At 38.6% G+C, this 125,441-nt stretch overlaps 4 protein-coding genes across 15 annotated transcripts; 2 read left to right on the top strand and 2 right to left on the bottom strand.

Annotated features, from left to right (window-relative positions):
• Positions 1-3,976: 3,976 nt before the first annotated feature.
• MED18 (mediator complex subunit 18) lies at positions 3,977-4,956 on the bottom strand. The gene is made up of 2 exons (XM_054003320.1): positions 4,823-4,956; positions 3,977-4,661 (listed from the first exon to the last, which is right to left on the bottom strand). Exons 1-2 carry the CDS (start codon positions 4,893-4,895, stop codon positions 4,108-4,110), a joined length of 627 nt encoding a protein of 208 aa, XP_053859295.1. The 5' UTR covers positions 4,896-4,956; the 3' UTR covers positions 3,977-4,107.
• Positions 4,957-13,387: 8,431 nt separating this feature from the next.
• HMGCR (3-hydroxy-3-methylglutaryl-CoA reductase) lies at positions 13,388-32,709 on the bottom strand. 2 transcript variants are annotated; one of them, XM_054003268.1, is made up of 20 exons: positions 32,520-32,709; positions 29,598-29,793; positions 29,166-29,277; positions 28,532-28,619; positions 28,359-28,443; positions 26,731-26,836; positions 25,691-25,797; positions 25,210-25,326; positions 24,585-24,736; positions 23,466-23,710; positions 23,150-23,322; positions 22,506-22,700; positions 21,280-21,438; positions 20,935-21,092; positions 19,671-19,776; positions 18,573-18,743; positions 16,200-16,340; positions 15,932-16,090; positions 15,463-15,617; positions 13,388-15,316 (listed from the first exon to the last, which is right to left on the bottom strand). In XM_054003268.1, exons 1-20 carry the CDS (start codon positions 32,543-32,545, stop codon positions 15,262-15,264), a joined length of 2,706 nt encoding a protein of 901 aa, XP_053859243.1. In that variant the 5' UTR covers positions 32,546-32,709; the 3' UTR covers positions 13,388-15,261. The 2 variants fall into 2 exon arrangements, with proteins under 2 accessions (XP_053859243.1, XP_053859244.1); XM_054003269.1 differs by having other exon boundaries at positions 32,650-32,665.
• Positions 32,710-35,267: 2,558 nt separating this feature from the next.
• ANKRD31 (ankyrin repeat domain 31) lies at positions 35,268-98,225 on the top strand. Of its 4 annotated transcripts, none has more exons than XR_008441295.1 (25): positions 35,268-35,580; positions 36,522-36,577; positions 38,254-38,333; positions 41,632-41,678; positions 42,297-42,391; positions 43,404-43,444; positions 46,780-47,442; positions 50,617-50,756; positions 51,170-51,297; positions 54,403-54,582; positions 57,538-57,680; positions 60,101-60,245; positions 61,729-61,790; positions 64,490-64,652; positions 68,079-68,264; positions 69,050-69,192; positions 71,791-71,950; positions 72,396-72,478; positions 73,229-73,310; positions 75,235-75,331; positions 79,175-80,225; positions 83,481-83,621; positions 84,213-84,309; positions 93,565-93,661; positions 98,003-98,092. XR_008441295.1 is itself a non-coding variant. In XM_054003412.1 (25 exons), the coding sequence occupies exons 1-25, from the start codon at positions 35,399-35,401 to the stop codon at positions 98,152-98,154; spliced, it is 3,462 nt and encodes a 1,153-aa protein (XP_053859387.1). In that variant the 5' UTR covers positions 35,268-35,398; the 3' UTR covers positions 98,155-98,225. The 4 variants fall into 4 exon arrangements, 3 of the variants coding, with proteins under 3 accessions (XP_053859387.1, XP_053859386.1, XP_053859385.1); XM_054003412.1 differs by lacking the exon at positions 93,565-93,661 and having other exon boundaries at positions 79,175-79,200; positions 80,056-80,225; positions 98,003-98,225; XM_054003411.1 differs by lacking the exon at positions 93,565-93,661 and having other exon boundaries at positions 35,268-35,577; positions 98,003-98,225.
• Positions 98,226-102,217: 3,992 nt separating this feature from the next.
• GCNT4 (glucosaminyl (N-acetyl) transferase 4) lies at positions 102,218-120,842 on the top strand. Of its 8 annotated transcripts, XM_054003257.1 has the most exons (6): positions 102,218-102,383; positions 105,914-106,111; positions 108,455-108,530; positions 115,231-115,293; positions 116,428-116,549; positions 117,205-120,842. In XM_054003257.1, exon 6 carries the CDS (start codon positions 117,206-117,208, stop codon positions 118,571-118,573), a length of 1,368 nt encoding a protein of 455 aa, XP_053859232.1. In that variant the 5' UTR covers positions 102,218-102,383; positions 105,914-106,111; positions 108,455-108,530; positions 115,231-115,293; positions 116,428-116,549; position 117,205; the 3' UTR covers positions 118,574-120,842. The 8 variants fall into 8 exon arrangements, with proteins under 8 accessions (XP_053859232.1, XP_053859233.1, XP_053859237.1 ...); XM_054003258.1 differs by lacking the exons at positions 102,218-102,383; positions 105,914-106,111 and adding an exon at positions 107,248-107,265; XM_054003262.1 differs by lacking the exons at positions 102,218-102,383; positions 105,914-106,111; positions 108,455-108,530; positions 116,428-116,549 and adding an exon at positions 114,500-114,636 and having other exon boundaries at positions 117,205-118,341; positions 118,940-120,842.
• Positions 120,843-125,441: the final 4,599 nt, after the last annotated feature.

Here is a 125,441-nt window from a genome sequence, read left to right as displayed (position 1 = left end):
AAATCTTTCCTTTTTATTTGCCTTTCTCTAATGGTGTGCATGGAATATGCCTTATTACAGACTTATTCTATTGATTTGAATATGTAGAAAAGTGCCTATATGGTAATGTTAGTAAGGCAAATAAGATGAAAATTTGTACATCTTTACTATATCAACAGTGAGCATTTTATTTACCAACATTAAAAAACAAAATCTTATACCTCAAATGTACTTCATCTTTTTACAATCAACCAAGCAGTGGTACATTCCACCATAGCCACTGATTGGAACTTAACAAAAAAGTCCAAAATATAAAGAGTTTAACTCCTTATTTGCTGTTTCTGGTAATTGTTGGAACACGGGCAAGTTTATTAATTTAATAGGATAGCTTTATTTTACAAAGGTATGGAAAGTTTACAAAACAGTATATAAACTTACATCATTAGTTGCATTTGCACTAAATGTGATGTACTTTTGCGACTTATTCTGTAAATAAAATGACACTACAGATACTATTTGTAAAGAGTATGTTTTACTTTTAGATAAAGGCACTGGTACTTCACTGTAGCTAGCCCTGCCCAATCAGATTTGTAAGAGGCTTTTTAAAGACTATGGAAGGAGTTACATGACTGAGAAATCATTATTAATGGACCTCTGAAAAAGTAACCTCAAAAGGCAGTAGGCCTCTCATATTGTCCTTGTGTGAGTAGCCATTAGATCCTTTCTTCTGGAAGGGATGTTGCTTTTATGGTTTTACACAATTTACCTTGTCTCTTGAGCCCATCCCTCTTGTCAGTCACTGCCAGGTCTGTGTGCTCTGAGTTAATTTCCTCCTGTTAACAGATCAGGAGTGTTAACACAGCTGTGGTGGTCTTTGCAGAAGCAGCTTCTGACTCTAGAATGGTTGTTTTGTAAGCTGAACTAGTTGAAAAGGCTGAAAATGCAGCAATCATCAGATACTGTTCTCTGGATATCTATATCTGTTTGGAGAATTTGGATGTCGCCAAACTAGATCTGAAGGACATGACTTGATAGAGCTTGTACTGGGAGTGAAGATGAGATGGTCATTGTTACTCTGAGAACCTGAAAATCTTTGACAAATTTATCTGTGAAAAATGTGATGCACTTTGAAAAAACCTTACCTTTTACTTAATTGGGCTGAGCTGGCTTATCTGAAGTTGTGCAAATTCTCTTTAATCAGATTGTCCACCTGTATTTTTGTCAAGTTGTACAGATAATGCTGTATTTGAATTGCCGCTGTTCATTTACAGACTTAAAACATGAATCATATTTTTGAGTACCTTGAGTGTGTAGAGTTGTAACTGTTCTATAATAGCTTTATGATCCTTATGATAAGTTTTAAAAATTAAAATAAGTTGGCTCTTACATGTTACAATCACAAATTTAAAGCCAGTATTTAAAATTTAAAAGTATTAAAAATTATGAAGAAAAATTTGGGCTTCTCGTTGTCTTTAACTTTCCAATGTTCGGAGAAATCCTACCTTTTAACCAACTTCTAAATAATGAATGAAGTATCATACAATATTCTAGTGCATGGAAAACATTTAACAGGAAAGCAGTTTACTTGTATTACTGAGATCACTTCCAGAGTATGCCAGCTCTTCATTTGTACGGAATAACAAGATTCTGGGAGCTTCCATGGGAAGAACAGCAACCCAGGACTAAGATGTGCCAGAGCATATGGCTTTTCCAAGGTAAGAATAATTTTTAGTAACTGAGATAAGCTTCCATGAGCAACTTCTTAATAGTAGAAATAGGTGGTGCCTAATAGATCAATCCTACCTTTATTTGTTATATGGTGATTTCTGTTTCTTTATATAGCAATCAGGAAAATTGTAGAAACCTTACAGCTATGTGGGACTGGAGGATCAGTTTGAAGTAACAGAAGGCATTACTTGAACAGAAACAAAACTTAAGCTCAGCTGTTTCAGGCCTCTTGTAAAATATTGCAAAAAATAAAGAGTCCTAAAGTAATCTCTGACCTTGGAGAAGGCAGCTATTTTACCTTGCAAAAAGAAATCCCCCTACCCCCCCTCCCCAACAAAAAAAAAGTCACATTCCACATTCATGGTACCATAACTTATGTGCATAATTTAAAAATTACATACTTTGCAGTAAAGAGAGGTTGAGCATTTCTGTGTAACTACAATATCATTTGACCCTGGATGATAAATAATAATTAGGGCTATGACACACAATTTACTGGTGTGTATTATTAACACTAATCATCTTCTGTCTCCACCTTTGACAAAGTTTTATAGGAAGAGAGAAATACATTTTGTTAGAAGAAAGGTAGAAGAAAGGAACACACTTTGAGCATTAGCAACCTGAAAGTGTCCTCAGCTGTAGCACACCTGCCTCTTCTATGCATGGACTACAGCCAGCATAAGGAAGTCTGGTACTGAGGATTGCTGTAGTTTTCAGGGTATAAACTCATTCTCCTTAAGAATAATTTTTTTATTATTATTTATTAATTTGGATCAGTCAATAGTTAGACCTATTGTCATTCACAAGACTTCATAAACTTCTGTGTGCCAAGAGATAAGCCACAGATTGTACAAGTCTGTAGCCAGTGATTTTTAACCAGTGCTGACTGGCAAAATATGGCAACAGCCCTGACAATTTCCATTTGCTGGGATAAGACTGCCACTCAACTGTGGAGCAGCCTGGCACATGCAGCACCTAGGAAGTTACGCCCTGTATATGAAGGAATTCCAGCTCAGAGGCCCAGGATAGTGTGCTGTCTTGGTGAGGGCAAGTCATGCACCAAGTATGAACAGAATTGCAGGTGTGTTTGAACCCTCCAGAAAATACTTGTAGTCAAGGTAATGAGCAGTCATGCTGGTGATGCCTCACTGCTGCCCTGCTGGAAATCACTGCTCTGTCTTCAGCCTGAGGGTGCTCAAGCACCACCCCAGTATTCAAGGCTTCCCCACGCCCCAGAGACTGGAGCCTGCAGCACTGATCCAGTTGAAAATGTAGCTGTTTAAAACCTTTCAAAGCTGTTTCTGAGCGTGGCCCCTGCTTTCAGTTGTTTCATAAAGCACTTGGGGTGGCAATGTTTCTGACAGAGGTTGGAATACTTTAGCAGTGGGTAAAATGGTTGTCCTCTGTAAAGAACCTGAGAAATTTAAATGAGCTCCTTTCTATTTCCTGACCTTTATTTGACTGAACTGTACTTGAAAACTCTAAAACTTAATTCAAATAACACTAAATTATCACGGCAATACTAGGGTAACTAACCATCCTGCTTTCAAGAGAGGTGCTAAGCAAAATCATCAGTAATTGAACTAGCAGCTGCTAATTTGCTTGTAATACATTTTAATGAAAAATAGTGAATAATTTTTTTAATAAAAAGCACTTAACATTTCAATATTTAATATAGCTGTCAGCTATGAGAAATCCAGTAATAAAAAGTACCTGGTAATTTACTTTCTTATTAACTAAGACTATCCTAACCAATTCCAGTGAAAATAATGGAACACCATTAAAAGATGGGAAAACCACTTGCAAATGTTAATATTACTAGATTTTCTTTTAACTTTGGTTACATCAGAAGAAACAGTTTCCCTAACAAGTACCTGTTTCTGTCACATAAGCTTTGGTCAAGAGGTGTACAGTTAGCTGCTCTTTTATATAGCAGTTTCTGTGTTGATGCTTGTGTGAGACAGCACCTCCTGCATTAAAGGGTATTAACTTCATCTATTACTGAAAAGAAAAGTTTTGGATGACTAGGTAGGATACACAATTGTGCTTTAAAAATCTTAAGATGGCAGTGGGATCTGGGTACACAGAGGAATGAATTCCAGTAAGTCTGACATTTTTAGAGTGTTAGACAATAGGCTTTTTAAGTTATGTCCCATGCAAGAGAAAGAACACTATGGGTATTAACGTTTACTGATTTTTTTAACAGTGCTAATTTAAAGTGTCCACTTTTGTTCATATTCATAAGTGAAAGAAAAAAACGACTCAGGAATTGCAACTGCCAAAACTGATATATAGTACTTTATTCCCTTCTCCCTGTTTTGATTTGCCCACAAAAAGCTTTTTAGAAAAACATCCTTTTCTAAAACACAAAAACAGTGCCTTAATGACCCAGATTTTCAATCACATTAGTCTTTTGGGGTCAATTTTCTCCAGGTGTACTAGAGGCTTCAGCTGCTCAGCAAAGTTCCTCATGTCATCAGAAACGATGTCTTGCCCTGCTGGCGCAACTACATTGAGCTCCACCAAGTAGGAGAGGGAGAGTGGCTCAATGCTCTCCGTGTTTCCTGGCATCAGTATGCGGAAGATCTTGTACACCACGATCTTCATTATGCCCTTGCGGAATACGTGCCCTTTGGCCACGAACTCGTGGTCCATGCGGAAGCCCATCTCCACCAGGAAGTCCGTCAGATTCTCGGACGTGGCGATGTCCACGCAGTTGCGCACCAGCGCGTGGCGGTTCTTGTCGCCTATTTCGGGCTGTCCCAGATAGCGCAGGTGCCAGGGCATCCCGCTCTTGTCCATGGAGCGCCGGGCGCGCAGCACGAAGGGGCTGGCCTGCTGCCCCTTCAGCAGGAACACCATCTCGTGGTCCAGGAAGGTCTCGGGCTCCATGTTGTCGCACAGCCCGCGCAGGCGGTGCAGGAGGCTCTCCAGGCTCTGGTCCAGCACGCTCCCTGCGGAGACAGCGCCACGACCATCGCCTCCCCCACAGGCCGAGCTGGGCTCCCTCCGCAGCGCACCCGCCCCAGCGCCCTCCGGCCCGCCCGTGCGCGGCGCCAGCCCCCCCCGCCGCTGCCCGCGGCTGCCCGCGCTGCTCGGTCCCGCGGCCGCCTACCTTGGAGCAGGTATTCCATCATGTTGATGGTGCCGCCCGTGACGGGCATCATGGTCACCGGCGGCGCCTCCATCGCGCGCTCCGCACCGGCCCCGCGGCCTCGGTGGCAGCGGCGAGCAAAGCGGCAGCAGCGCCCCCTGGCGGCTCGGCGGGGCCGTGGGAGGCTGCGGATGCGGCTCAGGGCGGGGCGGGGCCGGCACTGGGGCGGGGCCTGGGGCGCCCCGTTCCCCTCACACGCCCTAGGCGTGTTTCGGAGGCGGAGCACGGCTTCTTCGACCTCCGCTTGGCGTAGCAGGCAATTTCCATATGCTGAGGGTGGCCCCGCACTGGAACAGGCTTCCAAGGAGGTTGTGGAGTGCCCCTCTCTGGAGCCATTCAAAACCCACGTGGATGTGTTCCTGTGTCACCTGCTCTGGGTGACCCTGCCTCAGCAGGGGTGTTGGACTGGATGATCTCCAAAAGTCCCTTCCAGCCTTAACGATTTTGTGATGCCGTGTTTCTATCTTTTATTCTAGTTTGCTCAAAGCCGGGAATCAGGAGGTAACCCACGAAAGGCTGGCTGATCATCAAACCTCTACACTATTTATACCTTTTAACAAATCAAGGCATCAGCATTTGTTGGCTGTAAGTTGTACAACTTTTCTCCTAATTAGTACTCAAACCCTATTTTCTAGTTGTATCTCTTGCTTCTCCAAGAGAAGAGCCCTTTTAGTCTGCAGACATGGTTCTTCCCTCCCTTTGGGTCAGGGTTTGGTGGTCAATGAGACAGTGGTCACGGTCATCAACTGCTGGAATTACCTTCCCTCAGTTACCGCCCAGTTTTGCTGACTTCATTCCTGGCAGCTCTCATTCGGAGAGTCCATTCATCTTGGGATTGTCTTCTCTTTTCATCAAAACAAAAGATGAGCCAAGTATGCAACATTCACAGTGCAATTGCTTAAGCATAACTGTTCAGCTACAGCTTCTAATTAACAACTGAAAAAAAAAAAAATTGCAAAGTTTGGTTCAAATCTTGAGACCTCAAATCTTGAGGGACCCAAATCTCAAAGGGCTTGCTGCCAGCCTCACCTCAGCGCAGGGGGCACAGTGGAGGGCAGTGGGAGGCCAGCAGGCAGAACCAGCCATCAGGGGTCATTGTGGCTGCACCCACATCATTCCCCAGGGAGAGGTGGCACATACAATTAATTCTGTGGAAAATCTCCACCAAAAATGGTCCAATCTGTCTCACAGCAACAGCAAAGCGGCTGATGCTCTGGGGTGTTGTGGGCCAGGCTTCAGCTCCTGCAGCAGAAGGCAGAAATCTCATCTGGGCCTGGTAGGATGTGCACCATTTCTAGGCAGAAAAGCCTCTGTTTTCAAAAAGTGATGGAAATGCCCAATATGTACCAGCTGAATTTGCTCCTGTCAATACCCAAAATAGAGTTATAAATGTGGCATTACTCTTAGCAGTTTTTTGTGTAACAAACCTTTGTGCCACACAGCATGTGAACAGTATGTCCATTTTTCCTTTATCAGTATCTACATAGTGGTGGTATCCCCTGAGACCCGCCATAAAAATTATATAAATACTGGCACAAGCCAAAGACCTGCAAATGAGAAATGGCATAATCATGCCCTCCCAGGGCAGTAATGGTTTGTATAACCCCTGACGTACCAGAGGTAGTTTGGTGACCTGAGGGGTGAAATGCAATCCATGAGGGGAATATATATATTGCCATAGGAGGGAACCACGCCCTAGGGAGCTGCCACAGTGGAGACACATTGTACATACTCCCCAGATTGCAGATAAGAGGCCTGTGTTGAAATAAAATAAGAAATTAGTCAACAAAAGGTTTGAGCAATGGTTTAAAAAGCATTCCTAAGCTTCAAGGAGCAAAAAAATAGGTTTTCTCTTATATATGGATCAGCTTTAGTTAGTGTGGTCATCATACAGTTAGCATGGAAAAAATATTGAGAAACATAGCTAAGAAAAGTAAAAGTTAGTAATAGAGTGTTTTAAGCATTTCAAGAGGGGTAATTTCTGAGGTTCACTTCTCTCTGTGGTGATACCAAGTTTCTTTTCTGTCTAGCTGAGGTGCATAATAGTGGTACTACAGATGCCTCATAAAACCTAAGGGGATGTCAATTTTCTGTCTCGAAGTAAAAATTCTTTCAAATTCCACAGCTGTAGCTACTCAGAGTAGTTTTGGACCACAGTCTGACAAGCTATGCAGTAGTGCAATCTGAAAATAAATGTTGTCCCAAAGTGGTCATTCCCCTGTAGTTCTAGAAAAAATAGGTGATCAAATGTGGCCCCACAGCCACAGCATCTCCAAGTACCTTCACTGGCAGAGTAAAAGACAGCATAGTCCTGCAGCTGCTGAGCTGCTTGTCACTGTGGGCTTGGAATATCTGTGGTACACCTACATACCTTAAAGGTATCCTAAAGAAACTTTTTCTGCAGGTGTTGAAGATAGGAGGCAGCAGATGCCACAACAGGTTGTCAGACAGATGGAGGAGATGGAGAGAAACAAAGACAGAAATGAAGGGTAAACATGTTATTCCCAGCCCCCCAACCACATTCTGTTCAGCGCCTTTGAAAATCCATCTCACTCACCTGTCTTTGTCAGGGAAATGGGACGTCCATGTGGGACCAGGCTTTTATCTCAGCTCTGTGTCACGTGTCAAGTGCTCAGAGCAGAGCTCTGCAGGAAAACCTCAGGTGAAATGAGTGATCCAGCCATGATCACATTTAAATTATACCAGCAGAAGGGAGGGTCGGCTAGACATAAACTGGATGAAAGGTTATTAAAACTCAGAATTTTTTCTTACTCATGTCACAGACTTGAGGTCCAAATCCAATTTTGTTACATCTATCAATCAAAAATGCTTTCAGATTAAGCATACAGCACTCTGCATTCACTCATAGTAAATTAACAGCAAAAAATCTTCCACCCCACAAATCTGTGTGTTAGCTTCTTGAAATTAATGCAACGAATCACACAATTATGTAGGCTGGAAAACATCTCAAAGTCATCAAGTCCAATATATGACTGAACATTACCTTGTCAATGGCAGTGAGTGCTGCATCCATTTTTTCCTTAAATGCCTTCATTGATGATGACTCTACCACCTTCCTGGGCAGCCCATTCCAATGCTTGACAACCCTTTCAGTGAAGAAATTCTTCCCAATGTCCAGCCTGAATCTCCCCAGGTGCAGGTTGAGGCCATTTCCTCTTGTCCTGTCACGTGTTGCCTGTCAGAAGAGACTGATCTGTACTTTTCTACAAACACCTTTCAGGCAGTTGTAGAGAGTGATAAAGTCTCCCCCGAGCCTGTGAACTAACTTTAAAGCCCTTGTTTAAGATGCAAGTGCTTAACAAAATCAAATCTAAATTTCACTTGGGGTCTCATGGGACTAATATCTCATACAGCATGAGTAAATACATTTTAAAGGGGCTCACAAACTTCTTTCAACTTCTTCTTCCAGGAATTAAAAGGAGCAAAAAGGAGCAAAAGCTCCTGAAACCTTAGAGTTTTCAACTTGCTCTGCTTTGGCAGACTTGAAACTTTCAAAAAGGCTCATTTGTCAATGACATTTTCCAGGGTTTAGAGGACAGTCATGGTATTAAGTACCTTAATTAGTATATAAAGTCATTACTTTGTATTCCTCTCTTTGCTCACCTTGTGGAAGAGGAAATTTTTTTCTTGAATGAAATAACTAGACTTGTGGTGGGATAGCCTTGGCAGAGAGTGAAATGCCCACCACCTATTCAGCAGGATTAGAGAGAAAAGTAGAATGAGAAAGCTCATGGATCAAGGGAAAGACAGGAAGATTGCTCCCTGGTTTATATCACAGCAGAACATTCTTGACATGTGGAAAATCCATTTGTTGCTGATTTAAAATAATGAGAAGTTAATGGGAAACAGAAGGACAAACAGTAAAATAAGTTTTCTTGCCCCTTTTCCCGAGCTCATCTTCATTCCTTCCCTGTAGGCTCCTCCACCTAGAATCATAAAATCATTAAGGTTGGAAAAGACCTCAAACCTTATCAAGTCCAATGGTTAACCTAACCCTTCCGGGTCCACCAGTATACCATGTCCTTGATTGCCACATCTACACCTTTTTTAACATTGCCAGGGTCGGTGATACCAGAACTTGCCAGAGCAGGGCAGTCTGTTCCAATGCTTGTCTGCCCTGTCAGTGAAGAACTTCCTCCTAATATCCAGTCTAGCCCTCCCCTGCTGCAGCTTAAGACTCTTTCCTCTTCTGCTTGTGCTTGTTACCTGGGAGAAAAGACCAACCTCACCTGGCTACAGCCTCCTTCCAGGCAGTTGTAGAGAGCCATGACATCGTCCTTGAGCCTCCTTTTTTTCCAGACTAGACACCCCCAGCTCCCTCAGCCACTCCTCACAGGAGTTGTGCTCCAGACCCTTCATCAGCTCCATTGCTCTTCTCTGTACTTACTCCAGTATCTCAATGTCTTTCTCATAGCGAGGGACAATCACTCTGCTCAGATATATAGTAAGCAATTTACATCATTATTTCCTTACATAATTTGCATTTTGAAAAGTTATTGAGAGAATTTCAAGGTTGGAATTACTCATTAAGTGATTCTGTGTGTTAACAGATAGTTCAGGGGCTGAGTTGTATGTCAGTACTTGAGGGACCATCATAACTAAAGGGATTACATTAAGTTACAGCACAGAGAGAGAAATCCATAATAAACATCCGGTAATTGATGACTTACCATAAGACTCAGTGTATTGCACATTATTATTTATTCCTCCCCACCTCATAAAGCAAGAACAGTTTCCAAGCGAGATATTTCAGTGAACTGGCCAGCCTGGTGGCTTGAGACTTTGCCCCTTTCCTAAGCTTATATCGCCAAAGCAAAAACTAAAATTGCATGTAGTTTTCTATGCTATGTGCCTGTGTTCCCTAGATTTTAAATGCCAAATATAGAGTGCATTGTTAGATATTAAAAGAAACTGCTATGAGGAGTTAACTTGGAATTCTCTGCTCTTCAGACTTACCCAGGAACAATTTTCATAAGGGAAGACCAAGATTATCCTACAAAAAGTATAACTGTTTATCCAGAAACTCTGCCAACAGTGGTGTAACTCCTTTCACCTTATAGACCTGCCCATTCTTTTTTCCACTAATAAAGCATCTTTTAGAGCCAGTAGTCCCAAAAGTTGAACTAATTTTAACGTCTGGTGTAGTTAAACAGGACCAGCTCACACAGAGCTATGCCAGCTCTCACATAGAAAAGATGGGGAGTGAGATGGACTCCTCTGTGTACCATTACATTTGTATGTGGCTTGTTTCCAGTACCTTTTTAAAAAAAGTTTTTACCCTTAGCAACATCGTTATACTTGTGCATAAACCTGTGCATTGGGTGGGTGTGGCCTGTGGGTGAAAAACTGATTTTTCAGCACTTTTGCCCAGCAATCAGTGCAGGCCAAAAGAAGGTAGCAACATTGCCCAGTTGTTTTGAGGATGTGGGAACATTTTTGGGGCATGGAAGACCATGTTTCTGAGACTGCGGACTGAGAATGATGCAGCCTCTGACATACACGTACTGTAGTATTGCCTTCCATTTGCTCTTGGAGCCCAGTGGTTCATTAAGGGGACATAGGAAGAAATTCGGCAAACTGTGTTGTGGTACCAGGTGCAGAGCTAGAAGCTAGACTTCAGTGCCTTTTCTTGTGATGATGTGCCCTTTCTTCTTGCATGATAGACTTGCCTAATTTTGGTCCTTCACTCAATGGTCCTGGGAGAGATTGGTAATTGACATAATTTTTATGGCATGGTTAATTTCATCCTGATGTTCCACTTGTGAAAGTGTGGACTGACCTTGTAGAATTCTCCTCCAGAAGGATAAACTAGGTAAGGAAGAAATTATTTCTTGTGAGGGTGCTGAGATGCTGGAACTTGGAAGTTATGGCTGGACCATGATGGAAGTATTCAAGGTCAGGTTGGATTGGGCTTTGAGGAACCTGACCATATGTTTCTGGTGAAGGATAAAGAAAGAGGTGATTTTTTCCATTCTGCAACTGCTGCCTAATATGAGCTGGAGGAGGAGAAAGGAAACATGACTGGCTCCTCTTGACACTTGGGTTCTGTCTGGTGCATTGTGTCCATGGGAGAGGCCTCAGGAGGATCCAGGGAGAAGAAAGCTGCATCATGTCTGTTTCACGGTGTCATCAGACTACACAACAGGAAGGAAGAATGTCAGGAAGGAACATGTCAGGTGGACCAGGCTGATGCCTTTTTAGCCCGTGGACTTAGTAATGTTAGTTTTAGATTTGGACTCAATGATTCTAAAATTCTGTTCCAACCTAAACAATTCTGTGATTCTGTGGTCTAGTGAAGGTGTGTCTGCCAACAGTAGGGGGGTTGGAAATTAATGCTCTTGTGAGTCCCTTCCAACCCATACTCTTTTGTGATGCTAAGAGCTGGTCTTTACTTGCTGTTGTGGATCTCACTTGTGGGTATTGGTGCCAAGATCCAGATTTTGTTTTTATACAGGCTGTGGCTGGGATGAAATTAGTTGTCTTCATAGCAGCCTGTATGAGGCAGTGCTCTGGATTTGTGACTAAGAACACTGGTTACACAGCAGTGTTTTGGCTGTTGCTGAGCAGGGATTGCCAGCATCAATGTTTTATTTTTGTCCTTCTTTTTCTCCTGTGTTCACTGCCAGTGAGTAGACTAGAGGTGAGTAAGAGGCTCTGAAGGAACACAGGGAGTCACATCTGATCCCAACTGACCACAGCAATATTCCATACCAGATGGCATTGTGCCCAGTACCAAAAGGTCTGGGAAAAAGATGAGAAAGTAGGTACATTTGTGGTTATAGCATTTGTTTTCCCAAGTAACTGTTAGTGTGCCAAAGCTCTGCTTGCTGCTAGGGAATTGTGAATAAATTCTTTATTTTGCTTTCTATGTGTAGCTTCACTTTAACTCCTAAGCAGTCTCTTATCTGAATCTATGTCTTCTCATTTTTGCCTTTAAAATTTCTCTTTCCTGTCCTACCTGAGTGGGGGTGAACAACAATAAGGTCAACCCACCATATTCTTCTAGAAGGCCTAGTGGGAATAGAATGGGAGCAACCTGTAAAAGCTTCGGCTAAAGCTCTTAGTCCCCTAATAGCAGACTAAAGTAAAACTGGTGGTTAAGATAGGATGTTAAGTAGTTTTGTATTATGTAATAGACTGCAAAAGCCTTGGAGGACTGAGGTGAGGTCAACTTTGGAAGCAGGCCTCCCCCCTTCTACAGGCTGGTGAGCAAGGTGAGCCTGGGGCAGCAGTCATTCCCAGGCAGGAGGACAAGATATGGAATTGTCAGTGCTAGGGGTGTCACTGGATGCACACCAGTGTCACTACTCTGTCTGCAGGACAAGATGGACCTGACAGGAATATAAACTTGCCCTGAGGCAAGACAGGATCCCAAACCATCGTCTTGTTTCAGCAGGTATCATTCTGCAATATAAACCTTCTCTAACCAAAGCCAAAGGAGAAAGAGGATATGACCTTGAAAATGGTAAGCCATGTCCTAAAGGAGATTGAGAGGATCACATATCTGAAAAACACTCTAAGTAGTAGCCAGAGCTCTCACTGCACCCCAAAAGGCAGCTGGAAGGAGTAAGACAGGCCCTCTACTACAGCTTTTCCCAGGGCGGTATTCACCATATGAGCAAGGTTCACATCAAGGATGAAAATTGTCCAGGGGCTGTGCACTGACACACCCAGTGTACTTGTACACTCTGAGAAAGCAAGTGGTCTCCCAGCTGCGCTCTTTTCCAGGAATCAGTGTGCCTAGGAATGCCTGTGCTGGAGCCTGGCAGAGCCACATTCCCCTACGTCAGCACATGATATACCAGGCTTCTGGTATCACAGCTGTGCTCAGGGTGTATGTGGTGTGCATCCCTGTGCTGGAGCTGCTCCCTCCATCAGGAAGGTTCAATAATGCTCAGTTCACTGACAGCACCTTGCAGCAACTGGGGAAATGAAAATGGGCAACAACTGTGTGGTTAGAGGCAGCTGGGGCTGCAGTGCTTGCAAGCCTCACAGTGCTGAAACTTCCACATCAGGCAGCAGAAGGGAACTGGTGTGTTACAGGGTAAAATAGATTCAGCACAAAGAGGAGAAAGGAGTTGAAGAGAGAAGCAAGGTGGTAGCAGAGTCAAACACACTATTTTAAATGTTTTTTTTTATTCTAGGGTTTTAAAATATTTGGGAAACCATTATCAATGGTAAAAGAACAGCACTGAAGTTACGGCAATTCTAGAAATTCGATTCTAGACAGGTGGTTTGATTTTGCCAAACAAGCCCCAGCAGAAGGTATCTCTAATGCTGCAGTGAGTTAGTTCTCCCCCTTGGGCAAATTGCCTAATTAAGCTTTAAGGAGAATAAATGAGTGCCAACAGGCTTCTGCAAACAAGGGGAGAAGTTCTGGTGTCACAGCCCTGGCTGTGTTTAGCACTGCTGGCCGGTGTCTCTTCATTAACTCTCTTAATTTAGACTCTACAAATATGTTACTAAGTCATGAAGTAAGCTTCAAATATCACAATTAAGCCAATGTGTTTTCCATGGTTTTACTGAAACTGAAAAAGTAGTTCTGTACCAAAATGTACACAGTTTAGTAATAATACAAAAAGTTAATTCTGCCAGATAGAATATCAGTTAAATCCACCAAAATGAACATTGAACCACCATTTATTGCCAGACCAGTGTTAAATAAAATCATTGAATTAACACACAAACAAAGTAATTCCAAATTTCCTTAAATAAAAATAGTAGCAATTAGCAACAATACTGCAGGAAGATAAACATTCATGGTATTTGCTATTTACATGGCATCATAACATGTCTAGCATGTAGTATGTCTTCATGCTTGCACATTACTTTTATGAGCTCATTACAATGGATATTAATGTGTAAGTACTACAAAGCAACCCACCATGATGTATATCAAATCTGCATGTTAGAAGAACACCTGTACTAGTCACCCCTTTAGGAATGATGCTGCAGGAAACCCAGCCCAATCCACTGATTTCCCCCATGAAAAGTCAAACAAGAAAAGCCAACACCAACCAAACAAAAAAAATCATCAAGCATATTAATAATTTTCCTCCTGTGATTAACTAGGCAAGGCTATGCATTTAGCAGTATTCCCAAAGGTGAATCAAACCAGAATAAACCTGGGTTTTCTTTATTACAGTAAGAACACCTGAGACTGCTTCACTGGTCCAAGTACAGCATTTTATTACAAAAACTGCTTCTTACATTAACATGTCATTTCATTGAATCCCCTTAATTAGTCCTTTTCATTGACAAAAAAAGCTAAGATTTCTTCTTAAAATAAATACTCCCCACCTCAAAAAGAAAGTTCAAAAGGAAATTAAAAGAAAAAAATCCCCTCCTTTTTTTTTTAAGAACAGTGTGGTTTTCTGGCTTATTATCTCAGCTGAAACAGTGGATAAACACCTATTCTTGGAGAATAAGCATTAAACACCTTATAAAAATCCCCAACATAAGGTACACAATGTGTATGTATATTCCTAAAGAGATTCTTCTTAAGTAAGTGTAAACATCTGTTCTTGACTCTTGTTTGTTTGAATGCACTCCTATCAAATAATGTTTGAGAAACTACATTTATTTAAATACCTGTCTGACACATAACTGTTTTGAAGTTACCATTTCATTTTTTTCTACAGAGTACCAAAACAGTTGAAGACACTGTTCTTCCCTACTTCAGTACAGATTATATTTAACAGTTCAGAACTTTACAGACCGCAGGTTTTACATAAAGGAATAACATAAATTGTGGAGTTAAACACTGAACACTGCTTAGCTGAAGCAGCAGCAAATTAAGTACTATATATAGAGAGAGATTTCTATTAAACTAGTATCATTCAATTAAACTGTCTGATAGTCTTAAGACCTGTTTTACACATGAACAAATTAAAACTGGGAGTTCATAGAAAGTGATTAGGCTTGCCATCACTTCAAAAAACATGTTTGTTTGACCAGAAAATAAAGATGGCAAGGACCAGTGCATTCAATCCAAGTTTACACCAACTTCCTTTGTTTTGTTACTTTAAATGTATGAAGTACATTACATTACTTTTCAGTTTAGTAGTTACCAGGACCTTATTAGGCAAAATAATCTCAACCTGTAAAAACATAAGACTGACTCTTCAGAAAATTATGTGTAAGAGTAAGAATTTGAAAGCCATGTTCAAGACATCTGACAGGACTTCTTTCACAATCTCTAACCACTGAAGAAGGTCACGCATAGCTAGTCTCAAAGTCTTGATCTCTTATTTTCTCTTACACAGACATCATTGAGTTGAAGACAATCTTTATTCTAAACTTCATAGATTTTGGTTTTTTTTCCTTGTTCACCTGGTCAGTTACTAGATCAATTCTTCATTTCAAAGCCATTTTAGTATTCAAGCTGCCTTTTTAGTGCAAGTTCCTTGAAGATCCTGTAGATTTATCTTTGACCTAATGAAACAGCAAGACAACTACATTAGATAGTTAAAATGTTACACTGTTTTTATGTGCTGCAATTTGTCACATAATCATTATTGACTCTCCTGTACTTGTAAGAGGATCAAAACAGAGAAATACACAATGTTTTCCTTTTTTACCTGTTGTGGATCATGTGGCTTTTGACTAGATGCCCTGCTGCAAGAGCAGCCATTAGTGACAATTCCCCTGCCATCACTGTAGCACAAACAATTTTAGCAAGTTGACGGGCATTTTCACCAGGGTTATCTTGGCTTGCACCTTGAACCCCTAACATCTGGAAAAAAATACAAGGCAGTATTATGCTATGAAATCTAAGTCAATTTATGATATAGTTGGTATTAAAGTAAGTATTTCTAAATGATATCCAATGAGTCTCTTTAATATTATTAAGACATTATTAAGACATTAGTAAATGTCTTAAGCTTTAGAAACTGGATATATGAAAATAATTAATTAGACATTTCTAACATTTTCATATAAAATACATCAATTTTCAAGCAGCCCCATTCCCACAATTTTCCTTGCACACCACATGAAAGCAACCTTTGATTTAAGAAGGTAAGTTGCTTTCAACTTTCAGAACTATACCTGCAAACAGGCCTGCTGTGGGAGCAAGTTGGTGCCTCCGCCAACAGTCCCTATTTCTATAGAAGGCATTGTGCAACTGATGTACAGGTCTTCGTTGGTGGAACCAGTTCTCTCCATCAAAGTGATGCAGTTGGAGCTGCCCACATTCTGTGCAGCATCCTTCAGATCAAGGAGGAGAAACAACAATCAGCAAACAAACACTTAAATCAGTGTTTGATTAAGAGTTACTGAACTAAAGAAAATGTGAACTGGTGTGAAACAAACCTACCTGACCACAGGCAATGTAGATCGCTGTCACAATGTTTGCTGCATGTGCGTTGTAGCCACCTATGCTACCAGCCATCGCAGAACCCACCAAATTTTTGTTTATATTAACTTCAACTAGATCTTCCGTAGTTGTTTTCAACACCTGGACAAAGTGATAGATACACTTTTACTAACCTTTTCCTCAGGCAGGAATAGAAATACTCTATTTATGGTTATTCACGGCCCTCACCCCTTGTTTGCTTCTGTATGGAATTTGACTCAATCATTGTCCTGGATACCTTTTACTTTTGTTCCAAAGGAGATTTTCAAATGTAGGATGTCCAAGTAACAATGGAAAAATCAGTACAAAGTGTTTGGACTTGCACAGGCCTTTGAGAAAAGCTCACAGCTGGGTACTCCATTTCTAAGTCTCCCTTGTATTCAGAATGGAACAAGCAAAATCATCTTGGCATAAATATTCCATTAATTTATTCTGACATGATTGTAACATTCAAGTTATTCCAGACACATAACTCTTCCCAAATTTGTTTTGCATATGAATATGGAGCCAAAGTGAAAAGTTCCAACACCACTATTCTACATAGGTAATTAATACTATTAACAGTAACATTAAGTTAAGTGGCACATTTATACTATAGTGACTGTATTTTGAAACTTTCAAGTAAGAGATTTATACTGAATTTAATATAAAAACTATCAAAGATAGTCAAAAGAGATACTGTTGTTGAGCAAAATTTAAGACATTCCTGCACAGTAGGAATAGTATTTACAGAAATCTGCACTAAGTCTGCAGCACTGACAAAAATGTAACATTTATGTATTAAGAGATCAATATTAGTAAATGTGGTAACATACAGGGCTGGGGTTTGAGGAAAACCTTCCCAAATCTACCTAAAAATTATCAATGCCCATTATGAAAGGACTACCTCCCCGTTACTACCCTGGAATGAAATCCTGAGGTTATAATAGATATTGTCAGTGACAACAATTTGAAAAACAGTAAACGACCCCAGAAGACATGAACTATGCCAATGTATAAATCCATTCTGCACACAGAATCCTGGAGAGAATTCTACAGAGTGTCCAACTCTGTACTCAGAATTTTAGACATGGTAGAACTGTAAAAGATGCAGAAGGAAGCATGTTCAAAGACATACTAGAAGTCTGTTTACTCATCACTGTTAGAGAAACCAGTACTTTTGAGTTTGAAATGAGAATAGCTGGGAAGGTGGACAGGCTGTGTCAGAGCTGTAAAGTCTTGAGCAGCTGAGTGAAGATAACAAGTCTTAAGCATCTCTCCCAGTACAAAACTGGGGCATCATCAAATGGAATCAACATGAAGGTAGCTCTCACACAAGGCGAAGCCGGACTGTGGAATACTGCCCAGAATACTAGTTCTAGAAGTTTATGTAGTTTCCCAAAAGGGACTGGACAAATCACTAGGGGAAGGTAAGCAAAAAAAAAAAAAAAAAACAAAAAACAAAACCAACAAAAAAAAAAAAAAAAAAAAAAAAAACCAAACAAAACAAAAAAAAAACCACAAAAAAACCACAAAAAAACCAAAAAACAAAAACCAAGGAAAAAAAAAACACAAAAAAAAAACCACAAAAAAAAAACAAAAACAAAAACAAACAAAAAAACAAACCAAAACAAAACAAAAACAAACCAAAAACCCCCAATCCAATATGCAAACACCCACCTATAAGATTTTAAACAAGTGTTACAATATAGTGACTTCTTCCCTGGATATTGTCTTGCATGGCCAGTGCTGACAACCACGTAACAGGCAATGGATTTTATCTGACACAGAAGCCATCTTCTGAACTCAGGTGGAAGAGAATCTAAGACACTGTTGTAATGGAGGACAAACTGGCCAGGGAATACAACTGGCATTGCTTATACAGCAATCCCCTTGGTCATGCAAGATGCCTACACAGCTTTGGGGTAAGTAAACCACCTGATTATCTGTTTCCATTGTAGTAGGAAGCATATAAATACTGAAGAGAAAGCCAGGTGCATATGAGACAAAATATGAGTGAAAGGGTTAAAAGACTGGGTTTAATGGCAGACAAAACACTACATGTAAATAATCTGTCAAAATGTGGCATAGTTTTTCAAAGGTTAACCATGAAAATCCTAATGCTTTCAACTAGATATGCATCATAAACACATACACACTATTTCACACTAGCCACAATGAAAAAGGAAGTATCTACTGACTCAGAGAAATGGCTTATCCTACAGAAGTACCCGAAGAGGTGTGTAAGAACTATCCTTACTTGGAAAATGACTTTCAGTTCATATTTACAATGTAAAGTAAGCATCTGTTTTGCAAAATGTATGTATTTTTATAAACAAAAGAGCAGACACTTACTTCTCTAACAACCTTAGCTGGAATGACTGCTTCACAGACAACAGACTTTCCTCTTCCTTCTATCCAGTTTATAGCAGCAGGTTTTTTGTCTGTACAGTAGTTACCACTGATAGCTATAACCTGAAGGTCAGGAAACTCTTCATTCAGCCTCGCCAGTGCTTTTTCAGTACCCTGTTAGAGAGAAACATGTAATAGGCTAGGTTTATCATTATGGGTGTAAAACAAGCTATTCAAGGACAGTGGAACAGTATTCTATTCAGATAATCAGTTACAGTGGAAAAAAAGAACACAATATAATGAAGAAACAAGAAACAAGAGGGGAAAAACCACAAACAATTATGACTATCTTTTTTCTAATCACTTTGGGAATTGTATTGGGGAATAACTGATTTTTCCCAGTACATACAGAATCCCTGAATCCATTCTAGACACATGGACATATGGTTACCATACTGAAGATACAACAAGAACCAAGTGAAACATTACAGGCATGGAATGAATTAATTTTGGATATAGTGCAAAGAGCTTCTCTACACCAGAAAATCAGACTAGAAAATCTGCTATATTAGGACTTGTCTATTATCAGATCCACTTTTATAATGATTCTGACTGCCTATTCTACATGAAGTTTAAGTCTAAGACTATTAATTTCCTATAGCATAAGGCATCCCAGCAATCTAAGGATCACATCTCAAGTTCTTCCCCATGTTTGCATAAAAACAAAAAAGCAAAACTAGAGAACACCTCTCTGCTGCCACTCCTAATTCATTATTAACTAGGAAGTGAAAAAGACAGTAACAGAATAGTTATTGCTGGATAAAATCTTTGGCTCAAAGCAACAGTGCAACCAGCTTAGCTTCTCCTATTACCAAAAATACTTCCTTAAAATAATTATTAAAAATAAAAAATAAAAAATAACTTTTTTCTTTCATCACTCTCTTCCTAGTTTTGTCTACACCTGACAAAATCAAATCATAATTATTTTGTGCAAAGACCACTGTGTCTTGTCTTTCTGTCTTTCAGATGTCACAGGTTATTAGGCTATTTTTAAAAAGGAATACCCATTTTTAAAAAATATTTAAGGGGACTGGTCCTTACTTTTGAAATCATATTCATTCCCATTGCATCCCCTGTTCCAGACTGAAAACGGATATAAAGGTTACGACCAGCCAAACTGATGAGAAGTTTTTGTAGGCGGGCAAACCTGCAAGAAAATTTAACTATTACTTACAATCCTCATGGGAATATTAGCTATAAGTGGCAAAATGACAGTAAATCTTTGCAAATTGTGCTGCTAAATACAGAATCACAGTTTTCTTTACGAATTATTTGGAAAAGAGCTGTAAAACCAACAAGTTCGGTCTTTGACAGACAATCATCTTTTCAACAGGACCTCAGCACCAAGTGCTATGTCCAGTCATTTCTTGACCCCTTCCAGGGATGGTGCTTTTTTGAATAACTACTACAAAAATATTCACTATAGAAGTGTTCACTGCCTTTTTATGTTTCCTATCCCTGAACTTCAAGAAATAAAATATCCTGAACTGCTAACATAAATTTTATTAATTTGTATTTCTTAAAACATCTCACTACCAGACATAAAGTAATAATGAGGCCTTTGAAAATTCTGATGTAAGTTTTACAGCAAGGCAAAAAGCATGCTATCTTCAACAGTGTAAGCTGCACAAGTCACTCAAAACACAGAAAATACTGCATTTTAAAAGCAGCATGGGCAGATTCTGGCCAAAATACAGATGTATCTTTGGCTGACACTTGTTAAGAAACACAACAGGTAAGAAAATCTCTCTCTGAATCTCCTTAAAGCAAGAAGGTCATCATAAGCCCTAGAGAAAACTCTAGGGCTTGAAATAGACTTATTCTTACCATTGTTTTATATTTTTTTAGCATTTCAGTTCTAGCATTAGTTTACCTTGTATTCTCTGAAACCTCAAAGATTAATTAATATTAATAATATCATCTGAAAGGCTTAAGACCAAACTTTGAGTGTGTTTTCTGCATAGTAACTACAGTTACAGTTACTCTGCCTAGTAAAAATCAAAATAAGTTTATAGGATTTTTAAAAAATGCTTATACAAATTAATATTCTTTTAATTATTATGCAATGTATATCTATTTGTTGTTAATACATGGTAGTTTACCATTATCAGTGAAAAATGTTATTGCTAGCCTTGGCACACAGCCAGAGTGACTTCTGTCCTCTTAGATACTCACAACATTGGGATAGCAAAAACAGAGATGTAATATCCCCTATTGCAGTACTCCAAAAAAACAACTGAGATCTTTCTACCATCAATAGAAGTCTCATGTCTGGAAATGAAGCTGGAACAGCCATCGAACTAACCTACTTGTGCTGTCAAAAGCTTCCTTCATTATTTTAAAACCTTCGGGGCTTTCAAGCCAGACTTTCACCTCTGCTGCCTGGCAAGCAGTGGGCAACCTTACAACAGGTCCTCGAGTCATCCCATCTGCCAGAATGCGGCTAGTTGCTCCTCCACCAAGCTAAAAACCAAAGCAGAAGGGGGATAAAGTAAGATTACTGAAATTTTAGTTTTCAAGAAATCAAAAATATGCATTATATAAACCTGAATATGTTTATGTTTATATAATACACATTTTTATGCATTATATTTATGTATGTTTATAACATACAAAGTTTTCTAAGCTTTTTAAGTCACACAATACTTACACATATTGCTCTACATCCTCTGTTTGTGCTTGCTACAAGACATCCTTCTGTTGTTGCCATTGGCACCTGAAACTCTTTGTTATCCAAAACCAGTGGTCCTGCTACGCCTACAGGAATAGGCATATATCCAATCACGTTTTCACAGCAAGCTCCCATCACCTTACAGAAGTAATACAAAACAATCACTCAGGTTACACTCCAGTAGTATGGTACAGCATGCTACATATGATGCCTATGACTACACCAAGGCATCTTTGTAAAACACCCACAAATTTACCCATAAAGCAACTCATGCCACCTCAAAAAGTTAACAGCTACAGCTATCAACAGCTAACACTTTTCAACACTAGGCAGATGTATTGAATTCTGTACAGTACTAAATGTTCCTTAAATAACCTTAAAGTTTTAAAATTAATTTAAAATAATTTTCAATTTTAACTTGTGCTCAAGGTAGTATTATCATTCAGTTGAACTGCGGCTCAGTATTAGTAGAACTCTGTATTTCTTAGGTAAGTCAGCTGCATACTTTGATAGGAAATATTTTTTTAATAACTTACAAAACTCATGCACAACCCTAGGTTTAAAAACATCAAGAGCAATTAAAGGTGCCTCATGTTTGCCTTTTATTTTTTTCCTTCTACATCAGTTTTGACCATGCTTATTGTTAACTCACATACATGACTATTTATTTCATAGAACCATACGGTGGATTTATTTCATAGAACCATAGACTTGTTTGAGTTGGAAGGGACCATAAAGACCATCTAATTCCAATGCCCCTGCCAAAGACAGGGACATCATTCACTAGACCAGGTTGCTCAGAGCCCCATCCAGCCTGGCCTTGAACACTGCCAGGATTGAGCCATCCACACCTTCTCTGGGCAACCTGTTCCAGTGTTTCACCACACTCACAGTGAAGAAGTTCTTCCTAACATCTAAATCTGCCCTTCTTCAGCTAAAGGTTGTTCTCCCTTGTCCTTTCATTACACATCCTTGTACAAAGTCCCTCTTCCGCTCTCTTGTAAGCCCCCTTAAGGTCTTCCCAAAACTTCCTCTTCCAGGATGAAAAAACCTCTATTAGCCTGTCCTCACAGGCGAGATATTCCAACCCCCTGATCAACTTAGTGGCCTCCTCTGGACTTGTTCCAAACAGGTTTGTATTTTTCTTCTTCATGTGTTTGGAAAATAGTTTTACAGTGAGTTCTGCTTGTCTACTTTGTACTTACCAAAGAATAATTATAATTCCTATAAGGAAGATACTGCAAAGATGAAGGTTCAGGAAGTTTCTTAGATAACATCTGTCTGCGAATGGATACACCTCGCTCCTGGGTTTCCATCAGGGTCTCCAGTTTGTATGCAGGAATATGCTTAGCATTAACTAAGCTGATAACCTCAGCATCAGTAAGAAATTTTGCTCCTTCCTGGAAACATAAAAGGTGGAGAAAGGTAATAGAGACTCTCCTGGTGAAAATTCTTTTAAATGTTTGTAAAAGAAAAAGAGTAACAACTTTACTTTGCTAAAGGGGTCAACTGCCAATATCAGGTTTTATAGCAGGCCAACATATGACCAAAAACTTTCATAATCAGACACCCACTTGTACATGTACATGATGAAGCTCCAAAGACTTGGTAAGTTATGAATGATGAAGATGATCCCTTCTCCCACCCTTCTCAACTGACTTGAGAAGACTTATTAAAGGGTTTTGTTTTAGTCGTGACCTCCACACCCACCATGTTATCAAAGCCATGTAATATCCTGAAGAATGGTATTACAACTAATGGGATTATCTGAAAGCTGGGAAAAGAACTCTAACAATTCTTAAATCAGATGTTGCAGTGGAGGTTAAATAAAAAGGTTATTTTTTCATACCTGTGCATTTCCAAGTATACGAACACATTCCTCAATAGAACGTGGTTCTTTAGGTAACTCAATCTCTTCCTCTTTTCCACTGAGATATGAAGAAGCTTCCACAGGGCTGGAACTACCAACCACAAATGTAGCCTTGGTTGATGACTCTGCTAATACAGGTTTTATGACTTCAGCTGCACAAAGATAATAGAAATGAATTCCAGTTTTCAAAATCCTGAAGTTTTGACACCAAATATAATATGCTACCAAAGACTGCACAATTTGTTCCAAATACTCATTAATGGGTGCAGACTTTAGAACTATAAAAATTACCTACCACTTTCATCTTTGGAAATAAAAGCTTCTTCTCCTGTATTAGATTTCTGATTGTTTTTCAGAAGTCCAGTCTGCTTCCTGCAACAATTTTCAGGGACCTTTTTCTGTACCATCACAGGAGATGTTATGGGATTCTTCAGTGAGAGGGTAGATTCAGTCTCCGCTTGCTCAAAGAAAATATATTTGACAGCAAGGAGAAGGGCTAATCCAAGTGTGATTACTTGCTCAATATCCATACTGGCCATTCTAAAAATGATCAAAAAGTAATTGTAGAATATATACAGTTTGTTGCTTATAACAGCATTCTGACATTTTTTGCTTCAGAAAGGGTAATAATTCCATCATCACATAGTTACAGAAATTCCAGTCAGAAGATATTTTCTACCAGGACATTGAAGTATGTTAGGCTAGGCTGGAAAAATCATTCTTCATACTACTATTGACACAAAAATCTTCAGATGTCATTAAAGAGTTACATAAATCTGGCTAAACCGATTTATCTAACTAAACTAGCAGCCCTAGTAGGGAAAATGAATGTAAAAGATTCACTGATTGCTACATCAAATTGATTTGACACCTGCCTCCCAATGACAAGACCAAGTTTCATTTATCATCCTCTACCTATTAGCACTACTATGATGCAAGATGAACTACTAAGAAGGGACAAAAACCCCATGTATATACTCAGAAAGTTCCGAGTTCTCAGAAATAACATGAAACGACAGGTAACACTAACTTGAATTGAGTTGAAGGAAAAGCCATAGTATAAAATGTGTTTTGCACCTTTTGCACTTATGTGTGAATGGTCATAAACTCTGCGTAAGTAATTACTCTAGTGCAGTCTTAAAATTATTTCCCAGTATGCTGCGAAAGATGCTAGTGGGAAAAGACAATGTTTTGATGCATACAGGACAGCTAGCTCTTGATCATGTTCTTGACTACGTCAAGGGTTTGGACAAATGCCGTAATATTGACATTCCTTCTGAAATGTCACCTCTGGTTCCAAGAAGTCCTACAGTGGTCAGACCTGTAAGTCTGCAAGTTGTGATCTAGGACAACAAGCTTCTAGCTTGGCAGCAGTAGAAATACAGCACAATCACACTTCTGTGAAGCCACCCACCGAGAAAGGTAGAACTGCCACAGTGAAACATTAGGCTCAATTCTCTTTGGTGCATTCTCATCCAATCCCACTGAATTTTCAACAGTACTGTTTTGAGCAGCTGGTTCCGCTATCCAACGACTGTGGGCGTGAACAAGAACCAAACCCAGTGACTGTATCAAAAACACAAAACAAGTATTAATTTTTCAAATGTAACTTGGTATATAACCTACTAAGAGTAAATATTGCCCTCTTTTTGTTTGGGGTTTTTTGCTGTTTTTTTTTCCCCCATGCTTCCCATGCCTCTAAAATCCAACAGCTTATTTTACACATCTCTAATTAACACCCTTTTTGGCCAACTGTGACACTGTTACATAGTACCTTTGGATATGTCCCACCCACATTTTTTCTCTCGCTCAAGAAATAAGCAAAGGAAGCTGAGGGTACTGCAGGGGTTAGAGAGAGTACAAGTGAAAGAGCCCTGAGTGCTTGGTACAGAAATGGCATAGGCAGGAAAGTGACAGCGTAGACAAAGTTAATTAAAAACTATGACTGCAGAATACAGGTCTATAGCAAACAAAAGCTTGATTTTTGCACCAGGACACCTCACTGATTGCTTAACCACAGGTGAAAAAGAGCCACAAACCATAATCATTTTGACCCTCTGTGTCACAGGATTTGGTTTGTTCTCTTCTTCTTCCAGAACACGAGCAAAATGACTAAGCTGCCATATAGGGCGCCCTTCACGGCTCTCTCTTGAAAGCTGCAAACAAATAACAAAAATAGGTCATATATAGTACCTATTAGAAGAACCAACAAATAAGATTCCACATTACATTTTTATTTAATTATTGACAAATTACCAAGAGTCTATAGTTAGACTTTCAATTGTGAAAAACCCTGGACAGACAGTAAGTTACAGTAACATCTGTTTAGTTTGCTTTAGATCACAACTACTACTGAGTGTGACTCAGTGAAATTTTACATTGATATTTACATGTTATTGTCACCAGTTTAATTTGAAAGGAAGATGAACATACTGGCATGTAACTCCATGATGAAAGGTATAGCCAACAGAAGCACAGGGCTGAATACTAAACCTGAGGTTGTCTTGAAGGTAGTCTTACCTCTAATACCAAGGACACACAAGCTGGAAAGAAGGTCATGAAGACGAAGTAGTTGGCAAGAACAGACATACAGCCAAAGCAGCACATAATTTCAAGCTGTCGTACACCTAAATAAAAGGACAGTTTTTACATTTGCATATGCAATTAGGTATAATTGAAGAAGTGCTGCTGGACTAAGAAAGAGATCATTAAACTGACATTGTAGATTACAGAAGGAACTATGGAGATTAATTTTAAAAAACATCTTAAGCCCTATTCATTGTGCATTGGCTTATTCTAAGCACAATATGTATTTATGTATTGACAGAAAAGTATCTTAAGGTGTGATTCTAAATGAATACAAATGAAGTTCACCAAGATTTTAAACTTAATAATGAAAGCTTGAAACTCCTTACTTATTTGAGCAAAAAAAATCAGCCAACATTATGTACTGAGCTCCCTTTTCAAATATGGGATGTTCAGGCAAGAAGCAACAGTATACACCCCACCTACTTCTTCACAAGTATCCAGAAAAGGCCATGCTAGCTAGCCATGTTGCACATGCATTACACAACTGCCTTAGTAAGGATGAAAGAGCTAACAATATAAATTGTTTTAAAAAAAAACTATATACAACACCAAAATGAGTTTTTGACCCTAAGATGTAAAGAAGAAAATAGGTTATTAATACGTAATACCCTGAAAGAACATTTGAAGAGGAAGTGCTCTTCAAATAAGAAGATGCTGTTAAGGTACGCAATGTAGTTAGAAAAAACTCCAAACCAAATCTTAGAAAAGCACCTGCACAGAAGTTCATTCCTACTACACAATGCTCAAGGAAAGCCATTACTAGTATTTCAAACTTTGGTTCAATATGTATGTATTATTCATATTTGCAAGAAACCAGTAAAATAAGCTAATTAGGAGATAGATAAATAAATAGATTAAGTCATTCCACTCTCATGGATAACACCTATTATTTGAAACTCTCCATATCCTAATATCTCTTAAAAAGCCTTTTTTAACTGGAAATATTTAAACCTTTAGACTATATGGCTCACCTGACATGGTACCAACACCGATTACAAGACACTCCACAAGTGCATCCAGGGTAAACGTAGGGCCTAATATTGCCATCCCGCGTGAAATATTTTCTCTTACTTCATCCTAGAAAAAAAAAATTCTGTCCATTAACATGAAGACAAAAACCAAAATAAGTTAGACATAACATGACTAGTAAACAGTAGTATTATGGTGGCAAGGCCTCGTAAAACGTTTACTGAAAATGAACTTTATGAGAAAGAGGAAATAGAATGCATTCTCTGTATGCTAAGTTATTATACTTTCACAGTCTATTGGCAAAAAATTATTTCATTTTGATTAATTTCTCTACCTTTGCCTCATCAGTATTCTAAGCTTCTACAACACTGATGGGCAAAGAGAAACACTAATTACAGTAAATTCAAAAGAACACCACTTCTAAATCTGAAGACATGAAATAGAAGGCATTTTTGTCATGGTATTTAAAAATTTCCTACAGTCACATATCTGTACTCCAACTACTATTACTTTAGTATTTTATAATAGCTGATAGAAAAGAGGTCACAAAAGGCACTAAAGCTTTCTGCTGGGGAAAAAAGGATTTCCTCCAGAAAGCAGGCATGATAAACTCTAGAGAGTTTGCTACTGTTTTCCTGGAGATGGTATTTTTGGGGCAGCAGAGGGGAAAAAAACTGTAGAAGAAACCTATTTGTAAAATATTCTCTTAAAAAATAGTAAAAAAATCTGTACCTGCAGTAATCGTAAAATAATACTGAACACATTGTATTGCATATACAGAAACTGTACATTGTAATATACACCAAATTAAAATATAACACAATGTTTTGTCACAATTAGTATGTGCAAATGCCATGTACAGTATTTTGTAAGCACAAAGTAATCCCACTTAATATACTTTTATTTCAGAATTTGGACTATTAGGAAACAAACATTACCAGGTATGACAAGCAAGATGTCCCGTCAACCTCTCCTACTGTGTTGTGTTAAATGTATTAGAGCATGGATGTTCTTGTTTGCACATATGCTACATTCGTTCTGCTAACTTTTGGCCTAAAAATATGCTTTTTTTAGTAGTAACACAGTAACATTGGATATGTCTTTAGATACTGTTCCCGAGTCATAGAAATTAACTTTTTTTCTGTCAGTAACTATTTTAAGGAAGACTTTGTCTAGGAACTCTAGCCTCCTTGGAAGAGCTGTAAGTGTTACTGGTTTAAAGTTCAAATTTAATGAAGTCATGCTCATACACATAATTAACAATGCACATGGCCGTGCACACTAATTTTACCATATTACTATTCACTTGAACACTGATCTGGCTTGAAGACAAGAGAACATAAAATCTGGATAGAATATGATTCTTTTGTTATTTATGTATCACCAAGACATTATTTGCCTGTATGTCTCTCCACTTGGATTACTCATACAATTATAAAATGGCTTGTCTTGAAAGGGGCCTTAAAGCTCACCTAGGTTCTAATCACCTGCCATATTCTATTGGACATGTTCATGGACAATGTTCAATTCTGAACATTAAATTAAAAATCTCCATTGCATGATGAGCAAACAAAAATTGCAAAGTAAAGCACCAACCAACCAAAAAATCCTCAAAAATAACTCCTCTGACCTGTGAGTTGGAACTGAGTGCAAATTTGGCTAATGCACTTGCCCTTGACAAATCAATCAGAAGAAGGAAGAATGGTAAAGCTTCGCTGAAAAAAAAAGAGGCATATGTTAAAGGTTTATGATACAGGAAAAAAAATGTAAGCATGAAATCCAGAATAACAATCCATTACTTACTTTAAACCTGTCAGTTCTTTATCCAAGAAGTGAATTACCACTGTACTAAAAACAAAACTTGAGAAGATTGTGAAGAGGCCAGCAATACCTGAAAAAAACAAGAGCATGGGAAATTTTTTATTTATATATATTGGAAGAGGAAAAGAAAAAGAAAAAAAAAAAAACAAAATACTCCCACTTTTAGATCAATCATGACAAATGAACGATAATTCCTGTCTCATTGCATTAACAGCAGCTGAGATACAAACTGAAGTAGATGCTACTTTTATAGATATTAAAATCTAAAATTTATAATGCAATCAAAATAAGACTCAGAAATAAAAGCCATAAATCTTAATTTATTTTAAGTAAAATTAAAACTGGCTTAAACAGCTCTACAATTTTAAGTATTTCACATAATAAATAGTTATTACAAGAATGACATTTTCAGTGTTTATATAATACTACACGACCTTTCACTAAAAAAAATAGTACTTTGATACATGCAAAACATTTTTCTGCTATCTAAAAAATAATTAAAATAATGCTGTTGTAAACATAAGGATTAAAAGGTTAGTATTTGTTACCAGTTTAGGTAAACCACTTCCCCCACAATTAAATCGCATACAGCAAATACAAAAATCAAATACAATACCTAAAATGTATTTTGATCCAAGCTGCCTTAGGTTCTGAAACTGGAAATATATATAAAGAATTGCTATGCAGCGTGTGATTGTCAGGATGATGATGTCACTGCTCAGAACATCCTGTATGAAATACAAAGCAATTTAGTTAGCTTTTACACTAATGAAAGCCCATTATGAAGCTGCATTAAAAGTGAAGGTCCAAAATAAAATAAATATCACTGCTAGTCTTGCCTTAAAAACACTAAAATACTAAAATGCTTGGTCATTAGTGCATCACTGTTTGCATACAGCTTTAATAGCCAAAATAAGAAAATATGGCCATGAAGAAGCTTCCACATGGCTACTTTACTCCTAATACATCACAGCTTGATCATATTCTGTAGAAAACCCTTTATCTACTGATTAACACCAAATACAGTAAAATTATTTTAAATCCTTACTTCTTCAAGTTTGGGGCACTCATAATTCCAGCCACAGATCTTATCATTCCCAGTGAACATCTTCATAGACATCATGCAGATAGTGAGAGTCACTGTTCCCACAATGACTTCCCATGGATGAGAGGCTACAAAAAGGCCATGCATTCGGAAGAGTCTGGACAGCATTTTCAAGGCTGTTTTTCTATACTTAGCAAACCTGCAGCAAAGGAATACTTCATATAAGTACAAGACTTAGTGAAAAAAGAGACAGCTCTACACTTTCCTGCAAGACATCCTTCAAGAAATAAAAGTAAAATCACTTAAAGCAGACATGAGTAAGGAAACTAATCTTTACCTTTCCTTCAATCTTCCGTGTAAAACACATCTACTTCTAATATTCCAAAATACAGTATGATCTGCTACTGTCTTCTCAATCTTTTTTTTGTACTACACATTGTCCTGGTTTCTTCATGGCCTTTGCCACTGGGATTAGGTCATCCATTATGGCATTATAATGGTCATCCATATGGCACTAATAATGCCAAGGTTGAGGGTTCAATCCCAATACAGGCCATTCATTTAACAGCTGAACTCAATGACTTTTGTGGGTCCCTTCAAATCAGAAGATTCTGTGATTCTAACAGTAAGGCATCACTACTCTCACAAGATCTCTCAAAACCTTCCTATCATACAATTTTGATACTGCTTTGACTCAAAATTCTTGTTTTTAACATCTATATAAGCACTCACCAAATTCTGTTATTTCTCTGTACTCATTCTTCCTATCAAAAATACTGGTAAGCAATAAAAATTATCAATTAACCATTACTGGTAATACTCAAGAGCAGGATCTGCAATGTTATATTTCTGACTGTGTCTTCTCTACTTTCTGTTCAATATTATTCTGTGATACAAATTAATTACATTCAAAAATATTCCCTCTTCGTCTAAAGCATGCAAGTCCTCACATAACAGTATTGTGGCAGTTCTCTTCTACCTTTTACTATTCCCTGGTTACTGGTGCATTTTATCATCCCTTTGCTTCCAACAGATACCAAACATTCACCACAAATTTTCACAGCTGTCTTTCACATAACTAACAACATGAATGTTCAACACATCCTTCAGACCACATCCTGGTCTATCTCTCTGTGTTGTTTCTTTATGCAAGTCTGTCAAATCTTCACTTATGTTTTATGGCATAGAAACAAATTGTCATAATATTCTCACATACATTAGTAACTGGACTTTCCTTTCCTCACTGCACAAAACCAACAGCTTACAAAACTGTACTGTAAAGTTAAAAAAATGCTTAATAGCCTGGCTAACAGGGACAATCTGTAATTTACATTTACCAACCTAATACTGCAAGATTTCCATGGAGGCCTGAGGGCTCTACATACCACCACCTCAAACTGGATAAAAAAAATCCATTTGTGCTGTCCTAAATGCAATAATCCATCCATAGGGCTTTTGGTATTACTCCTTTTGCTTCGACATCAAAAATGAAGCTGACATTCAATGGAGAAAATAATAGACAGGCAAATCTATCTGCCTAAGTGCTCCTGAAGATATCAAAATCATCTTGGTTTCCTACCAATACCAATCTAAATCACATGAGCACCAACAGCAATTATTTATTTTTCTTTATCCTTCCACAGTGAAGGTATGGCAGGATGTTTGTGGCTCATGGACCAAATGGGAAAATAACTGAGAAGATTGCCTACCTTAAGAACAAATTATTTCATTTCCTGACTGAATGCTTTTTAAAAATAAAATTAAAAACTAACCCACTCCTTTTAAAGCTGATATTATCCCTTCTTTTTCCCTATAACATATACTCTTCAATCCATTCTATAAATTTATGTTCTTGCAAAGCTGTTCCACCTTGGTATTATCATTTCTCCTCAGCACTATGGAAGGTATGTTTTAATTAGGAAAACAAAAATAAAACCCAGCCAGAAGGATACCTGTGCTGAATTATTTTGAAACAACACAAAAATAGAAAAGGCATCACAACATCCTCTGAAAACACAATTTTGAATACCACTCTATTTCAGGAAAATCATAATTAGCAGTTACAACATGACTTTATAGAGTTCTATCAGTCCTAAACCTAGTAATACTGCTAATACAATTATTTCAGCAAGTTGGAATGATTTGAATGGCTAGAAAGATTTCAGAATCTTTTATTGACAAATTGTTTTTCCCATTTCTAAGCAAAAATGGTAAAAGTAAAATGGCTTCACATAATTAATTGGGGGGGGGAATGCATTAATTAATTTATTAAAATAATGATCGATAGTATCTTACTTGTATTATTAACTGCAGCTATGCTGAAATAAAGGATGCATCCTCACTCATCTTGGGGCTGAATGATATTAAGTCCTAACATAAAAGGATTCTTTAAAGTTTTTGTGTTTATTTAACCTGCCCAATGTACAGGATGCTTTCTACTGTGCAGTTGACTCTTCTAGAAAATATTAATGATTTCACGCACTGATTCTGCATTACAGTGCTGTAAAAAAAATATTCAGTGTATAACATCAGCTGATATTTCTGTTTAAAATATTTATGCACACACACTGACTTGTAGCTTGGAATTAGCAAGACATAACATTAAATATAAAGCTAAAATGTAACATCTATGTAATTTTATTGAGTTTCAAAATGGTGGTTCAAAAGGGATGCTTTATAAATCCTGTTTACCTTTGTTTTCAATAAAAAATTTCTATGAGACTAGAAAATAAAGCAATGCATTTTGGGAATAAAAACAGAATACAAAATACAAACAAATCCCAAATGTGACCCTCTCAAAAATTAACCAGAGTGTAAAAAGCAAACTAGACCGGTCGTATATAATCGTTTAGAGCAATTACCACCCACGTAACATTACTACTTGCCTCCTAAATTCTTCAGGTTTGTTAAACAGCTCTCACTAACCTCAGAGCAATCCTCTGCAACACCATTTATTCGATCAGCACTGATTTCCCATCTCCTGCTATCTGACTCAGCAGTACCTACAGGAATCAAGCGGCAACAACAGCCGAGAGAAAACCTGTGCGGAGCTCACCCGGAAGGCACACGACAGCACAGAGACCCTCACACACTGCCAGAGAGGCTTTTTTTTTTCTTTGGAAGAGGAGGAAGCCACCGCCTCGTAGGCCCATCAATGCAGCCCGTGCGCGAAACGCGGGCAGTCCGTCGGCGTCAGGAAGGTAACGGGACAGCGACACGGGCATCCCCCGCACGACACCCAGGGCGGCAGTGAGGCGCAGCGGCCGCCACTCCCGACGCGCGGCGATAGCGACGCCGCCTTTCCGAACAGGCATTCGCGGCCCGGAGCCGGGGCCCGCCCGCCGGGCACGGCGTACCCATATTGCCAGCCCCACGCTCCCCCTGCCCGCAGCCCCGCCAGTCCCTGCTCACCGCCGCGCTCCCTGCTCCGTCCCGCCGCGCCCCGGACTGCACCGGCAGCCCCGCTCCGTCCCGCCGGCCCCGCGCCGAGCCCCGCCCCACCGCGCAACGACACGCCGGCACCGCCATCGCCCGATCGCGCGGCCAATGGCGAGCGCGCGGCACGCCCCTCCTGCGCGCGTCACCCTCCGGGTCGCCGCGGCAACGGCCCGGCGAGCGCCGCGCGGCCCCACGCGCCATCAGGAGCGGCGAACACGCCATCGCGCCATGGGCCGCCCGCCAATGGGGCGCCGCGCTCCCCGCCCCGCGTCCTCTGATTGGGCGGCTTGGGGAGCGCAGCCGCCACCTCCCGGGCCCGCCCCGGGCCGCGCTCAGGGCGCGCCCCGCCGCAGCGCTGGGGCTGGGGCTGGGGCTGGGGCTGGGGCTGAGGCTGAGGCTGAGGCTGGTGCTGGTGCTGGTGCTGGTGCTGGGGCCGGAGCTGGAGCTTGGGCTGCGGCTAGCGCCTGGGCGAGCTCCCCTGCACGCCTCCGATAACGCCCGGTGATACCACGCTTTGCCGAGGCATTAAAAGCGTGGACATTCCCAGCTCCTGCTTGTGGGAAGCAGCGGTGCCCCTGACTCCCGAGGGAAGCGGTGGGGGAAGACAAAGGCAAAGGATTATATATATTTGTGGCTTTCGGCCAGAGAGGAAGTGCAGTTTTTGGTTCATGGAGCATAGGAAGCTCTGAGAGACCCTCCAGGACGTGTTCGTGTGTAATCTGTGCTAGGTGATCTTTAGATGGTCTCCAGAGGTCTCTCCCATTCCTGGCGATTGTGTGCTTCTTCTGGGCACCGAGTCACGTGGCTCCAAGACAGCACTGCAGGGTGGCAGGGGCCGTTCCGTGTTCCCGGGGCTGAGCATGCTCAACTGCGATACCTGCAACGTTTTTGCAGTGGATGATCCGCGTCCCGGCTTTCCCCAGACTGCATCTTACATGCGCCACCTCACTTAGAAATATTTCTAGCAGCTCCACATGACACTGTACCGTGAAACATTAATGTGAACCCCAGGAAAGGAAGTGCTGATGAAAAGGTTTCCGAAGAACTCCACCCAAAGTAGTTCTTGGGAGTGATGAAATCGTGCCAGCTCTTTTAACCTGTAAATATACTTTTCATTCTCGTCGATATGATGTTTCTAAATCTTAATAATTTACTGCTGCATATCCATCTCCCCTGATAGCTTCTTTAGTCGTTTTTTCAGTGTCTCACTTTCATTAGCTGAAAAGTATAAAGTATTAGCAGTGAGATTTCTGGACTCTGTTAATATGTGCAGCAATTGCTGTAACTGCATATGCATATAACTAAAACAAAGCAAAACAGCAATTTCTACAGTTGCAACAATTATATGTAAATCACATATCGTTTAAGATGACCTTTAGTATTTCTGCTGTTTTCCACTTTTTCCATAGACATAATTTGGCAAATACAAAAAATTCTAATTTACCAAAGTCACTGGGAGCAGGCATCACTACGGTGGTTTGGGGTCTTTAGTTTCTGCAAGTACATGTCACCACGTGCGCTGACACCGAGATCTCGTATCTGCAGCTCTGGCGGTGCCCTGCCTGCAGCCTGGCTGTGTGCTGGGAGTGGCCTCGGGGCACCGCTGCCCCGCTGCCCAGGAGATGGTAGGCAGAGCTAAGCCAGAACGGCTCTGCCGGAGGAAAACATTGTTGTAATTGACAGACGACCACTGCAAGACTTAAGAGCTTGTGAATTGGCACCGATCCATTGCATACAAACAGCACCTGTGGCTCCAGCCAGGTGACAAGAGGCACAGCAGTAGCCAACTCAACAGGAACTTTTTGTCAGGTCCTGTAGTGATAGGACAAGAAGCAAAAGGTACAAATTGACGGAGGAGGAATTTAGGTTAGGTATTAGGAAGAAAGAGTTCATGTGAGGGTGGTGAGACATTGGAACAGGTTGCCTAGGGAGGCTGTGGATGCTCTAACCCTAGCTGTGTTCAAAGCCAGGTTGGATAAGTCCCTGAGCAACCTGGTCTAGTTGGAAGTATCCCTTCCCATGGCCGAGGGGCTTGAACCCAGATGAATTTTAAGGTCCCTTCAAATCCCTTAACATTCTATGATTCTAAGACCCCAGTCAAAGCCCAAGTAATCATTCATTGAGGGTCCCCTCTTTGAGGCTGTCTGGCGTTTTTCACTGATAAGACACTATTTCACAACCCCCTTCCCACTCTGTAACTCTCTGGGCAGACGACCGTTTCTGACTCTTGAGATGCCAACGTCAGAAGCGCATAAACTCAGAGAAATGAGCCCCATCTGATCACACAGCGTTTGCTGGGACTCTGTGATTCTGGCGAGCGCTGCGAGCCCGGTGCCACCCGAGGGGCAGCGGGGCCTGGCCACAAGATGGCGGCCGCCGCTGACGGGGGCGGGCGGCTGCCCGAGGAGGCGCCGGGGGAGCGTGGCGGCCGCACCATGGAGCGCCGCGGGAGCGGCGGCGACAGCGACACGGACAGCGACGAGACTGTCGTGGAGGGCTCTGTGACGGAGAGTGATGTGGAGGAAGAGGAGTTCCGGAGGAGGAGGTGGTAATAATGCGGTGTGGCTGCGAGTGGCACCTGCCCACCTGCCTGTGTGAGGGAGGCGGCGGCTGAGGGAGCCGCTCCCGAGCTGAGTTCTCCCTCTCCTCTCCTCTCCTCTCCTCTCCTCTCCTCTCCTCTCCTCTCCTCTCCTCTCCTCTCCTCTCCTCTCCTCTCCTCTCCTCTCCTCTCCTCTCCTCTCCTCTCCTCTCCTCTCCTCTCCTCTCCTCTCCTCTCCTCTCCTCTCCTCTCCTCTCCTCTCCTCTCCTCTCCTCTCCTCTCCTCTCCTCTCCTCTCCTCTCCTCTCCTCTCCTCTCCTCTCCTCTCCTCTCCTCTCCTCTCCTCTCCTCTCCTCTCCTCTCCTCTCCTCTCCTCTCCTCTCCTCTTTTGTTTTCTCTGCTCTGTTCAGAGTCGTTTTATATGCTCCTGGACCTAGCATTTCTTAGCTCTGCAAATAGCTCTATTTTCACACACCTTGTGTGCCTCGGAGCTTATGTCCCCGCACCCACCATTTTAGTAACATTTTAGTCAGCAGAAGTGAAATGTCCCAGAAAACAACTCTGAGAAAATAAACACTATTAAATACAGTTCGTGCTAATTCTATTTCCCTGCAACTTTACCTTGATGTTGTTTTCATGATATTATCTCTTGTATCCTTTAAGATACAACAAGGATTTGAAATCACACTCAGATCTTTATGATGGCTTTGTCGCACTGTAGTTCTTGGAAATACTTAAAGCAGCGAGGTGCCTCCCTAGTTATGGTTTTCTATGCAGAAAATCACATACATCCCTTGAGTCTGGGGTTTTTTTACTGTTTCTGTCAGCGTTCGCCCAGGCGTTTCCCCACGGCAGAGGCCTGGGATGGATGCTTTCAGATGCTCTTTGAATTCATAGGACTGTAATGCTTACAGCTCCTTAACGACCTTTTGTTTTATTTATTTTGCAAAGGTTGGCTTTTCTTAACAAGGACATTGCTTTAACAACTGAGATAAGTATTAATAAAGGTAGGACAGATTATTTTTTCAGTCTGTGTTTTTTTTCCTTAAACTGTTGCTTTGGATTTTGCTTGAGTCTATGTTTAAACTTGGGTGTTGTATGAAGTTGTTTAGGAACTGTGTGCTCTTTGATTATATTCCTAATTGAGCTTAATTCCTAAGCTCATATTTTAAAAGATTCTTCAGCATATTTTTAATATTTGATCTGGTTTGCTCTTGAGTTCTCTCTGTTCTTCCTGTGCACTGTGACTGAGAGTCCCTAGTTTGGGAAGTGTTAGAGCTATATATAAGGATATAAGTTTTATTTACATGTATGTATTTTTGTGTATGTGTTTGTGCAGAATAAAATAAAAGGATTCTATGTGCATAACAGTTGTATGTAGCTCTAGCTGCTTATGGTATTTTTAAAACCCCATTAATATTGTTAGTATATCCTTCTCTTTAACATAAAAAGTTTGAGTAGGGATATTTCAGTGCATTATGTTTAGTGTATCATTAAATACTTTCAGCATGAATGAATGCACACTCATTTAAGGTATTAAAATATTCCCTAATAACTCCTGTAGAGCAGGCTGTATGAGCAAGCATGTTTTAGTTAATAATAGTTTCATATTACTTCTTGACATTTTTATATGTTCCATTTGACTTGCATACTATAGGTTTATTTCAGTGACATTTCAGACTGGGAATACTTTAAGTCACATATGGTATTCTGCCAGATTTGGTTGTGTTTATCTTTTTGCCAGTTTGAAGATCTGAGTGAACCATAATTTTTTTATCAACCTACTCTGAGTTAATACAAATCTTATTTTCAGCCCACTGAAATCTGAAGAAACTCCAGTGGCTGTGATTTCCTAATGGAACCTTTTATAGTTGCTTAATAATCTTAAGTGAGGAGAGAAGCATCATCCCATTTTGAACTTCCCTGTGGTTGTCCACTGGAACTAAATCCTTGCAATGTTCAACATACATGGGGCATGTCTGTTTGTGTTCAGTTTGTGGAGTGGGCATTTGTCTGACAGTTGAGTGGGGAGTTTTTTCTCTGCAACTGTAATAGATTGTGATATTTTTAGCATTCTGCCTGCATCATATTATATTTAGGAAGTTGGAATTAGAATTTCATCATTTACAGTTTTGTGCTTACTTGTATAGTAGTAATTTGGTGATGAGATACATAGTATAAATATTAATTTGATTAATATTTTATTAGTGTCAGTAACAACATCTTAGTTTTCAAGCATCGGGTCCAAACTTAAGTGTTTGTCTCTTTTTAAATTTTTTCTGAGAGAAGGTCTTTATTTGTATAGTCATTAAAGAAATGATGCCATCTAGAAGTACATTTTAGTCATATGGATCAGGCAGGTTACCAAAATTGCAGATATTGTTTAAAAAATAATAGGAAAGACCAAATCTCCAATGCAAAATCAGGGATGGTCCTGGATCACCAAGTGAAATAAATTTCCACTGCTGGTTCGTTTTATTTATTTCTGTTTCATTCATGTAGATTCAAAATGTAGTGTGATAGACTATATAGCCAGTTAAATCCATTGCATATCAGAAGTATTGATGCATGTAGCTCAGTTACTGAGTTATATAAAAAGCTATGGAATTATGGAAAATTACACAGAACTTAAGACAATCAACATTTTAATTACTGAGGATTTTTTTTGTTTTTTTTTTTCTAGGAACTTTTTCTCCAGAAATCTGTTTTATACAGAAATTTGGTGACCACACATATTATCATAAGGCAGAACAGATAAACCCAGTAAGTCCACCAATGGTAATGTCTCCTCTAAGCATATCTAATAATTAATTATTGATAAACCTCTGGGCATCCCCTTGAGGAGGTCTAGTGGCTTCTTGTCACCTATGTAGCACATAGTCTACAGGAATGTATCAAAGTGTCTTATGTGGTATTTCATTAGATTATAACCTTTTAAATTTGATGAACAAACCCAGGACAAAGATGAAGAAATTGTGGAGCACAGACTTTTTAATATGTTCCTTTCTGGAGCTGAAGGGTAATCATTTGGGTTTACTGTACTAAAATACACCCTGGGTTACTCATTATGAGATTAGCTGTGATCCAGTGATTGATCAATTGCTTCTTTCAAAAAGAAAGAGCTAATAATTCAAAATGCAGAGTAAAAAATCTGCTTGTATGATGATGGGGTAATTATTTTACTCTATGGATAATTCTGCATTCCCTAATCTGCTAATTAGACTACCTTTTAATGTATTTACCATGGTTGGTAGCTAGCCCATAAACTTCTATTCAATTGAGCAATTAGTTTTCCACCTGCATATGGTAGGGTCATGAAACAATTAGAGACAAACAGGTTCTCTGCTGTTAACTGTGACTGTCAAACTGTCTTTCGCCTGGATTCACCAGTCCAAAGCCTACAGTCTGTGTATCCTTATGCAGGTAAAAGAGAGTTTTTCTAGAAAGAGCTAGACTGCTTCCTAAATGACAAAAGGTACATTGAAAAAAGATGTGCTTTCTACTGGAGTGAATGTTTTACAGCTCATTCTAGAATTGCAAATAACTTTGTCTCAACTGACAGTGTGAGAAACAGTGAACAGTGAAAATCCAAAAGATGCTGTTATTTCAAAAATTGTTCTCCATAACTTTATTTTGCTCCTTGCATGTCTGAGGGTTGTCTTGACTGAAGTTCGTAATTGTTTGCTAAGGATGAAGGGAATGAGAGAAGTGCACATTTGCTCTTTCCCGTTCCCCTCTGGGAGATGATCTGACTAGCTGCTTCTTAACCTTAGCCTTTGGCTCCCTGGTTCTCATCAGATTAGCCATTCCCAAATCTAAGGACAAATGCCTAGTCCACTAAAGAAAAAGTCAGAAGGGCAAAGAAACCTAGTACTTTTCACCAAATAGTTTGGGTAATTCTTAGTATTTTTTGTTTTGGTGAAACCTGTATAGCAAGACACTGGCAACTTGGTCATGCACAGCTTGGGGACATTTTAAAATTTTAAGTTTTTACTGAATTCTGTAAGGAGTGGTCTTGGCCTGTTGTCTTTGATATGTACATGTGTACATTGCACCAATGTGGCTCTTCAACCACTTCAAGAGCCAACATGGAATGTGCTATCATAGAAGCTTTCCTTCTAGTTTGTCCTCAGAAATTATGTATGAATACAGCATATATGATCACAGCATGTGATGTGATATGAGGTTTGTGCAGAGTAAACGGCTGTGAATGTTTTTAGGAAAAGTAACATCTCTTCCAGTTGTTCCACAGAGTCTTAGCTTTCTTTGTACTTCACATGGGTTATGGGAGACTTAGAATATGCAGTCCTGTCTTTGATTCCATCATGTAAAAAATTGTAATTAAGAATTTTCATCTACCAGAGATGCAGTAGACATACATACAGATTTTGTAGGATCCAGGTTCTTTTCAACAAGTCATTTTTCATTATCTGTTAACATGGTATTCTATAGCTTGTTCAGACAGGTGTAATGATTGTAAGTTTGTGCTTTCCCCTTTTTTATATTTTTTTTTTCTTACATTGTTTGGTGAAGTGCACCAAAAGTTGTTAGGTAACACCTAACAGTTTTTAAGCACTAGTCTTTTTTTTTTTTTTAAATCATCCAGAGTCCCCTTATATAGTTGTCTGTATAAATAAGTGTTCAAGTGAGAAAAATTACTGAGATTTTGCAGGAATTTTTTCACCAAAAATGAGGGCAGGATGAAAGGCTGCTCCCAGTACTTCAGTCAGTGGCCAGAAATACAGTTTGTGTAATGCATACAGTTTGAGATGATCTCTCAACCAGTGACCAATACACACTGATGTCACTTAGAACCTAATTTTTTAGCAGACAAAACAGCATCTTCATCTGAGTTGTAGTGGTGGTTTGCTGATGTTTTAAAGCATCTCTCTGAGCAATGTTAGCCAGTTAGAGAGGTTTAGTAGTTGCTCTGTTATTCTCCTGACCTTGCTTGATCACTGGATAATATTCTGTATAAATATTCAGGCTGACTCGCCTGGAGGGTCTATTTAAGCAAAACAAATAACTTCCTGCGAAGTATCTCATTGCCATGTTTTGGAATTACATCAGTCAATAATGGTTGCACAACCTAAAGAATCTGTTCTGTTCCAGGGAAACTTTTAGCAGTCCTTGCTACTGGGAATTTCTATGTCCTCCTCTTGAAGCAGTTGTTAAGATGTTTGTTATTACTGTGTGGCTCGTACCTTGTGTAAGCCAAAGAAGCTGTCACTTAGTGTCTACACCAAGGTGTTCTTAGAGTCCTCTAGTGTTGTAAGTGCTGTAATGTTGTCCACTGTAAGTCAATGGTTTGTTTAAAATTGCAGCCAGTGTGTGCATAGTCATAGTTCATCGGTGAGAGATCCATTCTGCAGTTCACTTGACTATCTTAATCATTCCTAGTTTGCCTTAGACTATGTATAAATGCTCCTTTTTCCATACTGAGGGAGATCTCTGCAATATTGGCAAAGGTACAAAAAAGAGATCCGAGTTCTTTGTAATAAGGAGTTGGAATTTGGCTCCTGCTGTGACATCAGTGCTCTCCTTACCCACCTGCTCTTTCTGTGTTGGCTTGTGGCAGCCCTGCCACTCAGAGCTGGCTGATGTGCAAATCTTGAAGTTCCTTAAATATGGTATTTGTAGGGATATTGAGAGCAGAATACCAAACATCGCAGTCTTTGGAACAGCACTCTGCCTTATTTAGTGAAAAAAAGTTACCAAAAAAAGATTGAAACTGTGAGTTAAAATTAAAATACCTTGTGTTTTGGACCTTTGATGTATAAAACATCTTAAGTTTGAAGCAATCATATCTTTCTTGCAACAGTTTGTTATCCTTGTGGGGAATGTTTTCTTCTATAGTCTTGATTTATTTTTCAACATTTTTGTCGAATAGTACAAATAAAAAAATGTTTAAGCTTTTGTATCTTAGTAGTAATGTATGTAATAATTGGATCTAAGAATTCCATTTCCCAATTAAATTACAGAAGGAAGATGATAAGCCTGCAATAAAACTGAGAAAATAAACAATTACGTACTTATTTGTTAAGTTTTTTTCTTTGTTCAGGTACTTCAAGAGACATACACATCTGATGAGTCTCAGTCCCTACTGAAGTGAGTATAGTATATCACATAGGAATTCCAGTCAGACATAATATAATTAAATAGTCCTGTTATACTTCCATTTGTATGTTATTTTATTCCCAGTGTTCTATTAAGAAACAGTTTTCTTGTTTGCTTAGTGAAGGATCTGTATTTATGTTGGCAGTAGTTCAGTGTCCAATATGGATCAAGCTGTACTTGGATTTATTTTTGTTGATGATACTACCTTAAAGGGATTAAGAACATAACCAACAAGAATAACATAACTTGGGGAAAACAATTCGACAAATAAAAACTTGTAATAAATAATATTAGGCTTTTTGTTCCTGGAAACTTTGGGAAGTTTTCAGTAGAAGATAGATTTAAAACAGAAATATAGATAGAATTAACAAAGAATAGAAAAGGCCATTTTTTTTGCTTAGAGAACAAATGTGTAAACATTACTAGCTCCACATAGGAAATCCAGAAGTCTTATTTATTGCATGTCCTTGTAAAGAAAAGTATACCTCTAAAATAACTGCAGCAGTTTCCATAGACAGCAGCCAACTCAAAGTACTGTAAAAATGTTCCTAAGATGAGCAGATTACTATTCTTTAAGATTTTTTTTATTGTATTATTATTTAATCCTAGGGGTTGGATAAACCATTCATCACCTACTGAAAATATTTCTAAGCCTCGTTTTTCATTAAACTGTGCAGCAGAAGAACAGCAAAATAATTCTGTAGGTACGTTGTATTTGTACAAATCTAGGAGTTGATCCAGCTGTGGAAAAATCATTTGAGAAAATAATTTGATAAGCTGAAGATGAGTATCCATGTAAGTTTATACAGAATCCGACTATACATGTTTTTTACAACAGTTGTTCAGTTTTTATAGTCGTGGACTGCAAGTTCTGTTTTTGTAAGTATTGTGTTAGGATTGTTTGAAGAAATAACTCTTTTCTTAAGCCAGGAGTATATAACCAGTTTAAAATTATTTCATTGCTGTGGAATTTTCTGACAAAGGTTACAGGGCCACATGGTGCTTAAATACCTTATAGATGTGTAAGGTAAAAAGGTCATGGAGGGTTCCTACTTGCTTGTTTCTAATATATCCAAGAATTAGAGACATCTGTAAGAAAAGAGAAACAAAAATGCTACTATTCCTCAGGTCTGCATGGCATGTGCTGCTACTTAAGTTGTATTTCCATTCCTCAGTGTTCCCAAAAGTGCAGGACTAATCCATCTGTTTTGCTGTCTTCCACTTGAGTTTATTTTTGGTAATCCAACAGAAAAACATTCACTTTATTTCTGATTAGGAAATTGCCAGGGAGTCACATGAATGTTGAAACAAGGTGATGAGATCAGGGGGTTTGGGATCATTGCTATCCAGAGCCAGTAAGTTATTGGATTGTTTTAGCAGTACTGTCTAACTGCACGGTAATTAGAGAGGGCAGAGGCTAGGTCTTGTCATGTAAAATGGGTGGCAATTCCATCTGCTGATAGTCTTTGGAAACACAGGACTCTAAACTACAGTGAAGAAATGTGACAAAATAGCTCTGGCATGTTATTTGGTGATTAACAGAGCCTAAGCAGAGATTTTATTGTCAGTTCTTCTTAGGGGAACATGACTATAGTAATTTTTAAGGTTTGAAACTTAAGCCTCAATTAGGAAATGATGCCATTTTTTAAAGAGATTATAAGAACTTTCAGAAGTGGAAAGTAAAACTGAAATATTTTTCTATTCTCCTAAATTTAGATATCAAATTGAATGGATTTCAGAGGGATTCAGAAGAAAAGGTAAGCAAGCACATAGGTGTTTACACTGACATTGAGCACATTGAAAACAACTTTAAAGCTAAGCTTTATTTTCTGTTTTTTCCATAAGAACTGTAGTTGCTAAGCTTGCAGTACACAAGGGTAGAAGCATGGCCATGAAAGTTAAATGGGAAGGACATCATCATGAGACGGAATCTATAAGGGCTGTTACTTAAGCTGAAGTAATGAAGACACTTAGTAGCTTAAAATGTTTCCCACCAATGAAAACTATGAGACAGGCAGTGCATTTGGAAGGTCTCTGAGGAGACAGAGGTTATCTGTAACTGTCCTTTTGTTTGGGAGAGTCTTACCTGTGGTCAGAAATAGGTAGTAGCAGAGTTTCTGCTGTGAAAGACTCTGCTTAATGCAGATGTCATATCATTATTACCCCCATTGATTTGTATCTGTAAATAAAAAGTTAGGCTTCTATATAAATCAGTTTTACTTGGCATTTTTCAAAGAACCTTATTGAGGTTTATGTCAGGGGAAAAGCAGTTCTTGGTAGAATCCACCAAAGACAGATTTGAGACCAGTATTGATACCCAAACTGGCCAGATAGTAACTTTCTAACTCAGTTGTGAGTATTTGAGCGCAGTCGTCATTTACTGCAGCAGTGGTCACTTGGAGGATCCTTCACTGAGTACTCTGAGCTTTCAGTGAACAGTGTTTATGATACACACCAATCCCGCATTCATTAGCTATCCCTCCTTACTTTATGTATTTTTATTATTTCGTTTACATAATTGCACCCCTTATCAGAAGTCCTTGTATGTCTCTTTAGGGTCTTCTTTGGGTGTTTTCAATGTCCCATCTCCTTTTTAGGTGTCTGTTCCTTGACCCCTGTTACTTTTGACTAAACACATTATCATTGTTTTGCATAACTTCTGCTTTGTCAGCCTTGCAGAACTGAGCTGGCATCCTGCTTGTGTTTTGTATGGCTTCTGTTTGCCTAAGTTACCCCCTTTATCTATTTATCCAAGGCTACGCTGTTCTATTCTATTGTCCTTATCAGAGTAAAATGCTGTTCTTTTCTACTGTCCTTATTGCTCATATCTTCCAGCAAATACAAGTGATGACAGGGTAAAATATTCCATCTCAGAACAAAGGGAAAAAAATGAAGTCTCTAAGGATATTCTTTTCTGAAAAATATACAGCTATTAATAAAAAAAGTATAAGTTTATTAAATGAAACTTTCTCATTGTACAGGGTTAGTCCCATAGAACAAACTCTAAATGCCTTGAAACAGATGAAAATGCCTGTTATTAATAGCCTCTGGAGAAGAGGCAGACTGAATGCACTGGGAGTATCTCCAGAGAAGATATTTTAGGAGCCTGGAGTAACAAGGCTGGAAATAGTCACTACAGTGGATTTTACTTTTTGGATATTGTCTGATGTTTGCACTAGCAAGGTCTGAGTCCTGCAGAAGGATCTTTAGTGAGATAAACCAATGACCATCACAGGCTTCCATGTATTGATTTGAAGCAAGGTCAGAACAGACACCTTGACAACCACCAGGTAGTCACTGAATAGCTTAGTTTTGTGTGTCCCTGAAAATATAATATATTATCATCTGTGCATAGAATTCTGACACCTCACAATTAGTCTTGCTGAGTTTTCTTGTTCTTGATGATGTAGCAGCACTGATTTCTGTTGTGGTTGGTCTGTCAATAGTGGGGCCAATACTGTTCAATGTCTTCATTAGTGGCCTGGAAAATGGAACACACAGTACCCTCAGCAAGTTCAGAGATGGTACTGGGAGAAATGACTGATAGACCAGACAGTTGTGTTGCCATTCATAGGAACCTGAACAGATGGGAAAACTGGGAGGAGAGAAATCTCATGAAATTCATCAAGGGGAAATTTGAAGTTCTGCATTTGGGGAGAAGTAACCTCAGGCACTAGTAAGCTGGGGACTAGCTGACAGAAAAATTGCTCTGCCAGAGAAGGACTTTGGAATCCTGGTGGACCCTCTACTCTGCTCTTGTGAGACTGCACCTGGACTATTGTGTCTGGAGTTTTGTGAACATGTCACATTTAAGGGTTGAATTTCAGTTGACTTTGGGGATTTTATAATCTTGCAAAATCTCACGCCCTCTTCAACAAATGCATTGAACCTTTTTCTTGGGAAATTTGTAATACATATACATGCTGTTTTTACCATAGTTCTTCAAGTTGAGAAAATTATCGCCAGTGAAGTTTTTTTTTTTTTAACCCAGATGTTTAAAGTCTGGATGAATTAAAGAAGTGGTGTAAAACTAAAGTATAATTCAATAAAGCAAAGTAAGAAGTAATCAGTACTTAGAAACAATTTTATGTACGTGCAAAGATAGGAAACATCTGGTGGGGGAATAATTTTTCAAGAAAGAAACAAGGATTTATACTAGCTTGCAAACCTGAGTGTATGCAGTCAGATTTATGCCCTTACTACTTTATTGTGTGTGAGCTTTATTTAAATCATGTCACCAGTGGTTAAAGGTATCTTGCATTGCTTGGTATTGCCACTTGCTGGCAGCAAGACTCCAAAAATGCATTGAAAGAGATTTTCTTAGATCCAGTACTACTAAGTACAAGCACTATTATATACAAATGTTATATGGAAAAGCGTGGTTTAGGTCTCTGGAGGCATCATATTTTTTTTTTTTCTGCGGAGCATTTAAAACAGGGATAAGGGAAAAATGAGAACAGCAATTTCTTCATGTAAGAATGGGTGCTTCTGTTGAATGTAGCTTAAAGTGATTAGAAAAACAGCAGTACTACTTTTCCAAGAACAGTTATGATTTTGTGCTCTGTACTCAGTGTGGAAACCACACCATGCAAACTTCTCAAAATCCTAAGGTTTTGAACTGTAGTGTGTGAGACACAAATCCTCCATATCTGTATTGGATCCATATAAGCACATAATCAAAATGTTATTATAAATATATTTACTTTCATTATTTTTGTGACAGAAATCTTTAATGACTTTATTTTAAAGCCTTATAACACCCTCAGGTTATTTGCCATTGCCAGTGGTAATGACATAATATCTTTACTAAATAGACTAAAACAGATTTAGTCTCTTTTGCCCTGGATTTTCACTGCTATAGAAGTCAACAGCTGAAGCTGAAACTTCTTTTGAAACTGAGATCTCAGTCTAACTCTTGTTAGTATATTGTATGAAGGAAGGCTTTGAGTCTTCTAGATTTTGCAAAAGTTCATAATAAAATGTACACACATATATAGAAAGAGACATGACTTCTAAAGTGAATTTTAGTTAAATGCTTTTAAGAAAGAGTTGCTCCATTCTTTTTTGTAAACTTTTAAAATTTCATTTTTAGATATCACGAAAATTAAATAATAAAGATTGCTGTCCAGAAATAAGTCTCTGTCTACATGATCCTGGGGAAGACATAATAACAGTTCGAGAGGAACAGATACCAGAAGATACATTTCCAAATGCTTTAGATAATTGCTACAGAACCTGTGTGACCATTATTGACACAGATAACACAGTAAAAGAGCATTGCCTTAATAATGATGCAGATCTTTCACTGTCATCCCCAGGGAAGATTTTCATGGATGTATTCACTGAACAGAATATAGAGATTAGTGAAGTTGACGTCAGTGATTTGTTGAGACACCCTAGTGATTCTGGGAGTCTTAAAGTTAAAAACCCATTGCCTGACAAGTTAGAGTGTCAGGGTCATGCCTGTTCCGTCAATCCATCAGCAGCTGAGAGCAATGATGCCCTGCCAGTAGAGCTTGTGGTGCCTCTGAATGCCTTGTCAGGATCAATGGTACAAGCTGCCACTCCTGTAGTGCCAAATGAGAGGCAGCTCAACGCCAAGGACGAGCAGTTAAATTCAGAAACCAGTGTTCTGCAGGTAGATGATGACTATACTCAAATAACAAACGTGATGGAGCCTCAACTAGCTACAATTCAAGTGGAAGAAATAAATGCCTTCACAGGATCTAACTTGCAGAGCACAACAAATGAGCAAGTATAACCACAGTTTAATTAATATTTGAAATTTTATGTTTATCATAAAGTATTATATATAGTAGCCAAATTACTTGAAGATGGGAATCTTAGTAAAGAATAAACTAGCATCATTAATTTGCATGTTTAAATAATTTCAGTTGTTTTTCTTTTAAAAGTTCCGTACTGTATTTCCTGTTGGATGTATCCATGTTATGAAAATAGCTAAACTTACTGGGATGGAAAATCCTAGTAAAGTTAATTTATTGACTAATGTGAAAATCTAGAATCAGCCTGGGAATTTAAAAAAATCCTAGACTGCCTGTACATCTTCTGTGTCTCATGTTCTCTCCAAAACACCTTTCTGTTATTTCACTGTAGCATACCAGTATATACCAGCCAATTCCATCTCCAGGTTCCTACTGCATCCTGTTCTTTTTATGATCCAGGCAATAGTGTGCTGTTTTCATTTGTCGTAGTTCTCACTGCTGTAAATGCAAGTATTACAAAGTAGATTACAGCTATGTCTTTCCTATAGACTAGGAAGATTATTCATTGGGGATTTTTTGCACATGTATTTAGAAGTGCATTTATTGTGCATAGTTCTGCCTATGCAAGAGATACTGAAGAAAATGAGGCATGTGTTTATATTCCTGTCTTTCCCTGAAGAAAGTGGTATGTATGGATACAACATGTGATCCTTCTTGTTGCTTCTTGTGCTGTGAAGGTGTTCTGTAACATGTCATTTCTATTCAGTAATACCAATACAAAAATATGGGTTGGAGTGTGAAAGGAAAGCCATGTTTAGATTATAAACAGGGTGAGAGAAGGACAGATAGGAGATAGATTTATGCTGCAGAGTATATTAAACATCTCTTGTAAACCTGCAGCCTGATTCTCTGCTCTGTATTGTATTCGAATAATAACCTGGAGCTGAAAAATCAATGATCAGTCATGTAAAGCTGGCTATTTAAGGAAGTTATACAACCCACAATGGCATAAAGCGTCCAAAAACTCTTGAATTAATTCTGTCTTTTCCTAGTAGTATTAACTGAATGTATCAGCATGTAAATGTGGCACATTAAGTGTGCCATGTCTAATTTCAAGGTGCTGAAAGGTCTGTAGGCCAATTGTCTCAGCTTTGTCTTTACAAAGCTCTTTCAGTGACATACTGATTTCTGAAATTTGTATCACAGCTGTGTGAAGATTAATGTATAGATTTACTCAAAATTGCAGTTAAAATTGAGAAGCAGAGTCTTGTGTAAATGGAGATCTCTACTCTTTTGTCAAACAACAATCAACTTTATCTTTTCTTTGTGTCTTTATCTGGTGTTCTTAAAGGCAGAAGGTAAGGAGGCAAATTACTAAGAAAAACTCAGTTATTTTGGTAGTAACTGTTGAATTGTAACAGTATACTGTTTAACATGGTCTTTTCTCACCCTTCTTTCTTCAGAGTATTCTTGTGGTGAAACAAGTATCCAAAAGAAGAGAGTCTGAACTGACTTGTAGATGCAATCAGGATGCTGGATATCCCAGATATTTTAGTATATGGTCTTTTATAAAGCAAGCGTGGTGTTTTCTTTCTTTGAAATGTTTCCTTCTCCTTCTCTAACCCTGCTCCCATTGCAGATGTGGATCCATGGAAAGTACAGCTTTGATAGTTTTCTAAGCTAATATATTTGATTTTCCCCAGCTGCCATACAACCGTTAAAGTTGGGAAAGACCTTTGGGATCATCAAGTCCAATTGTCCAACCATGAACCACTGTGTTTACCACTAAGCCGTGTCCCCAAGTGCCACATCCACCTGTCTTTTGAACATTTCCAGGGATCGTGATTGCACCACTTCCCTAGTCAGCCTGTTCCAGTGCCTGGCCACACTTCTAGTGAAAAAAGTTTTCCTCATACTCAATCTAAGCCTTCTCTGGCACAAGTACAAGCCACTTTCCCTTGTCCTATTGCTTTTTACCTTGAAGAAGAGACTAGCCCTCGCCTCACTACAAACTCTTTTCAGGTAGTTGTAGAGAGCAATAAAGGCACTACTGAGACTCTTTTTCCTCAGGCTAAACAACCCCAGATCCCATGTTAACATGCATTGTCTCTTCGAAGTGGCCTCCCCAGAGGGACCACTTCTAAGAAGGCAATTCCCTTCTTTAGAACCCTGTCTGCTAAACATACAGATTAAAAAAATAAATCAGTGCATTCTTCATTTGTGTTTGTATCGCAAGAAAGGATTAACCAGTTCTCCTGCATAATTGTGAAAGAATTTCTATGCATGTGTGCTGAGTGTGTGTCCTAAAAGCTTTCAGCATTACTCAAGTGTGTAATAAACAAATGAGTACCCAGGTTTCAGGAGTTTGAGTGATACATAGCAGCATGTCACAGTCACATAGCTAAAACAGTGAATAAACTCAAGCAACTCCAATTAACTACCACGTGGCGACCTGTCTTTAGGGTGGGATTAGAATTAAGTCTCTGGTATACATGAATCATTTAGGTTGCCCTTTGCACAACCTGGGATGAGCTGAATCTCTATCATCTCAAAGCAGCTCTTCCTCTTTACAAGTGGTGGGGTAATGAGGATGCCTAGTGTCATCTACATGCCTGGCTTTTAGAAGGTTGAAGGTAAGTGAAGTGAATCTCAGCTGTAGTGGCTGTAGCTCAGGGATGGTATATCTTTAGAAATAACTGCTCAGCTGCGAGTTACTGAACTTCAGGTGAAACATGGATCTCACATAATGTAAATTTTTAGGCTTCTGCAGCAGTGAGATTGTATGGGCTACCTTAAAACATCTCAAGCATCATCTTATTTTTTAGGACAGGAGCTCATGTCATAGGAAACTGAAATTAATCTGTTGTCATTTCAAATGTCCAATCAAATAACTTTCAGATAGAACAAATTTTGTTTGCTGTTATCAGCCCTAGATTTATATTTTTTAAGTTGTGATTCTGAGTAGCCTAATTTTCTTGGTAAATTCTGCCAGGAGCATATTGCATGGCATACTACTTCAGATTGCCTCTCCTGTGGCAGCCTCTGTCTTTCATACCTGTAGAATTCCAGTTATTCAGTTAAGCAATCCCTCAATTCTCTGTGGGCATACAATTTTAAAAAGAGTGTTCTTGGAGCTCTTTTATATATGGCCTTTGTTTTAACTTCATGCCTACCAGTTGCTTCTAATATTTCTTTTTTTGTCACAGCCTGTGGGTGGTCAGCAGAGAGAGGAAGAAGTAATGTCAGATTACTTGGATGCCACCTTTAGTGAAAAACAAATTGGTGAGGGACATTCATGTTCAGTGGAGCCTGCAGCATGTGCAGAAACAGCCCAAACAACATCAAGGTAAATGAGACCTCCTTGGGAAAGCACAGAGATTGTTTCCTCTCATCACCAAATACTAGAAGAAACAGCAGGAATGGCTCACAGTGGCAGTATAAAAAGAAACAAAGTGAAGCATTTTGAGTATGAGAAATTTATGCATAATAATTCTTACATTATTTTTATATATTAATGTAATAGATACAATGCATGTGGAGTACTAATTTGTCATGTGAATGACTGTAAATGATCGAAGATTTCTACCCTTTAAAGACCTAGGAGTTAGTTTCTCTCCTGATTTACTCTTTATTCAGTACTACTAAGTCTGCTTTTAGAGTTCCTTTTTGAAATCAAATGTATTCATATTCTTATCTCTACTGTAAGCATTGATTTATATAGAGAATATTTTTGTTGATTCTAAGCAAATCTCTTATCAGTAAAATTCATAAATCTACTTCTGAAGACAAGCAGGATCTAGAAACCATCATATGGCAAGAAATAATTCTGAATGAGTATGCAGAAGCTAATCAGAGGAGAAGGAGCAAGAGAATTGACAACAAACGGAGTAAGATACTCTATGTCTTTATAATGTAGATCATTATTTGCACAACTATACTGAATCAAATATAATTCATAATTTTTCCAATATATTGTGGCATGGTTTTCTTTTAAAAATATGGTATAAACATGCATTTTAATAATTAAAGTTACTGATAATTTCCCTTTGTCTGTAAACCCTTATATTAGTAACCCAACAGTTAACTTGTTTACATAACAATTATGAGATGTTTTTCAGAATGCAATTTTTATTAGTATTTTGTATTAAAAAATATGGTATGTCCTGAAAAGGAGAAGAGAATTGTTTTTTTGCAGAGTGAAAAGGTAGATCTTGAGCTACATTTGTTTATCCTTCTGCCATTTAGCGTTCTGTGTGCAAAATCATAGTCAGAGCAGTGCCATCCTCAAGAATTGACCTATACAAAACAATTTATTCTATTTTGAATGCCTGCTGTTGTTACCCTGTCAACAGGAATATAGGGCCTTTACTACCACAGAGCACTCTTTTGAAGTATTTTTATTTGCAATAAGCTTTGTTAGAGAGACAGATTGCTATTTTTCATCCTTTGAAGGTACATGCAAAGAAGTTCTTGACCTTGCAAGGAATTTTGTGGGAGAATAAAGAATTTCCTCACTTAAGTGTTCACTCTAGCACCTTTAAGATTAGGTCTTATCTGTTGGATTGTTTTGTTTTTGTTTGTGGGTTTTTTTTTGTTGTTGTTGTTTAAGTCCACTCAGATAGGGTTTTTTCCATTTACCTACAATAATTTAACATCTTACAAAGTTTGTAAGTATTTGAATTGCAACAGCTATGTAATAGATCTTAAAAAACATGAAGTCCACCTCCAGTTAACTGGATTTAATTCTCTTTTGCAGGATTTAATTCTCTTTTGCAGGATTTTAATTTTATCACAGTGGAAGCACCATTTTGATAAGATTTAAAGTCGAATGACTCACTGCTCATCTATTTCAAATCAACTTACTAGTTTCCATTCAATAACCAAGTTACTGATTCTTTGGCACGGTTTCTGCACGAAAGAGATGCACTACCTATAGAGGTAGCTTCGTGGTAAACCAATGTAGCAAGCTTACCTCCCTTTCACATCAGACTTTTCAAGAGCCCATGAGTCATCTTAGTTTGGTAATTCACTCTAAAAACCGCCCCATAATAAGTTTCAGTTTGGGTCTGCAAGTGTCACTTGCTCTGCACAAGGTCAGCCACACAGAAAGCTCTAGGGAAGGCAAGTGGAAGTAAAGGGAAATAGATCCCTTCAAGGAAGATTTTAATGAGGTAAAGTGTAACATAAAATTGCACATGATTCTGTTTATATCTGTGCAGTTTAATCCCTCCTGAACTGCTTGACTGGTTTAGACCAGCTTTGACTAGTGACTATTTGTCTTAAATGATTGACATCTTACAAGGCTGGACAGCGGAGAGGGACTTTGTGCTCAGCTGAGGGAAACCCCTATGTATTAGATTCTAAAAATCTACTCAGAGTCAAGAATTTAAGAATGTTTGGAATTAGTCCAAGCTCACAGTGTTTTGCAATGCACAAAACATCAGGCTGTGTGAGTTACAGCTCTAGAACAACTATAGGTTTTAAGGTCTCTTTCTGGTGGTGCCAAATGGATTTTTGCTTTTTTTTCTTTTATGTATTTTCTTTATTCTTTACACATATATTTGTAACTCTGTAGCCCATTATTGTATTTGTAGTTAGTCCCACTACTTTTCCCTGCCTTTTCCCTACCGTGATAGGCAGAAAAATAAAACACAGTCCAAAGGCCCCAAGCTGGGGGTCTAAGGCCCCTATCCTATCTTGGTTCTTTTTGGGAGCCAAGGTTGAAACCAGCTCTTTGAGACACATTTTCGTAAACAAAGTTTAGTTCCTATCTGAGGTGGAAGGATTCAGAAAAGGATTCAACTGGGGGGGAGTTACCTCACATTTTATGTCTCTAATTGAGGATTTTTGTCAGTTATGTTAATTTGCTAAAATTTATAAAACTTTATTCACCCTGTGCGGGGATGTGCATTTTCCTTATCTGCCCCGAGAGGCCTCCAATAAAGACCAGCCTTTATATTATCTCCTATACTAATATTTCCTCGAAAGTGTGTTTCTTCATTTCTAGGTTCCTTAAGGCATCACTGGCACCTGGATGGTTTTAGGACCTATGAGGCACACCTGCTACAGTTTGTGGAGAGGAGCAATGTATATAATCCTAGGAGTTTTTATAAGTAGATTAATTAATGACCTAGGCCTAGGCACTATGTTTATCTTCAAACGATTCTCCTGTTCTTCTCTTCTTTCTTCCCTCCTTGTTTTTCATCAGAGGCAGTAGCCAGGATGCTGTTCCCCACAGTTTCAAGGGATGTTGAAATGGCAGTGCTGGTGAAGTACAGAACAGCTAATCTGTGTATTGGAAATAATTTAAGCCAAACTGAAAACTGTCATGACTGCATAATGGGAGATAGTGTTTGTTTTGTTAAATACTAAATTAGCATTAAAAGCAGTCTCTTTTAAATTTTACTTTTTACATTTAGACCGCAAATTCACCTTTCACTCATTGCAGAAATGAGCTGGTTGTGAAGTAATGAAAAAAGATAACCCGAGGGAGCTAATCTCAATCCTAGTGTAAATACTTGCTCACAAAACAGAGGTTTTAAAAGATAGATGAGCAAAAAAGAAAAGGTGGATAAAGTTGACTTTTAAGAAAAGTTAAATTATTGAATAACTTACTAGTTATTGAAATGGTCACCATAATTATGATTTGAATGCAGAATAGTGATTTTATTATCCATTGGGAAGCAATGCACCTTGCAAAAATGTCATTAGAAAAGAAAAAGTCTGAAGTTAAAACACTTCTACATACTGTTATTTCTGTGTGTTTAATTTCAGTTGGAGTTTTGTTATCTAATTCAATATGACATCTTTTATTAAATGGCATTATTATTCAATTTGTGATTTTTGTTTTTGAGATTTTCATTTTTGCTAGATTGATTGAACATTTGTTTCTTCAGGAAGCTTATTTACTAACTTTGATGATATAAAGTGAAGCCAAGATAAGAGAGAAAAGATACTTCTCTGTGCAACAGATCTTTTACATTATTTTTTAGGACGAGAAGCCTTTGGTAAGAATTCTGTAAATCCAACTCGCCCCCTTTCGCTTTCAACAATCCACAGGAGAAATGTGTATGGTGAGAACTTACTACATAGAGCTGTTACTCACCAAGACATAAACCTTGTACGTAGAATAATAAAAGCCGGTGGAAATGTAAATGCTCAGGATTATGCTGGTAAGTTGCAATTGTACTAAAATACTATTTTCAGTACAAGTACCTGTCTATAACTAATAAAAGCATATATTATGAGTTTGTACAGTGGACAAGACTGTAATTTGTGATTGGTCAACTGATTATTACATTTTTATTGGTTTAGCTTAGTACTTGTTCATGGGAAAGCATGTAGATCTAGTTATAAAAGTATACAAGAAAAGAAAATTTTGAGGGAGAAGTTAAGCACTTGAAAAAGTTACAACTTGATGCAATTAGGTTTATGTGCCTTAGTTCAATGATTCCATGCATGCTTATCACAAAACATTCATTATATACAGTTGATTAAATAATCAACTTCATAGGTCTTAAAGTTGGGGTTTTTTTTTGTCCATTTCAGGGGCCAAATTGAGATGTCAAGATATACAATTTCCAGTTAAATTTTTCAGGAACTTTGATTTCACCCTTTACATCTTGAGAGAAGTTGGGCACGGTTTTGAATTTTTAAAGTTGTGATTACTTGATGTTGCCCATTTTTTCTTTGTCTTGGGCAGGGGAAAAAAATCTTGACTAAGAGCAGCCATCTCTTAATGTTTTGATTCAAGCAATTTGCCGTATCCAGTTTGTGGGTGTTATTCTGTGTCAAAGACTTTACTACACCTTAATTATTACTTGGTTGTTTCAAATATAAGACTGTTCCTAATCTGCACTTCCTTCCCTGTCTCATCCATTAGTCTCTGAAAAACTTCCGTAACAGAAAAAGAAAATAGTTTCAGACAGCTGGCTCTTCTGCTAGAAAACTTCTTTCTTACAGTCTTTCCATATTGTGCTAGCAGCTAGGATTTCACAACTGTCCTGTGGCGGGGGGAAAAAAAAAAAACATTCTGCAGTTATAGGCTGTTGCATAACACAGGCATATAACAGATCAGAATTAAGGCTGAAATTCTCTTTCTTCTAGAAGATATTGAGAGATAGACTGGGTCAGCAGCAAATCTCAGACTTCTACAGCAGAGGCATTTGAGCTAACAGAGTAACTTGTAATATGTACTAACATAATATGTGCTGGAGGGAGAGGAGAAAATATTTTGTTGATGGGGTTCAAAGCCATTTGTTGACAGCTGAGAAGTGCTGATAGTGTGGGTTCAGCTGTAGCCACAGTAGGGAAGTGTACTAAAGTGCAAGGGTTCTAGATTTTGGGGTCACAGCTGCTTTCTTTTTCTGCCTTTGCATATTTTGCTAGGCCACCATTTTTTCATCCCCCGGATTCTGGCTGTCGTTTTTTTTGGTATGAAAGGAGCAGAGCTGCACAAAATATCTTTTAGTTATACTCCTTGAAGAGATAAGAGGTTGACCTTGCCCTGATTATTTTGTTTTCAGCGAGGCAGGTGTAATCAGAAAGAGGTAGACTTAACAGGCTTGTGTCATTTTGGCACACACTTTCATCTTGGTTTCTTTGGGTCATTGTTCTGAATATTATATTCTGCCTCTATGTCTGTTCACCTCTGTCTTTACCCATAAAGATATGGGTATCTTAGATGATATCCAGCTAAGATAAGATATCTTAGTTAAGATATGGATATCTTAGCCTAGTATTTTTTCCTTATTCCTATGCTATGGTACTCTGCTTCAGTATCCTACTGAGTTTTTGGGATCTTCTGTTGTTTGTTTTGCTTGGCTTTTTTTCCCCTTCTTTTTATTTCCTGGACATCAGCATGTAGGATATAGCCAGCATATTAAAGATACCGTCTTGTGCTCTGATTTTGAGTCTTGACTCACAGTGTCCTGAGGGATCTGAGAAACAGTTACACTGAAACTTGTGTTTCTCCATTCTCCAAATCAGGAGCATGCATAGTGTCCTTGCAGACTCATGTTGCTAATCTCTAGTGATTATTAATTGAATATGTTGCAAGTACAGTTTTTCCTGGTCTTATTATTAGATCACGTAGAGGATACTTTTTACTGAGGGAGAAATTAGTACATTCCCCTAAATGAAATTTTTTATTATCTCTTTAACAGATTTCATAACAAACCTGGTTACTAGGAATATACAATATTCAGAGTTGAGTTGTGTATAAAAGAACCTCAAGAGTTTCTCTCTAATGAAATTAAGATATTATGCTTAATGAGACTGAAAAAAATCTTACTAAGCCTTATTAATTCACGTATTTAGTATGTGAATTAGGCTGTGACAAATTTCTAATAATGGAAAATTTTTGAAGAGCAAGACTATCCATCAAAGTGATCTTCTGGAGGGCATGTTAGTTTCAGAGCTGGAAGTTAGGAAGTGGAAAATCTTCTGTGTTTTTCCCTTTTGTCTCTCACCCTGCATGTTTAAGGACCTGATGCATGGTTATGCTAAACCCAGTTCAAAGACTTACATTCCGTATTTTTCCTAAACAGCTCCTTTATAGAGTAGACTTCATGTGATATCTTGGGTTTTTTCCTTATACTTGGGTGTGAATATCGAATTTCACTAGGGATTTTTCATTTATTTGAACACTCAAACAATTCTTGGATGGTCTTACAAACATTTTTGTTTGGTAGTAAATAATTTATATCTTTATTTTGTCACTTCTTTCTTATTTACCCTCTTCAGCATAGCCATGTAAATAAAAGAGTGCAGTGAAAAATTACCTTGTCCTTAAAATAGCATATATATTTTATTCCAAGAGAAATTGCTAAAATATGGGATAAATAATTTTTATTCTCTCCTTTCATAACAGAACTATCAAATTTTAAAACTAATGTTGTTACAGCAGCATCTACTTCCTCAGTAGGTGCCAATTTTGTCGGAAGCATGAGATCTCCCAACCCTTGTGATGTTCTGATAAACATTTCTTCATACATCCTACTGGAACGCATCCGTTTTTACCATTTCAATATACTCTGTGAAGTCTTCATCAGAGACACAACCTAAAGGTGACATAAATTTCTAGAATTTTTTCATCCAAATGTGACATGCATGTTTTTTTTTTGTAGGCTTGACTGCGCTACATATAGCAAGTGTGCAAGGCTTTTATGGGATAGCAAATCTGCTTTTGAAAGCAGGAGCTGATGTTAATGCTACACAAAAGGAACAAATAACACCCTTGCAAGATGCAGTTAAGGAAGGCCATTATGAGGTATATTCTGAATTGAACCCAAAGTATGATTTAGGAATAGAAATTATTGTTGAGTCCAGAAGTCACATAATGTTTTTGTATGGGGCTGGTCTTTTTAGATTACAGGTAAATTCAGGAGCTTGCAAGTTCTCTCTGCCTGATTTCTATTCAAACCACTACATGCTTAACAAGATTTGTCCGAAAGGAGAACTTTTTTCTGTTTTGGACAATGGTTGTACTACTCAGGAGTAGATTGCTAATGTTTAATACTACTTCATTCACTGATTTTGTAATCACCCTGGACTATTAATGACTTTTTTCATTATTTAGGAGTCATGGATATATGGCAGGTCATCACAGTCATGCATACACACCCATGCATTGACACAGAACATGGAGGATTATGAAAACAGCCTTATGTTTTGTAGGGTCTTAGACTGAATGCTAACTGAATAGTCAGTTTGATTTAATGATAAAATTTCTTGCCAAATGCAATGGTTTCATAAGCCTATGTCAGAACTGCAGGTCCTCTTTCAGTCTGGTAGTGGTCACCTCCACCTGTCTGTGCATGTTCCTAGGGTGGCCCAAATTTGCGTAGGCGTTCTGTGTGTCCCTTTTATTTGTTGGCAGTCTTTTCCTAAAAAACTGCATATATAAAAGAAAAAATTGCATAAAGGTCTGCATATATGCTGCCTAATTCTTACTGATTTCTGAGATTTTAAAGGTTTTTTTTGGGGGGTGGCTAATAAGTTTTGTTCCTGAACATTTGGTCTTTTTCACAACTGAGATGATTTTTTTTCTCCTGGAAAAGTCTCTCTGGAGCAAAGAGAAAAGGTGGACTTCTGGTTAATAATTTTTTCTGAGACTTTGAGAGCCCCAATAATTTTTTCTGAGGCTTGAGAGCCCCAAGAATAAATTGCAGCTTGTGCATCACAGACTGTTCCAGGTTCACAAAATATTTCTGAGTTTTGTGACTCTACCTAAGATACCCATGGTTGTGGATGAAGGACTCTGCATCTCTGCAGGTAATACTTAGGGGCCAGCAACTTGAGTGATATTGGAAGAACACTGATCTCAACTGTGTCGCTTGAGGCACACAAGATCATTCAGCACAGAGCTGAGTTAAAGTTATGCAAGCTGGTATATCCACAGAGAATGGTACTACATGGTGGTGCTGTATTTACTTATTGCTCTGTTTACTCAGTAGCAGTAAAATTGTCTTACTGTAGTGGTCTGTTGCATTCTATTTTGTTGGTTTTTTGACTAGCAACAAAATAGTGATAGTGATTCAGTAATATGACTTTCTGTAACATGGTATTTATAACTGTGTTTTTCAAAGCTACCTTCTCTGTGCGAAGTTATTACTGTGGATTGGAAACACAACTTTTGACTACTTTATAATTTTCTGTACTTGCGATATGCAAAATCAGTTTATTTCAGAAAAAAAATGGTAAGCATAGGAAAGATTTTCTAGTGGTCTAATTAAAGTGGGGAGCATACATATGGTGATGTTCTCAATGATCCTGTTATGGAACAGGTGTTCTCAGTGTTATTAGTTGAAAAAAATCTAAAGACTTCGGACAACTTGTGAAATCAAAAAAGGCTTTTGCTGCTAGCTGAACCCTTTTTATTTTACTCTGCTGTTAGGCGAATGTATAAGTTGGGAAAACTTCATTAGCACTTTTCTCATTAGCAATCTGATTAGAAGTAATGAGGGAATTGAACAATTCAGGTAAAGGCTGTGAATCAAGTTCAGTCTGAAATGATAACCGATGCTGAAGAAATAAATGCAGAGGTAAAAGAAAAATCACACTAATGGAATAAGATTGCAGAGTTACGCACAGAAATTAAATAATCAGACTGTAAATTTCCCATGTCTTAAAAAAGTACTTTGCAAAGGTTGATGGAAGATTTTGCTAAAGAGGTAATTTCTTGAGTAACAATAGATTCAGGCTTTATATTTGTACAAAAATCGTAATGTTAGCAAGACCATCTGAATGTGTTTCGTTTGAGCAGATATATGTTGTACATCAGAAATAGCTATCAAAACTTCCCTTGCAGTCACAGGAATCACAATAGACACATCTAGAGCACAATTTATTTTCTCCTAAAATAGATATCCTAGATGGATAAGCTGACTTGAACCCTAAAATCACCTGTTTTTTTTCTGCCAATTAAGAGCTATGGGAGGATGAATCCTACCCTGTATTTTGAGAGACCTTGTTTTAATGGTATCAGGTTAATAACTGGAACAATTCATAAAAATAATAGGACTATAGGGTAATGATGCATCTAGGGGAATGCTTGGTGTGTATGAACTAAAATAAAGAGAGATTTGATTTTAGTTGCTCATGTTGTCAAGTACAAGAGACAGAAGCCTGTATAAGGATTCTGAAAAATACTATCAGAAAAGAAATTATCTGAAAAACTTATTTTTCTAGATGGCGAACTTATTACTTTGGTATGGAGCTGATCCCTTACTAAAAAATCAGATGGGAAGGTGTGCATTAGAAGAAGCTTCTGACCCATCTATGATGAAACTTATTAAAAGTTATGTGGCAAAATCCAGAAGATATTCAGTAGCAGGTAGGAAAGAATTACTCTTGACATCACCACTCAATGGAGAAATTTAGAACATCTGTTGAATTATATTTCCTTAATTACTGCTAGTACCTCTATGGCCTTCGTTGTCTGATGCCTTGAGTTACCAGTGAGCACTCCTTACCCTCTGCAGTTGCTATACATTGACAAAGTGTAAATGTCCAGCTCTTTCTTGGGCTGGAGTGACCTTTAAATTTGAAATAAGGATGTGGAACACAATAGTTATCTATCTAAATGGAAGATGCAGTATTGCTTGGCTTGCTGATGGAGGAGATATGGTTTAGAGGTAGAGATAAAATTTGGTTTTAAAGTGGCACAAAGTCTGAGTTTTGAAGGATCCATAAGAGAAAAAATGGGAAACTATGATTAGATCTAGAACTTAGGGGTTGCCAAGCCTTAACTGCTCTTCTGGCTGTGTACAGGAAAATATTGTTGTAGGTAACAGCTAGTGAGTTCGTAAGGAAAAAGTTGGATTAGAGCTAGCAATTGGCTAAGGAGATAGTTGAGTCATGTAAATTCTTGGGAACTTGTGAAGTTGTGAAGAAAGTTTGGAGGAGGCTGTTAGATCAGAAGCAGGTACAAGGTAAACCTTGATTACAGCTAGGATTAAGACCATGGACACCCATGGGCCAATGTGGGCTGTAATATGTGTAAATCAGAAGGAGTCCTAGTCCCTCAGACTATTATCCATTACTGCTTTCCCACATGGGTGGCAATAAAGCTGTAACATGTAATCCAGGGATAATCAACAGACTTCAGACTGGTAATTTTTTCCTCTCTTCTGCCAGTTGTGAGCAGGGACATTGGAAGGAGCAGACAAACCCAGTCTGCTATTGCATGACTCTGTAGCTAATGTCACTGCCATGATTCCGGGTTTTTCAGTAAAGGGATGGTCTGGATATCCCCACACCTTCTGGTGTCAGATGGCATTCACCTTTCTCAGAGAAGGAAGAGGGTCTTTGCTCAATAAGTTAGCAGGGCTCATTGATAGACCTCAAAACTAGACTTAAAGGGAGACTGAGATAATATCAGACTTGCCTATGAGAGGCTATAAGGTGACATGAAGATTAGATAGATGGAGTGCTAGTGAGGGTTCTCAGCCTGCTGCTCTGAGATTCTTTGGGTCTCTTGAAGCACACTTGAAGAGTGTGTTCCACAGAGAGGAGCTGGGTTTATGCTAAGTTTCAAAAAGAATTGCTCAGGACACTAACCATCAAGAAAATTTGAAACATGGTTTGAACAAGATGCTATTTGCAACAAAGATTAGACTCCAAAATTTGATATCTATTTTACATCTTGATATCTTTTAGAGTCCAATAAAACCCTTATGGGCTTGATAATTTTTCTTGAAAGCTAAATATTTTAAGTAATGTTATGTGCAATATTGTAGACATAATATGGCATATATGTAAAGTAAATTATGATATCTTCAATTCTGGTTTCTTTCTGTCTTTCATTTTCATTTCAGGTGGAGACAATTCAAAGAACACGTTAAATACTCAGTGTGTAGAAGATACAAACCAGCACCAGGTACATCTTTACAAAGAAATCTGATTTGATCATAAATTGTTAAGAGTTTGCTGACAGTCTTCAGTAAACTAAAGCAGATGACTGTTTCTGAAGTATGTTTCAATTCTAGCACACAATGTACTAGATATGTCCAGCAGGGACTGAGAGTGATAGTCAATATTAGGCTCATCCTTAGTAGTACTTGGGATAAGGTACAGCCTCATGAGGATGCAAAACAGAGGCAGGTGTCTCATGGATGGTGGTTCTTGCTGTTTTTACAAGTGCTGCAGAGCTAATTACAGGAAGCATGGTACATTGGTGCCTGTTTGTACTTGCAGAAACCTTACTGAGACTGCCATTTTTTGCCTGGCTTGTAGCAATAGGATAATTATGTCTTGCCTCTAACTTGTGCGGGGCCTTGAGAGGAGAGGGTTGGGAAGACACTGTCTTGTGTAGGGGTTGCACAATGATGCTGTGAGGTCTCAGCAGGATGAGGGAGCTGGTACCTCAGGTGAAGACAAGACACTTTGATCAGTCACTTGTGTCGGTGTTTGTACAATAGTGCAACAGCTTTTAGCATTAAGAGCCGCATTTTCTCTCTCTGTTTTCTTCCTTTCAACAATGATAACATAATATCTGAAATGTAGAATGTTGTGCGCATAGATACATCTTTTGGAGCTTTTGAAGTTTTATGTGGTGATGGTAACTGTCCATGTTACTCACAGTTGTGCAGTCTATGCATCCTTTGAAATGTTACTGTGTAGCAGCATCCATGGTTTATAGTCTTAGATTATGCTTTAAAACATTAAATTATTGATAAAAATGGTGCTGTAAACATTTAATTATGCAAACCTATTACCTATTACTGTAGATTTGTAACTCATAATTTCAGTAGTTGTGTCAGATATTGCAGTGTATGTTCTGGTTCTGTCTCCAGATATAAAGTAATCAGAAGGATGATGTTAGGTAGTCACTGGTCTTTGGACCAGCTGTGTTTTGAGATTGTAATGAGTTAATTCTGTGACGTTTTGATGTGTTATTTACCCTTCTTTATAATTTCTTGGAATAATTACAGACAGGCTTATCAGAAATGTGAAACTAGAGCTCTGGTTTATGACCACAGAAGCAAGGCAGTTTTAAAGGCAGATCATTAATTCAAACTCATTCAATTTTCAAAAACAAATACGAGTTTAAAGCACTTTAGTAATATTTATTGTTGTACTTTGCCCAAGAATTTTTGCATTATTATACACATGTTTCTTAGTTCCTCAGTTTCTTGGTACTTCAAAAAAGTGGCATGGAGGAAATCAGTTAATTTAATAGCAGCACAGTTTTCTTTTAGTGTATAATAAAGTAATTTATCAGAAAATGAAGTTAATTATATGGCCTGTTTTGGAGATAGAATCAAATCCAAGTGTACTTCAACATGATAATACTGGAGCATCAAAGGAAATTTTCCTAAACATTAACAAAGCAGAAAAACAAATTTGGTGAAAAACACAGTAATAGAGCTGTTAGGAACCTTTCTCTGAAGGCAAAGAAATTATAAAATAAAACAAAAAGATAAAAAAAGGCTATTCTTACCGTAGAGGCTACAATGACTATTCAGAAATAATATCTCATGTCATATGAACCTCAAGTATAGATCCCCTTACAATCCAAGGAGCTTTACAGAAAGTATATTTTCCTCACGATGGACCTAATGAAATGGGCCAGACTATTGCTGTATCTGTTCATAATTGTCGCATCCCACTTAATGTTGTAGGGAAACTGAGCTGTCAGGTGGTATTGCAACAGGAATGTAATTCAGCAATGGTACAGTGAAAATTCATTTGCAGAATAAAAGGGCAGCACTAGTAGAAGATCAGCAACTTCTTTGTAAAATGGAGATCACCAATTTGTGTTATCTCACATCCATGGTTTCTGGAGACAAAGTGTGTGCATAACATTCTCAGATTGTTTGTTGGAAAATCCCAGCTCTACAGGGATGGGGCAACTGAGAGGAGTTTTGAAAGATTTAATTCCATTATCAGTCTCATAGAAGGGTGACACAAGAGATGTAAGACTATGCCATTCTGTCAGAAGCTAACCTATTTCCTGGTTACAATACCTTATAAATGCTTTTCAGCATATTAGCTTTTGCCACACAATGCAATGCTGCTAATACTTCTAACACCAATCACTTATTATTTTGCCTCACCTGTTCTTGCTACAATTTATCTTTCACAGTTCTAATTCTCCAAAATTTCTGGTCTTTTTGCAAGGCCATCATTTGAAACTTGTTTCTATTTCAATCTCTCTCTCAGCAATGTCATCTCTATTCCATGGCCTTTCTAAGTCAGCACACCTTATCTCAGAGTTTGCATACAGATGTACAAGACTGTGTGAGCTTTCAGTCAGGTTTTGAGAATCCTTTACAAATCCATTTCTCACAACTGTCTATTTAAGAGCACTTGATTCTCAGTCAATAGTGATTTGCTTTGACTTCCTCTCACAATGTATCTGTTATAAAGTTACAACAGGATGTGACAGGGATCAACACAGTCTCATGCAGAGTAACAATAGTAGTTTGAGTGACAGGAGTCTATATACCAATATGAGAACACCTTCAGAATGATTTTTTGCAAAACTTGACAAATTAAGTGTAATCTGATGTTAATGGAAATAAAACTAATGGATCAGCCCTGAGTTTAAAACTCTCTTTGCCTTTGTTTTGATAGACTACCTTACAGACCAAGGAGTCAGAACCAGCATGTGCAAATCCTCAGGAGACAAGGCAAAAAGCAAACACAGACTCATATTCCAGTAGCAGCAATAAGAAGCTTCCATCTAATCAATCACAACTGAGTCAAGCATCAGAACAGCAAACATCTAAGAAGTCAGGTGAAAAATTAATACTTTATAAACCAGTGGAGTTTTTTTTTTCCAAATGTACATTAGGAATGCTTTTTGAAATGCATGAGAGTAGTTTAACAAGAAATATATAGCATGTTGAGCAAATACTTTAGTGAATACCTAAATAGCTCCAGAAATGTCTGTGCTCCATTTTACAGAATGCACATTTTGTTTATGTCACATTCATCAGTCTTTCAGCATTGTGGTTGAGGAGATGCAGGATCGTAAGTGAGAACTTCAAGCTTGTCCTTACTTAAGTATGTTACATAAACAACAGTTTAAAATAAGGTTTGATCAGTCTTTAGTTAACTGTTTTACATGTCACAGATCAAAGAACAGGGCTCTCCATATATTTGGCACACAAAGATCAACTTATATTTTATAGAATATGATAATATATAGAATATAGCCTCATCAGGTACAAATCAGCATAGACTCTGTACTGGTACGTTTGGGTTAGCTGTAGTATAGATACTTCCATGAGAATAAGGATCTAGCATCCTCCAGTAGTTGTGTTGTCTTCTGCCTGCACATGCAGTTCTTTGTTTAGCATTTTCATCCCATTTATAAGATTTGCATTTATCTTGAAGCCTTACAATCATGATAGAGCCCTGCTCCAATGCATCTTAACCTCTAAATATTTTCACTTACAGATTTTTTGATAAAGCTGGCACTCATCATGTGTATGATGAGTGTATATGTGTCATGTTCTCTGGCTCTTTCTGGAGCCAGAGAACCATGCTACTCAAGACTTGCTAAAAATAGAACCTGTAGTTCTGATAGGATCCCTCCCCTCTTAAAACCTTTTTTGCCTCCTATTTATGCCATTATGATTTTAAAAAGCTTTGTTTCAAACGTGTCTTTCCCAGGCTACGTTTTTCTTCATAAGAGATTCTTCAGGTAATATTTTATTTGATAAAATTAATTATTCCCTTCATACCAGGAGAGTTTTGCAATTTCAGAGGTGGTGCAAGAAAGTATAGCCCTTCATACAGTTGAAGGCCATAATAAATTTGGAGTCCAGGACAATGGCATTCAGATTGCTGTAGAAATAAAGTGAAAAATGGGATGATGTTTTCTGACTTGTGGGGTTTTCAGATATTTTGCTATCCTACACTTTTTTGTCATTAATTAGCCTTTTTATTCCATCTGATTGTTTCTATGTCCCACTGGTCTTCCTTATTTTATTCTATTACTGAATAAAAATATTTTCTTCACAAGTGACACAGTGTCACTTTCATCTACAGTCAGTCACTTACTAGGCTCCCAACATTTCCATTCTGCTTATACAAAAGGAAGGTACAAACAGCTTACTTCTTTACTTATAGTTCAAACTGTGGAAATAATTGCTCATAGACCCATGGGGAGGTATTGAAGGACAATGTCCTTGAAGTTGTTGAGGTATGTCAGCCTAATCCAACCTGACAGCTAGTTACAGTAATCTCTTAATTTTATCTTTGTACTGTGCTGACTGGACTTTGTATTTGCCAAGATCTGGATCTTTTCTTCTCATGACCCACCTGGCAATGCATTCCACAGAGAACCAGTATTTTGCAATTCACAAACCAATGTCCCATCATGCTTTTGCAAATGCTTCCTAACAGCCAAGAAGCAAACTGCTGTGTATGACAATTTAACTGGAAAACTTTGCAATTATTTCTGTTCACTTGCAGCCAATATTGCTAAGGTTCATTAGCTTAATGGGCTGTTGTGTACCCTTTTTTTCCTTCAACGTCTCTAAAAAATCCCTAGGACATTCTCCCATGAATCAAAAGGGAAGAAAAGGAAGAATCAGAAAGTGGATGATTGCTTTGGGAGTTCAGAAGCTTTTAGACAAAAGACAATACATTATCTTATGGTAAAGTAGGTCTTGGATTGGATGAGTATTTTAATAATGTGATGTCTTTGTGCACCCTAGAATCTCAAATTTTTATTTAAAAAAGGAGCTCTTGAGTTTTTCTTGTTGCCAATACAGTGTAGGCCAAGCAGTGTCAGTGCCTGAATGCTTTTTCACAGGTTTGAACAACCTACAGTAAGCTCATTTAAAACCAAGATGGGTATATCTTCACTGTATGTCTGTCTCTGCTATCACTTCAGTCTGTCTTTCATGTTCTTCCAAATAGTCTTGTATGACAAGGTCTGTAGTTTACTTCGAATGAAACATTGGAAAAGCCAATTTTCCAGAAGGCAGGACGTGCCTGAAGAAAGGCAGCTGTCAAGTACAGAAGATGTTTGATACTAATGGATGATGCTGACTGAAAATATTTGAGAAAAAAGTTTGTTTAATGAGACAAGGAATATGCAGCAACTATTTGTTCATAGGAATAAAAGGAAAAAAAAAAATCCCGTGGATAAAAGTTGTGGAGTGCTTTTTGAAAACCTTACGCTTCTGTGTTCTTTGAATAAATTACATATTTTCAAGAAATCAGAGAAAGAACATAGTAAACTTTTAAAAAATGTCTGGGTTGTATGATATTGTAATAAAAGGAACAGGAGTTTAAAAAAATTGAACATGGATGATAGGGCTTTAGAAGATTTATATATCCTGCCTCTTTGGTACCAGTTTGAAGAGGGGGTTGTCCTTACTCTATACACATAATAAGTACTTTGCTTTTTTCTCTTAAAATTTAGTAGATTTTTTACCTGAAGCTTCAGAATTAGAACCTCTCTGCTTTGTGAACCAATAAGGAATAAATCGAGTTTTTTTGCAATTATGGGTCCAGTTGTGCACAGGTTTAAATGACAGATTATCTATGCCACTAAACATTACTCAAAGACTTGTAATCTTATAATCTACAGAACTTTTTCACATCATAGCTGTAAAAACAAACTTGTATATATGTGTATATACATATATATATATATATTCATCAAGTTGTATATCTATCTATCTATCTATCTATCTATCTATCTATCTATCTATCTATATCACACACCTGTCTTTTTCCTGATACAGAATTAGGAACTGATAAGGAGTGGTGCAATAAAAAGCCTCCACTTTTAAAAATAGTTTTTTATGTATCTTTATGTGTGTAGTTTATATATTTAGCAGCCTGGTAACCTGAAAGCAGTCCATAGAGAAACCTAACATATTCTCTATCTCTATACAGTATAAAATTTCAACCTTGTTATCTTTCTTGTGGCTTCCTAATTTGTTGTACCTTTATTGAATCTTCTAGGTTTTAACTGGAAATTCTTAAGTATAAGATGTCTTGTCATCTGACCTGTTGCACAGGACCTACCACAGTACCTTTTAACTTTTTGCTATAGTCAGTTAATGTTACTGAATAATTAAAGAAACAGTATTACACACATTTGCAGTAATTCAAAGGAATTATGAAGTTTAATTTTCTGTTTATACTTAAGCATTCTTTGTGGAAAAAAAATTCTAATGAACACCCAATATCTGTTTAGAATCTGCAAGGGAAGAAGCTGTAATTGTATATGATACCTGTAAGACAAGAGCTGGGAGAAAGATGAAAATTAGGAGAAATGCAAAAGGGGAAACTCAGCTGCATATTGCTGCTAAGAGAGGAGATGTGTCTTTGGTGAAGACTCTAATATCATCTGGAATTTCTGTCAATGAACAGGACTATGCAGGTTTGAAAATTACTCTGAGTTTGTTTTATACTACAATTTTTCATAATCTGTAGTATAGACATATTTATATAGTTTGCATCATTTTAATAAAATTATGCATTCTTGGCTTAAAATTTTGAAGAGGAAAGGAAGTCATTAAAGAAGTGCAAGCGCACTGAACGAATACATGGCTTTCATGTCAGTATGGAGGTAATGCAGATTGTTTCTCAGAAGGGTCTTTTGACTCTGCTGGAGAGCATGTTTTCAGAGATGTGTACAGAAGTGAACTTTAAAGTTTGGTGGAGCTTATGTGCATCAGTATAAGCATGTATGAAGCACATTCACACAGATCTTATTTCCTTATGAAATAAGAACAAAAACCAGAAGACAAGATTGTTTTCTGTTTTCCTGCCAAAATATATAACATGTTTCTGTTTTCATAGTCTCAAATGGATACTATTCTATACTAGATGTCTGGCAGACTTGATATTATAAAATGCTACTGGTATTAGAAATCAGATTATTAATATTAACTCCTGAGTTTTTAGAGTTTTTCTACTCCAATGTTTTATTTCTTCTATTACTTTTCTCTGCAGTAGAAAAGAAAGCAATGTTTTCCTGCTTAATATTGGATGATTTTTTCTTTGAAGTAAATTGAATTACACACAAAATCATTTACCTTGGCCTTTCCTGATGATTATTTGTGTAAGATTTTTCTTAAATGCAGCAAAATATAGAGTTAGTAATTTGTGATCTTTGTGGATCTTTCCAAATCAATGCATACTGTGTTATCTTGCTTTTATTAGGTTGGACAGCAATTCATGAAGCCTCTAATGGAGGATTTACTGATGTGATCTTAGAATTACTGAAAGCAGGTGCTGATGTTAACAGCAGAAGTCTCTGTGGTGTTTTACCAATACACGATGCTGTTTCTGGCAATTATTTGGAGGTATATTTTTCTTCTATGTAAGATTTGCTAACACCAATTTCCAGCAGAGGGTCAGCAAAGCAAAATCCCCATTTCATTAAAGTTACAAACACAATTTTAGTGTAGGTTTGCATTTAGGAAATAAACCAGTATTCTTTAAAGTGATAAAAATTAGGGGAAAATATTCTTCAATAGTGACAGTTGAAATTATACAGTTAGTTGACTTCTTTAATACAACAGACAAGTCATAAAAATTCAGAAACTCTATGTGGTTCTTTGCCAGGTTTGGCCTTCTTAAAAACAATATTAAAGTTGAACATTCTCAATTTATTGATAGTTCAGGGCTGCTGCAGATAGGAGTGATGCACTTCACACTTAAGAGAGAAGAAATAATATGCTTTACTGATATAAAACAATGAGTTAACAAAGTTCACTAATAAATGTGACAGTTGTTTAACACAATTCTATTGTTTACTGCATGGAGAACAGGGTCCCAGTTGTTAGGAGGGATCTCCTGTTGAGTCATGATGTTCAGAAAGGACCCCCTTACTTTCTAAACTCCTTCTCAGATGGCTAGATCCAGACTTCATTCCAGACTCAGTCAGCAGTTTATGTCTAAAGGACTGTATGTTCACAATCAATCCTTTCTATCACTTAGTTAAGATTTAAAAGTTTAGCATCAATTATGGATAATCAGTTGTGACAGGAATTTCTCTGCCTCGAGGAGTAATGCTGAGATGTGTCCCTGCTCAAAGGAAGGTCCTGCTGTGCAGCCCATTGCTGTGTGAGAGAGCTCAAGGGGCCCTGGGCTGTGCACTATTTATGAAGTAAACTATTTATGAAGTGATTGACTTATGGTCATATTTGCATACCAATAAGGTGCCTGGGTCTCTATTGACAGTGCCTTTTGTCCTCCCCAAAGTCTGGAGTAGGCTGGATGCATCTATCACCACTGCCCCTGGTGGTTGTGGCTTAAGCAGGAGAAGAGAGTAGCACATAGCTATAAAGGCCCCTGTCATCGATGGGACATTTTTTCATTAGCTTAGCTTGCCCAAAGCCCTGACCTACTGAACTTCAAACATTTCTTGAGATGGAGAAACCTCTGTGGGCAATCTGTTTCGGTGTCTCACTACCTTCATTGCAAAAAAAAAAAAAAAAAAAATTGTAAAGAAAAGATTCTGGTCTTGTTTAAAAATGAATAATTTTTTATTAACTGGTCTGTTCCAATCCAAACCATTCTGTGGTTCTAGAAAACAGACTGTTTTGGTTAGAATGGACCTACAGCGATCACCTAGTCCAACTGCCTGATCCCTTTGGAGCCAGCCAGAAGTTAAATAATATTAACATTGTCCAGATGTTACTTAAACATTGGCAGGCTTGGGACATTGACCACCTCTCTAGCAAACTCCTCTAGTACAGCTTAGATCAATTCCCACTCATCTGTCACTGGATCCCAGGGGGAGAAGATGGGTATCTCCCTCCCCACCTCCATGCTCAGAAAGCTGTAGAGAGCAGTGAGGTCACTCAGTCTCCTTTTGTCCAAACTAGAAAAGCCCAAAGTCTTTAGCAGCTCCTCACAGAACACATCTCTCAGCACTTTCACCAGCTTTGTTGCCCTCCTCTGGACATATTCAAGGACCTTCACATTCTTCTTAACTTGTGGTGCACAGCACTGCACAGAAATAAATAAAATGTTCTTTTGACAGAGTTCTGGAGAACTGAAGTGTAAAGGTGACGCCAAATTGGCTCAAACATACTTTTTCTATTTCTGTCAGGACAATTCATGTTTCATCACATTTATCTTTTTCTGTGAGCAAGGGTAAAACAAAGGGGATTATTTCACAGGCTTGGAGCCAAGCTATCAGTCGGGTTCTTGCAAAGGTATAAGTGTATTATTCAGTCTTTTGGGGGAAAAGCAACAGAGAATATCCTGAACTTCAAGTCAGCATTCTTGTTCTGATGCATTTTCTTACTTAACTGCACTCTGAGGGTAAGAAATAAGAAGAAATGCTAAAGCTGAGAAGTCATACATATGAAAATTCTTTTACCATCCAAGGTCTGACCTCATCAGTACTTTAATATGATCTGAACTTAGGGGGTAGATGATTCCACTGATACTGTTAATTTGATTTCCACATTTTGTGATTAACTAAACTTGCAAGTTTTTTGGAATTAGGAAAAAAAATTATCCATCCATGAAACCGAAACCAATATTAAAGAAAGAAATCCACTTCTATCTGCAGTTTGGTCTTAATGCAATTGACCAGCTCCTTTTAATTTAGATACATGGTGTTTTATAATTGTTCTCTATAACGATAAAATCATAGAAATTAGTACTGTAAAAATCACATGTTTTGTGAAAATTTTTGAGTTGTTTGTGTATTTTAGTGGAAAAATGTAAGATATGTAAGATAGAAATCTGTGTTGATAATAGCCAATTATTTGTTTTGTTTAATTTGGATTGCAACTATAATGATTGTAGAGTATCTTATTTACTTATATATTCTCTAGAGTATCTAGAGAACCTGTATTATTTGTAATGTATGTTAGATATAACACATGTAGTTGTATAATAAGTCCATAACAAGAATTACCACAAATAACAAAAATGCATAATAGGCAGCCAGGATTCTGCTGCAGCATGGAGCAAATCCGAATGAGAGGGATGGTTCAGGAGAAAGTGCTTTGAATCAAGCTTGTGATGAAGAAATGAAAGACCTGTTGAAGTCGTATGGTGCTGTGGACTCAGTATTTCCTGTTCAAACTGTTGAAGTTACTGGTATGTTAGTTTTGTAATATAAATCATAGAATTAACCTGTAGTCATAAGGAAAAATCATTCAAGTAGTATAAATATTTTTAATTCTGTTAACTATTGAGTGCTATTTATTTATTTATTTATTTCCAGAAAATAGCATGCATGGATGGGTTTTGTTTTTTCTGAGAGAATGAGGTAAAAGAACATATTTGGGTATTCAGATTTTTGTTATTATCCATATTTCCCTCCACAGTAGGGGAAATGAGTAGTTTTGAAAGCGGTAGTTTTCTATTTCTTTATGCTACCTAAATTTGATCTCTTTTGCATATACAAGATACTTTTCATTAGTTGATCTGCCATTGCATCTTTGTAATCTATATTAGCTATTCCAGCCTATGATGCTCCTGCAAATAAATTCTAAATTTTATTTATTTTTTCTTAATTTATTTATTTTTTCTTAATATGGAGAGGGGAAATCAAAACGTCATTGTTACGACTGCTATAAAAATGATGATGCAGTTTTGGAGACACAACATGAGAAATACAGTGTCGTAAGTATAGATAGAGTTTTGTTAAACTGCTCTGTGATGTACAACTGCATAGTGACATTTGCTGACTGAAAAAAAAAATATATAAATATACATATATATAAACATATATATAAATACATAAATATAATTTAAATCCATTGAAATGTATGTAAAAACAGCATCATGCAGAGAGTTATAGTAGATAAGTTGTGGTTTACATATGTGAGTATGTTTGTTATCACCTCTCTCTGTTCATAATTCCTGTGCATTTAAATTTATTGTGGAAACAGTAAGCAATACTGACACACATTTCTTATACTTATAAAAGTAGGAAAAAATGTCATGAGATCTGAAACTTTTAATCACATTTCCAGAATGGTTCTTTTTGAAACAGTAATGAATTGCCATAATGATGATGAAGATATTTAGATATTGTTTATCTTAACATAAAATAACAAGGAAGATTTTTGCACAAATTGTTGGCTTTTCCTGGTGTCTGTAACCTATGTCTACATTGTCTAGATGATGCTGTCATGGTGAAATTCACTGTCCAGTCTTTGTTGTACACTCAGAGGTTTCTGGAGGACTCTGAGCATGGACTAGTTTGAATGCCACAGCAAACCCAGGCTGTGACAGCCCCTTGCAGAGCATGTTCTTGGCACTATGTACCTCTGTCCTACCAATACCTAAACTGCAGGCCACGTATCATGGCCTGTTTTGTATGGTGCACTTGGCTCTACTTCTTATGGTAATTTCTGTGTTTGTTAACAGGAGTCTGTTGCTGACATACAGGATACAGAAAAAAAGCAGGAAGAACTGTTGCTATTTGAGTTGAGAACTTCAAAAGATGCAGGTAGACATAAATTGAAGTGTTTCACCTATTTTTAGTGGGTAAATATCTTTGGCAATATAACTGTATTTAAAACATTATTGCATATAATATATTTTAATCTCCTCTGGAAAATACAGCTTCAGAGAATAAGATTTTAACAACACTTCTCAGGTGTGGGCACTTCCCAAAGTACTTTCTATTGCACAGGAATGAATATTATGACAGAAAAGGAAGGTGTGTCACTTGGAGGCATGTGTCTCAAGTCAACCTAATTATATAAAAAGGGATCATTAGATAAGAATGCATACTTCTGGCAGCATTATTCAGTTATGAGCACATGAGCACCTGCATGATCAAGAACAGCTATGTCTATATGTAAAGTAGCAGATACAACATTTTCATTCTGGTGTGGCTAGACTTCCAGGAGCCTAAAATAATTTATGAGAGGAAAAAAGAGAATTCTTTACAGCAGACAATGTGAATGATGGGCAGTTTCAGAGATGGTGATGCCCAGAGGTGTAATTTGTCTTAGGCTATCAAATCTCAGTTCAGATTAATCTCAAGAATTTACTAAGTGACAGTGACTTCCTAGGCGATCAAGAAGCTGCTGCTGTTTAGGTGTTGAAGTCTATTGTATCCATGCCATGATGCCTCAAGAGCATAGCTTGCTGCCAGAACGCCTTTGACCAAAGTCTCTCTCCCCAGCTGCCCTCACCCATCTAGGCAGGGCTGTTTAATTGGAGCATCTCATACTCATGAAACAGTTTTGCTTCCTGACAGAAAGAAAGGGTTTGTTTTTAAATTTATATTCCTAAATACAGGCTGGAGCTTTCAAATGGTATTTGCAAGTAAATTTATCCCTTTAAAAATAAATGTGAAATATGGAATTATATAGATAGCTTCCAATAATCAGACTTCTCTTGTTCAGGGGTATGACAAAAATTGACATGGTAATCTGTTACCACTACTGACAAACGCATTAGTAATGTAGCACGACTTAAACTAAGTCATTACAATTGATGAGGCACAAGACTGATCTAAGATAAAAGAAAATAGACTAAAATCTCAAGGTATTTCTATGCAGTGAAATCTACTATAAATAACAGATGCAAGATTTCTATTACACTGCCTTAATAAGAGCAATATTTACATATTACTAAGTAGGCAAATATTGGTAGGTACTGTGAAGAAGGTTTGAGGAAACATTTTACATATTCCAATTTAGTATTTCTTATTTTTCCTGATTATGTAAAGCTTGCATTGACTTTCAGAGTTTCAGGATTTAGGTTACAATTTTAGCACATTATCCCCGTGGTATCCACTGGTTGTGACTTCTAACCCTCATGATCTATTTCTAAGAGATAGAGTGTATAAAGAAGAATTTTTAATTGCTCTTCTTTAACATTTAACTTTATAATATGAGTTAGAAACTATGTAAAACTGGGACAGATATGCTTTTACCGTTGTATGCAACTTGAAACAGTCTAGGTTTATTAAGCTATTTTGTAATACTTAAAATTAAAGTTTTATGCGCCTTGTTAAGATTGTGTAACTTCTGCAGGTAGCCTCAGTATAATTGTCATGTTATGTAGCTACTTGCAACACAAAGAGCTTGAAAATTTTCAGGGCTTATCATCCATAGGGCAATTCTTTAATTTATTCTTTTTTCTCTTAATCATTTTCTAAACAAGAGATTTGCACTTCAGAATTTTCCACTACTTCAGCTAATTTTTTAAAGTTAAACTTGTATTTAATTCTTTCTATAAGAATTTCATTAAAAGTGCTCCAATTGTAAAGAGCTACCAGCATGCATTACAGTATAAGGTGCTCTAGCAGTGTCTTTATACTTTGACACTGTATTTGCTACACTGAAAATGCCATTAATGAAATTAGTTCCTACTTCTTATCACCATCATAATTTTGATTATTTCAAAATATTGAACAGATGTGTATATCCAAAGGTTGTCTCAGATACAAGATACTTTGAATGAAATGCTTGGAAGCCAGAAGACAGAGAGGGATACCCTTGCTAAAAAATACAGGTAAGTAGAATACAAGGATTATATTCATAGAAAGCTATTCTTTGAAGCAGTAGTGATAGAAGTTGTTAGAAGCATATAGTGGCATAAAAGTAAATCTATGTGGTTTTCATTCAGATTTTTTGGCAGCATGATCAATATTGGCTTCAGTTGCCTCAGTCACAGGATTTAGGTAATGCATACTAATCAGTTGCTGTGCTCACAGTGAGCACTGAAATTAGGTAGTGAACAATACAAAATGTGTGGAAAAACACAGAATCACAGAATATGCTCAGTTGGAAGTGACTTACAAGGATCATCGAGTCTAGCTCCTACCCTGCACAGCCTATCCCACCATGTGCGTGAGAGCCATGTCCAAACATTTCTGTCAGGCTTAGTGCTGTGACCACTGCCCTGGAGAGCCTGTTCCAGTGCCCAGCCACTCCTTGTGTAAAGAACATTTTCCTGATACCCAACCTAAAACTCCTCCGACACAACCTCAGGTGATTCCCTCGGGTCCTGTCACTGATCACCACAGAGAAGAGATCAGTGCCTGTCCATCCTCTTTCCCTCACAAGAAGAAGATGTAGACTGCAATGAGGTCGCTCCTCAGTGTCCTCCAGGCTGAACAGACCAGGTGACCTCACCTGCTCCTCATACAGCTTCCCCTCACAGCCTTTCACCATCCTCATGGCCCTCCTTTGGAAACTCTCTAGCCTTACATTAGGCTATTGTGGCACCCAGAACTGCCCCAGCACTCGAGGTGAGGCTGCCCCAGAGCAGAGCACAGCAGGACAATCCCCTCCCTTGCCTGGCTGATGCCCCCAGGACATGACTGGCCCTTCTGGCAGCCAGAGCACTGCTGACATGTTCAACTTGCCATCAACCAGGACCCCCAGGTCCTTTTCCGTGTTGCTGCTCTCCAGCCTCTCATTCTGTCTGTCTGTCCGTACATCCAGGCTTGCGCCATCCCAGGTGCAGGATCCATCACTTTTCCTTATTGAACTTCACATGGTTGGTGATTGCCTAGTCCTCTGATTTGTTGAGGTCTGCAGGGACCTCTGTGCTCTCAAGGGAGTCAACAACTCCTCCCAGTTTTGTATTGTTAGTGAACTTGCCTAGTATCCCTTCCAGTTCTGCATCCAAGTTATTAGTGGAGATGAAGTGAAGATGTGAAGATGTTGAAGAGCACAGAGCCCTGTGGCAGGTCACCAGCCTGATGTCACCCCATTCACTAGAAGCCTCTGAGCCTGACCTATGAGTCATTTGCTCACCCATCATGTGATGTGTTTATCTGGACATTTTGTCCAGAAGGATCCTGTGAGAGATGGTATCAAAAGTTTTACTGAAATCCAAGAAGATTACATCACCTGGCTTCCCTTGATCAGCTAGGTGAGTTACCTTGTTTTCAAAGGAAGTCAGGTTTGATAAGCAGGACTTTTCCTGTCATGGAGCCATGATACCTAAGCAGAAATTAGGAAATGGAGGTACTGAGCAATTACATTAGTTTTGCAGTATCATGGGGGAAAGTAATAGCAACTCAAGACACTACTTGGAGTGTCCCTGACTCTGATTTGTTTCTTCAGCACTCCTCGGTTAGGAATGTTCAGCCAATGGCCAAAAAAAGCCGTTTAAAGAAATGGCTTGAAGCACGCTTGCAGACATTCAATTTTTGTGAGAACAATTAAAATGTCAGCTAGGATTGCTCATCTTAGTGTGAGCATGGATTGTGTGAATTAGCAGCTTCATGATGCTAGCTCTCACAAGGCCCCTTTTTACTTCCTTATGAGAAGGACTCAAGGGTGGTCATGTGGTGAGTGCTCACCTAACAATGTAGCATCCTATTCAACAGGTGCTTCTAGGCCAGCTGATGAGGATGTTTCCATTCTTGCTTTTGTGGGCAGGATTTGGTTGGTCATGTAAAAGCAGCATCATAAAGCTTTCAGGCAGTCCCATGGCAAAATACAAAGGCTGGTTGAGGAAAGAGACTGAAACACTTCTGTCACAAGCCATTTTGCCAGCAATAAAATGTAAGATACATATATTACACAGATTTAAAAAAAAAAAAGGATTTTATGAGAAGTTAAGAGTCCCAAATCATCCTTGTGGGTAAAATACTGACTGAGTTAAGAACCAAGGACAGTAAAATTAATAGCTACACAAACTTACCTGTTTTCTATGAGACTATATTCCAGAGTGAAGTGATAAATATTTCTGGGTATTGCAGATATCCTATCCATATTGCAGCTAATGTAACAGCCATCCATCAATAGTAATGAGATATATTCCAAATCACATTATATTTACTTTTTATTATTTATATAGTCAACATCTTATTTTTAATTAATTGGCTTATAACTTTGTCACACAAGCCATAGAAGATCAGGAGGCATCATCGCATTTTCCATCTTCCTGTTGTTCAGTTAGTTGGCCCAGACAGAGGTACTACTTACATTGTTCCTTTTCTGTACTTAGATATAGGTACTAGCACCTTCTGTACTAAGGTAATAAGATATATATTTTACCTGAGAAAAATTAACAAAAAAGAAGTATTATATTTGTTAGTGGCTGTAAGTTACTTTGTCATTTTAGTCACACTGTCTTTGCCTCTTCAGTTGCATCTTCTTCTGTACTTGTACAGCAATAAAGTAACAAAACTTCCCAGAGCAAAAAGTGCTAGAAAAGTGTGTGGAAGCCTCACTGGCTTGTGTAAAAGCCCATCGTTGTCATGGATTACTCAGTGATTGACTGTATGCTGATATGTTGATGGCACATGTATTCCAAACACATGAGATACCAAGCAGTATCACAGTACAGACAACAATACTGTCAAGATGTGTTTGTTCTGTCCTTGTTCTGAGCCATCTAGTCTTAGTGTGCTTTTGTCATCCCCTCAACAGTCTCTTTTGAGACTGATGTGGTATTACCTGGCATGGCATCTCTGCAGTGGGTGGCCTTAAAAGCAAACCATACTGCAGTTCCATTTCCCACAACTTGTGTTACTTCTCTATCTTCCCAAAATGATGCTAGAGTTGTAGTAATGCCACTAATCCCATAAAGGGTAATTAGGAGAAAATAGTGTTATGCTGTACACTTTCTTGTACCAAAGAAAGTGGGGTAAATAAAGAATTCCCTTCCAGCAGAAAGGAGGTAAAATCCCCCAGGGAAGGGGTCTCACAGGAAGGAGGCTCACTCTGGGAGCAGGGTCTGATGAAGGTACAGCATTCCTAGATTATGCAGGCAACATCCTAAACTGTTCTGTCCTCTTTACTTAAAAGTCATGTGGCATTGTTACAATGGTAGCTTTATGAAATCTTTTGTCGTGTACAAAAGATTTTATAAAATAATCCTTATAGTATGATCCTTATTGTATGATAAAATAATCCTTATAGTATGATCCTTCAGGAGCTCATCCTGAACTCATTTTAAAAGGCTCCAAAGTAGACCTTTGAGACATGGGATTCAATGTGCTACTATGATATGTGGTAATAAAAGAGAAGTTGGTGATACTACAGGCTCAGTTTTGATTCTTTGAATTAAAGGTGGTATGGCAGTATAAATCCTGTGAATTAAGGAATGGTATAGGCAAGGCTATTTCTGAAGTTTTAATGAATAACATTCTAATTCTAAGCGATTCCCACCTGCATCTTAATTCTGTATCCTGCTATGGGATTCTGCACTTTGTTGTTCATAAACCTGGGATTTCAACATCAAACTTCATACATGATAAAAATATTGTTCAAATTTTAAATGTTGGCAGATTTTAAATGTTGAAACATGTTCTTTGTGAGTTATGTCTATTAACTGTTTTAATTTTGTACTGTTATTTACAGTAACTTCAATGTCTTTATTTTTTATTTTCTATAGGGCTTCAGTGGAATCATTTAAAAAAGGTGCGCTAAGGAAACAATTAGTTAACCTTGCTTCTAGGCAAAAGAGCCTGTTGACTGTTGCCCAAAACCAGGAAAAATTAGTGCAGAAAGTAAAAAATTACAGAAAAACAAGGCAAATGTTCAGTTCATCATCAGATAAGCAAATCTCAAACATAGTTACTTTTCATGGAAGCGATACAAGACAAAGTTTAACTTCTAATGAAATCATGTGTCCTAACACAGTAACATTTAGCATGGGGCTTGGTGCTAGCCCACCTAATGGAAACAGAGTAGAAGCACATCTCTCTTTAGAAAATAGATTTTCAGCTCAGGAATGCATCCAGCATCCACACATCTGCTTGGATGAGAAAGGAGCAAATAAAGAAGCAATTACAAGCAAGGAGGCTTCTGATCGTGCTTTGGCATCTGAAAACAGAGTAAGAGAATATGCCTTTGACATGTCAAAGCTGACAAATGTTGCAGAAGTGATGACATTGCCTTCAGAACCTACCATTTCCACAGCTAAAACAAAGTGCTCACAGCAAAAAGACATTGATTGTGTAGCAATTGTAGGGCAAAGAAACAGGTCTTTAAATCCCACTTCAATGACCAACACACTAAATGTTGTAGAAGCCCAAAGCACTGTTAGCAAGAATGTCTATCAGACAACCAATGACTGCAAGCAGGTTCTTTCACATGAGGATCTGCACAGATATGTGAATAAGAAAGAAGCTTTCCAGCAGCAACAGCAACTGCAGCAAGAAATTTTATTAGCATCTACAAATTACTCTAATACTTTGCAGCAAATGGTCTTTCAGAGTAGTGAGAATTCATTTAATGCCAACCTGATGCTTACTAATCTTTCCTCAAATACAGACTCTCCAGCAAATACCAGTGAGAAATCTTCACAGAGTTATGGTAATCAGGAATGGGAACAAAAACAAGTGAGATATGGATGGAAGAGTAAGAAAAAGCATCAGTTGATAGATCTGCTTGAATTGGGAAGAATAAAGCCTGGAGAAAATGTTTTAGAATTCAAACTGCAGGTAATTGTTGAGAAATAATAATAGTAATAATATTAATATTAGTGGATAATGAAAATACCCCACACACTAAAACGGGAAGCAGCAGTTCTCATGCTTTAGTGTGCATCTTCAGCACTTACTAGTGAATATTTTTAGTCATTGGTTATAGATAACTGTTCATGAGTTTAAAAGGAAAATGATATGGATGAAGTCTTCTGTCAGCCCATAATTTTAAAACCCAGAATATTGCATAAGTAAAATTTGTGTTTAACTTTGCATTACCAGTTTGCTAATATTTCTTATCGCTATAACCAGAGTGGAATCTTTGGCTGATGTACATTGTGTAATACCTGATTTTCATACTGGAAGGAGCAGGAATGTAATCGTTGTTATGACTTAATGTCATTCTTGGAAACAACTGTCAAGTCCCAAATAAAAAATGTGACATCAAGGATTTTGTAGTCCTGTAATAGGCACAAATACATGCAAAATTTCATGCTTACACACTTGCTGATTCTATAAGCATACAGTATGGTATGAACCATATTTGGAAAAAAGAGAAAACCCTCTTTTTTAATACAAAAGCATTTCCCTGTCCCTCAAAATAAAGAGCAGATTTTCACAGCAGCTGCTAGGGGCCTGGCTTAGTATTGAGCATATGAGGGAATCATTGACTGAATGACATGTTAACTAGTGTCATGGTTTGACACTGGCCAAATGCCAGACATTCACAAAAGTCACTCACTTGCTTTCCCCTGCCACAGCTGGGCAGAGGAGAGAGAAAAATATAATGAAAGCTTCACAAATTTAAATAAGGACCAGGAGAAAACACTTCAAGGGCAAAACAGGCTCAGCTTAGATGCTCAAAGTGAATTTATTGCTAACAAAATCAGAGGAGGATAATGAGAAGTAAAATAAGCCCTTAAAAACACCTTTTTCCCCCAGCCCCTCCTTCCTTCCCACTGACAGCACAGGGAGACAGGGTGGGGATTTTGGTCAGTTCATCACCTGAGGTTTTCTTCTGCTGCTCAGGGAGAGGAATCCTTCCCCTGTGAGGCTGTGGGGTCCCTCTCACAGGACAGAGTTCTCTGTGAACTTCCCCAGCATGGTTCCAATCTCACAAGTAGCAGTCCTCCCAAAATTGCTGCAACCTGAGTCCCTCCCACGGGCAGACAGTCCTCCCAAAACTGCTGTGTTGTGGTCACTCTTCCACAGGGTGCAGTCCTCCAAGGACAGGCTGCTCCAGCCTGGGAGCAGGGCCCCCTCTCTCCATAGAGTCTCCCACTGGACCACAGCCTCCTCCAGGCATCCACCTGCTCCAGCATGGGCACCTCCCCCATGGGCTGTGGGTGGATCTCTGCATCCCCCATGGATCCCCATGGGCTGCAGGGGCACAGCTGCTTCTCCATGGTCTGCACCACGGCCTGCAGAGGAATCTCGGCTCCAGCACCTGGAGCACCTCCTCCCCTCCTTCTCCACTGGCCTTGGAGTCTCCATGTTGTTTCCCTCACACGTTCTTACCTCCTCCTCTTCTCTAGCTAGGAAAATCTGTGTCACTTTGTTTTGATTTTCTTCTTATATATGTTATCACAGAGGCATTACCAACATCTCTAACTGGTCCAGGTGTGACCAGCAGCATGTCCATCCTCAGAGCCATCAAGCTCTGCCAGACATGATGGAAACTTCTGGCAGCTTCTTACAGAAGGCACCTCTGTGGCTCCCCTGCTACCAAAAAACAGGCTGTGCAAAACCAACACAGCTAGTTAATTTCCAGGGCAGCATATTGATAAAAATATGAAAAGTTATTTTCAGCCAACTCACCAGTTTAGTTAATGTAGAAACAAATCCTTTTCCTACACCCATAATCTCAGGAATGCTTTTCAGCTGAGAGCTGCCATTTCGTGTGTCTTGTGTTATGGAACATAGGGTAGTGTAAGTCACAAGGCTATACATCAGGCCATATGATAGGTATGGAGACATGCTTCTTTTTTTTTGAAGAACATGTAATATTTCTTTGAACTGCAAGGTAGCTAAGTGGAAGGATGAAAAATTCAGTATTCCTACTGTAATTTTTCAAGACAGTTGTCTGTGATAGTACATAGATCCTAAGGACTTATAACCCAACACTGCAAGTACTAGTGTTCAGCATGTACAGAAGTCAGTGATCTTTACTAGGATGAAAATGACACTCATTTATGTCTTGGAAGATGTGCTGTGGAAATTGAAATTGAGAAGCCAGTGTCTGTTGCATTGCAAAGAGATGATCAGTAAATTTCCCTTCTTTACCATTATAGAGATATATTTGATAACAGTATACAGTTGGTACATAGTCCTTACTTAAGGTTAGCTTTGGGCAGGCAGAATGCAATTGTTGAATGCTGTAGACCTAGGTTGTGAAACTGTGAACTTATGAACTCAATTGAGTGCTCATTAAAATATTTGGGTTAATTGTCTTAATTTAATTCTTAAAGCAACCCCAAGCCAGTGGATATGGTAGGAGTAGGAGATGGTTCAGTATTTTCTGGTGCATCATTCTGTTACTTGGATTGTTTAACCTTATGAATGATACGTGACCTTACTAAGTTCTAACAGAGTTGATCAAGAACTAATTGTTGCATTATTTAGCTGTGTTAGTCAACTGAGGCCAATATGACAAAACTATGACTTACTCAACTATAAACAGCTATAACTTGTGCTTCTGGAGAGGTGTAAATGTTTGCAGAACTGGGCTGTATTAACATTATGAAAGAGGCATTAACAATAAGTTCATTCATACTTAATTTTGCATAAGGTTAGGTTAGGTTGTTAGGTTCCTCCTAAAACATGTAAGTGATATCCCTTGATATAAGCAAAATTTTTGTGCAAATATGTTTCATGTTTGACTGGTTGCTGAAACTGCACTCTGACATACATGTACCTCGTATAGCCGTTTCTTGTTTCACAGATTTGCCTCGTGTAAGTGCCTGAGTTAACTGTTGCACATTAATTTACTCAAAAAGCCTTGTTATGTGTAAGAGGAACTAAGATACAAATACAGTTCTGACAAACACACATAGGGAGATTTGTCCTCTGATTGGCTAAAGCATCTTGTTCTGGTGGAATAAATCATTTTATACAGTTTTTGATAGTTGCATTAGATTACTTAACATTTTTTCAGAGAAAAACAGAATTAGCTGCAACTTTTCAGCTATATTGTTCTTTGGCATTTTTCATGTTTCAAAGATCTTATATTTGTTAATTTATGAATTGAATTTTTTTTTTTTTTTTTTTTTTTAGGAATTTAGTCATAAAGCTACACTCTTGAAGAATGGCAAGATCAGAACCAGTAAGGGACAAATACTACAGAATCCAGTTCAGTGGGTTAAAGATCTACTAGGAAGTGATATTTCTGTGACATGGAAGTATGTGTGGAATAAGGTAGGCCTGATATGATTCCTGAAGTTAGCAATAATGAATGGCTGTAACAAGTTTCACTAATCTAGATCTCCTTACTGTTATTAAAGCAAAAAAGGGTACAAATCTGAATTTTAAATACCTTGTCACTTTTAATAATTGAGCAGCAAAGAGAGCTTAGTTATTAAAATGAGCTGTAGCTACATAGCTGTATAGTGATGAACTCGCCATGAATGTTGAAAGAGTGTGGAATGCTCACACTGTAAGCTAAAAGGGATTTGAAAGAGTAGCTTTAAAGATGATTGACTGATAGAGAAAACTGAAAGGTAGTTTGAATAAAAAGGAGCAAACTTACTCAAATATCAGGGTGTCATGCATGACTTGCAAACACACTGGCAAAGTTTAAAGGGCATTACAGATGGGCTGTATTATGCTTGGGTTAGAATTCAAATTAGCTTAATTTCTTCTTGATCTTGACAGATACAGATTAGGCTTACAAGTGCACAAACTCAGTTGTAAAAGAAAAGTGAAGTTTCTACACCTATCAAAAAAAAAAAACAAAACCCAAAATACTAATTAAAACAATCAGTTATCCATCTAGATTTCTTTTTACAGGTTACATATCTTGGGACAGAACTGTCAAAATTTAGTGTTGGTGAAGTGTCAGTTTCCACTTACCTAGAGTTACCAACACAGGAAGGAAACCCTTTGGGTATGTACCACTTAAAATCTAATATTCTTCATAACTGAAAGCAGCAGAAAGTGATTTCTAAAGAATTTAATGCTCAAAATGCCTCTATTGCTTTCTGATTTTTTTTCTGGGGTATATGGTTGTCACTGATCTTGATCTTGAAATGTAAATAGTGCCAGAACTTGTACATGAAGTCTAAAAAAGTACACTTCTTCCATAAATTTGTTGTGTGAAGAGAATAGTTACTAATGATTTGGTTGCTATGTAAAAAAAACATGTAACACTATATATTAGAATATTTATTATTAAGTGAAGTTTCGAGTAAGCTGTTTCAATATTTATTCTATTGCCCAAGCAACACTAATAACTAGGAGGATACTTAATTCTCTAGAAATAAAAAGTCAAAAGAAAAAAAGTATGTTGATACTGAACAAAATGACACTGAACAATTTTTTCAGAACTGCTTAGCAAACTTAAGAACTTCAGTCTGATTTTGATAAGCAATGTATTATCAGGGAAACACAAGTGACTTTGACAGACAGTTGTACTTGGAGGCCATAAAGCTTTTGGACTTTTGGATTGATTCTGTTAATTTGATAAGACACTGCACTTCATGTGAACTGGGATACCAGGGTTCATCTGTTTTTAACATACTCAAAGTAAATTTAAAGATAATAGTTCAATAGAACTAACTTGATATTCAAATTACTGTGTTCTACTGGTATTTGCTTCAGGCTAAGAGCTTCCAGATTATGAGTTTATTTTTCCTTTCTTCAGTAACTTCAGTTTATACCAGGTGTAAGTGACTCAGATCTGGATTTAGTTTCCAAACTTTTTGATAGGCCCTTGAAGATTTCACTAGTTCTTCTGAATTGTTTGTATTGTAAAAAATTTGTGATAAACATTGTAACTTCCAGAACAGAGAAATCGATTTATTCAAAAACTATTCTTGACAAACAAAAATCAGTCTGAAGATCAGCAAGTGTTTTTCCCAAGTAGTCCAGGGTCATCTGGAAAAAGAGTATTTAAGGAAGTTTTTTTGTGATACGTGATTTAAGATGACAGTAACCACTGCCTAGCTATTAGTCTTAGGTGAGAAGCTGAGGGAGGGAAAATCAACGTGTTCTCAGCTTCAGTTCCATTTCAGATACTATATGGCCAGATATGTAGGACATTAAACAGTGTCTTAAATTGTTTCAGAAGAGGATTAATCTGCATTGTTGTTTTGTGAGTACAGTTCTGGTCATTGGACTACCCTCAAATGGTTTCCAAGCTCAGTTCATGAGTTAGCTTGTTCCAAGTAATTTTTCCAACAGGTACTTTGACTGCAGCCAACCTGCTCAAAGGAGAGGAAAGTTTGCTGGTGTGGATGTGAATTGTTCTGTACCGCTTACCTGGAGACATTCCCAGGCACTCTTTTATCCTTCTAATATACTTACAGCCTGTGTGTATTATATAGTAGAAGTATTTTCTGCTTTTCAGAGAACCAAACTTCTTTTTTTCTTTCTGTATTAATGATTTTTTTTTTCTGCACATCCCAGAACACTGTTAAAAAAGAAGACTGGGGCCTGGGAATGTGAGCAATTTTGGAGGAGAATTATTTTTAATACCCCTCCCTCACTCTCCTTGTAGCTTCCCATACCTTGGCCCAGTGTTCATTGACCTACTGTGTGAAGAGCATGGATAAGTGGGAAGAAAATGATACAAGCAGTGGCTAGCTACACCTAGCCATCTTGTAATAGAAAGAAGCAGCTACCAATGAACTTTTGGTAAAGCCCAGTTTAGGAAGCGTGTCCTAGGAACCTCTACCAAATCAAGGTCCCTTGGCAAGAACAGAAGGAGCTGCTGTTCTGTAGTGGCTAACATAAGAAATGATCAAGTTTTTCATCTTGGTTGAGATTCATAAGGTGCTTCAACATTTATATAGCATCAGACTTCTAGTACCTTAGGGGTGTTAGTCCAAAAAACTTGAAGAGCCCATGAAGTAAAGCAGTTCCAGACCAATGCATGTATTTAATAGAAGCATTAGAAATTGCCATTTTGGAATTGGCCATCTAAATCCTAACTAAATTTCAGTGTAGGTATCTTCTTTCAGTCTGACTCTTCAGTCTCTCCTAGGATCATGCTAGCAGAAAGCAAGAATTACTGTATTCAAGCCTGAGTGAAATGTAAACATTAAGCAAATAAACAGTACTTTTAGACTATCTGTATACAGGAAAACAGAAGAAACAGTTATTATATGGCTTAGAATTTTTCTGTACTTTCTGATACTTGTCATAATATTTGTTAAAAATGACCAAGAATAACAAGGATTCAGAAGCAGATGTCAGCTGAAGAACAGATTTAAGTTGTAGAGCAAATGGTATTAGGTATTTCACATTGAAATTCCAGCGAAGTGGCTTAAAAGAAAAGCTTATTCAGTTGTTTAAGTAAGTGTGATATGCACATTCATTTTGCAGATTGCTATTTCAGGAAGACAGTCTTTGGAAAACAGCATGACTAGTCTAATTCTTGTGCTCAGGCAATCCTTTACTGCCTTTAATAACCATTAGCCACCTGTAAAGATTAAAACAACTCTTGTTCACCTTCAGTTCATGAAAGGTCCCAAAGTTGTATGGAAGAAGAGTGTTTTCAAGGGAATACAAATGATTTCTTAGTGGCTGAACCATAAGCTATTTTGAAAGGTTTATGTTATTTCAGGATGGAGTATTAAATTTTAAACTGAACTCAGGAGGAATGCTTGAAAGCAAGCGAGAAAGTTGTATATGCATGATATGGTATGTTTCTGTTTTCCTTAAGGCAAGCAATGAAACACATAGTAGCCATTTAGTTGGCTACTTTTCAAGTTAGAGTTTTGCAGTGTCTGTTGTAATTTTGCCAAGGAAGATTTAGATTTAAAAAAAAAACCCAAAAAACAAGGCCAAATCATCTTACAGCAGCAACCACTGGGTTGGTAAAGGAGCAAAGGAAAAGTTTGCCCTTACATGTGTTAAGTGATATAAGACTAAGTGAAAATACAGAAAAACAAATTAAGAAAAATAAAAAGCATAACTTCTCTGCGCATTAAGCCATCAGTGTTAAGTGATACTTCTTGTTCTTAGAACAAAAGTATCTTTCATGCTCCCAGGAAAGAATTTTATCACAAGGAACCTCCAGCACTATCAGTGTCTGCATTGCTCAGCTTCTTGGGTGCTTTGACCTGCATGATATGCAGTCAAACACCACATCCCTGCCACAAACACAAGTTGTGGGAGCTGTGTGCTGAAGGAGAAGCAGCTGTTGCCAGGGAATTTATGAGTAAGTGTTTTTTTAGCAGTCTAGAAAACCTAATGGTGGATGCAAAGGCTATACAAGAGATATCAAAGGAGAAAGAAAAAGAGGTGGCATGGAATTGATTTGTGTGTGGGAGGGAAGGAGTGCTGGGGAAAAATGATGATGCTCCTGAGGGTTTAGATTGATATAAATGACCCAATAGCAATGTTTTTCAGAGCTCAATATGGTTGACTCTCCTGTGTCCAAAGTAGAAACATTTTGCTATTTTGGTGAACAAAATAACTTCATATCATTTTGAGAACTCAGTTAAATGTCTCAAAAAAAAAAATAATAGCATGGAGGAATGTATTCTGGATTTAGATGGAGAAATATGATACATTGCTAAATGTATAGCACTTGGTGCTATAGTCCAGTTGAGGTGTCAGGGCATAGGTTGGACTTGATGATCTTAGAGGTCTCTTCCAACCTCATTATTCTGTGATTCTGTGATTCTGTAAATAATCTTGAGTAATCTAATTTAAAGGGTGGTGTGGAAATGCTTCTGAAAATATTCTGACCTTTGTGTAGCTGACCAAGCTTGTAACTTTGTGTTTTCAATATTGCATTTTTACATTGATTGCACATTAAATCCTATCTGTAATACGTGTATGATTTGAACAGTGCCTATCGTACTTAATTTGGTATTTTTGCCACTACTGCCTGTGATTACACTACAGAGGGATGACCCTGACTCACCACAGTGCAAAGTTAGAGTCATCAGCTCAAACCCCAGTGCCAGATAACAGTGCTGAGCCAGGTCTGCTGTGAGAGGCAGTAAGACAGAAAACAGAAGTGAATCTAGTATCTTAAATGAGAGGGTAGAAAATTTGGAGGAAGGTGGTCTTTAAAGTTACAGAAAAATAGATTATCTAGTACATTTATTTATATAAAAAAACCCATATTGAACCGCTCTTTGATATTAATTGAAAAGTAACAAAGACAATGGTTTATAGGAGTTATGTATCTCTGCTGAACAGATGAACAGCCACATTGACATTTTCTCAAATATGCCTACTATTTGTATTCTACTTGCCAAAATAATGGTCTTGTATCATATATGGTCATTGTCACCCTACCACCTAGGTGCTCAGTCCTGAATCAAAACAGTTACAGCAAGAGTGTAGAGTAATACTGTAGCAAAAGTAACCATTAATGGACAGAGGAGATAATTCAAAGTTAAAGATACATGTTATAATAAAATTTGATAAACTGTAAATTTACAGGAATGTTGTTACATAACTAAATTTTTGTTCATACCTACTATATTTACTCTATGAATTGAAGAAAAAAAGCTGCTGAACATGCAGTATAATATGTAAAAATTCATCCACCATCTCAGTTTTGACATCTCTGCCTTGTGGATCTCAAATCTTTTGTGTAGAGGTCTGAATAGAAGCTTCTCAAGTTTCACAGTCTGATCAAATTTTTTAAAATAAACTGTAAAAAGAAAACTCCTATTTCAGAAGGAAATTCCTTTGCAAGCATCTCAGTATGTCCTTAAATAAGTCTCTTAAATGAAATTTTGTAAGCACTACGAGAAGGCCCATAACCCATAGATGGATTTACTGCATTGGTTTGCCCTCTAGTTCTGTTTCCAAAGAACTAGACACAGACAAAATGCCACCGCTGTTTTACTTTGTGCTAAATAAAATCTGAATGTAAAGCTCAGCTGTATAAGTTTGCTTTGAACTAGTTTACTTTGTGGGCTTTACTAGTCCTGGAAAATGATAGAAGGATAATTAATTTTCATTTTCTTGATAGTCAGTTATCCTGTCTTGTACACCAGTACAAAGTTGTGATGCTGAAATGGCTGACTTTACAGGAGAGTATTTAAATCCATGTGAATAATTCCAGTTAAATGAAACTTAGCTATTATATGTATCGGTACCTAAACAAGTGTAAAATCAAGCTACTAGAAAACACAGCATGTGCATATTTGCAACAGTCTTCCATTATACTTGTAAACTTTTCAAGATAGGGATCTCATATCCATATTTGAACTGTTAAAAATACTTTGTAACATAATCCAAACAACAAATCTAGCCCATTGTAAAATAATATATTTTGTACTGTACTGTACTCTGCATCAGAACCCTGGTTCTGGTTAGGCTCAGACAGTTACGTCAGAAACTACTTTCACTAGAAAACTTTACTATTCTCTTCTTCATATTTTTGAAGGAAAGTGGGAAAAGATGATGAATAACATTAGTGATTCAAAAGTCAAGATGTAAACTGAGAACCCCAAGTTTATTATTTCTAACAAAAATAAGCATGGCTTAAGGAACTTGATTCTGTATATCTGAATTTTTCGGATTGGGTATTGTTGAAGTAGTAGCTTATCATACTATTAATAATGGCAACAGTGATGTGAAAGAGAAGTACTTGAAATATTTAATAACCCCCAGCAAATAAACCATATACAAATAAAAAACAAAACCCTGACATCTCATATATATTTTTTCTTCCTTATCCATAGTAGAATATTCTTCAACTACACTATGTCCGCATTTATATGACTCTAAAAGACAGGGATATTAACTATATACTTTGTATTTTGTACTTGGGAAGAAAAGTGAGATTGCAGACAAAAATGTCTATACATAGTATTTTTCAGTCTCGAGGTATTTCAAGGTGCACTGTTCTCTCTTCTTTATGGCTTACAGACAAAATACTTGAAAGTACTTTTCAGTACTGTAAAGTTCCAGGCATTTGCTTTATGTGCTTACATGCTTTACAAAGAAGTGCACAGTTCTGTCTGCAGAATTTACAAAGCAGTATTTTCCAGTAACTGCATACCTTGGCTGAGGCTTAGGCTTCCTTCATCTTGCTTTCAAAATCCTCTACCTGCTGTTATTTGACTGTCAGCAGGGTAGAAGGTAAAATGTCACATGATTGATTCAGATTTAAGCTATGTGGCCAGCAAGAGCCAAACAAAAATCACTTTTCATAGAGCCAAAAATTGTGGATAGGCAGAAGGGGATGGCAGAAGAAATAACTATCAGGGACTGCATGACATGGAAACCAATTCTAATGTCTTATGTGTAAGCCATATTTTTCTGAAATTGGAAAATTACTTCAGAAGAAACCAGATGATACTGTGATTGCACAGAATCATAGGCTAACATAGGTTCAGTGGGACCTTTGGAGGTCTTCAGTCCAACCTTCTGGTCAAAGTAGGACCAGTTTCCAAAATTAGATAAGGTTTCTTGATGCCTTGTCAAAGCAAATTCTGCATATTTTCAGGGTTGGGTATTCCTATGCTTAACCATGCTCAGGATGAATTTTTCCCCAATATCTAGTTGGAAACTTGCTTGTTAAAACTTTTGCCCCTTTTTTTGATACAGAAACTATGTTCCCCTAAGAAGTCCAGCTAAGAGTACTTAAAACTGACTCCTACTTGAGTGCGTTGGACATTGGCTTTCTGACCTTTTTACTTTGTGAAACAAGTGGTAAAAGAATCCTTTGATAACAGATCCATCTTCTTAATCAGGTGCACTATAGCATTTTCATCTGCTTTGGTGGTCCTGTGGAGACTGAGAGAAGACTGAGACAAAAGAACTGTTGTAGATTAAGGAATAAGTCTTTCCTTGTCTTACTTATGAAAGCAAAAGCAAAAGCAAGGCAATGTGAGACACATCAGCCTTCAAGAGGCACTGGCTTCTGCCTGCTGCTTTGCTTTCGACAGACAAGAGACTATTTTGACATCACATTGGTAATATGAGGTGAAAATATTTAGGAGATTACCTGATGATTGTATCTTGGGAAGTGTTCAAATTTTATCATTTTTTATCTGGTTGGTGTTTTTTTCAGGAATCACTTTTAACAAAGTTACAACAAAGCTTTTAAATAGAACAATTCATTCTTTCAATCCCCATGTTGTAATAGTGTAGGAGAAGGCTCTAGAGGTTGTTCTGGGGTTGTACATAAAGCTCAAAAAAAACAGCCACTGTAGATTTTGCCAGTGCATGAAAAACAGGAGCTGTTAGTTTTTCAAAGGGCTGTTCTGACCTGAAATGAAACTAGATTTATAACTTGTCTTCTGTTTGTTCCAATCTGCATTTCAGTCTGCTGGGTTTTAATTACCCAAGTTTGGAGCTGGAACTTTTTATGCACTATGTTGGCACATTAATTTCAGGTTTTCTAAAACAGTTAGAAATAATTTTAAAGAACCATTTTCATTTCAAGTGAGTATACAAGTGAATCATTATATAATTAAGTCTACAACAGTAACATAATAGGTTAAAAAGAAAGAAATGTATGTTGGGAACCTACACCCTCCTAGTAAGACGAGAAATAGTCTCCTACCATTATTTTTAAAGCAATCTTTGGGTCTTTTAAGAACAGATACTAGTATATGCTCTTGTGGATGTTGAGCTCAAAACCATTAATATTGATATTTAAATACAGTGATGGACCTTAATTGAGAAACTGAAAGGTCAACTGGACAGCTGTGTAAAAATATTTTTTTAATAGAAAATATTTTTTAATAATAAAAATGGAACCAGACATTCTGTTTTATTCTAGAAGTACTTATTTTTTATTTTATTTATTTACAAATTCAGTCTTGAAGATAGATTCTGTTATGGGAGGATGTGCACAATTCTCAATATTGGCTTGTATATCAATTATACTTCTCTCACCTTTTGGGGATAAAATCATTCTACATCTCTAGCAAAAAAGAGCTACTAAGATTTAAATTGTCATTTTGTTTCTCTGACGTACTATTGAAACATTGCTGGATTTCTACAGTACATTGGTGGACTTAACTTTGCCACATTGTTAAATGAATAATGTAACAATATCTTGATCCACCAATCCAAGGTACCAGAAAAATAATAATTCAGAATATGTCACATAATAAATATTTGTTACTGTGTAACAGCCATATACCCCAGGATATGTAGGAGAGATAACAGGTACTATATAAAATCATGATGTAGGCAGAAGGTTAATGGAAAATAATATATTCGTATCACTTATGTGGGTAATGCTCTAAAAAAGCCTGTAAAGCAATATTTCTATTGTACATTTTTCAGACAATTAGAAACAGATGAACTATTAACCGTGTGTCTTGAAAAAGCATAGCATGTTTAGGTTCATTTGTGGGAATAATACTTTCTACCATATGAAACATAAAGTAATATAAGAATTCAGTGTAAGCCTTGAAACTGATGCTTTAGAATAAAAGGCATGAATACTTAGTTTCTAATCATACCTGCAAGTCCTTTTACTATGCAGACACAGTGCAACAAGAAAGATCACTGTTATGGAGTAGTTCGAAAGAAGAATGATTCTAAACACCTAATATTTTTTTCTGCTTTATGACATTGCTTTTACCAGTGTCACTGGATACATAAAGAGACCTTGAACTTCTGAGGAACTTCCTTTATTGAGTGGAGAAAGACATGTTTCTTTCTCAAATATACAATTTTATCTAGAAGGAATGGAATAAAATAATGAATTGTGAAAGTATAAATTAATTTCCACATTACTGCTATACAGATTTCAGTTATAGGCAGATGATGGACTGAACCTATAGATCATCCATGATGAGTCATGCCTGATATGTGAAGAAAGAAACCATAGGCTAAGGTACTATCAGGACGTGCTCTATGTCCTTCTGGCACTATTACAGCTGTTCTATGAATTATCTGGTCATTATAGTACATATAGAAGAAGCTTCCAAACTGAAATTATTTATTTATTATTGTGATGCTATAAATAACCTTTGATTTTTTTTTTCAAAGGTCCATAATTACCAATGCAAAAAAAAATGCAGTGTGCATGATTTAGGTCACTTGATAGATTAATTATTGGGGAAAAGGTATTTTCAACAGTGGGATGGAGATGAACACAAAGAATCATAATGCAGTTAGTCAAAATTTCTGCTAGCGTGTATCTTGTAGCGGGTGCACACCACTTTAACTTTAGGTGTCTGACTGATATAATTGATCTGTTCATTAGAAGAAGAAGTCTCCTTACTGATTGGTTTGTAAGGACAGAATCTGTGGACTCCAGCATTTACAAGAGAAAAAAAGAATTGACATCTATATCATGTAAAGTGAGTCAAGAACTGTGGGGAGACCTGAAAAAAGTGAATGCATGTAGAGGGAAAAAACTATTAAATTACTGGGAAAACACTATGTTTTGTCAGATAAAGTTCTGCTCTTAAAATGGCAATCTGTCCACACACATCTCTTTTTCCAAAATACCAGGTCTCAACCAGATTTTCTTTCAATTTGATAGATCATGAATACAAATTTTAAAAATCCTGAAGAACACAAAAGGCAGTTACTTGCTTTCACTCAAGCCTCAGGAAAATATTAACTAAAATAAGTTCTTAATGTGTCTGTAACAGAAACCATTGATACATTCTAATCTTAGGATAGAAAAAGAGCTAGCTACCAGGCCATGTGTCCGGGTTAAAGGGAAATAAGGCATAGGAAAGCTTTAGTTTCAGGCTAAACTGGCCAAAAGCTCATATTCCTCTAACTGATATTTCTTCCTCTTCCTTAATAATTGTAGAATATAATGAAATCAGTACCATGTTGAACTGCCCTGGTGAACTTTTCAGCTTAGTTATTAAATTTCAGGTGTTAATCCTGGTTCTAGTGTCCAGGTTCAACGTAGCAGGTAATAGGAACACTTAATCTGAAAGGAAAGTTATTTTCAAAATTATCTCTAGCATGGGCAGAATTATTGTGCCTCAATCCAGTAGCAGCCTTTTTTTAAAGATTCAGAAGACCCAAAAATGTTGTTTATATGAAGTACTGGCTGTCATTTCTGAGGCCTTACTTGGTCTGAATAGACAATGCCCGTTGGAACCCCTGGGTTGTGACTGATCTTTTCTAAGTTCTTGAGGGCAGTGTGGATAAGGCACAAGAAATTTGAAAGCACTTAAGACAGATTTTTGTTCTATTAATATTCTGCTATGGCAGTTTAGATTCAATGCTGTCACCTTTTAAGTGTGTTGTTCTTAGATCTTCTCTTTGCTTACACATTTATAGCCTGTGTCTAGGCTAGCTGTGCTGAACCAGATCCTTTTGAATCAGAAGAATAAAATCTCCTGTGGCTTTGCCAGATACTGCAAATCAGTTCATCCTTCCCTCAGATCTGATAATCATCATTACCTATTTTATAGAAGCTTTTAAACTGTATTTACTAATGCTTGTAAATTTACTCAAATATTTTGCCTAAACTACTACAGCATTTAAATTCTTTTACAGATAATTTACATCAGTAAGATAATTGTAAAATACGTAACCCAGTTTTTGGGTACTTCCTTGCTTGGGAAAAATAGTGTAGATATTAGTGGGATTTTTAAGGCCTCATCTTTCAGGAGCTATTTTAATGATCAGAAAATGGTGACTCTGCACTGAAGTGACAATCTTCTCTTCACTGACTAACGTTTATGCAGCTGGAGATTATATTCTGACATTCATGTAGTTGCACCATTAATGGAAATTCTCCTTAAGTACAATTTTCAGATTCTTAGCAGCCACAGCGGACAAGGACTGGTAGAGATGCAACAAAATGGAAACACAAGTTGAAAATATTTAGAGTGGTTTCAAAACTCTAAGACTAAAATAGATGCCTTGAAAGACAGAAGGAATGTTGATAAGCAGGATGGAAAAGCTATCAAGAGACAACATGTGTTTTCCCCATACTTATGAAAAAAAAAAACCCTCATTCTGATATTGATACTTTATCTTACTGTTCATGAAGATGATAGAAGACTGACAGAATAGGACAGCAAGGGTGGAAAAGCAGAGAAAGGCCCTGTTTGTGTGTCTAAATTTACTAAGTTTGCTTCTATACCCAAGGCACTGAGTTTTGGATAACAGTATAGGAATCTTTCTTGGCTGCTTACAGCCTCCAAACTGCCAGTCTTTTTTAAGGGGATTAGAGTTAACAGTCAGGAAAGTGCAGGAAGAAAACATCAAAGTGTGTATCAGAAGATTAAATATAGTAGCAAAGGGAGAGAAAAAGGGGAGAAAGACTTGAGAAAGAAAAATGCAAAGGAAAAAAATCATTGTTGTCAGAGGAAAAAATACAGGGACCAAAATACTGATTCATACCTACTGGGGAAAATTACTGTCTGTGGATATAGAAACTTTTTAATAAAACAACTGGTGTCAGAACTGAGAAAGGTGGTTTTAGGATGTATAAATTACTGTGGTTTTGCTAGATGTTGACTGTTATCTAAAATTACTGAGAAGTGGAGAATATAGAGATTAGATATGTTAATTATTCACTTAGGTAAAGTACTTATGGTGGAATAGTGATGTTTAGTTGACAAAATGTTAATCCAATAAGTAAAACAAATTTGACACAAAGGAATCAACAAAGAAAGCTGTTAGCTGCTGCTGAAAAAGGCAACTTCAATATATGTATTTGGTCTTATCTCCCTTACACTTCTCATTTGAGTTGAGAATTTTTAGTCAGTAAGTTAAAACATTGCATTACAGAGAAGAGCCTTTCCAAAGTAAGAAAATTGCATCTTTCCTCCAATTATGATCTGTCAATACAGGATGTTAAATTAGTTTCAGGATTTGCTAAGAATTTTCCTTCTACTTGCATACAAAATGTGGACATTTCAGAACAAAAAAAAGTATTTTTTCAACAAACTAGAGCAGGTTGAAGTCATGCCTGTCATGACATTGTATACTCAGCATTAATGAAAATGTTTCATCTCAGTTTCTGCCAGTTTATTTTCTTTTTAAAAAATCCCAGGCATACTTTAAGATCATTTTTACCTGATGTTGTCTTTAAAAAAACTATTTTGTGATTTTTTAATCCAAGCATTCCTTGTACCCTTTAAAACATCACTTCTAAATGAGTGTGTAAGTTGCCTTCTTCTGGTGTGACTGACTGCTGCTTCATAAGTGTGAGACGTGTTGTGATGTAACTTTCCGCGTGGGTCTTGTGTGCAGCCTGCCCATCTTTGTTGCAGTCAGTGATACTTAAATATATTACAGACATCAGATCATACATTTTGTTCCATTATGTACTGTGTTATGTGTACTGAACATGCACCGAGCTTGTAAGACACACAAGACTCTATTTGCACCTCTGAACACCAACCTCTCTCTTCTAGTAGCAATTTGCTACTTTGCTGGCTTTGGGTGGTATGCTCCTGGAACTCAGGAAGTGGCAGGGAAATCATCACAGAGACATGGAATTAAAGGGTCTAGCACCTGCATTATAGCACAGTTTGTTTTAGCACTGGCACCATTCATATTGTCCATTCAATGAGTATATTTTTTTTCTTAGAATCGGTGTAGGTGACAGAAATTAAAAGTGGTGGTAACAAAGAAAGACTCTTGGGACGGCATATGATTGCCCAGTAGTAAGTACAAGCTAAATGGCCAACTGATGTCACTTCAGACATGTTTTCTCTGCATTTTGACAAAGATTTATCTTGACTGATCTAATAATCCTGAAATATGTATCCTGATTTGCTTCTTGAGGACACTTGAATGTTGTTTGGACACAATATTTTGTTGTTTTGGTTTTGTTGTTGGTTTTTGTTGTTTTTTTTTAAACAGAAACCATCTCCACTTTCATGAGAGTTCCCTCTTTTGACACCATCTGCTATGCGTGACAATTCTGCCCTCACTGGCAGTTTTCTGTGTTGGGCTGGTTGTGGCAGCTCAGTAGCTGTGTTACTTTGTGCAAGGATACTGAAGGGAGAAAGTGGGAATGAAAGATGTATGAAAACAAGTAACTGAAATCTGAAATCCCAAGTGCCTTTTGGAATCTATGCTGTTATGGATCAACGTCTTCCAATATTTTTTACTGGTGGATCTTTACCATGTTACTTTGTTACTGATTTTTAACAGTGACAAAAGTTCAGCTTCTCCTGTACTGACAAAAGTGCTTTAAATTTATGCATTGCAATAGTTAATTCAGTCCAGCAGATACTCAAATATTGAAAATACCTATAGTTCAGTCCTGCAATTTCTTCTGTACAGGTCTACACTTTCGTTTTTATACAGTTGTTTCAGGACAGGCTTTCTCTGTGAGAGAGATTCTGTATTTTGGGAAAGTACATTGAACATGCCTCTTTGTAGACATAATACATGAAATTCAACAGTACTGAAGAACAACTGCATTTTCCTATTACATAATTGGAAATGTCTGGGATGGCTAGCTTCTTAGGCTGGGCACCAGGAGGTGTAGTGTGGCCCTTGTCTCATTGAAGACTGGGTCTGAATGAGACATATTGGTAAGATATTGCAAGTCTTACCCCACAAGATTCCTAGGGCACATGACAGATTCTTAGGGATCACTGAGGTTTGCAAGGTTCTAACTACAAAGACCTTTTTAGCTAATAGCGCCAGTTATTGCTTTCCATTAATCTAATTTACATTCTGTAATCATTTGCATTAATTTTCAACAGGCTCTTCTGTCCAGTTCAACTCAGTGGAAAGTCTGACACATTTTCTTCAATTCCATGAGATAGTAATGGCACATAAAGAGGAGTTTCTACCATGCTCTGCAATGGAAAAGCACTGGAGTTTCTACAAAGAATGCAAAGATTTTGGATTCTAAATACTTCTTGAGTGCTAATATGTTTTTCTTTGCCATCGCTTAAAAGTAAACATTTGAGCTTTTAGAACTAAGTACTTTGCTGCTGTCATTTTGATAAATCATTTGTCCAGCACTTGGGATGATGGAAAGTTTGTTTGGTTAAGTGAGGAACGAGGAAGTACTTAGTAGCAGGCAAAGATAACCGTCAATATTTACTCCTGCACTGCAAGATTAAGAAATGGGGAAGTAGATAGGACTTACACACTGATGTTCATTGTGAATTATATTCCAGGCTGATTACTTGGTACAAACTTTTAAGTTTTAATTTAAGATTAAAGTAACTGACTATCTTAATGGGGCAGGTTAGGCAAAAAATCAAGATGAACAGCCTTGAAAATCATCATCAGCTTTGCTTTATGTGGCATATATATATATATATATTTGAGAAGGGGGCAGGTGCTCAGAGAGGTTAAAAGAGGAATCTCAGCTATTGGAAGTGCTCAGGAAAATTCCATTCATGTACCAGCCAAATCTCTCTGATAGGTAGAAAATGTGCTGGCATCTGACAGGAAATGCAATTAGCCTGTTTGTGGAACACAAATTTTTCCAGGTAACAGCCTCTTAGATATTCATCCCAGTCTCTGGGGGATTTCTATTTGTTTCAATTTTACAGTGTTTGAATCTGCTTTAGTAGCATATTTGTAACAGATTTGACTGTTAAGAGAGTTATCTGCATTCAAGTGATATTTTTGCTCTTCCGTTCTTTGGATTGTAAGAAGAGATAGAATAATAGTACCTGCTACTCCTAATGCCAGTGAATAGTATGGGAAGTATCTCCTGTTAATACATAATGTCAGCAAGCTATTTGGAGTGTGAAGAACTCTTCTGCAAAAATCTGATTGGTGTCTTAAACACAAGTTGTTTAGGGAAGTGAGAGGGGTCTGAGTGCAGGGAGCCAGTACTATGCCCTAGGATGCATGAGCAATCATAGCCCGATGGTTTGTAAGAATAAAGAAATGCCAATGGCTTGGAAGTCAGAAAAGGTAAAAGCTACTGAGTGACAGATACTTTGTAAAGTCAGTTTCACAAAGAAAGAAAATGGAGTGTTCTCACAAGTGCAGCAGCAAACAAACCTGAAGGCATATTGTTTCAAAGGAAGTGCTCATTCAAATACTGCGCTTTCACTGAGAAGTAAAAGGTATTTGGCTGTTAAAATGACCTCTGAATTACATGTTTGTTTGAAATTTTTTCTTTGTTGCAAGATGTCTAATAAAATTAATGTACAAAACCTGGGAGAATTTGACAGTACTATTTTGGTCTATTATATTAATGTGATTACATGACCTAAGGCAATCCTAAGATACAGTGACAGAAAATTGAATGAGCAAGCTGAGCAAAGAGGTAAAAATGCAAAGTGCTACATGAAGACCACTGCCTCTTACAGATGCTGTAAGTAAGCATACATAGAAAGAAAAGAAAAAAGCCACTGAGGCTTTTTTCAGTTTTTCAATTGTATAGAAGTATCTTGAGAAAGGTATTAACTTGACAACATATGGCTTAATATGACTAATAAATGTAGGATTCTGGTCCCCAAATCTTAAAACTCTTAATATTCTCTAATCTCCCTGCTGGAATCCTTTGATCTTAATGTAAAGATCCATTAAGAGAGAAAAAAACTTAAACCATCATGTTTTCTCTGTTTAAATTTATGCTTTTTAAGTGAACTTGTGCATAAAAATATAAGTGGTTGTCACTGGTCAAAGATGGGCAGTTGTTAGTGATGCTAACTGCAGCAGAGTAACAAAGCTTCTACTCACAAGTGGCAGGTCACCCTCCCAGCCCCTTCTGCTGCTTTCACAATTCAGTTCTTTTATTTAGTAGAGCTCTTCTCCACTCCTAGGCTGTGAATTAGCATTTACTTCATGTGGTGCAGGCTAAAGTAAAAAAGGATATAAAATGCAAATAGTAAGACAAAACTCCTGGCATTCTGACTGCTGTTAATATTCACATGGGGAATAAAAGGAGAAAAAGGTGATGCAAAAAGCCACAAATTTAGATTAATATTTCCACAGAATTATTTATTTATTTATTGCTGACATGGAATTTAAAAAAAAAATCAGTGGGAAGATTAATACCAGTAAGGAAGAATGCAAGATTCAAAACAAAGGAATGAGTGAGGAGGAAGATAAGCTGGGAGACAATACAACACAAGATCCCTAGATTTTAAGGCCAGCAGGAACCAGTGCGACCTTCTGAGTAACACAGGTCAGAGGTCATGAAGCTCTGTAAGCAGGGGAAACACATGGAGAAGAGGAAAAAAGTAAAGGCAGGTGCAGAGAGAGCTAAGGTCATTCCAAGCAGAGGATCAACACAAAACATTGCGCCTTCTTGCCAGGCAAAGCAGAGCAGGTCAGGGAAGAGAATAATGGGAATGAAAGCCAGCTTGGGAAAGGTATTTACAGTACTCTAAAGCAATACTGCTTGGGTTTTTGATGATGGAAATGCAGCTAAGGGGGAGGGAGAGGGATGAATAATGTTGCCCTAGGAGTTTGGATAAATTCTTGAAACAGTTGTGGTTGGCAAATGTTTTGTTGTGATGACACAAAGACCTTTATCCTGGTCTTCAAACCTTAATACTAATCTGGAGGAAAACACTCTTTAAATCAATAGAATGAGCAACTGCCTATATGAGACTTGGGCCCTTTATTCTTATCACCAGTAGTTAGTTAACTAGTTGGGTAGGAAATTATATAGGTCATCTGACATTTGAACTGCTAAGTTACTGACCATATCAATAAAAACGTGACACAGGAAGGCAGTAAAACATTTCTAAGGAATGGGACTTTGGAACAGGATTCAAGTAACTTTTTATGTGATTTTTATACCTCTATGTTTTTCTGAGCTATAGATGTGAGGTTTTTTGTTGGGGTGTTTGATTGTTTTTATTAAAACAAAGATTTGGCTTTGTCTGGCAGGAGGTTTTACCACTTACACCAATACTGGTGTTGGAGAGTAACCCACAGGTGAGTTTTCCAGCATCTGTGGCCTTTTGCATTTCTGTGGTGAGAATTCAAACATCCAGTTACATATAACTTGGTCACAGTGGCTTATGCAATTACCAGCCTAAGCCAAGCTGTCACAGCGGTGCCCAGCTGCAGGATCAGCGCTACAGCAGCACAGATGCTCTCCGGTGCTGTGGCGTCTTCCACATTTCTCACCGAGCCCGTGCACTAGGGCCCGAGGCTCTCTGCGAGCAGAGCCAACAGCTCGGCCTGACCTTAAAACACTGGCCTTAGCCTGGAAGTGGTTGGGGAGCTGCAGTATTCCAGCGCAGCGGCAGTTTATTTCACTGCTAAATAAAAATAATAAAACATTCCCAACCAACCTGCTATAAAGCAGAGGCTTAATGCCAGGGTGCAGCTTGTTAGTTCAGAGCTGCAGCTATCGCCGCGCCTCGTGCCCACCCGCCCCGGGACCGCAGCAGCCCATCCCTCTTCACGGCTGTGCGCTCCCGGGGCAGCCGAGAAGAGGACAAGGAGCCTGAGCCCCGGGCTCGTCCCCAGCTCAGCCCCAGCCCTGTCTTACCGCCCAGTCGGAGCCGGCTGTAGTGTTTGGGAAGCACCTCGGCCGCTCCGCCCCCGAAGGGCAGCCGTGGGGAAGTCGGTGCCGCGTTTGCCGGAGGGGTGGCGTGGAGGCGGCGGGTTCCTCCCGCTCTCAGGTGCTGGCGGAGACCTCACCGTCACCTCCCACTCGCCCTCCTCCTCCTGCCCGACAGGTTTCGGGGCGGGTGGCTGTTCTTTTTTCCTCCACGTCATGGAGGAAAATTCTGTGCCGCACACACATCACACGCCCCGTGCACACAAGAGCGCCCCTTCGAGCCGAGCAGGGCGCCGGCCCGGGACGGCCGCGATCCACTCGGGTGAGTGCGCGACAGGCGGGCACGTCCCGGGACAGCGGCAACGAGAAGGTCCCGGCCCGCGAAGCTAAGCCCTAACTTTGCGGAGCGGCGCGCTGCGGAGGCAGCAGCTCCCGCCCTCCTCCCGGCGGCTTCGCTGTAGGCGCAAATTTGGGTTGCTCGGCCCTGGCGGCGGAGTTCGGAAGGAGAAGGAGGAAAGGGCGGCACAGTGTGACTCCGCGGGAGAGCAGCGGGGCGGCGCTGCGCGGGCGAGAGAGGGCCGGGCCGGGCGCGGCGCTGGAGGCGGCCGGAGAAGGAGGAAGAGCGTCGGTACCGGTGCTGCGGGAGAGCTCCGGTAAGAAGGTGCTGTTTGTCTTAAAAGTTAATTACGGGGGGATTTTGTGTCTCAGTAACAGGGTGCGGGTGTCCAATACCGGGGCACACACCTGCCCGCAGCCCGGCTGGTAGGCAGTGTACCCAGATGTCGTAGCCTCCTAACCTCTCCAGAATCAACAGTTACACCAACTTAGAGCAAGGTTTGGTAAGAGGAATTGCAGTTGCTGTGATATTGGCATTTTTTCTTTTCTTAGTAAATTGTTCAAAACGTTCATGTAGCTGTGTTCAAATTTGCCAAGTGCACTTAGTAATTTCTTTAGTATGGAAAGAGGTTCTTTTTCCTTGTGAGGAAACAGAAAGTAACAATAGCAAGAACCTGTCAGAACTTCTTTTTTCCTCGAAGAGAGACAGTAGCATATTGTCATTATTGGGTGAACAGATTTACTAATGCCAGAGTAAGGCTTAGAAAAAGAAGACCTTATGGGGGACTTGCACTGTGTCCCACCTGAGGATCTGCTCCCCTGAACATCGTCTGACTCATTCCAAATATCTAATCCATATAACAACCTGTTTAATTTTGAGATATGCATGTTTCCTTAATAGTAGCCTTTTTGCATTAATACATTTCCTTAGTAGTAATCCTTTTGCATTTGCTTGCTTGTGAGAGAAACAGCTGTGGGGTAGAGATGGTAGATAAACTTGCTACTGAAGTGGAGGTGATTAAGAAGAAAGAGCTGTTTGCTTCTTTCAGCCAGGGAATTACAACAGTCAAGTGATGCTGGGAGGCAAAAGATTAAAAACAAGTACAAAAAAGTGGGTTTTTACACTATGCTCAAGTGAGCTGTAGTGTGTTGCCCCCTACTTCCACACTCCCTAGTCTCTGCTTGGCAGAAAGCTTATGTAGGTCCAAAAACGACTGGATGAAAGAACTCAAAATTCCGTAAGAAACAGATATTTATAACCTGTCTTTGAAAACTTCTAAGCAGTAAGGAAATGGATCTGAAAAGGACATGTGAAGAATATGTTAAAGAGTATTTGTTCTTTCTCCTGTTTCCAAGCATCAGCTTTTGATTACTATGAGACAACATCTTGGGCTGGATGGGCTCCATGGATATGATGTGATTCTTCTTTCATGCACATAGTTTTTCTGAGGTGGTCATAGAAAGGGAAGTGAAATGATGTTACATTTGTACAACTATGATTTCTGGTTTTATACATCTGATAGTGGTGGGTTTTGGCCCAGTTCCCATGTATTTTTGTGTATGCTACCCAGCTGTAAAGGCATTTAAAGATCACTAACAAACCTGGCTAGTGCATTTTGACATATGTGTAGTATAAATTAGTCATTCCTAAGGATTATAACTTTTTGAAAAGCAGTAATGGTGGTAAGGAGTACATTCAAGTTTCAGTTGCTTGGCTTGGCACCACCTTTGTGTGATATTACACTGGGTATTCAGACCCCCAAGAAAGGGGTCTATACACTGAAAACTGCATGTGTACCGGGTTCTGTAGGTTTTGTGGTTCATAACCTATACTATGCATGCTATTTTATGGCCTAATACGTGCAAATTATTCTAATCAGTCAACAGGCTGGCTGTGACCATCCTATAAATGCCTTGCTGAGCGGCAGGAGACTGTATCTGAATTAAGTAGTCCAGGTAAGTTCAGGGGAATTAAACTTAAAGCATTTACATAGCAGTTACTGCTACGGAGTCATCAGGAGTCATATGGTGACTCCAGCTTTTGAGGTCTTCCAAGAAATATTGATAAAGGAACTAAGAAATGTACCAGATGAGTCATAAAAAGCTCATTTCTGCAACATAAACAGTAGGGTGCTGAATCCAGCAAGGGAGTACATTTTGCATAATTGTCAACAAGTCAAGCCTCATCAGAGGTCTGCCTGAAACACTCAAAGAAGGCTTTGCCAGGGTTTGCGATGTGACCAAGTGCGAGTGAGAGGTCACTCTCCTTTTAGTACAAGAGAGACAGCTGTGAAGAAAGAGGAGGTCTTTAATTGCACCACACTCAAATAAAGGCACTGGGGTAGCTACCAGCCTGCCAGAGACCCACCCATCCTCCTGCAACAGGTCCTGTTGTATTATCTAACTGCTGCGTGGCTTGTCTGGTGGGTCAAGTAGCTAACCCATGGCCTGTGCAGGATTCAAAGACCTTTTCCTTTTGGATTGACTGTGGAGTGCAGTTGGCCTGTGTGTGTTTTTGTGGTACATTGTTGTTTGCTGAGGGACGTCTTTCTGCATGCTTGATTTCCAGGCAGGGACAAGTCAGTGTCCTAAATCTTACTCAAAAATGCATAGCTGTTTGCAGACCTTTTAGAGTTTTGCATGTGCTGGGAGCTTTTGTCTCACAGAAAATGTCCCATTTTCTTAATTTTTTTAAAAATCAATTTATAACACATTATATAATTGGCCATGGTACCCTCCTATCATACAGAAAAGAGGTGAGGTTGACCCAGCTACTGTCTTGCCTCATTGCATTTTATACAAACAGAGAGTGCCAATATTAAGTATTAATATTCCATATTAAGGAATCTGGATACTGTTATTTCTGTATAATTTTGCAATTCTGGGGACAATGAGCTAAGGCAGGACTGCAGGAGACCTTGAATCTGTGACACCCAGAGTGCTATTTGGGGCTTATGACACTTCAGCCTACTTCAGTCACAAAAGTACTGTTTATAATTCTGTATCATCTGGGAGATGGGTGATGAAGAGGAGGCTGGCATGTGTATTTTGGTCAAAATGAGGATGGAGAGGAGGACAACGTTACATGTGCCTTAGGAATACTGAAGCAGTGCTTTCCTAAAGGGAAAACACCATAATAGTTGTTTGTGGTATATGCAAATACTATAGTGTTTAGTTCCTCAAATTTCTTTGTAAGCGTCACACAGAGAAAAGTTAGGTATAATAGCCCAGAAATTTATTTCTTGCCATGGAGACTTTGTATACCATACAAAGTACTTATGTATAGGTGAACTTGCAAAACAAGTCGTCATATCTAAAGAGAATTTCAGGAAGTATCATGAGGACTGTGGGTCTCGTAACAGTAGCCTAAACTTCTGTCCTTAGCTTAGTGTCAGAGCTATTTTATTTGTGGGGGGAGCAAAGCCTCTGACACCTGGAGCCTTGGTACCTGAAGTATTATATGCATCTTAAACTTGGTGAGGCTTTTGACAGACTCTTGTGTCCCAGTGCTTTCCTGCCTCTCCCCAAGTCCTCTTTACTCTGCTGGAGAAGGAAATTAGGTTGCTTTGATGTGATCTACTCTTTTTATGGTGTTCCTTTCTCCCTGCCTTCTTGGTGTTTAGAAATGCTATGTGAGAAAACAAAAATATATGCTTCTTATACAGATAATGCCTTCCACAGCTTAATAACAATAAAACCTTCCCAACCAACCTGCTAAAAAGTAGGGGCTTATTAGTTCAGAACTGCAGCCATAGCCACCCCTGGGACTTACCATACCAAGCCTTCATCTTTACTATTTTTCAGCTAACATTTTTAACGTTTAATTTTCTTTTTTAATTTGTGCAAGAAAAAATGTCATCCCTGCTACTTCTGTATGTCCGACTTCATATGCACATGAAGCACTGATGCTGGTGGAGGCTGCGGGCAGTGGCAGGATGGAGCAGATACTAGGACTTGGTTTGCCCACCGAGCTGGCTGTACCCATATTGATCTACTGGGACAGAGCATCCTAAAGAGGAGAAGAGACCACAGCAAAGTCCAAGAGGTAGGTCTGCAGCTCTCTTTGATGTGATCTTACTGATGTGACAAGCTGTAACTTTGAAGGGGGAAATGACTTAAAGAGGGTGATTTACAGTGGGGGTTTTCAGACAAGGGTCTGCAGGCAGCTTGCTGGTGGGGTGAAGGAAATGGAGAAATATTTTGAGCTCTTAATGGGAGCTTTCCTGCTGTGCCATGCAGTTTCTCCTGCTTCCCTGTCTAACAGGAAATTTCCTCCCTCTTTTATAGTGCTTCTCCTTGCCAATGAACAGAAAATCTGTCCCTTTGAGTCTAATTTTTATGTTATTCTATAGTCTAAAGGTTAACCCACTCTGCACTGTAGTACTATTGCTTTAAACTCCCATATGAGGTGGAAAAAAGCTGTTAAACTCTAGATTGCCACAAATTAGAAGGGACTAAACTCTATTTGTTGGAGTATGTGTTTGTAAGTGGGATTTTGTTTATTTGTTTTCTTGACTCCTGCCTTTATAGTACACTATGTGCTTGGCAAGCATGGATACACCCATGTCACAAGGTCAGAGAATTGAAATTCTCAACCTATAAGCATCTGGCTTGGGAATTGTGATGACTGACTATCTCTGGGCCTTCTTGACACTTTCTTGCTTTAAGAGGGCTGCAAATCCTCTGATACTGATACTACTGGCATGACACAGTAGTATGGGATGTATCAAGGGATTTGCTGAGAGACTTTTCAGGCCTCCAGCAAAAGAGCTTTTGCGAAAAGTTTCTGTAAAGCTGTTCAGATTAGTTGGGGTTGCAGAGGAATTACGTTCTCTCTTATGCTGCTTGCATGACCCTGCAGAAGTTGCTTGCCTCTTTTCCTTGACAAAAAGCTGAGACATTGACTTTCCTTACCTTGACATATCTCTGGCACATGAACATGCTGAAACTGATGTAAGATATTTTACTGAAACTGTGGGGATTGCCACTGGAGGCAACTGGAAAGGAGAATACAGCCTTTTCTAAAGAGCATACAGAGGGCTGGAGCTGAGTGGCAAACAGACAAGCAAAGCAACTTACTGTCTGCACAGGAAGTTCTGCTAGGGAATACAGATCCTGTGCAAGAAACAGTCCTGATTAGTACTGGAACAAGGTCGTGTGTGATATCCATAACTGCCAGATCTCTGCTGTGTTTCCCAGGTATGTGGCAAGAACCTGTCTTTCTGCTTTCAGAAGCAAAAACCACACTGTGCTAAACTGTAGTCATTTCTTGGTGTTTTTCATTGGGACACCCTGCTGTTTAAAGTCTTCATGGTCTTAAAATTGGCAGGTTTATAATCTAATTACTTCTAAAAGTAATGACATATTTTTCCATGTCTTGCAATTAAGTGTTTAAGTAATTGAAGTTACTTAGCTCTTTAATAATCCATCATTCAGAGAAAATATAAGTGAATAGTAAGTAATCTAACTTACTCAGGCAGGCAAGCCAAAACAAGGGGATGAGATGTGCAGAATGAGGCTGGTGCTAAGTGTAACTGTGGCTGAGGCTCCAGTGCAGAGTAAGTGGGTGGAAATTCAGACAAACTTGATAGTATCAACTGATTGAGATTTAATGACAATAAAATGTACTTCTACAGAAATCCCATGATCCCTATCAATAGATAATTTTGCAATGGAAATAACCAGCTAGCAGCAGTAAAAAAATAGCACATTAATAAATTAACTTTTCTGGTTAGCAGCATTGAACAGTTAAGTAGTGTTAAAAGTTTAATTCAGACAGATAGTTTACAAAAAATTAAAATAAATAGTTTAGGAAAGCACACAATTAATTTTCCTCTTCCCTAGTTTTCCAGGAACATCATCCCCTCTTGTCTTTCCCACAGACCTATCAAGGCCCAGACTTGATTTGTATAGACCAGAGGGAAAACCAGGAGGAGCTAACTAAATTTTTGCACAGGGTCAGTCATGCAAACCACCAAGTTTGCATTGCTGTGTGAGCAGATATGTAAACAAATAGAGGTATTTTATCAGGGGGAACTTTCCTGAAGTGTTTTTATTTTGAGGAGAGGGAATTGTTCCCTCTTTAAGTTCCTGCTTTATGTAGTAATGGTGTTGGCTGCTAAAATACACTGTGACCTGGTTTCCAAGGAAAGGTGTAGACACTGGTTTTGCTTCAGATGCCTTTGAGTGATGGGGGTGTAACAGGTTAGAGAAAGCACTTGTTCTGATACTCTGATTTGTGTTGTTGTTAATGCTGCCCACGTGTAAGTGGTACTTATCCTTATCAATCTCTCTCTCCATTCTCCTTTTTTGTAATTTCCTAGCCTCTATTGTGCTGCTCCTGCTCTTCTCAGCACCCATTCCCTTTTTTTTTTTTTTTTTAACCTAGGTGACAGCAAGGAGCTTGATTCATACTGTACATATGCAGAAGGGTTTCTTCATGCAAGAAGGAATCACATGTTGGGGTAAAAGCACTCCTATTCCCATATGACTGTTCTCCCTCTTTTGTCTTCTTCCACAGACTTGCACTCAAACTAGACCTTTTCACTTAACTCTTGCTCTGTGGCAAGCAGAAAAGCAGGCTGCCTCACAATGCTTTCATAGCGAGCACCATGTATTTCAGATCCACCGAGGAGAGAGCACTGCCTGCTCACAGCCTGAAGTTTCCAAGGATCCCTATTCTAGTAGCAGTCAATGTGTCTTATCAGTCTATGCTCTGAGTAAACCAGTCCCAAGCAGATATGACAAAAGACAAGAGATGGTTCCCACCAGCTGGCTCTTGCCTGGCACACTTGCATGGCACCAAAAGTAACTTATGGCATCTGTAGAAAGTCACAGACCTCTTTGATCAGTATTGCTCAAGTAGAAAAGAAGTATTATAAATGTGACAATGCTATGCATTAGGAGAGATCCTGGCTTTTGTTTTCTGTAGCTCAGTGTATCTGCGAGTTGAGATTGGATTTTTGCTTGCCTACTGAGCAGATCCTTCGGGAAGGACTGGCAGAGGGCAGAGAAGGGGAGCCAGTGGATACATACCTTGTTTTCCTCAGGAAAGTTGTGATGCACTGGTTATTGCAGGCAGACAGGTTACAGAGTTCCTCAGGTAATCCTGCCTGCTTGCCTGCTGCTAAGCCAGTTGCTTCCTACACCAAAGGAATGCCTTTCCCTCTCCGTGGTGTCAGCTCTCTCTGAGCAGAGATCCCTTCTTTTTTCCTGAACAAAACCCAACCTTCAAAGCAGGAGTTTTATCCTTCTTCCTGGAGGTACGTCTGATATCTTAGCTCCACCAGGCTCTGTGCTTGTGGGCATTGTAGGTCCACCTGGAAGCTTCTACTTTTAATCACTGAAGCACTTGAATTTAATGCAGCACAGTCTGTATGAAAAAAGACAATGAAGAAAGGGAATAGAATGCTGGGGAGTTGAAAAATTCTGTATTTTTTCAAATAAGGTAGTTCAGAAGCTGCTAATTCAATGTGATCTGAATACAAACTGGACAAACTGGGCATGCCTCTGCACTGTGTGGACAGCAGGTGAGACTTGCCATACAGAGCAAGAGGAATGTGAGAGTTGATAATTTGTTCTTGCTCAGGATGAAGGGAGTTGTAGACTCCTCCTCTGCAAGAATGAGGTTGGCATCACAAAGTTGTACAGACTGGGAGTCTGGGCTTGGTACATTGAGGTTGTGGAAAAAGCAAAAATAATAGTGTGAGGAGCTGCAGTAATGCCCTGGTCTCTTTAAGGAACCAGGTCTCCATAATATTATTAGAGACTTACCAAAGTGAAAACTTGTCTTCAGAGGCACAGTGTGAGCCCAAATCCTGGCAGTTTCTTTTGCTGATGAAGGGAACCTGTCCATTCCTCTGAGCTCTCATATAGCTCCTTAAACATTTAAAGAGGGGTGTCCTTAAAGGGGGCTGAAGCTGCTGTAGCGCTGGTGTATATGAGCCATTGGAGGTCAATCAGAGCAGATTCTTGGTTCTCTGAGCTAATTCAGACTTGTGCTGGCCAGAGCAGCTTCCTGGCTTTTCTCCATTGCATCTGAGTACTACTCTGGGATGGAGGAGCTGCTGGGGTATTCCTGGCAGAGGATCAGGGTTGTGTGCGACACTGCTACTCCTAGAATTCCTCACATTAGAGGTGCAACAAGGCTGTGCGATTGCAAGCAGGCTTGTCAGAGCTGGCAGTTGTGGTGCAAAAGCTAGGCTTTTTCCTGGCTTCTGTTTGTTGTGACTTTTCCAGGGATGCTTTGTCCAGCCCATCTCACAATTCATGTTTTGGGATGAATTGTTGATCCTTTGCAGTTCCTGGTATCTTTCCACCAGCTGCAGAGTGCATCAGATACTTAGTTTGGGCAAGGTGTGTCTCATGTGCATAGTAGAGCAACTAGGATGCAGAACAGGTTGTCTGCTGGTTTTTTTCAAGGCCAGATCTAGAAGTAGTCTGGGTAGTTTCACCACATAAGTTCTACTTCCTAACATTAAGTATGACTAGATGTTATGTGACAACCTCAAGCAGTCTAGTGGAAATGATGGCATACCGTTTCTCAGTAGGAGTGATAGTTTAAACATTATTTTACCCTGAAGGAATGGAGGTATATTTTGTAAAAAAAGTTATTCCCAATGAATTAATATATGTGCTCACAGGTGGTTCTTCAATTTCGACCACCACATCTCATAATGTGCAGTTTTACCTAACTGCTGTGTTCTTCTTCCAATTAAAAACAAGAGCAGTTCCTATTTTTTTTTCCTGTGTGTTTAGAGGGAGAGATAAGGCTTCTCTCCACTTTCAGTATGTGTAGTCTGCTTCCCTCCAGGGAAAAGGTGCTGGACTGGTATGAGGTATCCAATGCTACCTGGATATGCATTTCCCCAGCGGGCCCACAAGGATTTCTTTGCATAGCACTGAGAAGATGAAAAGTTAAAAAGGTTAATTTTTCACTGATTTGGTAAATACAGAGAAAATTCTGGTGGGGGGCACACTCAAAACCAATTTAAACCTTGCCTACACTGGTTGGTATTGTTTCCACAGCACTTTAGATATTCAATGTTATGGAACTATTAATAATAAAAATTAAATAATATAGGAATCATAAACTTCAATTTTGCAATAATCTTGATACCCAATATGTGATAGTGCACAGTGGCCTTAGCCAGAGTATTTAGATCAGAAAGCAGAAAAAATTACAGAGTACTCAGGTGAACAGCAGAATAGTTTTTCAGGTAGGCAGATCATCACTCCCTCTTAGGGTCTGCCTTGGAGGCCAGAAGTCCCACTGATGCTTTTACAAATTTTTACAGAAAATACTTTTTTTTTTTAGTTTTTAAAAGATACAAATGAAGAAGCAAACATTGTTCTAATCTATCCTAATTTTGATGAAAATACCCTAATCTGTAAAACAAGCCAAAAGGTGGATTGTTGCCCTATGTAATACTTTGTTCTTATTCAAAACAAATTTCTTTTAGAACTCAGTTCAGTTGAAACAGAAAGTATTTCTGTTGAGTTTGTAAGACATACATTGACTTGAGGCAATGTGCATGTGTTTTGGGGGTGCCAGTGAAATGCAAAATCATTCAGTTGATCACATGGTTCAGAGAGCAGCATATTCTGGGTTTTCCAACCAGGTTGCATCTGATGTTAGCAACACGCCTTACCCTTGCCTAACATTTTTAAACTTCAGTATCACAGAAGACACACTTAGAGCCTTGCTGTCAATCAGATTAGTCAGAATAGTTACAATTAATGCCTGAGGTTCATGACTGGAAGCTTTTAGCTGCGTCACTTCCCAGCTATCACACTCCAGAAGTCAGAGTCCTCCCACGTGAAGCTTGAGGACCTGGGGAGAGGACTTCCTCTCTTTCCTGACAACTTTACCCATTTTCATTCTGGGATTGAATCCTGAGCAGAGGGCATGGCTTTATGAATTCAGAAACATTTGATACAGTAGTCCTTGCAGCTGAGATAATGATCTTTGTGAGGCTGAACTGTAGTTGGTCTTGAGGGACAGATGCTTTACCTTTATCTGTCTTCTCTGAATGTGAGCAGCAGTTGTGAAGGAAGAGACAATTCCTAGACTTCAATAAAATTATTTTTTGTTTTTGCATTACAGTGCTAGTGATAAGGGAAATGCAGATTTTTTGACATAATAAACTGATAATGGATCTGTTAATCAGATACAAGTGCATGTGTTTGTTTTTGGCCAACATGGAGAGGGTAAAATCTGGGAGGTTTATTAATAGGATGGTGTAGAGGCAGGAGAAGAGGATTTCCCTAGGAGACCAGGTTCATGAAAGGGCTGTGTAACCTGGGGAGGATCTGGGTAGAAGTCTTATGCTGGGTGAAGACCTGGGGCTCCTGCCCTCCTCAAGTCCTGGGACAAGCAAATGTACCTCAGGAATCTTCTCACATATAGAAAAGACAAGTAACACATTTTACAGAACAAAGCAAGATGTCAATGCCAAGCTCATAATATAAAATCATAATATAAAATCTTGATACAAAAGATGGAACTTATGGAACCATAGCATCACCTGAGGAAAAAGTTTTTTGGGCAAGATAACCAGAGTTAGCACCTGGTCAGAGCTACCCAAGATAGGTGTTTTGGGCAGCAATAGGTTGCTGTTGTCATCTGCCATGTTCATTCATTCTGTGCTCCTCTGGAGAGGACAGTGTGTACAGTACACCTCTATGTCTGAGTAGGGCTTTGAGTCTGCATGTGGTAAAAAATAAAGCTTTTCAGATGAGTCAAAACCTGATGAAGTGTGTGATGGCCCTTCTATCCCAAGAGATTTAATCCCCCAGTCTCCCACTGTTCATCAAGAAATCCCAGTTTTTGATGAAATTAACTTTATACTGATAAATGATTTAGAAGGGATGTGATGAACATGTGATGGACAAAGGTAACAAAGGGTCTAGAAAGTAAGTTATATGAGGAGTGACTGAGGGAGCTAGAGTTTTTTTAGCCTGGAGAAGAGGAGGCTCAGGGGAGACCTTACACTAAAACTACCTGAAAGAACCTTGTAGCAAGGTGGGGGTCAGTCTCTTCTCCCAGGCAACCAGCAACAGGCTAAGAAATCATCTCAAGCTGCACTAGGGAAGGTTCAGGTTGGATATGAGGAAGAATTCCTTCATGGCAAGATGAAGGACCCTGGTAACTACAGTACTGTCACTCTCACTCTAGTGCCTGGTTAAATTATGGAGAAGATTATTCTGGGCGTTATTGAAAAACTCCTGAAAGAAAATGCAGTCATTGGTCATAGCCAGCATGGCTTCACAAGGGGAGGGTCCTGCTTGACAAACTAATTCCCTTTTATGACAAGGTAGCTCACCTTGTTGATGATATGATCTTTTTTGATTTCAGTAAAGCTTCTGATGCTGTCTCTCACAGGATCCTTCTGGATATGTCATGTGGTGGGTGAACAGCTGGCTGATGGGTCAGACACAAAGGGTTGCAGGGATTGGGGTGGCATCAGGCTGGTGACCTGTCACAAGTGGGGTTCCACAGGGCTCCTCCTTAGGGTCAGTGCTCTTCAACATCTTCACTAATGACTTGGATACAGAACTCAAAGATATAAACTGGGACACTAAATTGGGAGGAGCTGTTGAAGGCAGAAAGGCCCTGCAGAGAGATCTCAACTAGTTAGGGGGCTGGGACATCACCAATCATATGAAGTTTGACAAAAACAGGTGCTAGATTCTGTGTCCGGGACAGGGCAAGCTGGATGTATGGACAGACCAGGATGCAAAAGGTTGGGAGACCAGCCCAGTGGAAGCAGACCAGTGAGTCCTGGTCAATCGCAAGTTGAACATGGTCAGCAGCCAGGAGGGCCAGCCATGTTCTGGGGGACATCAGGCACAGCATGGCCAGCCGGGCAAGGGAGGGGATTGTCCTGCTGTGCTCTGCTCTGGAGCAGCCTCACCTTGAGTGCTGGGTACCACAATGTAAGAGAGACATAGAACTATTGGAGAGGAGGAGGGGTCACAAGGATGATGAAGGATCTGGAGGGGAAGCTGTATGAGCAGCAGCTGAGGTCACTTGGTCTGTTCAGTCCAGAGGAGACTGTGGGGAGGTCTCATAGTGACCAACAACTTCCTTTTGAGGGAAAGCAGATGGACAGGCACTGATTTCTTCTCTGTGGTGAACAGTTGCAGGACCCAAGGGAGCAGTCTGATGTTTTGTTGGGGGAGGTTTAAGTTAAGTATAAGGAAAATGGTCTTCACCCAGAGTGTGGCTGGGCACTGGAAGAAGCCCCCCAGGGAAGGGTCACAGCCCCAGCCTGACAGTGCTCAGTACTCTCATGGTCCAGAAGTGAATAATGCTCTCAGGCACATGGTGTGACTCTTGGCGTATCATGTGCTGGGCCAAGAGTTGTAGTTCAGTGGTTGTTGTGGGCCCCTCCCAACTCAAGACATTCTAAGATTCTATGGCTTTGTTTTGTTTCATAGCAACAGAATGTTTGGCACTGGGCAGAAGCTGGCCAGGGCTGACACAGATAGAGGGGCTTGGAAGAAGTTTGGAATGTGTTGGGCTTTTCCTCTCCTTTTTTCTTTGTTGAGACTCGCCTTTTTGAAGGAGTGAGTAAGAGAAGATTCACTTCTTGATGTAGGCAATCCCTGTTCAGCCAGGGGTGATAGGTGTTGTCCTTGGTAGCCAGGGAGACACTGAGCAGAGGCATGGAGTGGTCTTCACAGTAAGACCACACCACATAGGTCTTCTCCCTCCAAAGAAAAAAAACAGGGAAGGTTACCTCCACAGGGCTTTTTTCATATGACTGAAAACCAGTCTTTGGTTAGGAGCAGTTTTTAAAAGTGATTTTTCTCCAGGATCACAGATACATAAAGGAAGTAGGTAAGGGGAAACCCAGATTAGGCATTGGACTGGGATTACATTGAAGAAGAGATGAAGGAAAGCACCTGCTTGCTGTGGGAGAACACGGGATTTTTGGCTTCATAGGGAAATGAATGTCTCACTTCATTTTGAGGATGATGAGGCACTGCAACAGGTTGCCTGGAAAAGTTGTGGATTCCCCACCCCTGGAATTATTCAAGGCCTAGTAGAAGGTTCCCTGCTCATGGCAGGGATTTTGGAATGAGATTATTTTTAAGGTCCCTTCCAACTCAAACTATTCAATGATTCTATGAGATCTGTTTTTTCTCTTTCTTTGTTAGCATACCTGGAGACTGTTTCTAAAACCTGCAGAGAGTTGCTGAGCTTTGGTTTCTACGAAATAGGTATGTGTTGGCTTACCCTGGTCTGTATCTGGCAACTCCCAGGAGATAACATTTCCTTTTTCTGTTGCCCTAGAATAGAAATATTAAGGACAAAGATGCACAGGGAAAGGCAAAGTCAAGGGAGAACAGACAAATGAAAAAGCTCTGCCTTGACAAGCTGCAATTTAAATGTAGCTACAGCTTGCAAGACCTGACATTAAAGGGAATGCTAAAGATGCCCAAGTTGGTCTTGCAATGTATTTGAATGCACATCTCAGTACTTCATTTTACATACATATGTGAGATGTCCAGGCATCTGAGCCGCATCTGCTAGCCCCACCATTTTATTGGCTCTGGAAGCTCTCTGAAACAGCTGCTATTCAAAAGAAAGTACTGGGAGCTGTTCAATTTAAAAACACAGTAGAGCTTCGTTTAAGCTAAGTAGAGCTAAGTTTACTGCTGCACATGTTATGTGGTTCTGGTCTAATTTTAATTCAGGGATAGTAACAATGCTGATTACACTCAGACAGTAAAGCAAAGCTATGTGGAAGAGGATGTCTATATTTAGCTTTTATTGTGGTAATACCTCAGTTGTTAATGTGCTACACAGGAATTTTATTAAATAACATGCTGTATAAAAAGGGGCCATGTGTATTTTTGTGGTCACATCCAATGTTGTGTCACATGGCAGAGAGCAGGACAGATGCACTATTGCTTATTACTACTACCCTTTCGCCTTCAGAAGGGTACATTCCTTATATGTTCATACCAGTGGATAAAAGTGCTGTCTTTATCCACCTCTGTCTTCAGGGTAAGTCAGAAGTATTTTCCAGAAGGAATCTGAAGAGAGAAAGGAGATTTTGGGCTTGTCAGATTCTGTTGACACAGGACAAGAAGGAAATTGGTTTCCCCTTGGACATCTTTATGAGCCAGCACCAGTGTTAGTGATAGTGAGAATGCAGTGTTATTGAATTCTAAAGCTTTCAGTTTCACGCTTTTTTAAAAAACAATACTGCTATCTACCATTAGGCACACATTCTTTGCAGACTTACTAGACATCCCTGTGCTACTTCTGTTGAATGCCTTGTAGCTACTCAGGAAAATAAACAATCCTTCCTACTCATGGGGATGACAGTAATGTCTTTGCCAATCCAGGGGTTGCTGTACTTCAGTTTGTGGCTCCTTAAAAATTTTAACAAGGTTTGGTGCCGTTACGATAAGCCTTTGTGGGGTCCCCTGGCTAGCTCTGGACCCCAGCTTTGCCGACAAGACTAAAGGTAAAAGACGTGAGGAGCTCTTCTTCTCGGGACGAATGTCCCACAACTTTATTGTGGAACACCTCCAGGGAGTAAAGAGGCATCCCAGAGGAAAAAGACAGGTCAAGGGTCTTGTGGCGAGGGATTTTAAACCCTGGGGGCAGGGAGCAGAGAAGAGGCCACAGCCAATGGGATACAACTGATGGGAGGGGCGAGGGGAGAGACTGACCCAGGGTAAGACCACCACCACAGGACCTTGGAGGAGGAGGGGTGTGCGGAACAAACCATGTAATACAAACAAACCACTTAGTGCAATATAAAAACTACTCAGTGCAAAATTCCCATCACCCAGTGCAAAATAATAACTAAATAAACTACTCAGTGCAACACAACAGTTTGGGAAAAAAACAGTGGGAGTCTTGTTCTGGTGCTCTTATTTGACTGGAAATCATCTGGTTTATTGCCTTCACTTAGCTAATTCAGGGGAATGAAATTTTAAAATTACGATTAGGAAGAAACTAGAGATTACCACTGGCCTTCCTAATAAAGTGGTGTTTATGCTGTAGGCAGACTGGTGTGCATATATCTTTCTTAGGAGTTGGAATGGTCTCTGATGATTTCAGAGATGATTTCTCATTTAAAGTAATAACACTATGTCTTTTTTTTTTTCTTGCAGAATGAAGAGACACAAGTGGTCCTACAAATGTCCCTCACAAAGGAAGATCTTGATTCTGTGTGTTACTGGGTGGCTGATTGCACTGTTGAAGCTCCTCCATGTCGAAAGACACTTTTTTCCCTCTAAAGGCATTTACTTAGTTGAGCACTTCTTGAGCACTTCTTCTTATGTCAGAAACAGATATTCATACCCTAGAAATGAGTTCCAGTATGAAATTAATTGTTCATCTATATATGAACAAGATCCTCGTGAAATTGGCAAGAGTTTAGAGATAAGAAGAAAAGAAATAGTTGATTTAGCAGATGAAGATGTTGTAGCAATGACAAGTGACTGTCATGTGTATCGTTCTCTTAGGAAATATCAGCTAAAACCTGTTTCTCCAGAGGAGGAGAGTTTTCCAATTGCCTATTCCTTGGTTGTTCACAAAGATGCAGCAATGGTAGAAAGGCTCATACATTCATTGTACAGTCATCAAAATATTTACTGCATCCATTATGATCAAAAATCAGCAAGAAGTTTTAAATCTGCTTTGAACAATCTAGCAAAATGTTTCCCAAATATTTTCATTGCATCAAAATTGGAAACAGTGGACTACGCACATATTTCACGTCTGCAAGCAGATTTCAATTGTTTGTCTGATTTGATGGACTCTCCAGTTCCTTGGAAGTATGTTATCAATTTGTGTGGCCAAGATTTCCCTTTGAGATCAAATTTTGAGTTGGTCGCTGAACTGAAGAAACTTGGTGGAGGAAACATGCTGGAAACTTCAAAGCCAAGCAGTAGCAAAAGAGAACGATTTGCTTATCACTATGAACTTATGAAAGTGCCTTATGAATACATGCAGATCCCTGTAAAAACCAACATTTCCAAGAATCCGCCACCTCATGATATTGAGATATTTGTAGGCAGTGCCTATTTTGTTTTAAGCCGAGAATTTATTCAATATACCCTTGAAAGCTCACTTGCAAAAGACTTTTTTGAGTGGTCAAGGGACACGTACTCTCCAGATGAACATTTCTGGGCCACTCTGGTACGTGTCCCTGGGGTCCCTGGGGAAGTTCCAAGGTCATCCCAGGATGTAACAGACTTACAAAGCAAAACTCGTTTGGTGAAATGGAATTATCTTGAAGACTATTTGTATCCTCCATGCACTGGTACACACCTTCGCAGTGTCTGCATCTATGGGGCTGGAGAATTAAGATGGCTTCTGAATTATGGACACTGGTTCGCCAACAAGATTGACTCCAAAGTAGATCCTGTCCTGGTAAAATGTTTGGCAGAAAAGGTGGCAGAACAACAGAAGGAGTGGGTACATTTGTCCTCTGATGAGCACTTTCTGCACTTAAGTTCTACGAATGCCTTGACATAGCAGTGCTGTGTTCTCTGCTGTCCATGCTGTGTGCACAGCACTGGCAGTTCTTGACCTGCTGCAGGATGGCAGTGAGGAAAAGGCCCATTCTATATAACATCCAGGGCTCTGCAGAGCCAGGTGCCTGGGTATTTATTTATGTAAAGTAATTTCTCTCTGATTAACTGTTTTGCCACATTAAACCTGTAATTGTCTTCAGGGTGATTCTGAGATGGTGAAGTTTGCTTTTGGAGGCTCTTGTGCTCTCTGTCCCAGTGGAGTATTTCAGAAATGTATTTTACTTCAAGTGTGTTTGTATCTTCTTTGAGAAACTTCAGCGCTTCTGTCTGCCTGTCCTCTTTTCCTTCACTTTTGCTTTTTTTAAAGGAATAAAGGGAAGACCTCTGTATCTGCTACCTCAGGAAAACTGCAAGTGCCCATGTCACAGAAAAAACCAAGAGATCAGCATGAACACCAAATGAGCCATGTGACCTCACCTGAAGTTCCACACTTCTCATCTGTGGGAGCTGCATAGATCTTTGCAATGTGAATATGACTGTATGATATAAGGGAAAGAAGATCCCTATATACTGCATTGTGTGTACTTATTGTTCTCTTCTCCCAGCTAACCTGAACATTGCTTTTCCTTTTACAAAGCATATGAACCAGGTGCTGTGCCAACACTGTTGGTTTCACAATCAGTGAAAGTTGGTTGAAACAGTTGTGCACTGTTGCGTGCACACAGTTGTGTGTTCTCCAAAGGCAGAATACATGCGTGCCCTATGGGCAGTCTCTGCAGCCACTTGGGGGAGGTATTCGTGCCAAAAGAGGTCAATCTTCATGTCTATCTCTGCCTGTAGGAATATCTTTATGTAAAATCCCAGTCCTCTTGAGACAGTATCCCTACACACAGTGCTATTTCCAGTTGGTGTTCAACACTTCAACAAAGCACCACACTGCTGAACACACAGAGTTGAGCAGTGATCATAAGAATAGCCATATTACAGAAATTAAGACCCTGCATGAAGAGTGTTTCTGTGCAAGTCCCATGGCTGTGCACTACCATGATCCCAGGCTGACAGGTGCCTGAATGGGCCCTTGTTCAGCTGTGGAGCAAGAGTTCTCCTACAGCCCCTTGCTTGCCATGGCCCTGCCAGGCCTCCTAGTAGTGAAGTGGCTCAGGAGCCTTCTTGCAGCTGGGCTTCCCACATTCCAGCATGAGGGAAGTGTTTGCAAATGCAAGGGTCTCTGCAGAAACTCCTGCAACTCAGAAATGCCACTGGTATTTTTGGGGGTTTCCCTGGCGTGCTGCCCTGCCACCAGTTCAGTTTTGGTGGTTCCAATGGATCCCGGGATTTAGCTTTCTCCATGCCACTGTCTTCTTTCTAGCCATCTGTCTTTTATTGAGGGACCTTTCCCCATGAGTGACTGGGATATCTGTATCTGGTCTTACTGATCTACAGATTGCTGTAGTAATGACTATATCTCATATCAATGAGAAATATTTATTCCTTATTTGAGCTGAAAGAACCAAGTTGCTTTTTGGTCTCAGTTTTTGTTTATAAATTTAGTCAGTGAAGTAATTCATGGCTCAAGACTGATTTGAGAGTCAGGATTCTCAGGCATTTTTCCACATTTGTGACACTGATTTTCAGTAAGACCTCAGACAAGCCACCTCAGTTTTCTGTTTCAGCTGTACCCAGTATAAAATGGGAACCATAATCTTCTATTGTCTTGCTAAGCACTTTGAAACCTGTGGGTGTTGTGGGTATGGTTGCACTTGGTATTGTGCAACCATAATTATTTTGTATTAACTTATTTTGTGGATAATTTATTACCCACAAAACTATTTATGGAGTCTGGCTGCACAGGTCAAGTATTTCTTAAATGTACTGTTTCTGAAATAAATGGGGATTATTTTTAAAGTCTGTGTTGCGTACTTCAGTGACATGCCCTGTCTATCCAAGGCTGTCCTGACTTGATGCAATTTATAAATACTTTGTAGAAAATTAAATATTGATAGTATTTTCAGATTCATATATTAGTGCTTGCATATAAAATAGAGTCCTCATGTGGTAAAAAAGTTAATAAAAGAGAATGTTAGGATCCCAGAAGGCCAAGCTACAGCCTTCTGTACGTATAATTTGATGCTTAATGATATATTTGAAATTTTGTATTTATTTAAACTGGCTTTATATATGTATGTACACGTATACCCATTTGGGTTTAATTGTAGTTGTTTGATCTGCCATAGGTTTATAAAAAAAATCCACCAGCACATTAAACTTCATTGAAGTGTGTAATTTTAATCAACATGCAACTTGGCGCTATTTTAATTGAGTTGGGTTGAATGATGCCTGTCATTTAACTAGTTTGAAAGAAGGCACCTCGTTCTTCTGAGGTGGTGGAGAAGTGGATGCGGATGTGGCGTGGTGTGAGGCACATGAGGAAGTGGGCAGTGTACAGACATAGCTGCAACTTTATGAAGTGCTGATTTTCCAATGAATTCTAGATGCTTCTGTTGTTCTGAAAGCAACTTTAAAGGCTATTCAAGGTTGTAGAAAGTCGGTTCACAAAAAATCAGTCATTGGATTGGTGAGGCTGGAAGATCCTCTAGTCCAGCCTCTTGCTCACAACAGGATCAACACTGAATTTGAGCTGGGTTTCTTGGGTTTTCCCAGGACTCTTGCAGATCTCTAAGGAAGGAGGAATATTTTCCATTGTTTACAAAGAAAAGAACAGTCAAAATATCTGTCTTAACTTTTGTATAGTTTTCTCTCTGTTTTTTGGCTTTGCATTCAGCAGTGTTGCCACACTGATACGTGGATCACAGTTAAGTGATTGGACTACAGGGGTGGGTAACATCCTCATCATCGCTGCTCTTTACATGGGTAGGTCTGCCATTGCTGGACCCAAGGCATGATACACAAAATTTCTGTGAGGAAAGTGGCTGAACCTAGTTTATGCCAAAACAGTTTTATTTCGGCTGAAACTTAGATTATAGGCACTTACCTGCTCTCGCATGTTTTGTTTGTTTGGTTGGTTGGTTGTTTTTTTTTGTTTTGTTTTGTTTTGTTTTTTTTTTTTTTTTTTGTTTTTTTTTTTTTTTTTGTTTTTTTTTTTTTTTTTGTGGTTTTCTTTGTTTGTTGGTTTTGGTTTTGGTTTATTTTCCTTAGTAAAGCTTAGATTTCCTTTTTCTTTTTTCCTCTTCATTCTTCTCCTCACTTCTGAGAGATTCCCCTTGTAACTTATTTCACAAATTTGAAATACACATACATTTACACATACTGGTTTCTTCTGGTTTTGTTCTGCTGAAGAAGCACTATGCTGGCCTTCTTCCACCCACCCTGCCCTGTGCTGGTCACATGGAGAATCTGGACTATGGGAAGGAGTTAGATGGTATTTTTTTAAGGAGGAGCAAGGACAGTAAGTTTTATTGCTACTGAGCCTCCATTTATATGTCTTAGCAGAGAAGTTGTTTAAGTGGGAATGCTTACATATGGTGTGGTTGCTGCTGCCATCTCTGACCAAGGTAAGTGAGACTTGAGTTAGTATATTTTAAAAATGATGATTTAGCAAAGAAATTCCTGTAGCCTGTATCAGCATCTTGTCTTGTAAAAAAAAAGGTGCTTAAAAATTTACTGGAATTTGACTAGGGGATTACAAAAAGACGCAGGGGACTGTGCTGGTTGCATCAGAGAGGACAGAAAAAGGAGCATCTGATTTTTCTGCTCATGGCAGGTGAATGGTTTTTAATGATGCTTTCTGTGTTATATATAGTAACAAATTTTTAATATGAGCTAGTTTGAAAAACTATTGACTGACATCCCATTTGCATCTTAAACATTTGCTTCTAATGCATGTGGACTTACTTAGAAGACTTCCCTGGGCTACAGTTAGAGACTTCATTGTGATTCAGATTAAACAACAGCTTTTTTATTGCTGAGCCTCTTTTCTCTGCCTGAATTTATGCTCTGAGAAGAAAGGATGGCAAGTCTAAGCTTTACCTGAGGCAATGAGAAGATGAGTGAGTATACAGAGATGCTGCAGGTAGCATTATCACCACCATACCAGCTGTTATGCTACTATATTTATAGCCCTTATGATATTAATGTTGTTGTGGCATAACAGCTGGAAAATAAGAATAACTGTATCTCATACTGTAAAGGTTCAAATCACCATTTATTAATAACTGTGACAGGAATTGGAAATCACACTTGGAAGTAACTATACACAAATATTTCAGCACTAAATTGCTAGGGACCATAGGAAGTAGGATAAAAATACATGTGGTATATGCATTTTTATCTGATGCATGGATTAGCTGTAGATCTATTTCAAGACCTTTCAGATAGCAGAAAGCAGAAGTACTCTTGCTACAGAGGTTTGATATAGCAGAACTGAAGGTCCCAATTTACTTTCTCCAAGCAATATTATGCTTACTTTTTCCCCCCTACTGTTGTTTCTTACCTTTTAATGAAGCAGTCCCAGTTTCTTTATGGTTGTAAGACACCCATATCAATTAAATTTTATTACTTAGTCCTCATTTACTCTAAGCTGCTTTGGAGTCCAAAACTTCCTTTCTGCCCCTGAAGCAGTTCTAAGGATTCTTAGTGCAATCAGCATGTGCCATGGGTGGATTTCTATTTAATTGACATTAGTGGGACATGTGCATATGCATATGCTATCCTGGGCCTGGACTGATACATTTATGTGCTCGAATCACTGGGAAATTAACTGTATTTTACTGTACCTGTATTTGAAGGGAAAGTTAACAAAAATATCCTTTGTTCCTATGCCAAACTGAACTACTTCTTTTTTTGTAGAATTCTGTGTGGTACTGGAAATATATAGATTTAGATATAGATATTGTAGTAATTGAATAAACAGATGATGCTGTGACTTGAATAGGGATAACAAAGAGCTGTTATTGTAAGAAGTTGGAGTCACTTTTCTGACTTTTGTATTGCTAACAATATTCTTAAAAATTCTGCCTTAGTTCCAAGCTGTTGCTCAACTGGGATGTGGATGCATCCCTCTCTGCAGAACAAAGTTGTACTCTGTGAAACCATTAACAGGCTTTGTTGGTTTATTTCTTTTCTAGGTCTCAGATTCCAGAATTGTGTATAGTAGAGCAGAACCAGAAAAGCATGTGTCTGTTGGCATTTAAGTGACTGGACAAGTCAGCCTCTTGAAGATGGAGCTGCTTCCATGAACCAAGATGGAGCAGGAATCAGGCCACTCAGCCAGCAGAGCAAGCATTATCTCTTTTTCTTTTCATTAGAGCACATCAGCATTCTAATTTTCCAGACCAGCCAGCTAATTGTATTATCTGTGTTGTTTTTATTGGTTGAAGAATCATGGCATTCAGTTTTACGGCTTTCTTAAATTAAGATTGATTTAAAGTATCTGTACATAGATCTTTGCAGCAGACACAGTATGTCTTCAATTACTTGTCCTCATTTGAAACCAAGGCAGCCAAATCAGGTTCTGTAGTAATAAAACCATAGAGCTGAAGACATGAAAAACTGAGTCATCCTAAAATTGAGTAGCTATAGCATTTTACTTCTCTGCAGTCATTGAGGGGATAGTTTTGCATCAGTTTCAGAAATCTGAGACATTTAATAAAGGAGAATACCAAGAAGAATAGACGTTAAAGAAAGATTTACCTGGAGCACTTACCTGAAAGGTTTTTTTCAGTCTATGTGAAGCAATATGCTTCCATTTCAGTTGTTGGACAGAGTGCACTGTGTGGACAAACATGGATGACACTGTGGCACCATCACCAGTTTCTCCAGTGCCTCAGAGGCTGCGCTGTCCCCTGCTGAGGCACTGCTCACTGCAGTCACTAGGCAAGGGGGCGGAAGAGGTGGCCTCTGTCCCACCATTCTAGAAATAATCCTTTGGGCAGTGATCCTACCTAGCAGTGTTTCAAGGGCATTGGAATGGACAAACATGACAGAAAAGCTCCATTGTTGCAGCCTGGGGAAAGAGAGGAGACAAGGTCTGGGCTGCATGGCTCCCAAAAAGAAAAAACACTCAAGCATGCAGACATGTTCCCTTCAGATGACCAGATATAGGAAGTGAAGGTTTGGGTTGTGATAAAGTGATAAGTGCACTTTGAAAGTCAGTTTAACCCATAGCAAGAACTCATTTGCTTAGCCCAAGAGTATTTGGTCACCATTTCAACAAAAGAGTTTTTTCTGCCATCATATTTTTATTATTTGTGTTTGCTTGGGGTTTTTGACAGATTTATTTTTCAAATCTGTTTCAAATTTTTCAACAACTAAACTCTTGAGTTCTGCATGATACTCAAGTCCAGCTGAGGGGTAGAGCGACATGATTTGACAACGTCTTTGTGGCAAGCACATTTCTCTCTCTCTCAGGATTTTTCATAAAGGTGCACAGAGAGAAATGAAAGAGAAAACAATTTCTATTTCTGCTCCTTGTTTTTCTCTTGTGGAATGTGTTTAGAGAATTGTTTACCTAGAGTGATTGCTTGGTTGGATCATGGTGGATTGTTTGGGCCTGATGGCCAATCGGATCCATCTGTGTTCTGGACTCTGGAGAACAGGGTCATGAGTTGTGTGGTAGTTAGATATGATAGAGAAAGTAGCATGTAGTTTTTAGTATCCTCTTTTTGTATTATAGCATAATTATAATAAAGAAATTATAATAATATATAATTATATATACATTAATATACGATCTTCTATTATAATATTATATAATATAATATTAATTATAATGTTATATAATAATATTTATTATATTATATATATATTATATATAATTATAATAAATCATTCAGCCTTCTGAACTGGAGTTAGACATCATTGGGACATTCCCATTGGGTTCGCCGGCATCTACAACACGTCTTCAGCTGCCT

This window comes from Vidua macroura, chromosome Z (genome assembly GCF_024509145.1).
Source record: "Vidua macroura isolate BioBank_ID:100142 chromosome Z, ASM2450914v1, whole genome shotgun sequence".
NCBI lineage: Eukaryota > Metazoa > Chordata > Aves > Passeriformes > Viduidae > Vidua > Vidua macroura.
Note: the sequence above shows the minus strand (reverse complement) of the source record. Positions and strands in the feature narration are given on the sequence as shown.

Excerpts from the sequence above, each read along its gene's own strand:
- MED18 (XM_054003320.1), bottom strand. The coding sequence starts at position 4,895 with ATGGAGGCGCCGCCGGTGACCATGATGCCCGTCACGGGCGGCACCATC. Across the intron at positions 4,662-4,822 it reads GATGGAATACCTGCTCCAAG|GGAGCGTGCTGGACCAGAGC; the intron begins GTAGGCGGCCGC and ends CTGTCTCCGCAG.
- HMGCR (XM_054003268.1), bottom strand. The coding sequence starts at position 32,545 with ATGGTGTTGCAGAGGATTGCTCTGAG. Across the intron at positions 23,711-24,584 it reads TGGCAGTTCTACCTTTCTCG|AATGGCCAGTATGGATATTG; the intron begins GTGGGTGGCTTC and ends GATCATTTTTAG. Across the intron at positions 21,093-21,279 it reads GAGGATGTAGAGCAATATGT|CTTGGTGGAGGAGCAACTAG; the intron begins GTAAGTATTGTG and ends TTTGGTTTTTAG.
- ANKRD31 (XM_054003410.1), top strand. The coding sequence starts at position 35,399 with ATGGCGGCCGCCGCTGACGGGGGCGGGCGGCTGCCCGAGGAGGCGCCG. Across the intron at positions 35,581-36,521 it reads GAGTTCCGGAGGAGGAGGTG|GTTGGCTTTTCTTAACAAGG; the intron begins GTAATAATGCGG and ends TATTTTGCAAAG. Across the intron at positions 43,445-46,779 it reads AGAGGGATTCAGAAGAAAAG|ATATCACGAAAATTAAATAA; the intron begins GTAAGCAAGCAC and ends TTTCATTTTTAG.
- GCNT4 (XM_054003257.1), top strand. The coding sequence starts at position 117,206 with ATGAAGAGACACAAGTGGTCCTACAAATGTCCCTCACAAAGGAAGATC.